Consider the following 144,179-nt stretch of genomic DNA (forward strand, 5'->3'; position numbering starts at 1 on the left):
CTCGTGAAACTTTCCGAGTCTCAGTGTGCATGCTAAACGACTACCCTTTTACCTAGAATGTTACTAAAAATCACCCTATTCTGTGGTGAATTCCGATGAAGATGATTGGTTGAAAATCCTAATCTCTCCAGGACGCAGGAAAGAAAAAATACTAAGCGATTTTACTTATATGTTTATTCCTAATCCAGTTTGCTTACCCATGTGGCTATATCAAAACATAATTAATAAGATAATTAATAACTTCTAAGAAGGATCACAAAGCGAAATTGAACATTATATTGATTAAAACAAACTGGAACTACAAATGGTTCTTAATTATATGACCACAACAGCTGTATATAAATATTCAGTATGTATGTATATTTAAGTCAAGATTTAAGTGTAAAGTTTTGTTCGTTTCCCGTACACAAGTAAAACGGAAAAGTACACAAGTTTGAACTAAACATTTCGCGAGCGTAGAGTGCCTTAGAAACGTCCGAAGTTTTTGTACTGCAAAAACTTTGGACTTGTAACATTATAAATTCAATAAACAAATCCTTTTCTTGTTTGTAGCGCTAACAAGAGTATTAATTAAGTTACAATTCTATTTTTTTTTAACTTAAACTATTTTTTTTAAACTTTTTTTAAAGAATATTATTCATGCTAAAGTATGACTCTTTCCTCTCCAACTAAGCGTTGAGCTTGTTCTAGGAGTAGGTACGACAATAGTGCAACTGGTGGGGTTATAGCCATGTGGACGAAGTCGCGGAAATCGTCTAGTAACAGAATAAAAGCCATCTTATCTCCCCAGTCCCCTTATAATACAATTATTTTCAATTTAGCCGTCGCCGACGACTTCAAAATGTAGGCTTAGTATAAGAATTTGCATTTAACCGACATTAATAGACTTCGAGTGTACCTTTAAGTACCTTGTTTACCAGCCCAAGTTCGCCCATAGGTACACCTACAGCCAGCACTCCAAGAGGTAACCTAGTGAAATTAAAATCGATAGTAAATGTTTGATTTTAAAACAAGGCAATTAAGGTCCATATTACTTTAAACGTGTTTCGACGCTCGAATTCTATCATCGCTGGCGAGATGTAAAATGTTATACTAAGCCTAGGATACAGTGTAATGCGATTTCATTTAGACGGTTTAGTGTTTGCTTGTAAATTCAATTTGGGGTCGGATCTGGGGTGGTCACGAACTTTGGTCGCACGCGGCGCTCTATGAATATTGCATCAGTTGACTTGAAATTTCACTGAAAAATATGTTTGTTGGGCTTCGAAAGCTTTGAGCCAACTTTGGTGAAGTATTGTACTGTATAAATTCGTGTGTATTTTTAAAGTGAGGCCTTTATGATTGATCCCGTATGCAGATCTTATTTTAGCAGAGCAATCTTTAAAAATAAGTCCTCTTTGTTCATATTCCTTACAAAGGCTGGTCTAGGTCCTAGTCGTTTGTCTTTACTAAGAGCTCCGTTTGACTTAATCAAAGTAGGAGGACGTCAGCGAACCTTTTTAACAAATTAGCATTCGAGCAACGTAGCATCGTAAGTACCGCCGTTTTTCAAAGTTTAATCAGGACGAAGAGAAACTGATTTGAAATCGCCGTATTTTTCGTTGCGGCAATGAAAATTTTGTGTCTTCATAATTTCGTACTTTGTTAATTTTTACTTAGGAAAAGTCATGAAAGCTACGTTCTTTTACCATATTTAGGGTTTCGTGAAAAGAAAAAGGAACCCTTATAGGATCACTTCATCTGTTTGTCTGTTTGTAGCAAGTATTTGGAACTCCCCAGACGATTAGTCATTTGTTGATGGTACTAGAACATCTATTATCGAACAGGCACAGCAATAATTACCGTGCCTATCTAATCTCCCGGGAACACATCCGTAACACATCAATCAGTGTAAAACCAACAGACAGCCGCCGATGCGAGTTTGCGGATTGCTTCCTGATTCAAACACGAAACAGACGCTTTCTAATTACCCACTCAAAATGGAACGCTGCTGAAAATCTCCCTGGTGATGTGAAGAGCGCGTAGGAAGTCCCGGGTTCGATTACAGTATTAGTTATATTTTCTGAATTCTATTCTGATTTGGTTTGGATTGTGACATATTCCCTACCGGGCTTAAAACTTGCCTAATTTGTATTATTGTCCTAATTTCCTTAACAATTTTCTACAAGATTTAGATTTAAATTTATATGTTTTTTTTTTTTTTTTTTTTTTTTATTCTATTATTTTTAAGGGGCTTTTATAGGTGTCCTATATGCCAGCCCCATCGGTACAATCTAAATTAAAGTTAAACTAGGTATATACCTAAAACTACAACAACTTGAGAGAATCACTAACAAAATCATACACTTTCATTGCCGAAACGCTCAAAGGTTTGTTTAAAATACAGTTGAAAATACCAATATTCATAAAATTTAAATTTAGTTCACACATTAGTGTTTCTCTCAAATTGTGATTCCGAACACATGCCAGTAGCAAGTATGAGACATCATCTACGTTACCACATACTTCACAATTGGGAGAATCCCTTTTCCTCATTAAATATTTAAACTTGCCTAACGGCACGTGTCCAGATCTAAGTCTAAATGCTATAACTAACTTATTTCTACTAATTTTACTATTTACAAACTCTGGCAGTTCCATTGCATAATGTTTAAAGTGCACCTATTGTTGCAGCTATCCATTGTGAAATATACTAAAGAAATTTTTCAGCATGTCATTATCACTGATCAATCCAACTACTAGCATTTTAATCTCCTCTATGATAACTTTAAAAATTAATTTCATTTTATTCTCCAAACTTGTTTGTGAAAAGCACACATCCTTAATTTTTAATAGCAACCTTACAAAGTCAAATCTCTTACGTCTCTTCTCATATTCTTCTCTATTTTCTCCTTGGCGTCTTTCTCTTTCTGTGTTTTCAGCTATATATTCTGTATCACCAACTACACGTTCTACCTTACTTCCTTTTTTCTTCCTTTTTTTTTCTTTCTGTGACCCAGTCTGTACCGTCTCAATATTCTCCATTTCTATTTCACTATCTGATGACTCTTCTTTCTTCTCATTATGAATTTCAGCTTCAGTAACTAGAACATCTCTATAAGTCTTATTCAAATTCATCTCATTATAATTTACGTTACGATTGTTGAATTCTTCATTTGTTTCGTTCATATTATAACGCTGACGTCTATCACTTAATTTCTTTTTATCATAATATATAAGCAAAGCCTGTCGATATTTACAGTTTTCCTCACACATAATCTTCCTGATCTCCTTTTCTTTGAGAAATACTGGACAGGACATTCTTTCAAGTGCCATATGATTCCCATTGCAGTTAATGCAAGAATATATCTTGGTCTCACAATTTGAGTGTTGTTCTCCACATTTTGGGCAAAAATCCTTCTTTCTTGGACAAAATTTCTTTGTGTGGCCATAGCGCCAGCAGGAAGAGCACTGCGTGACAGGAAATGTGAATGGTTCCACCTTAAATCTGCACCCGTATATCAGTATATACGAGGGTAAGGTAGGACTCTTAAAACACACCCTTACTGATTCACTCTCAATCCAGTCACCATTTTCTAAACATCTCCTTAATCTCTTAATAGATAAAATTTCGAATTCACTTTCAAAACTCGCGAGCATTTCTTCCTCTTGAACATCTAAATCAATATTTCGTACTACACCGAATATCATTTGCAACCCCTCTGTTAATTGACATCTATAATCTGCTTCCGCAAACCTTTTATTGCTTAGTAGTTTATGAGCATTTTCTTTGTCACCAAACTCTATCAAAACTTTAAAAGGACTTTTATATTTAATACTCAATATGCTTAGTATATTTTCTGATCGTAATAGTTTCGCTAGTGCCATTTGTTTAGGCAAAATTTCCTTTGACGTAACACTCACCTCAATCTTCTCATTTTCTTGTGTTTGTCCCATCATATCGATGTCATCATTCAAATCACTACTACCCGACTTGCGTACAGCGAGACGTTTGGTACGCCGCCGCGCTACCATTGTAAATCCTTCTTCGTCAATACTCGCGCCGCTACTGTCACGCAAACTTTTTTCCCGTTGCCTTTTTTCGCATCGTACACTTCCGTCAAATTCATTTTCACACGAAATATAACGTTCGCACTCCATTTCCTTACTAAATTCACTCATATTCCCATTTTATTATTTTGGTGTGGGTAAACAAAAAACTTTTATCAATTATTGAGAAAGCGTCCGCTCCAACCGAGTGCGTTCGCACGAATGAAAGTGAACACAACATGTATCCAGCTATTTCTGGCGTACAACTTTTATATATTAATTACTTTGGAAAGTTTGCTTAGTAATTTTTGAATATAAGTGTTTTAGTGTAAGTAAATGTGAATATTCTGTAAATCTATAAAGAATTCATGAATAATTTTAATGAAAATATAAGAAAATATAAGTCGAGTCCCAACAAACAAAGTAGGTACATATTTTAATTATAAATAATGTACCGTTTCTCATTCAAATCTTTGAGCAAAGTTTATACAAAAAGACAGGATTAGTGGTATCTTTATCAAAAGGCCTATAGAATTGAAACGAGTTCTGAGGCTGCCTTTTCAGCAAACCAAAGTCAAAGACAAAAGATTTTATTTTTTACAAGTTTTAAAAAAAATTTACAAGTTGGTAAATGAAAGTTAAGGTAATGAATAACTTAAAACAAAAACTACGATGATGTATACGAGTAAGTACTAGCTATCATCATCATTTTACAATAATAAGGCATTTTCCAAGCAAGCGTACAACTAACTAGACCTCACGATTGTTTTCCATAACCTAGGTACATGATTGTCATCAAGCGGAAGCTTATCTAATAAGTAAAAAAAAAAAATAGTTTTCCTACTGATATCTCATACATCACTCAAAAAAAGCCGTGATAGCCTTTTGGTTAAGATATCCCCTTCTATTCGAGAAGTCCAGGGTTCGTGGCCAAACCCTTCTGAGAGGATACCTGTGCTCAAAAATAAGAATAATAAATACATCAATCGCTATGCATCTTAAAACATCTCTAGAGCAAAGGGCAACCTTTAAATACAAGTTAGTTAGTTAAGGCCACACTTTAGTTTTAAAGTATCGGCACAGCTGACGAAAAGTTTGCTCCTGACCCTCGAGTCACTCTTACAAGCATTAGAATTAATTATTATTCATAAAGTAACTGTGGCTTACTGGTTTTGGAAGTTCTCGCGGCTGGACTGAGTTGATAAGCTTTGTAAGTTTCAAAGGTATCTTGAAACTATGACAGTATTAATTTTCATGTTCATAACTTTTTTGACAAATTATTATCATCGAATCAATCTTTTAGTCACAGACCGTGTATCTTCTATTTCTTTATCCCTTTCCGTTAATCCTATATTATTGGTAGGAATTCTCTTGGGATAATAATATAATGGGGTGGGTTCCTAAATCCTTCCGCATACAATTAGACTCGAGAACAAGATTTCGATTCTTAGGTTAATTTACAGTTATTATCAGATGTTAGTGATAATAACCGGGACCGACGATTTAACGAGCTCTCTGAGGCACGGAGGGTACAAAAAGGCCAAATTAGACCTCCAAAGTTGGTCACCCATCCAGTTACCTACTATGAACAACGATGCTTTACAATTAATCGCAATCGATTGATATCATCATCATCATCATCATCATCAGCCTGTGGAGGTCCACTGTTGGACATAGGCCTTCCCTATAGAGCGCCACCACATCCGGTCCTTAGCCTTCCTCATCCAGCTACCACACCTCATTCATTAAAACTACCACACCTTTTCAAACTTAGCCCACTTCCATCTTGACTGCTTCATCACAAACCACCACGTGAGATAGCAGTCTTGTATCTTAATGGAAAAAAATGCAAGCTATCGCTGTAGATACCATAATATTAAAAATAGGTCTATTTCCTACCAAGGGAATTTTCGCTTTCATAATATCCCTTGAGATTTCCAGCTCTTAAAGTCTAGCACTAACGTAACGACGCGACGGGTTGGCTGCAGAGCCGTAAAGGCGAAGAACACTTGTAGAACCTGAGAGTACCTACTCGACCGCGCACGAATTTAAACGACATACTTAAAACGTGATAGTTTGTGAAAAGAACTTTCTTTTTTTGGGTATACCAATGATAAACCCTTATCCCTGTACCAAAAAAAAAATCGAATCACTAACCCGAATTTTTATTAAATTCAGTTTTTAAGTATAACTTGCGTTGACGAGCCTTGAGCTCATTTTTCACTATATGAACAATTTTTGTCTTATTTTATGATAAAATTTATCGTTCAGCTAAAAATACAAGCTTGTTTTTATAGTTAGAGAACTGGGGAGCGACAAAGGATATTTTAATCCAGAAAATAAAAGAGTTCCTCGTCCAAGAAGTTCCTATACAATTTTTTAAACTAAATCCACGCTGATGAGATCGCGGGCATCAGCTAGTAAGCTTGAAGTTATATCACGTGGACGAAGTAAATAAATATTTACTTACGAGGGCGGCACTGAAAATTTCGGGAATCAAGGAAGTGACACAACATTACTATTTAAAAATGTATTTATTGCTTTTCGAAGTATTCTCCGCGAAATTTGACACATTTTCCATACCATGGAACCAATCATTGAAGCAACCATTCCATTCGGAAGTTGGGGTCTCCAAAATGGCCGTTTTGTAGGCGTCCACAGCTTCTTCAGGTGATGAAAATCTCTGACCACGCAACGTATTCTTTATTTTAGGGAAAGTACAGAAATCATTAGGGCTTAGGTCGGGGCTGTATGGCAGATGGTCTAATAATTCTATGTTTTCTTGCTCTAAAAACTCTTTTGTTCTGTGCGCGGTGTGAGAACTCGCATTGTCGTGATGGAGGATGATGCGGCGGTTGCAGTTCTCTTTACGGAGTTCAGAAACGACCTGTGGCAAACAAATGCTAGCATACCATTCTGCATTAACCGTTCTTTGTCCCTCAAGAGGAATAGTCGCAACATGGCCGGTTTTGGAGACAAACGTGGCCACCATTTTTTTTGCAACACTTCGTGAACGAACAATTTTTGTTGGCTTTAACTCATTTTCGAACACCCAAACTCGTGACTGGTTTTTTGTTTCGGGTTCGTAGGCGTATATCCAGGATTCGTCACCTAATACGATGTTGTACACAGCATTGGAGGATCCTGCGTGGAATCTTTCGAGAGTTCTGACGCACCAAGTAACGCGAGCCGCTTTTTGCTCTTCACAGAGCAAATGCGGTATCCATCGGGAAAACAACTTTTCTACACCTAACTGTTCATGCAAGATTATTTGTATTTGACTCATGCCAATGTCTAAAGTTGCCTGAATCTCGCGGTATGTCACATGTCGATCTTCCTCAATCAGCTTACGCACAGCATTAACGTTTTCTTGGGTGACTGCAGTTTTTGAATGACCTTGACGGGGATCATCACTGAGCTTGACACGTCCACGTTGACATTCAGCAAACCAGCGATAAATTGTGGTTTTGGATGGGGCTTCATCACCAAATGCAGAAATCATCCGGTCAACACACTATTTTTGTGTTAAGCCACTTCGAAAGTCATAATAAATCATCGCTCTTGAATTTTCTCAAGTCAATTCCATTTTCTCAACGACTAAACAAGTTTGACAAGACATTGTGAAAAGACCGAGAATCTTTTTTTAAATAAATAAATGGTATTCGATTTTTAAAACCAAGGAGTTTTCAATTAAAAAGATTTTAATATGACAGGGACAGTGGAAATATTCCATTCCCGATACTTTTAGTGCAGCCTATGTAGTGTCGACGATTTACTTAACGATTCAAAAGCACTTGGTAACAGTTTATTTTATAAAAACTGTTTCAATTTCAATCTTTATAAAAGTTACGGGTACATATTTTTAGTTTTTAGTAAAACCAAACGTCCAACTCAACGGCGAAATGTATTTCATTAAACGGAATACAGGACAGCTGCCGAGTTTGTTTGAAACAAGCTTGTATTTTTAGGAAAAGCAAACAGTTGCTGCAAACAAATTAGTTTATGGATGTGTAGTTTACTAGATGGGAAAATTTAAAGACCGTAAAGTTTTCATGTCGTTAAATATTCATACGAAACATCTACGAACCTAGTTTTTATTTAAGTGCTTTATATAAGTAATAACTAGATGAAGCTCGCGACTTCGTTCGTATGTAGCTACCTAGATTTAAAAAATCTTGGAGAAAAAGTAGCCTATGTCTAGGTATATCCGGGGTGCAAGCTGTCTCTGTACCAAATTTCGTCAAAATCAGTTAAACGGATGTATCTTGAAAAAGAAACCGACATACAGACAGATACACATTCGCATCTGTAATACTAGATAAGCAGATAATGCCTGCTATATTATAGGGGTTTTTTTAAAATCCCGTGGGAACTCTTTGATTTTTCGGGATAAAAATCGCCTATAATTATTGTCTCTGTTACTCTATCTCTGTAATAATTATTATTAGGTGTAACAAATCCACGTGGATTTAGATTTTAAATTTACGTGGGTTAATATGATTTTCCACATTTTCCAGGATAAAAAGTGGTTTTTGTCACTCATGCAAAAAATCATCCAGGTAAGTTGTGGCGTGATTGGAGGACAAAGTAACAAATCAGAAAACCAATGAACCAACAATGAACCTACAAACTTTCACATTTATTTTATTACGCTTCAAAATATGACCAACATTAATTATGTGAATTTGTTTTACCTACTGGTTTAAGAGGAGTCTCTCCGTCACTCGCTTCATACAAACGTAGTTCCAATTTCATTTGAATATTAAGCAACCAATGTCCATGAAATTTTGCAGACATATTCTAGAAACTAATATCTATGTTTCTCTGTCTAGATTTCTGTTAAAATATTCGGTTTCAAAGTTACGCGGTCTTAAAAATTTACATACAAATCTTTGAGCTCTGTAATTTTAAAACTACATATTTTTAGAAAAATCTAAAACACCACAGACACAGATATATTAGTTTCTAGAATATGTCTGCAAAATTTCATGGACTTTGGTTGCTTAATATTCAAATGAAATTGGAACTACGATTGTATGAAGCGAGTGACGGAGAGAGCCCTGTTAATGATGCCACAAATTCAGGTAGATATTAACGTATGACTGCCTACTTTAACATTGCGGATTTATTAAAATAAATTCAATTCCACAAATAGCAGTGCAAAATATTATATTTTCATTTGAGAACAAAGTTATAATCTGTAGTTTAGAGAATGCATGCTAGGTAACTATTGTTTTGACTTTGCCTATTGTATTTCAACAGCAATGGAATTTTCATTGAAATAGGTCTTTATATTTTCGTCCGCAACTATTCGATTCGTACCTACCTACTTCTTGCGGCATGGACTTGGTTGTAATGCTTTTATGCACTTTGCACTTTGTTTTTATAGCGGCAATTCCATTCCATTCCATTAGTCTGTATGCATCCACTGCTGGACATAGGCCTTTCCAAGAGCGCGCCACCAAACACGGGTCTGCGCCTTCCTCATCCACCCGCTCCCCGCCACCTTCTTCAGGTCATCGGTCCAGCGGGCTGGAGGTCGTCCCACACTGCGCTTACCCGTACACGGTCTCCACTCCACAACACATCTGCCCCATCGGCGGTTCTGCGACAGACATGACCTGCCCAATGCCACTTCAGCTTGCTAATCCTTTGAGCTATGTCGGTCGCTTTTGTTTTATCCCTGAAAGTGATACCCAACATAGCTGCATAGTGCGCTGAGCGACTTTTAGTTTGTGGACGAGGCTAACTGTCGGTGTCCACGTTTCTGCTCCAATAGAATATTCTCTGCAATACAAATACACACTGAAAATTTCAACCTAATTATTATACGGATTATGAGATACAGGTCGCTGACAGACAGGCAGACAGTGGAGGCTTAGGTTAGTGGAGGATAAGGTCTCGTTGGGGTCCGTACCCAAACCTTCATCATGATCAACCCATTTCCGCCCCACTACTGAGTACGGGTCTCCTCTCAGAATGAGAAGGGTTTAGGCCATAGTCTGCCACGCTGGCCCAATGCGGATTGGCAGACTTCACACACCTTTGAGAACATGGAGAACTTTCAGGCATGCAGGTTTCCTCACGATGTTTTCCTTCACCGTTAAAGCAAGTGATATTTAATTGCTTAAAACGCACATAACTGAAAAGTTAGTGGTGCGTGCCCGGGATCGAACCCCCGACCTCCGATTAGTAGGCGGACGTTCTAACCACTAGGCTATCACAGCTTTACCCAAACCTTACCTACCCTTAAAACGGCCTAAAGAAGATTGCTTTCTTATTAGGTAAGTAGTGGGACGTTAATGGACAGTTATTTTATTAGGTAAGCATTGCCGACCACAATCCTGAGAATTACTGGACCAAATCGAATTAGGGAGTCCGTGGTAACGTCACGCTATTTCTCCCGGGACATTGCCTCCGGGACAACGGGATAGACGTGGGTCTATTGATTTAACGACTCGGCCCTGGATGGGTTCATTAGGATTTCGCAAACTACGTATGTATTTGACCCGTCTCTGTGAGGCTGTTGTGGGGATCAGATTTATAATTAACAGGGCTCTCTCCGTCACTCGTTTCCACTCGTTTCATACAATCGTAGTTCCAATTTCATTTGAATACTAAGCAACCAAAGTCCATGAAATTTTGCAGACATATTCTAGAAACTAATATCTGTGTCTGTGGTGTTTTAGATTTTTCTAAAAATATGTAGTTTTAAAATTACAGGGGCTCAAAGATTTGTATGAAAATTTTTAAGACCGCGCAACTTTGAAACCGAATATTTTAACAGACATCTGGAAAACCACAGACATAGATATTAGTTTCTAGAATATGTCTGCAAAATTTCATGGACTTTGGTTGCTTAATATTCAAATGAAATTGGAACTACGATTGTATGAAACGAGTGACGGAGAGAGCCCTCTTAAGAGGATCCGGGTTCGATACCTAGTTGAGATAATTAAAACCTGAAATACATGTACGGTACGGTGTACGGTTCGTAATATAAAGCATGAATAAGTTAGGCCTCATTCGAACGAGCGTTAAAAAGTGTTGCGTTCGTACAAGATATTTTAATGTTTTTATGTAACACAGCAGGTTATAATATACATTTAATTTTTTTCTGTGATGTAACCACAAATTCTCTGTTTTCGGATTTATTCCTTTACATGTACAATAAGACCCACGTACCTACCTTTCGTGGTTCTAGGTCAACTAAAGGTAAGTACCTACTTCTTACTCTATAGGTTTTCTTGACAGACCCGACGGACGGACGGACAGATGAACGGACGGACAGACAGACAGACAGACAACAAAGTGATCCTATAAGGGTACCGTTTTTCCTTTTGAGGTACGGAACCCTAAAAAATAACCCATGCAGAAAGAACTCGTGGGAAAATCTAATAAAAATTTAATAAATAAGTAAATGTAGGTATATTATAATATGTCAAAAGAAAATGTTTACTGTTCATATGTACAACTGCTAAGTGCTAACCAATCGCAACATCCATTTCGCCATTTCCTCCATAAAAATGGGAACGGCATTACAAAGATCACAATAAAAGCCTTCATCGCCCATTCTTGTTGTGTAAACACGTCCTCACGAAACGCCCGCTTCTCTGAAACACTGCAGATGATATTTTACCTACTTTGTAGTCATAACATGATAAAGACTGATTAACACAAAACGTGTAACGGAAACGTGCCCAACGTAGATTCTAGAAGTAACTAGATCAAAAACTTTATTGCCTTCAACATTGCTGATGTAAACTATTGTAATACCTACAGTATGTAATTGAAAATATGTAGTACTTTACATATTTTCAATTAAAAAAAAAAGAAAAAAAATAGATGGTTACACTAGTTGGACAAGTGTACCTATTTTTTTCAAGTGAATCGCAGGGAGCCGCTGGATCTAGGTGGCGACGCAACACTGGACGTATATCGGTCTAGCTGGACATAAAAGTTAACAGACAGACAGACACACACGCTTTCACATTTATAATATTAGCATGGAAGTATGGATTAGTAGGAAGTATGATAGGATGGTAGAGATTTTTATGGGATAATAACTACTATGGATAACTAGTTAAGTAATGCCCCGCATGCGTTGCAACTTATTATGCCTCTTTGCAGTTTTGTATGAGCAATTCGCGTGCCACTTATTAATTATACGTATTGTATTGAAAAAACTTTCACGCACGTGCCAACAACAGCTTTATCAAGTTTCAAGGCAATCGAATTCATGACAGATGCGCGAAGGCGAAGGCATAGCTATCAAACGAATGAAAGAACATTAATTCAACCGTCATGCGTCATGTTTGTTTCACGCTTTATGGTCCTTTGTAGACATAACACAATAAGGAAATTCTCAAAAGCTTTGTTGACTCTGTTTATTATGAAAGATTTTGTAGTCTAAAAACACGCGTTTCATGGAACGATTACGTTGTAATGTTCATTTGTGGTTTTCTTTATTAAATATTAGTTTACGCCCGCGACTTTGTCCGCGTGGACTACACTTTCAAACCCCGTTAGGGGTTGAATTTTCAAAATCCTTTCTCAGCAGATGTCTACGTCATAACAACTAGCTGCATGCCTAACAGCCCGATCCATCCAGTAGTTTGAGCTGTGCGTTAATAGATCAGTTTTTAATTTAATTTTATTCAATTACCTACTCATTTATTTGCACACATTGAGGATTTGCTATGGAGTGGCATGCAAAATAATAATTCTTATCCTACCCTCAACGAAATGCAATTAAAATTTTCAATAAAAACCGACTAAGTGCGAGTCGGGCTTGCGCACTGAGGGTTCCGTACTCGGGTATTTTTTTCGACATTTTGCACGATAAATCAAAAATTACTATGTATAAAAATAAATAAAAATCTGTTTTAGAATGTACAAGTAAAGCCCTTTCATATGATATCCCACTTGGTATAGAACTTATCTTACTTTGAAAATTGAAACACATTTTAATTTTTTTTATGATGTAACCACAAATTCATGGTTTTTGGATTTATTCCTTTACTTGTGCTATAAGACCTACCTGCCAAATTTTATGATTTTAGGTCAACGGGAAGTAACTCATAGGTTTTCTTGACAAACACGAGGGACGGACAAACGTACAGACAGACAGATAGACAACAAAGTGATCCTATAAGGGTTCCGTTTTTCCTTCTGAGGTACGGAACCCTAAAAATCCATCAATTTAACAATAACCAATCGACTTTCATTTTTATTTTGGTTTGAAAAAGCCTATGAAAATTCTGATGTACTAACTAAACAAGAAACTTCTATAGAAATCTAAGTAATGACCAAAAGCAAAATCGATTGTGAATAAGTAGGTCTATCCACTGTGAGAATTGGCCACAAGCGCAGGTCCGTTGTGGCATATCTAATCCAACTTTGCAGTAGTTTCTATCAGGTAGCGCCGCAACCAAACTGGATTGAGTTGGACAAAGTTTAGACAACTTGCCAACAGGAATGATGGCTACTTAAATAAGGGTGGGAACACACTTCTAACATGCTACCCGTGCGGTCCGAATCTATGCGACGAGATATAGGGTAGATCGGGGTTCAGAAATTGTGGGTTACATAATATTTTCATAAAATTCTCCACAAATTAGAACTAATCAAAGTCAAAGTCACAACTCACAGTCTTAGGCTGCTTTTTCATCAGAGATGTGCTATGCAGCTATGCTGCAAGGAAGTCAAACCTATGCTACAAAACTTTGTGATCGTTTCCATTCACACAGTCTAGCGGAGCGGGTAAGGTAAGATATGCTATGAAGATGCGCAGCTATCTGTGATAGTTATGAGAGATACGACTCGACCTAAGCAATGCATTGACGATAGGTACAGCATGGGGCGCTGCTACACATAATATTATGTAGCCACACCACTCGCACATCTGGAGCTCCCATCCGTAGCTTCCATCAAATAGCTCCCATGCGTAGCTCTCATCCATAGCACGCATCCATCCATATTATAGAAAAATAGCTTCGCTGAACCCATTTCTACCACTGCTAAGCTATGTGGAGTATTGAAAATGATTGGTGGTTATCACACACATCCATAGCAACGTGGCATATTACATCTCTGGTGGAAACGTAGCCTTATATTTAAATTATAGGTGCCATCATTGTGCACTTTTTGATACTGTTGAATTTTGCAGATAATAATAATTAATTTTATTGATGTAGTAGGTACTGATAGTTAATTATTATGTGATATGGTATTACACGATTTTAAGCGTTCTTTCACGGGTCATAAGTAGGTTTCTGTCCTTATTTTTGTTGTTGCCTCAACTGATAAGATATCTACTGTTGGTTTCTTGCTAGGCTCTTCACAACCCGCTATTATCCAGTAGCCCCTGGGACTGGTTTGAGATCGTTGGGTATTCGTAGGTTTTAAATTAGCGAGTTGATCATCATCATCATCATCATCAACAACCGATGGATACCCACTGCTGGACATTGGTCTCTTTTAGGGACTTACATACGGCACAGTCTTGCGCCGCCTGAATCCAGCGGCTCCATGCGACACTGGTGTGACCAGTGTAGTCCTGCGATAACCAACACGCCTGCTCAGGGCGATAATTACGGGCAAACCCCTGTATGGTAGACGACACAAGGCCAAGAGAGTTAAAAGCGTACCGGAAGTTTATATTAGTGCAGCCTTGATTAGAAAAGTTACTAAGAAATTTTAGGGGGAGAGGGGCTTACCAACGATGCATTTTCTGAAGGAGGTTCGCCATTCCAGCATTTAAGTACCCCCAAGGTTTATCGATTCACCAAGCTATGTAGCTTTATTGCATACTTCTACTCCGGGATTCCTTTAGCAATATCGGTTTGTTTTTTTCTCTAGAGCCTCATTTCAGATTTGATCACGTAGAGATATTCCGAGCATAGTTCTCTTTTATTTTCGTACTCGTACTCCAATATTTGTTGACATGCTACAAAAAAGGTTACAGCTAACCTGATCCAATTACTATACAAATCATGCCCGTATGAAATGGTGCTTAGAATACTAGCTGCATTTTCGCGCTGGACTGCCAGGCTAATTTGTAAAACAAAAATGGGGCTCATTTTTTTCTCATCACCCCACCCCAACCACCCCTTTTTTCTCTTCGCGCTGAAATATCTCGTATTTTTTTTTTCACTAAGATATCCTGGCTCCAGGGTCTCTGCGGTAAACGGAAAAAAACGTAAACTCTCTCGAAAAAGGCATACTTGCGAGTTGAGCTGCTTACCGCTTTCAGCCATTTCTGCTGCAACTCCCGGTTTTGATACTGTCTCTCTGATATGTCAAGGGATCAATGTGTCCACGCACGTTGCGTAGCTGTGATAGCCCATTGATTAGAACGCCCGACTCCTAATCGGAAGTCGGGGGTTCTATCCCCGGCACGCACCTATAACTTTTCAGTTATGTGCGTTTTAATAAATTAAATATTACTTGCTTTAACGGTGAAGGAATACATCGTGAGGAAACCTGCATGCCTGAGAGTTCTCCATGTACTCAAAGGTGTATGAAGTCTGCCTATCCGCATTGGGAAAGCATGGCAGTCTATGGCCTAAGCCCTTCTCACTCTGAAAAGAGACCCGCGCTCAGTAGTGGGCCGGCAATGGGCCGATCATGATAATGACGATGATGACGTTGCGTCCCATATTAGGGCCCATCCTTGGTCTCAGGGAACCAGCTTCGATCCATCAATTATAATATTATATACTTTTTCACTTTTTATTTGAAGTGAAATTCTCAAGTTTGATTAATGTGAACCTCTGAGGACATTAAGTGACTTTTACGAACTAACTTGTAGAAACTTTGATCTCTGACCGATTGTTCTTGAGACAGTTTGGCTTTCCAAATCTGAGTCGTTTGTTTAAATAATATTACTTTTGTTAAATTATTTCTTTGATTATTGCAAGTTTCTTAGTCAAATTATTTAAGTAGAAGTCAATCTATACTCGTGGATTGACTTCTACTTAAATAATTTATTAGATACTTAGATAATTATTTTTAACAATATTCAATTATTTTGTAAATCTAAGTCTAATGAGAATTGGACGGTATGTGCCTCTTCATATCGTTCTTGACTATTTTAGGCCAGCACTTCTAAAATACAGTGCAAGTGACTTGCCAGATCTAACTTTTATTGGTAGTACTTACATATCTTCAATCACAATTCACATGTTAGGCTCAAAACACATTCCAGTGGAGTTAAAACGACGTGATAAAACTTGCCTAAAATGTTTCTAACAGAACTTTGACTTCATTAAGTGTTTAACTTTAACACTTACAAAGAGTGGAACAAATTCTTTGCGTCCGGGGCATCGACGCATTCGCACCACGACCAGTAAGTATACTTTTATGTATTCTGAGCCACGACGCAGCCTTGGTCTCTGCTTTGACTTTGCACCATTGTACCTTGAGTCTAAAGATGAATAAAATCATAACCCTAATGTAATCAGGTAATAAATAGGCCTACAATAAAATATGAATGTAATATATTTCAAGTTGTAACCACAGGAAATTACAACCTCAGACAAAAGTTACCAAAACAATTTAATAAAATTTTTGTAACTTTGGTACGGAATTAATTTTGAAAAACCACGGACAAGCACACAGGGCCTTAAGTCTGCTTTAAAAATAATTCATTTAGTCCTAAATACTAAAGGCTCTAGCACACATACATTAGAGATTTTTGGAAGCTCAATGCGGCGGATTTGTGATACTTAATATTACTAAGTAAGTAAAGCTGATACCTGCAATCTCATCTGCATGGATTTAGGTTTCGGAAATCCAGCGGATCAACATGATTTTTTGCATTGGTGTAGTTTAAGATCTGAAGAGTGACATAGGCTACTTTTTATCCCGGAAATCAAAGAGTTTCCACGGGACGAAGTCGTGGGCATCAGCTAGTGGTACTCATATAATCGATTTAAACTTGAAAGTCTGGTAGGCGTATTTTGTTGGATCGATGATCGCCGATGATAAAAGTATCGAGTGCGCACGCCCTAATTGGCTCCAGGCAATTCCCAAATTAAATTAAAATTAATTCGAATTGAAGACAAATAGCTTCTCAACTCGTTACAGTTTCCCGGCCGTTTGTTTCAAGGCGGCGAAATTAATAATTAATCACCCTCAACTGGAACTGAGTTCAAACGCTAAAACTTGTATCGTGTTTCGGTCTATTTAATTTTGTTTAACTTTCAACAATTAGGCACGATTCTTGGTTTGCTAAATATTTGTAAATCATCAAAACATCTTCATCTTCATTTACAGGTATAGGTTTTCAAACTTAGAAGGTTAGATCATCATAATCAACCCATCGCCGGCTTATTACTGAGCACGCGTCTCTTCTCAAAATGAGAGGGGTTGTGCCAAAGTCTGTCACGCTGGCCCAGTGCGGATTGGTAGATTTGAAAAACCTTTGATAACATTATGCAGAATGGAACCAAGAAACCTACACGAGTTTTCTTGTTGGTTTGTTACATAAATTTGTGGACTCCGGCACCATATACGTTGGTGTTCGTTGATTTATAATGGTGTATTTACAAATTAACAAAGAGCGCGCCGTGTTATTAAAATATAAAAATTATGACTCAATGATAATATAATGTAATTATATGTAAAAAAATAGAAATGTTACATACCTACCTACTCATCTTAAGTAAAGACTTAAAGTTAGGACTAACGCTTTTTTATTATCTAAATTTGTAGAGCGCTATTTCTATTCTCATGCGTTTTGTATCTTCTCGTACTCGTCACTAATCACGAATTTTCTACGCTATGTAATATAATAATAATTTATTTATTAATCGGACAACTAAGATCCATAGTGTTAGTAACAAAAAACTTAAAAATTATGTTAGTACTTAAACACTAAGTAGTTAGTAACAATACAAACTTAAAAACTATGTTAGTACTTAAACACTAAGTAGTTAGTACAATAAAAACTTAAAAACTATGTTAGTACTTAATATGAACGTAACATCTCTATTGTATAAATAATGTGTCATTATTATAAACTTTTTATTATAACTTGTGCTTGTAAGCAAAAATGCAGAGAAAACTAAGGTACTTTTCGTTGTATTTACTCTAAGCGGGTATTTGTAAGCGCAACTGTCTGTAACGTCGACTTGGAAGCGCGTTCCTTTATTAGTACCTACCTACCCGTATACTAAAGAGGTGCTCTATTTTTATGATACTATATGCTGAACATATTTCCACCGGGTGAAAGAGATTGTAGCCAGGGATGTTAAGGAACTCGGTAACGTAACTAAACGATCGGAAATCCGAAATGAAAAAATCTGATAACGCGATTCTTCGTTTATGGAGAGGCGTTGCGATTGCAAACTTTGTTCTTGACGGTTCAAAAAATAAACAAATTGAATAAAAACAATTTGATTTTTTTTTAATTTTGTGAAAATCTAAGAAAATTACAACCCACCGACAATTTTCAAAAACTATACTCGACCGAAGCCGGGGTGGGTCAATTGATTAATTATTATTTTACACGTATATAAATATATCCAGATCTGAAATTTAACAACCCTAGTTAGAACGTGTTACATAAAAAGAGTACGCCCGAAATGAAGACGAAAAAAAGGTTTTTGTTTTCAAATGCTTGTGAGAATGTGACAGCATACCTATTGTATCATTATGTCGTGTTTCATATAGTTATCATCTTTTATTGCCGAATAACCATTTGTGAAAGTACTGCACAGGTCGTATCGTTGTAAGCACAGAAAGGGGTGGCGTGGCTCCGTCATCAATGGCTGTAAGAATATTATTTTAAGAACCGCACAGGCGGATCTTTATAAGACCTTTTTGGCTACAGCTATACAGGGCCCCCAGCCCCTGTTAGACGAAATGGATAATATTTTGAATTAAAAAAAATTGTATCATTAGGTTAGCAACCTTGAAATCAATTAAACCGTGTGCATGCCTATTAACTGAAACGAGAGATCTCCCCAAACTGTTTTCCCCACTATTACGCTCTTCTCTCCTACAATACTATTTTTTTTTAACCTAATATACGAAAAACCCCTGACAAGATGTCAGAAACGTTTACAATAATACTATTATACTACTATAATAATATTATTCCCTCCATTTATTTTCGGTGTAGGTATTTTCTCACAAATTCAGTCATTCACAGTCGAATAGGCTTAATGGCTACTGTCATCATCATCGAAGTTTTGTAACAAAATAGCTATTAGTTGATTAATTAGGCAGGCCCCCAAGTAGTCACTACCTCACCCCAGGCCCCCATGGTCCGTTCCTGAAAAACCGACTTACTAGGTAGGTAATAATTCTGTGGTAGGTAAGCTTAGTACAAAGTAAAGAATTTCAGCCGAGCTCGATATAAAAATTCGAAGAGAAAATATGGTCCCTATGGAATCTCTCAGTTTACTTTCTTCATTTTTTGAAGTTGGGTTGGTTAAATAATTTTAACAGACTTCTTTTAAACTGTTCTTATTAGATGGTAAAATTACCTTATGACTTTATCAACATTCATACTAAATGCAACAGTATGATTGTAGCTATTTGTTAGTTTGTCTGTCTATTTGCCACCTTGCCATAGCTAATCCGTTAAACCGATTTTAACGTTTGGTAGGATCTACTTAATATGTCCTACCAAATTTCGTTGTAACTCTAATTTTTATCTCGGAAAATCAAGAAAAAAACGTAAGTCCACACGAACAAATTCGTGGGCATTATCTAATCTATACTAATATTATAAATGCCAAAGTGTGTTTGTTTGTCGTCCTTCCTTCACGCCCTAACTAAGCAACCAATCGAAAGTTTGACGTGTGTATCTTTGTATCTGCCTGTGACGTCGTAGGTCCTAAACTAATTTAGTTTTTTTTTTGATTGAAAGGTGGCTTGATCGAGAGTATTCTTAGCTATAATCTAAGAAAATCGGTTCAGCCGTTTGAAAGTTATCAGCTCTTTTCTAGTTACCGTAACCTTCATTTGTTGGGGGTGTTATAAATTTTTAATTTATACTTTTGGCACAGATATAGTTGAATGGATGGAGAGTAGGTAACATATAGGCAACTTTTTATCCCGGAAAATCAATGAGTTACTGCGGGATTTTTAAAAACCTAAATCCACGCGAACGAAGTAGCGGGCATCAGTTAGTACTAAATAATAATATCTCTATTTGAATATCACATGAATATTATAACAATCTAATTAGCAAACTCATCAAGCATTGTTTCAAGTTAGTTCGAATCAAAAACTTGAGTTCGTTAGCTACCTACTTACCTAATCGTTGCCTCGACAAAGTTAGAAACTTTATAATTATTCCAGGATCCACGTATGCTCAGCGCCAGCCAGTAATTAGCTCTTTATTCTATAGCTACAAGCTAATAAATTTTTTTCCAGTGACAAGATATATATATTGCGGTCTCACTGGTTGTTTTTTTTTAAATTTCATTTATTCAGATACAATTTAGCCCGTCATTGCAATCTCACCTGGTGATAAGTGATGATGCAGTCTAAAATCGAAGCGGGCCAACCTAGAAGGGGTAGGGTAGTTTTTATTAAACCTATACCCCTTTGTTTTCTATACGGCATCATACCGGAACGCTAAATCACTTGGAGACACGGCTTTGCCGGTAGGGTGGTAATTAGCCACGGCCGAAGCCTCCCACCGGATATCGAGTAATGACCCCTGTAGCCTGTAAAAAATTTTGTTCGGAATAATCCGTCTTGTACGTAGTATGCCTACCTACTGTATAAGTAAATAAGGTTGTTGGTATAAATTATCTATTTCACCGAAATCTAAATCAATCATACAGTAGAGTAGGTAGATTGATTTCACGTGTAAGCGGTAGAGTTGGTAAATTCATTAGATTTGATTGAAGGTACGTTCACATAGCGATTTGAGATAAATTGGGGTATCGGGTTTACCATCGTACTTAATTGAATAGGTTTCGTGGCTTGATACGAGTTTTTTAACACACCTGTGTCTCATGATCTATACCTAAAGGTACCTTAAAATGTAGCTTTGACAGCTATAAGTTTGGCGTGTGTATCTGTGTGTTTGTGTCTGTGGCATCGTAGCTCCTAAATAAATGAACCGGTTTTAATTTCGTTTTTTTGAAAGGTGGCTTGATTGAGAGTGTTCTTAGCTATAATCCAAGGAAATCGGTTTAGCCGTTTAAAAGTTATTAGAGGTTTCGTGTCGGGGGTTTTTAAATTTTTAAATTGAAAATATGTTATAAGTTTTTAGTGTTATGGGCGTTTTAAGCAATTTAAAGTAGGTTAAACTGATGGGCTGTGAAAAGGTAACAGATAGACGAACAGATACACCTTGGGATTTATATTATAATATTTTTATGGATTAGAATGGATCTTTGAATAAACATTACGGTTTCCTACCAAGCAATATTATTCACGGTTTTAACGTCAAACAGGTTATTGCGTTAATGCATTATGTAACACCATAAAAACTGGCATAAAAATACAATTAAGCGTATATTGCGGTATAAATCTTTTTGTTGGCGTTTAAGGAAAGAACGACGTTCATTTATATTTTATTTTAACGATATTAGACTTTTGTGAAATAAATATTACCTATCGCAATTTTCATGATTACCTATAGGTTCTCTTCGTCCCAGTACTGAAGCATACGTCTCCTCTCGAAATGAGAAGGGTTAGGCCAGAGTCCGCTACGCTGACCGAGTGTGGATGACATACTTCATTATGGAGAACTCTCAGGCGTGTAGGTTTTCTCACGATGTTTTCCTTCGTAACTATGAAAAGTTAAGAGGTGCGTGCCAGTGGTAGAACCTTCAACCTCCCGAATAATAGGCGTCGGGCGCCTTAACACTGCCTATCACGGCTTAACCTTACTAGACCGATTTTCTTAAGTTCGCTACACTATGGGTACATAATATCATTACACTTATTATTTTTGGTGATTTATCGATATTCGATTCAGCTGGATCGTGGCCACGAATCACGAGGACATCGTCGCGACGAGACTGCGGTCACATGCAGTAACCTGTCTCGGGCAGATAATAATATGTACCTTACCTAGGCTTCAAGAAGGTATCTCGTTAGATATCCTCTTGAAGAACGGATTGTGGTACATCGACGAATAATAAAATCTTTTAAATACTTAGTATATACGCGTAGTATTTAATGCATTTTGGGCATTTGTCCCGTGTAGCTTGTTTATTAAACACTCTATCAACTATAAAGATAAAATTCAAAAAATATTTTGTCACCTGGCTCACATCTTAGAGGTGAAAGCTAATAAACTTATCATTGCAAACTGTCGGTGTGGGGAAAACTCCAAATTAGAACGACCGTCATAAACTTGCCTTGAGCAAAAAGCAACTCGGTCTAAATAATTGTAGAGCTTCAACGTTTTGTCCTTGCAACTTCCACCAATTTGAGACCATTTGGTCTCAAATATATTAATATACAGTGTCATCAAAGTGAGGGCCAAAGTTGTTGCTTTGTCCTATTTTCTTGACACAATAAGATGTGGAACTGGATATCATATTTTGTGTTTGCATTGGATTACAATATGACAACCACTGGGTCTGAAATACTTATGGAGGTGCACGTGAGTTGGGTTTGTCTATTTTTTTACATAGTTCCATGCGATGTGAAACATTTTGTTAATGTGTGCGTTGGATTGCAGTTAGTTCCAATTTAAAATGCTACTATTGCTAGCTTTTTATCAGCGATTATTTGAATTATCTTTACGAATGACTTAAATATGGGTACAAAGATTCATAAATGAAGCTATAATAACATTACCACCTTCATCTCAACCACTAAATGTTCACAGCCGGAAATTGCAAGTTAACAGAATCTTCGCTTAAACTAAACCATTTCCTTGTAATGATCATGTGAGTACTATAAGGCGCTTGATAGATTTATATCGGAAAAGTAGTACCTATGTCTTCTCTTAGACGGGATTGTTGTTGGACCTGAACAAATTGATGCAGCTTTATTATACGTTGAAAAAGTGTGCTTGAAATATAAATAGGGATTTTGTAGCGAGAGAAAAAATTAATTTTCAGAAACTTTTCACAATCGCAACAAGGACGGGGGGAGACACTTCGTTAGACAACTTTCTCTGTAATTTTCTTACAACTACCCACCAATTTCTTTTTCCTCTTGACAAATTTACCTCTTTGGGATTGATTAATTTTCCTTTGTCAAGCGTTTGTGAGAAAATCGTTGTCAGTTTGGTTCTTTTAAAATATTATAGGTACATTTTTATAAGAGTAACTTTGAAATCCTACTGCAACTACTGCAGTACATAATAATTGTTTTGAATAATTTTTTTTTTACTTATGGTTAGAAAAGCCTATATGCAGCAGTTCTTGTATCCCGCTTTAGTAGTGCTAATTCTGTTTGTTACAATCTTTAAACTAAAATAACAAGTTTAAATGAATCATTGCTATTTAATTGATTTATTTGATTTTAAACGGAATGACGAATTGTGACTAAAAGAGCAACGTAACTAAAAGTGGTAAGGCAAAAGTTATACATCCATACTTACCCCTAATCAGTTCTGTGCAGTGACGTACCAGAATTCAATACGAAACGAGTTTTCTGATCAAGCTGGAAAAATATCATCAGCCTGTGGACTGTTGGACATAGGCCTTGTCTATAGAGCGCCACCACACCCGGTCCTCAGCCTTCCTCATCCAGTCACTTCCCACCAGCCTCTTTAGATAGTCGGTCCATCGTGCTGGAGGGCGTCCCACACTACTGGCACTACTTACCCTACCGGTAAAGCCGCATGGCTTTTTAGCGTTCCTGATGCCGTGTAGAAACCAAAGGGGTATGGGTATAACTAAAACTGCTCTACCCCTTCCGGGTGAGCCCGCTTCCATTTTAGACTGCATCACCACTTACCACCAGGTGAGATTGCAGTCAAGGGCTAACTTGTATCTGAAAAAAAAAACAAATAAAAAAACGCTACGCTTGCTTATACGCGGTCTTCATTTCTGGATTTTCAGGCCCCAACGGTCATTGCCGTAAAATAAAAACTCAAAATCGGGCAAATATCAGTTTCGTAATGAATAAAGACTTTCCTCTGAAATAAATCGACGCGCGACTTGCGATAAGACAACTTTAGTATTGCGGTCGAATTTTTACAGACTTATCGTTTCTTACAAACCCTTACAGGAGTCAGGACATCGGAAGAAACATTGTACAAAATACTTGGACAAAGAGCCCGTGAGGCCCAGACCTTCGTTATTTTATAAAAACAGAAAGTTTATATGCGAATTATCCGCAACACAGGGAGGAACGATCAGCGACTGTGAAGTTTTGATCATGGTGGCTTTGGCAGATAACAGGTAACAAAGGTGTATTAAATCTTTCGTCAAAGAATAAAGTGTCATTTTTTAAATTTTCTTCGGAATAGTACCTATTAGAAATCACGTCATACAGACACTTAGCATCGTGGCAACCCCCTACCACCCTTTAAACTTGCTTTGACTGTGAAGGAAAACATCGTGAGGAAACCTAAATGCCTGAGAGTTCTCCATAATGTTCTCATAGGTGTGTGAACTTTTCTAATAAGCACTGGATCATCGTTGTGGACTATGGCCTAAACCCTTCTCATTTGAGAGTGGACCCTTGTACTAGAACCCATATTATGTAATGCTTTGAAACCATCGTAGCTTTAGCTTTAAGTTTACGTAATTAATTATCACGACTAGATCATCTCACAAATCCAACAACTGACTATTAAAAAGTGTACAATAGTACCTACTTCGAATAAAAGGTTTGACTTTGACTTTGACTTCAGTAGTGACCTGGCGATGAGTTGATCATGATGAACATGATGTCTAATTAAAAGAGTTCGATGAGATTTTTGGCCAAAACATATTCGAACCTACATACTAGGTATATAAAATAGTAAGTAAGTACGTAATCTATACGTATATAATAAAATTGTAGAAAAGTGGTGTCTGTACAATGGAAATATATAAAAAAAAAAGTAGCAGGGGTTGTTATTATATCGATGCCGAACCCGAAATTGTAATTAATTTTTTTTTTGTCTGTTTGTCTGTTTGTCTGTGTGTTTGTGCACGCTAATATCAGAAACGGCTTATTCGATTTAGATATGGTTTTCACTAATATATTGCAGTAAGCTTCACTTAGCATTTAGTGTTTATTTCATGTCAATCGGTTCATAAATAAAAAAGTTATGTCAATTTAAAGAATCACGGCGAACACGCCTCGCGCCTGAGCGACCGTGGCTATATAAAGCGCGCTGAGAGCCGCGTATTCCACGCGAACGAAGTCGCGGAGTACAGCTAGTATAAGTTATAATTAAAAATATCGCATGCAAGTCATGTTAAAATTTTGTCGAGTGCCACTCCCGTGTTGTTCACACGAAAAGCTTTTTTAAGCCCGCCATAATGATGAAATATGGAAAATTTATTTTGAAGGCTTGGCGGATTTGGTAAACGAGTTACGTATATTTTTGACACAATGTCCCATTTATAATTCACACCATGGTTTCAAAATGTCTGGAATAAAATTATTATTTCAGTATGATAATAAATAACGGCAGTCTCTCCGTCACTCCCTCCATACAAACGTAGTTTGGCTCTCATTTGAATACTAAATAATCAAACTCAACAAAATTTTGTAGATAAGTTCTAGGAACTAAATATCTATAAGTATTATCTGCGGTTTTCCAGATTATCGCTAAAGTATTCAGTTTCAAGTTACACAAGTCTCAAGAATTTACACACAAATTTTTATTATACCCGTGTAAGTTTCAAACTAGCTGTTTTTACGGAAATCTATCAAACCACATAGATAATAGTTTCTAGAACGTGTCTACAAAATTAAAAAAAAAAACTAGCCAAGTGTGAGTCAGACTTGCCGAGGGTTCCGTACTACAATCGTATTATTTCGACAATTTGCACGATAAATCAAAAAGTGTTATGCATAAAAATAAATAAAAATCTGTTTTAGTAAGTACAGATAAAGCCCTTTCATAATATGATACCCCACTATATTAATCTTACGTTGAAAGTTAGAAATACTAATATTTTATTTGTTCATGAAAACATATATTTTTAATTTTTTCTTGTGATGTTTTTCGGTGTGACGGTTTTCGGATTTTTCACATGTGCTATGACCTGCCAAATGTAATGATTTTAGGTCAACGAAAAGTGTACGGCAGACAATGAAGTAATCCTATAAGGGTACCCTTTTCCTTTTGAGGTACGGAACCCTAAAAATGAGGACTAAACTACGTTTGTATGGAGCGAGTGACGGAGAGACCGCCGTTAATTATATATAATCAATCTCAATTCATATTCTTCGGCGTAACATTCTTCGGCATCTAATCGGGGTCAGATCATTAATCTAATCAGGATTAGGCTAACAGATGGTACATGGATTGGCACTTGGTCCCTCATCCATTAAGCAAGGATCAGTAGCAACTTACTGTTTTCCTTATGTACATTTTATATTAAACTAGCGGATGCCCGCGACCCGCGATTTAGGTTTTTAAAACTCCTGCAGAAGTTTTTGAGGTATTGGGATAAAAAGTAGCCGTGCCTATATATACTTCCGAAGTCCATAACTACATTCTGTGTAAAATCTCAGCTTTCTAGTTTGAGCGTTTATGAGTCAGTCAGTAAGTGAGATTTTTTGAGTTCCGTAACAACGGGACCCTAAAGCCTCCACTGTCCGTCCGTCCATCTGTCTGTCAGCGGGCTGTATGTAAAAGGTAGAGAGTTGAAATTTTTAATGTATATACGTACTTCATTTCCTGCTACCCATATTATTACAAAATTATAGAAGTCATATATAAAAGCTTACATCTAAATAAAATAAATAAAGACAAAAACAAGTAGGTACCTACTACTATAACAACAAAATTAAAAAATTTCAAAATGGTCGCCACAAAAAAGTGTTATTTCTTGTACGACGCGAGTCCCTGTGTATGCGGGTCCAACTCATACTTGACCAATTGTTTTTACTCGTATAATATGTATTGATTCAAGTTTTTTTTTCATAGGCTTCAAATATGATGTAGGTACGATCGACAGCGCTGATTCAATAAAGATTGTACACGCTGAAGCCCTATTTATTGTTGCTCAAATAAATCGAGTATTTGCTACCACACGCTGGCGGCTCTATTGAGTAACAGAAATAAGAAAAATATATCGCGTGCGTAGAAATACCGTTTGTTTTGCCAATCATGTGCCAAGGCGAAATTAACGTTGGCTACGATGATTGTATTACCGAAAAATAATAAACGTAACACGTAACTTACACTTTTTGATTGTCAATAAGTGTGTAAGATAATTAATTACTTAAACTTTAAACTCAAGCTACGTTAAACGCGCCATGATCTTGAGAATATTAATTTACCTTTTAAATGCAGCAGTAAGGGAACGTAAAATTTATACAAACTGCTGATGAAGCAGACGAGTTTCAGAGGTGAGTCAAGTTCTGTCGTTTGACTTCTACAGAAATGAGTATTTGTTTTCGAGCGAGTTGAGAGAGTTTACCTAAGCTTCTAACGAGTAAGGTATGAAAAGACTGTCTTAAAACAATATTCAAACGCTGAGTACTCGCTTCTTGATGAAACTTTGAACATTGGAGTACTAAATACATACAGTTATACTCCGTGCAAAGTGACTGCTCCCGCGCCATTTTAACTCTATGGGTCAACTGTCATACAGTCAAAAAAAATTTTCAAAAGAAAAATAAAACCGACTTCAAAACCACAAACACTAAAAAGTAAAAAATAACTTTTATTTAGCTACACGTGTAAAGTACCTAGGTATAAAGTCGAGCGAGCATATTATTAAAACAAAATTAGAAATCCAAGAGTGAAGCTCGCCCGACTTCATACCTAGGTACATTACACGTGTAGCTAAATAAAAGTTATTTTTTACTTTTTAGTGTTTGTGGTTTTGAAGTCGGTTTTATTTTTCTTTTGAAAATTTTTTATTTCACAATTTTTAGTGGCCAACTGTACTATAATATGCTATGCCCAGTTAAAACCCTACTGTTTACTAAGCTATTACACTGATCGCGAGCAATTTGCGATTGAGGAGTTCTGTTCTCCATCTCCGAAGATATTCATCAGATCTTTACCAAATTTATATGGGACCACCTGCACAGTATACCCTTTCAAACAAAAAAAAAATTTCCAAATCGGTCCAGGGGTCTTTGAGTAATCGGGGAACATACATAAAAAATATAAAAAAAAATAAAAAAAGATTCCGACGAATTGAGAACCTCCTCCTTTTTTGGAAGTCGGTTAAAAATACGGTTCACCTTTAAAATAAGGACTAAAATCGTACTGTTGACATGATAGTTGACATATAAAATTAAAATGGCGCATGAGAACTCATTTTTTACGCATTATTAAAATAAAAAACCGACGCTGTCCATTGCTCGAGTAACCGTTGTAATGTAAAACATTTGAGACACATTCTTAAGTTATTTACCATTTCCATGCTATTTTTGCTTGGAACATTTTGTAACTCAGATGTTTTTAAAACATAATTTTGTAACAAAATTATTTCTGAAATATGTTTTATGTTTAAAATGACCAAAAAATTTTGTTTGTTCATAGTGACCATCGCGGTCTAAATATAAAATATTCATGCTAAATTCATTGTAAGATTACGTTCTACATTATATAATGCTGTGACTAAACTTTAACAGGGCTCTCTCCGTCACTTACTCCATACAATCGTAGGTCCAACTTCATTTGAATATTAAGCAACCAAAGTCCATGAAATTTTGCAGACATATTCTAGAAACTAATATCTATGCCTATCAGCTAGTAAAGATATTATTTTGAAGTTTGACCTTTGACACAATATAATATCGTATGCAAACTGCAAATGAGGATACATAGTATATCAAACATGTCAAGAACGCCAGTTGGTTGAAGGGAAATTGCAATACAATAAAGTGATGGCATTGTTGAGATGAGAGATGTTACGAGAGACCCCTTCAAATGAAATTTGATATCACCTACGTGAGCAATGTGTTTGTAATATGAGTATCAGGTATGTATTTGACAGCCTCATTGATCTGAAGGCTAGCTTATTCGGCTGCAATTCATGAGTTCCTGAAATAGAAAAGAAATATTTTTATTTGAATACCTACACTTTTACAAAACATGCTCCATTGATTAGGCATTCTGAATGCCTTTCCTACCGAAGAGCAATCGCCGGGGTCCTTTAGACCCCGGCGATTGCTCTTTTTAACCGACTTCCAAAAAAGGAGGAGGTTCTCAATTCGTCGGGATCTTTTTTTTTTTTTTTTTCAAAGATTCGATTTACATTTATTAGGTTTGCCATGTATAAAAGTAATTGCATTCCCGCGTATTGCTGCAAAACAAATCCACGCTCGTATTTATTAGCATAATCTCCGATTGTGTAATAAGCTTTTTTCAGGAGCATACTTGTAATAGATTTTTAAACTTGTGTGAAGGCAAGTCAAAGGGTTTACCCTTAAAAAGTTAAAAAATACTTTTTCGTTGTGCCCTTTTATAGCCCTTTTGAGCATATCCCCACTGTTATATGTATCTAAAAAATTAAAATGATGGGTGTACCACTTGAAATTCGATTTTACCCCGAATCACCCTACCTTGTATACCTCTTAGTCAACATAAAATCCTTTCTTCACCCCCTAACTAAGAAACCGATCGCCTTGATTTTTGGCATAGAGACAGTTGAAACGACGGAAACATTGGCTACTTTTTATCTCGAAAAATCAAAAAGTTCCCACGGGATTTTTGAAAACTTAAATCCACGCGGACGAAGTCGTGGGCATCAGCTAGTTATCTTATAATCAAAGGCTTTATGCTAGTGTTCCGGTAATAACATATCGTATGCATTGGAATATGAATTAATTTAAAGGGATCACGTGAATGTTAATATCGCAAATACCTATGCGAGTTGATTAAGCTGTAACCCAGCATTGAATAGAGTCGAGTGGGATTATGCGTTATGTGGATGAAGCGTTATAAACATCCCACTAGATGGGGCGCTTCATAGTAACAACATATTCCAACGAACATCTCAGTCCGCACTCCTGTCGATCGTAATCCTCTTTACACGCAATCCGTTTCTAGTTTCTACGAACATAGGTAACTTAGATGTTAGAACAGACTATTGGACTATAGGTGCTTATAGTACACGATAGGTCAAGATGGCAATCTTAGAATGAGTCGAGGGGACGCCCCGCACACCCGCACGTCACCTGTGCTATCCCGCACCGGGTTAGCGCGGGGGCTCTACCTCAATTGCCATCTCGATCTGTCGTGTATCTACTACAACTATTTCTACTCAAATATCATCATCTTCTTCTTCTGGTGCCATCTCCTATCAGAGGTTGGCAATCATTAAGGCTAACTGGATTTTATTCACCGCTAACTTAAACAGTGACCTTGTACTCATATTGAACCACTGACGAAGGTTCTTAAGCCATAACATAACATATCAAATATCATAACGAGAATATTTGTTTAGAGTTTACATGCAAGTTTAATTTTTACAAATGGACTTCGTTTTAAGCGAACTATAATTGACAAGAGTGCCGACACCGATGTTCGTTGTAACATTTTGTTACTATGAAGCGCCGTATCTAGTGGGACGTTTATATATCGCTGGCTGTATGAGAGATAATTAGATCGTTAGATTGATAGTATTGGTGGTTATGTTTGTGATGATGATGCAGTGCAATAATGCAATAATCGCTGAATATACTACTGAAACAAGGAAGCTAAAAAGGCTAATCGCTGAAAATACTACGGAAACAAGGACGCTGAAAAGGCTAATCGCTGAAAATACTACCGAAACAAAGAAATTGAAAAGGCTAATCGCTGAAAATACTACTGAAACAAGGACGCTGAAAAGGCTAATCGCTGAAAATACTACTGAAACAAGTAAATTGAAAAGGCTAATCGCTGAAAATACTACTGAAACAAGGAAATTGAAAAGGCTAATCGCTGAAAATACTGCTGAAACAAGGACGCTGAAAAGGCTAATCGCTGAAAATACTACTGAAACAAGGACGCTGAAAAGGCTAATCGCTGAATATACTACTGAAACAAGGAAACTGAAAGGCAGTGCACAGGTCATGTTTGTCACAGAACGGATGGCCTGAGACAGTGTGACTGATTTACAAAGGGGTCCTTAAAACCCATCCTGATTTTCTGCTGTAAAATAATTTCTTTAAAATGGCACGTGCATCGTCTAGCGGTAGGACACTTTGTAATGTTGTAACCGAATTAAACCAAGACAACCTTCCTGGTGCAGTTGTAAGCGCTGTGGTCTTACTAATGGGAGTCCCGGGTTCTTAGACTGCATCGTCACTTACCACCAGGTGAGATTGCTGTCAAGGACTTGTATCTGAATTTAAAAAATGGCCTTTTAGAGCTTCGGAAATTTCCATATCTCATTTCAAATCATAGTAAAGAAGACAAAGAGTGGGTAGAGAGAGGGCAACAATATTCTAAAGCACCTTTTCTTACGAGACAAGGGTGGTCTTTGTACATCACAAATAATGCGGTGTAACAATATTATATTTCATAGCTCCTGTTATAATAATGCGTTCTTTTAAATGACGGGAACGTACGTGGGAGACAAAATAATTATGGGAACAAAAGATAAGAAGGGTGTTTTTTTACAGGAGAAATTTTATGTTAAAGGGCGAACCTGTCACAGCTTAAGGAGATTCATACAATCGGTCGACAGAGACGTCTAAACAGAGCAGCAATGCTATGTTTAGAGTCACAGTACGAAAACTTCCCGGTTTCGTTCTATTATACCTGTCAGAAAAATGAGCATCAGTTTTTCGTGCAGTTGGTAGATACGACCATAAAGTCCGCTCGTCCGCCAACATCAAGGGAGTCATTCTATATGTATAGTATATTAGTATAGTATAGTATAGTAGTATTCAGCATAGTAGTAATAGTAGAGTACAGTTTTGTCATTTTATCTCAAAATATAACTCTTTCCTAACGACAAGCGATGGGTTATTTTTATACATAGATATATCTAAAAGTTCTATCAATATATGTATTTGGTGTTACGAAGTGACGCGCGACGAAGGGTACTTATCTCTTCCGCCACGCGATTTGTTTGTCAGCCAATCTTTCGTTTCCCACGCAGTAGGAAAGTACAGCACGTTACGGAGACATCAACTGTTATTTTGGGCACCTTTTATTTAACGCCAATTTTACGCACGGCGAAAAAGTAGCCTTATTAAAACATAATTAATAGGAAATTCACATCAGCTTGGCCGAAATTACAAACTATTCAGAAGCTCACTATCCAAAATAATTAATAGAGGAGTATTGCGAGGGCTTAAGTCTTGGACACATACGACGCGTGACAGTCAGGGGCGGGGGCATGCTAGCACAAAATAAGTATTTTGCGCTAGGGCAGATTAGCAGCGCATTGAAGCCTCAAATTCTTCACAGTAAATGTGTATGAATACGCGCGCATCAATTAGCGCTAGCCGCATGCATTCGCGTGAATGTGCGCATTCGTTTTTTTCTTTAATTTATGCATTGCGTTGTAGAGATAGGTGTAAACATGCCATGAACATATTTCACTTGAAGCTTCGAAGGATCGGGCTTTACTTGACTTTCGTGTAGGATTAAGAATAGTGCTACATATGATTCGTCAAGGACTTAAGGCCTTACCACCGGATCGGAAAGCATATTCTAAGAGCCGGCAAGAAAATCAGAAGTTGCCCTTTCAAAACAAAAAATTGTAACAAAAATATGCAATTCATAAGCGATGTAACTTCTAACGGTTCTGACAACCTCCTGGAAGTTGTATAACATTTAAGTAACTCCCTGTGAAGCTTTTTCCGTCGCGCTGTGTATTTGACCAGGCCTTTGATTTGATGTGCCGAATTTTACACGTGTTGAACAGAATACCAATTAAATGAGAATGCTGATTCCATTCTGATTATATTTCCTGGCAGCCTGGGAGGGGGTGGAAAATTTTGAGGTATACTGAGGTTAGATGTACCTACCCTTCTACATTATTACTAGCACATGACAAATTCAACAGTCTATTATCAATCGATGATTAAAAAACCTTAAGGTTATAGCACTCAATTAGGTGCTAAACTTAAGTATTAGTTTCTTGCTGGTTCTTCTCGGTAGGAACGGCATTCCGAACCAGTGGTAAATTATTTGACGATTCAAAAGCACTTGTAAAAGTTTATTTGAATAAAAATCAAAAAAAAAAAAAAAAAAAAACTTATACTTAATGTTATACTTAATAATTGTTATACTGTTAGCTTTAATTTAACCGAGTGTCAAATAAAATTGTAAACGGGATATTGTCAACGCAAACTAGGTACCCACGACACAGGATTACCTAGTGTGGGTACCACCAGATACAGGGAAATTATTGTAAAAGACTATATTTTGTAAAAGACTATAATACATATCAACTCGTCAAGGGGTCGTCACATACTCGAGCCGTCCAATGTTCTTTGTATGAAGACTGCAAAGTGCATTAATCGGAATCGTAGCGTAATCGCTACTAAGCCTCCGCTGTCTGTCCGTCCGTCCGCCTGTCTGTCAGCGGTAATGGATATAGTTGAAATTGTCAGAGGAAGAATTTATTATATTTCAAATAATAAAAATTTAAAAATGAAAGTAAAAAACTAAAAGTTTTTTTTCTTGTACGATGGTACGGAACCCTTAGTTACGCGTACGAAGCCGACTCGCACTTGACCGGTTTTTTTATTCAGTGTCTCATCAAAATTAGTTCACTCTGTCAAAATTTCTACCAGCTCTTAAACGTTATGTGCATCCCATTAACGACAAGCACATCAAAATATTTTACCTAGTAATATTATGTTCCGTTGCATTAACTTTGTAGTGCATAAGCAGAAATTTATTTTGGATTTAGTAGTATTGAATATTATTTGAGTATAGCCCTTTGCTTGCTGAAATTGTTGCAATATTTTGTACCACATGATGCCCGTGACTTCATGTACGTGGATTTAGTTTTTAAGGGTTCAGTATCTCCAGAGACAAAAAGGATCACTTTGTTGTCCGTCTGTCTGTCTGTCTGTCGTATCTGTCAAGACCTGTTAAGGTAATCAAAACCCTTTAGAGTACTTCCCGTTGACCTAGAATCAGTCTTATAGCACATGTAAAGGTGGAAATCCGAAAAACGTGAATTTATGGTTACCTACGTCACAAAAAAATCAAAAAGTGTTATTTCTTATACGATGGTACGGAAATACAGCGGGCGAGCCTTGACCAGTTTTTTATCCGTGGGAACTCTTTTTCGGGATTTTCCGGGATAAAAAGTAGCCTATATCTACTACATACCATCCGGAATGCAACCTATCTCTTCACCTTTCACCACCTCAAAAACGATGAAACAGATGGACTGTGAAAAGCTAGCAGACAAACAGACATACTCTCGCCTTTGTAATATTAAGTATGGAACTATGGATCACTAATAAGTGCTAAAACATTATTTAAATACATTTTTAACTAGCAGTTTCCATCAACAAAGGTTAATTATTTCGAACTATAATTTAGCATCGATAACGACTATTTAAAAATTAAAATGAATTAAAAGTTGACTTAAAAATTCAATATTGAGTACTTAATATTGCGATTTAAAATAAAATATTGTCATTTAGCGTTTAATGGCACTTTTCATGCACTTTGCATTCATTTATAACGCAAGATTATCGGTTTTATATGACGTAATTATAATATAATGAGAAATATAATAGGGTGGTATATGGAAAAGTAATATTTTAAAATAACTAGTTAATGCTCCTCGGCTTCGATCGGGTGGAATGTCTAAAAATCAATTCATGAATTTTGAACTAAACAATTTTTTTGTGAGTTTGTGCACTAGGGAAAAGTGTTTTAGGCTATTATTTTTGGGGTTCATTTAGAAATAGAAGAAAAATGATTATTCGGGGCATCAAGTATATGTAGTTTTTTTTTTTTTTCAAGAATATTAGTCATTTTTAATCATGACTAACATTCCCCTTTCCCCTCCAACTAAGCGTAGCTTGTGCTAGGAGTGGGTACGACAATAGTGCAACGGGTGAGGTTTGAACCGGCGACCTTTCGGATTTCGATTCGCTCCTATACTCGTTGAGCTATTGAGGCTTGAGTTGCATAGGCAATATCAGCAGTGCAACACCTCGAACAGGTAGGGTGCAGCTTTATGTTGGGGGTTCGTGTCACTCAGATACACTCAGACACAGACTTCTACGGCGAACATCTGACATTGCACATTTCAGGGTTACAATTTGCTGAGTAGCTAGCTACCCACCACATTTATATCGGTCTTTAAATGTTACTGTGTGTAATGAACATCACTGAACGTGAACAACCCCTATTAAACGCGAACGTGATGTGAGCAACACGCTATTCATTATGTACGATGTGTATTTACTGATGAAGTCATTCGCATTTCATCAGTAAATACACATCGTATTTTCATCTGTACGTAACAAAATATGCCTGCTTATGGTTCAGGATTTGTACGCTATCAGTGGGTATTAAGGCCGTTATAGTGCGTACCTTTTGAGAACTCTCTCGCCATATTTGCTCTGTGTGTCAACTGTCATGTGAAAAGTACGGTTCATCTTTAAATTAAGGACTAAATTCGTACTTTGACATGACAGTTGACACACAGAGCTAAAATGACGAGTGAGAATTCAAAATGTATGCATTATACTGATATGTTATACCCACATCGCTGCATACAATATTGTTTTTAACTCCCGACCAAAAGAGGGGTGTTATTAGTTTATAGTTTCTTGTTTTGTCTTGGATTTTTCTTGTTTTGTGGGTAATGTCTTCTATCTTTCTATCGCCGCTGCATCCTTATTCTAATTCCAAATACTAATCCTTATGTCATAATCCCAATTCTAAGAAAATTTTAGATGTTTAAGTACGCCACATGACTGAACTGATTAGGCTGAAATTTTGGATGGAGCTATCTTAGCTTGAATTAACGACAAGTTCTAGCACCACGTAAACAACTTTACTACTGAAGAGCGAAAAAATATGCTAATTCAGACGTGTTCTTGTTTCTGACTGGACGAAACGATGCGTTTCTCAATTCTGTAGCGAAACCTTCAAAGTGTTAAAACCGCTTAGTTTGACTAACCAGACGCACAGTTTTAAATAACTTACGTACTTGAAAATCAAAGAATTCCTACGAGATTTTTAAAAACGTCGCGGATAAGTCACGGTCATCATCTATCTAGTTAATAAATATATCAACGGTAAAATCCAGCAGAAGCATAGTAGAAGCAATAAAATTAGATGTCAACGAGTAATAAAATCCCGACGGCATCACAATTCAAGGTTTAACCACTAACTTTCTATGAAATGCAAAATGCCATTAGTGACGGGAGTTCTTGGATTGCGTTACGAACTAAGTACTTACTAACAGTACAACAGCTTCAACACTGCAATTACAAGTAATAGTAGACACTTGTGCTTACTCTATCTCAGAGGGTTTAATTCATAATACAATGAAGGTTCTACTAATTCGTAGCATTCAAATGTATACTACTAACTGATGCCCCGTGACTTCGTTCCCGTGGAAGTAAGTTTTTAAAAATCCAGTTCCCACGGGATTTTCTAAGATAAAAAGTAGCCTACGTGTTAATCCAGGGTATAATCTATCTCCATTCCAAATTTCAGTAAATTCTGAACAGTAGTTTTTGCGTGAAAGAGTTACAAATATCCATCCATACATACAAACTTTCGCATTTATAATATTAGTAGGTATAATTATATGCTTTTATGCTTGAAAGTACTCTTCGTGATCAAATGAGAAGATCCGTAGGAGAACCAGAATAACCGACATAACTCAGCGCGTGGCGAAGCTGAAGTGGCAATGGGCAGGGCATATAGTTCGGAAAACCGTTGGGGTCCCAAGGTGCTGGAATGGCGACCTCGAATTGATAAGCGCAGCGTTGAGAAACCCCCTAACTAGACTGGACGGACGACATCAGGCGAGTCGTAGGGAGCCGCTGGATTCAGGCGGCGCGGACCTTGGCGTGTGGAAGTCCCTACAAGAGACCTATGTCCAGCAGTGGACGTCGATAAGAAGTGTTTAGGCCGTGGTCCACCACACTGTATAAGTGTGCATTCGTAGACTTTACACATCTTGAAAACATTATGGAGAACTCTCAGGCATGCAGGTTTCCTATGTTTTTCTTCACCGTTAAAGCAAGTGATATTTTCCTTAAAACGCACATAGCTCCGAAGAGTTAAAGGTGCATGCCCAGGATTGAACCCCCATTCTTCCGAAGAGAAGGCAGACGTGTTAACCACTAAGTATGTAGGCTATCACTGCGTTAAAATTTAGTAAGAAGCAATTAAACCCATTGAGTTGTCAGCTGTCACCTAGTAATATTCCCGGCGGTATTCCAGAATTCTCGGTTTCATTTCCTTTGAAATGCATAATGACATTAGTTGTGACGTCTCGGAATGGGAATACTTGAGCGCCATTGCTACACTAATTTGTGCAACATCTCCACTATACTTTAACCTTTCCATTATAATAGGAACTTCTGCTTGTCTAAGAGTATTTAATATTAGGTATGAATTCTGTAAACTTTTGGTAACCCTTTTATTAATCCATTTCAATTTAGACTGCATGTTAACCTGAAATGGGTATGGCAGTTTATGTTAAATAAATAAATATATCCATAATTTTATCAAATCGCTTACTTTCAAATATTGTGACATAATCCACGTGGATTTTATCTAAGTTTTAATATCTCCGGGAGCTGTTTGATGTTATTATCTTAAATAAAAGTAGCCTATATCACTCTCCAGGTATTTATGTACGAGTATGTATTATCCGTGAATTTAAATCACGTCGATCGGTCATTGCTCCGTAGCGTATTGAAGGACAAAATAACAAACACTTTCGCATTTATATTTGTCAACGCGAATAGGTATATATTATTAAGTTGATAGTGTGTTCACGGCCTCTTGTGTAGATTGTGTCAAAACGTAGTCTATGGTCAACAAAATACATTATAGGTACGGTAAGGTAATATATTATAGGTGATATATTAGGTAATATATTATAGGTATACTTAGTATATAAGAAATATCAAAATTAAAACATTGCGCTAAAATTCGTTTGATTTATTATATCCTTGCTTATTTGCAGACCCGCCAATCGGACCCTCGCTCGGTGTAAATCACAATAATTTTATCAATGATTTAGTGGCGTTTTGTTTAGCAAGGGCTCTATTTGAATCGACGATATTTTTGATTTTAGTCCATTTGAGCTTTGAGGCTTTATCGGTAGGATAGGGTATTTTTTTCACGTTCACGTTTTCCCTTTTGTGTTAGAAATTCTATTGAGAAGAAAAATGTTATTGGCCACCCTCCGGCGTATTTGTCAGGGGCGTAATTTAATTTGTCGACACAATAAAACATCGCCGCTGTCTCTTGCCTACTACTGATATTAAATTCCTCACTATATAACGATAACGTAAGATGTTATCAAACATGGTTTCAACATGAACATTAAGGTGGAAGCGACGGGCCTGCACGCGATTTTCAAATTTAATTTGGTTTTCGCATTTTGTAAATTGATACGACAGCGTAGGCATGTGTTTTAATTGCGACAATGGCAGTATCATCCTCACAGGTTTATATAAAAATCTTTACTTGAAAAAGTCCAGTTTAAGAAATTAATTCTAGTATCGACTAATTTGTGAGAATAGTCGATACTAGAATTAATTTCTTGACTACTTTTCTACTAGAGCGAATTTCGCGGGCAGGCCCGTCACATGCCCCTTAAGGCAAGAGTGAATGGGCATCTTCTAGGCCAGCGCGCTTCAACCTAGACTTCACCATTGCTTTGTTTCTCAGCCATGATTGTCGCTAAGCGCAAGCCTATCTCACAATAAAAAAAAATCGAAGTAGCTTTCTTGTAGCTCTATAATAAATCTGAGCGTCTTCCCGGCACTTTTGTGATTGGTTTGAACTTTGAACGACTCACACACCACAGTCGTGTTATATTTACTGTATGTTGATATTCCTTCCTTTCTTCTTGAGAACCCTTCAAGTGCCAACAATGACTGTACAAAGTTTGCACTTAACTTTTAATTTAAAAAATGTCACGTGACAATTTTATGATTTTCCGTCATAAAAGTAGCCTATGTCTATTTCCGAGATGCAAGCTAAAAGCTTGCATAAATAGGTAAACTCGGAGAAGTAAGAAGCATTTTCGCATACCTATATTGATATAAGATTAGTAATAACATTTTTGACTAATTTAATTATGTTTATTTATCCAACAAAGGGTGGAGCAGCGGAAAATTACTGTTCCGTTGCCTCGGACAAAAGCTCTAAAATAGCCCAATTAGTATTAGCGAAGAGCTACTAGATTTACAATAACAACATAAACAAGCTTTCAATTAACACACACGGCATACAAAGCGTAATTGTTTGAGCCTGTAGCCTTTAACGTATTGAGCAAAAAATTTAATTAATGCCAAACCAAAATAATAATATGATAACAATAAAATGCGACACAAAATATTTATTCCACTCCTTTTATACAACTAGTTTCATGCACAGATATCTAACTCCAGATAGGCAAAGCGTATATTAAAAACCGACCAAGTGCGACACGGACTCGCGCACCGAGGGTTCCGTACTCGGGATTTTTTTTTGACATTTTACTCGATAGATCAAAAACTATTTTGCATAAAAATAAATAAAAATCTGTTTTGGAATGTACAGGTAAATCCCTTTCATATGATGCCCACATGGTATAGTTATCTTATTTTGAAAATTTAAACACATTTTTAAATTTTTAGCATGGGTTAATGTCCATTCATTCACCTTCTTAAATAATAGATACAATTCGTGCTTTTTTCCACTCTTTGGGGAAGATACCCTCCTCTAGGGATCGATTTAAAATTAGTTTCAAAGGCAGAGCAATTTCTGTCCCGCAAAATATAATAAATAATATTGAACTTATTGTATGTCAAAATACAATTAGGTAAGTAGGTAAGTATATTTAGAGATATAGTATTGTGTAATTTCATACACTATAAAATATCAATCTATTTTGGTTTATTCGAGGGGGAGCATGGACTAATCCGAAGCTTCATTATGCGTCCTTTACAAGTAACATATTTATAACTGGAGACCTTAATTCAGGCGTAAACGCCCACCCAGGTTATTATTGCTAACAGATTAGTAGATATTAGGCTTTGACTAAACACAACGACTGGCACGAGCGTTCGTCAGTGTTAGTTGAAATTACTATGAAATACCTATAGGTACCTATGATAGGTTCAATGGCCAATTTCAAGTTTCTAGGTTTATTCGAAAAAAAATTTAAACTGTATTTTAAATAAAGACTTACCTATAATTTTTTTTTGGTATCTCACCAGTAATCATATTAGCGCTACATGATTATGTACAATTATCTACATCTTCGTTTTTGTTAGTGTTCTGTATATCGCTTCTTGTTGAACTACGATCTTGAAAATAGTACAAAGCACTTATAGCACAATTGAAAGGAAATGTAAAAAAAATATTAACATTACAATTCTGTGGTGGCTATTCCAAAATTAAAAGTCGTTTTGGTTTTCAAAATTGCCTCTAGTAACGAGTATGTAATCGAAATCGGAGCGTTTCAAACGTTTTGTGCATGCAGTTGCCTACGGTAAGTTCCATTGAATAAATCTTCGTTTCAAAATAGTCGTAATTCCCGTAACAGCGTCATTCTCTAATATCCGGTGCATTGAATTTGCTGATAGATCGCATTTTCCACTTCAACGATTAAGCTGTTAAAGCTGGTGCACATTATACTAGTCATTGGATCTAGTGAATTCGTCCAATACTTTCCAGTCCAATCTACTGCTATATTTTTTCAGTTCCAGTCCAATCCAGTGCTGTTTTTTCAGTTCCAGTGTTAAGACTAAGGCAAGTAAAAAAAAAACCTTAAAGATTAGCATAACGATTCTGTGGTGGCTATTTCAAAAGGAAAAGTGGTGTTTTAGTACTTACGAAGAGCTACTGCAAGCGGCACAAGATCTTTTTATGTGGCAAATCTATGCCTAGCACAGTAAGTATAAACGACGATGACTGGCTATATTAATGTATTTATTATAGAAGAAGGCGTTATTTTGCGGAAGTCCATGATATACAAGGAACCAAAAGCTTAATTTTTTTTTCTTAATTTTTTGGAAACCAAATTCCAACACCACTTGACGCGCGTTTACATCTCTTGAGGATGCTAGGGTGTCGGGGCGAAACGCGCGTCGAGTGGTGTTGGAATTTGTGTGGTGCTGCGTACCATACAGATTTCGTTGGATTGGCGGATTATAGCAAATTAAGCTTTGGGTTCCTTGGCTAAATGCTTGGCTATAATAATATTATTTTAGTCTTTTACCTAATGTAAAAGTTAGTAAGGTGAGTTCATGGAGATTCAAACATTAGACTAGCTGTTATCATTGAAATTATTTGATTGGATCTTGGATCTATATTACAAGACAAGTAGAATATGGCAATCATTACTTGACTGAATTGCTCACTGTACTGTATTCAACGACACTCTCTTACTCTCTTCTCAAAACGTTGTTCAGGTTATTTCGGTGGTAATACAGCCGCGCTGGAATTGGTCGCTGGACTTTTTTTTTATATAACCATAAAGTACTGACAGCAGTACTTTATTAGGATTACAATCTAGCCTACGAGTAAAGCTAATAAGTAATATTATGTTAACCTAAACTTATAAAAGTACTTATATATCTAAGAGTCCGTCCATTGACATATTTCTTAGTTTATCGTTAGTTATTATTTTATGACACTTTGTTCTTGTGTTCATTATATTGCACTAGCACTAAATTTTCACTTTTTTTTATCGCTGGACTGAAACACTGGAATATTTCTGGAATAATGTAAAACGTCTATCCATTATTCAGTTTTAGTGCAGGTATTTGAAACAACCTTTGTTTGGGATTAATAAATCGGTGGGGCGTAAATATTCAAGTGATGTATGGCCATTTTGATTATTTCCTGCTAAAATTGTATGAAAAATATATGTGTCGGCGCGCGGCGCTGGCGGCTGATATCAGATAGCACCTTGCCCAATTCATGGGAATGCGTTTGCTTATGTTAGCGCGTTTAACTTGTCGCGAAGCAAAGTACAAAGAGATCATTGTTTTCATTATGAGCGACGGTGACGTGGTTACCATGCCATCGAACGTGGCCTGGGGTCGGTTTGTTTATCTAATGGGAAAGCTTACATTACAAGCTGAGAGCATGAAGCTGGCAGTCAAATTCTGACCTCTATACCGAATGAGCGCGACCCGCGGGGACTCGTTATTCGCTCTATTAATTAAACTTAATGAAATCATGACAAAGACTTCTAAACGCAGATTATAACGTGGCCATTTGATTAAGAACGTTGTGACTAGTGATTAGTGAACGATATCGTTAAATAAGACTCTTCAGTGATTTCATTACACCTAGTTATTGTATTTGCCTCGCGCGTTTCCTTTGCCCACAAAAGATAGACGAACTAAGCTAGAACCTAGACTTCTTGATGACGATCGTGAGCCGCTCGCTCCGACATCAGAAGTGGGATCCGTCGCGAGTGCAATTTGGTGTAAATGCGCGAAATTTTGCAAGTCATAATTTTGAAGACTTGCAATGAAAGAAATTATGGACATAGAACGAACATTTGCGTATACTCGTACGTGAAGTGGAACCAGGACCAGTGTACTCCTGCCAGAGATCTGCTAATCAGGTGTGATCTATCCATGTTATTTAATTGGTTTTGAATATTTTCTGTGAAACGAGATTATGACTTATTAGAAAGATGTTTTATTGTGTCAAGCCTATTCTTATAAGAATTTGGTTTTGAAAAAGTGAAAATATTCAGTACCGAGTATAATTGAATTGATTTGTTTATTGAAAGTAAGACAGAGATTTTATTTCAAAGCGTAGAATGTTTGTATCTACGAGTAAAGAAATAATATTACGCAGTGAAGCTGTGAATAAGAGCTGTATTAATGTCCCGGCCACATTAGCGGACAGCAGCGCGATGTTCGGTGGCGTTTCCCTTTGAACGTGGATGTAACCGCGAACAGTGTGCAGCGGTAGTCGCGGCGTTAGACGATTTTAGCCCCGATTCAATAAGCATTGACGATCTTACTAGCTACTACCTTAATGTGACCGTACCATAACAAAACGTCGCCGTTTTTAAGTGTTAAGTTACGAGGCAATGTTTACAAGTGGTTGCTTTAAGTTGATGCCGAAAAAAAAAAGGGTTCCGTTACCATTGCGTAAATCTTTTTGTCGACTTACCTTGATGGTGTCGATTCTGATGAATCTGATGTATTTCTCTAAAATAAACTGACTTGGTTCAATGGTGTCGATTCTAGTGTCTTTCTCTAAACTAGGTTTTGAGTGTTTGGATCTTTTCCTTTTTAATATTGCTGAGAAAGGGCTAAGAGTGAATTTTAAATTAAAGACTCTGGTAGATTGGTACTGCTCTGCAAAATATACTGTACTGGAACTGGTGCCTGTAGTGGCGGGGTTTTGACGGTTTTGAATTGAATTATGTTTGTCTGTCCTGTTTTTATTATCTTGCAAAAACGTGTAATGATTAATGAGTTCCATGTTCTATTCTATGTACTATCGTAAGCACAACATACTTTTCTTATCACAGGGGTGGAAAAGAGTTGCAAATGCTCCATTTGGTAGCCATCAGAATCAGTACCCTATACCTAGTGATGTTATTTGAATTAGTAGAACTAATTACAAAAGGTGCCGATGTTTATCGTTAATACAAACAAAGAGTCTCTTTCTAACATAAACATAGAGCTTAGCGGTGTGACTCTTAAACACTTGATATTATAGTCACCGACGCGATGTTATGAATGTATGTACCTAATGTAAACTTGCTCTCATATTCGGTTAGTAACTGATTGAAGTGTTTCTTTTGTAAATTAAACAAGTTCACGAATCACTACGTACGTACCTGTTGCTAGGTACCTACTGTGCCGAACAATCTAAACAAATGAACGTTTGTACCCAATGTTTTTCTGTTGTTCTGTGTTTAGAATGCTTTGTTTAGAAAGTGTTTGGAAGTTTGCAATAATTCATTCTGAGCTATAAAAAAGCTTGATGAATTCACTATTGGTGTTAATTTAATTACGTTGAAATCATAAAGAGAAATTAGAACGTTGATTTAGTTTAAATCAAGGAGAAATCAGAGTACTTAATAAAGTTTTTTAGATTTGTTGAATCAAGGGGCAATCGGAAAAATAAACATTATTGATTTGATAATGGTAGCATAGCCCTAGATTAACAAAGAATCATTGATGGCTCTTGTGTAAAGTTGAGCTAGAAGCATTGATGGCTAGAAAGGACTATGAGATTTTCGTGTCATCGAATAGCTTGCTTTCTGGTGGTTTCGTGGAAACCAGGCAGTGTAGCGATTGCATGCGTGAATGCGTCGTATCGGGGTGATCCTGCATGGGTCTACGTCCGGTGCTATGGCGATTCCGTATGTAGATGCGCGTATCAGTTGAGAAAGTAGAGCTATTGCGATATATTTTGTGTTTTAAGAAAAATGGAATCAAAACGATCTGGTTTTGATCGTCGAGTGTCAATGCAATGATTCTTTGAGAAGATTTTGATGACAAAGTTGAAATTAGTGGCTAGGGTGGAGTTCGCCGACTTTTAAAACAGCTGATTATTAGAAAACCGGCTGATTAAGTGATTTTTACTGTTCACCAGCACCTAACCAAGGTTTGCAGCTCTAAAACGACCGTTTTACCTAAACGAGCTTGGAAGGGTGGTTTAACCGGGGTTTCCACATTTTTACATCTGTTGTGCCCTTGTGTACAGATCAATTCAGATTATTTTGATTTGTCTTTGCGTTGTTCATTTCAGCAGCGTGCAACAAGTGTTTAATGTAATGGTTGGAAATAATTACTTATCTTACTTTCCACTATATTTTGATATTTTAAAACCAACTCCGAACTGATGCGCTTGTCGTCACTTGAAGAATCACTTGTACACATTTTTGGCCCTCCATTTTAATATTGAAATTATTTTAAACACTAGAATCTCTTAAGGGTCGGTTACTACCTGGCAAAATTTAGAACAATAGTGTAGTTTATCTTACCCATAGCGTCTTTGTACTTTTCCAGTTGAAAGTATTTTATTTTATGCTCCTAAATATAGGCGTCACAGTTTGCTGTGTTGAATAGTAATGACAATGTGTCTTCGCTAACGCGTTGCGTTTTAGCGTTCGTTCGTAGCAGCAGCGTAGCTGAGAACAGATGGTGTTCCGCCGATTTAGTAACCATGCTGATGCTCTTTCGTGATGAACAGTAAATATTGAAACGGTTGTTTAAATGACGGTTTCGAAATAACCAGCTGATTTAGCAACCGTTGTTTATGTAGCTTTAGGCGAACTCCAGCCTGAGTGAGTTAAAAATCAAATAAATTAAAGAAAGTCCACCATCATGATCTCGAGCTTTAAAGTCAAGTTTTTTTTTGAAACTTGAAGAGAGTTAGAATCTGTCACACTTGTGAACGTTCTTCCTTGTGAGTAATAACGGAAATTTTTAACATTGACTTGACTTTTAATTATGATAGAGATTTACTACTGCTAACAATTCAAATTTGTATGAGTGATTATGGGATCAGTAGCCATCCGAGAACTTTTAAGATAATGTTGAAGAAAAACGATTGCTTTCTAAAACAATATTAAAAGCAAAACGAATATTATTGCTTTCTAAGATATGGTTAAAAGAAAAACAATTGTGTTTTCTGAAGTAACAGATAGGTATTATTTCAAAATTAAGCAAAAATGAAATAAATAGTGTTATAAACCTTGTTATAATTGGTATTTTTCACCGAAAAATTCAATGTAACTCTAAAACTCAATGCTTGCCCATAGTATTTAGGGCTATCAGGTAGTAAGTATCAAGTTTACGCACGAATCAATAGTGCGTAAACTATTTTTAAAAGATTATGAGAAAATAAGTCCTATAGTTGTACAAAAACTGTATGATTTGTATTTTTGAAAAATTAAAATTCGGAAAACACAGCTTGAACTTGATCCGATACCAAAAATTTTGGGATTTAATTCATATTGACGTTACTAGAAAGCAAATAGTGCAAATTAAACAAAAATAATACGTTGTTGTTTTTACTGACACGTTTACTGTATTGCTACATTATTGCAAATTAAGATTGATAAAACGGAAGCAAACCTTAATTTTTTTTTGCTGTTTGTAATTTTGTCACCATGTATGAAGAAATCGGATAAATTAGATTCAAAGTTTTGATTTAAAGTGATTGAGTTACTGAATTTTAAAAATGAACCATCACAGACGATGCCAGAATGTTACGTACCCACAGAATTTGAGATGATTTTAGATAATGATGATGGAAATGAGGAACAGTCAGGTGTAGCCATTGTCGGCGCGTGTGAAGTAAATGACGATAATGTCTAGCTGATATCGCGTATGAAGTAAATGACAAATTTCTAATGTGATAACGTGATTGATTTTGGCTCACAACCTGTCCTGTTGTCCGATCGTAGGCCATATTCCTAACCCAGTTTAGCTGGTCGGAGGCTGCGCGGCGGCAACGGGTTAAGGGTGTGTGTGCGTGGTGGTGTGCCCCGTGGCGGGTTTGGCTTGTTGCCGTGAAGTGCGGATATATTCCGTGGTGGTATGACTTATTACAGTCGCTGTGTTGCTATGGCTTATGGATGAGTTCATATAGTCATGGTGGTGTTGATTGAAAATGAATCACGTTTACTTTTGCACGTTTCCTCGTACACGTTTACTGTTGCACGTTTACTTACTTTTACATATTTCATTGTACAGTTTGATCGTTACGTGTATGTTTATTTGTACATACGTACGTTTGTGTATAAGCCTTAAGCGAATTGAAGTTTCGTTATTTTAGAGTACAGACAATTACTTAGATTGTTCTTCATTGTGGTTCAGACATTGTTCTTCATTGAGTTTTGGACGAATAGATTGTTCATTGAGTTTTGGTACCATATGGTAAATTAGTTTTGATCTGTGGATACTTGACATTCTGTGTTTGTGGTAGTTGTGTAGGATAGCCGAACGGTTCAGAACATGAAAGATTGTCATTTTGCTAATGACAAATGCTGTAATCCTGTAGCACACGAGGGCGTGTGAGAGTCAGGATCGCCGTGTCGGCGCGCGGCGCTGGCGGCTGATATCAGATAGCACCTTGCCCAATTCATGGGAATGCGTTTGCTTATGTTAGCGCGTTTAACTTGTCGCGAAGCAAAGTACAAAGAGATCATTGTTTTCATTATGAGCGACGGTGACGTGGTTACCATGCCATCGAACGTGGCCTGGGGTCGGTTTGTTTATCTAATGGGAAAGCTTACATTACAAGCTGAGAGCATGAAGCTGGCAGTCAAATTCTGACCTCTATACCGAATGAGCGCGACCCGCGGGGACTCGTTATTCGCTCTATTAATTAAACTTAATGAAATCATGACAAAGACTTCTAAACGCAGATTATAACGTGGCCATTTGATTAAGAACGTTGTGACTAGTGATTAGTGAACGATATCGTTAAATAAGACTCTTCAGTGATTTCATTACACCTAGTTATTGTATTTGCCTCGCGCGTTTCCTTTGCCCACAAAAGATAGACGAACTAAGCTAGAACCTAGACTTCTTGATGACGATCGTGAGCCGCTCGCTCCGACATATGCTTAAATGAATCACGAGTTAATCCTAGGCATTTGCAGTCAAACATAAGATTTACCAAGTCAGAACTGTGCTAATCGTTAATTTGGACTTTTATCATTAAGACTCGTGAATCTTGATTTTATTGAAAAAGTTCGAACTTTAACAATTATATAACAACACATTATAAAACGTTACACAAAATAATAAAGTATTAGTATATATTTTAGGATATGGACCGACGATATAAAGCGGCTGGCGGGAAGTGGCTGAATGAGGAAGGCGAAGGACCGGGTGTGGTGGCGCTCTTTAGGGAAGGCCTATGTCTAAGTGGACGTCCACAAGCTGATGATGATGATGATATTTTAGATAGATAAATTATCAGTTTAAGGTTTATAAGAAAACTAGCTTATGCCTGCGGCTTTGTCCGCGTGGACTACACAAATTTCAAACTCCTATTTTACCCCCTTAGGGCTTAAATTTTTAAAAATCCTTTCGTAATGGATGTTTTGGTCATAAAAGCTATCTGCGTGCCTGATTTCAGCCCGATGCGTTTGAGTAGTTTGAGCTGTTTAATAGATCTATCAGTCAGTCAGTCAGGTTTTCCTTTTATATATTTAGACAAAGCAGCGGTAGCAAGTGATTATTGATTACCTGAATGCTTTTTGATCTAATAAAACATCAATTTTACATTACTATTCGCAGCATAGAATCCTAGATCGGCAATCTTCTGTAACCTATTTGAAATGTCATTTTATTTGTGTAAGCCATTGATTCGGGCGCTGTCGAGGACCCTTTTGAAATGGAAGTCAAAAGCTTGGAAAATCGGAAACTGTAGAACCTTCTTTACATCGAGTGTGATTGATTTTGCTTTTGTTTGGAATAGTTTATTTACGAGCGGGAAATATTTTTTGATACGTTCTTGTATATAAACTACATAAAAACCTCAAAAGCTCAAAGATTTAATGAGTTGTGGCGGAGGAAAAGTGAACTGTTCTGACCCTGATTCTTATTTATTTAGTTTAGATTATTTAGGTCCAGTTGTATAACACACTGTTAAAGTTAAAGGAACGCTTAGGATTTTTGTGCACCAACTAGAATTCGATTCATTGTTGTATTTTTACGTTCACCATAAAAGCCGGTGAAGTGCGAGTCGGACTTGCACACGAAGGGTTCCGAACCATCGTGCAAGAAATAACACATATTCATTTTATTGTGATGTAACCACAAATTCAGGATTTCAGATTTTTCCTTACTTGTGCCATAAGACGTTGTTCTACTTCTTTGTTAGCCCTTATTTATTCATTGTAGGACATAGGCCACGTGCACGCCAGTCTTCTTAACCTTGCTACCTGCCAAATCTTATCATTCTAAGTCAACGATTTGATTCCCTTGACGTGTCTTGACAAACAGACAACGAAGTGATCCTTTGAGAATTCCTTTTATTCTCTAAAAATACGGAACCCTAAAAACGAATCTGTTTATCAATGAACTGTTGTACTGTACCGATTCGATTCTACGAATAGTATCTCAGATGTAGCAAGCATTATAGGCGCTAGTTATCTTAAACCGTGACACCACTAGGCGAAAAGCGAACGGCTTTGTTGCTTCTAGTTTGCTTCTCTATATTTTTTTTTAATGGAGTATCCATACAGCGCGTAATGGACGCAGTTTGCGACGTTTCGCTTGCCCACTCATTCAGTGGGAGGCTGATTCGCAGAAAACGATGGGCGCGGTCACTGATTTATACTAACCGTTTACTTTCCCTCCCAAGAGTTCAACAGATCACCGCTAGATTGACATTCAGTTAGCGATCGATATGTCGTTCAAAATCAGCCAGAGGACTGTTCGCCTAATGAGGACACGGCCCTACGTGAATTTAAAACATTTTTAATCTGAATTTAAACGTGGCTACAGTTAAAAAGAAACGTTAAGCTGCAGCTAAGTAATGAGCTTACCACAGGCATTACAAACACAAAAAATAAACGCAGCTACTTTTCTTTGTAATGCCTGTGGTGCATTCATGCCTTGAAAGCTGTGAAGTGCCTACTGCTTGCCTTCTGTTCATTTTTTACTGCGAGCGAAAACACGCGAAAACCTGTCATGTAGGAGTTGTGTTGACGTGAATTAGGAGTTTTTTTTGCATTTGTTCAGCAGCGAATTGTTCTAATAAATTTCAATAGTAAAACTCAATATTGACCAATATTGAGTTTTACTATTTACTGTATACTGTTTTTTTTACTAGTTTTTATCTTTTTACTAAGTTTAAAAAGGACTTTTTCAAAAATTGTACATTTGTAGGGTTCCGTACCTCATAATGAATATTCTTTTATTAACTAATTCGAAAAAAGGTGGAGCAACGAACAAGAGCTAGTTATTCATGGCCCAGAATTTTTTTAACTATGACGTAAGCTACTTTTTTATTCAGTGAACCTACTTTCAAAGATTACATTACTTACAGATAATGCAGATAATAATTAATAAATAACTAAAATAATTCATAGTCTGCCACGCTGGTCTAGTACAGATTGGCATACTTCACATACATACTTTTGAGAAAAGTATGGAGAACTCTCAGGTATGCAGGTTTCCTCACAATGTTTTCCTTCACCGTTAAATCGAGTCATATTTTATTTGCTTAAAACATACATAACTCTGAAAAGTTAGAGGTACGTGCCCGGGATCCGACCCCTACATCCCAAAGAGTAGACGGATAACTTAACCACTAGGCCATCATTGAAACAGTGATCAACATTTGCACGAAAAAATGATATAATTATTACGGTTTGAAAATCTTTCTCTATTTCTCACACGGTATGTTGTCTAAAACTTTGAAACAACTTGAATGCATGACCTAAATACTACAAGTGTTGTTCTCTAATGTTGTGGCCACATTAAGGTTGACGTCAATGCCCAATAACGCCATAATTATCGCGATAATCAAAGTGTTAAACTGAGTGGCCACACTTAGACGGACGAACGTCTAATGCCCATTGAATTAGGGTTAAAAACGTATAACGGTGAACGGCATTGTGTATGCCGTTGTACGTTGATCGTGGTTACAACTACGTTTAACGGGAAACGCCGTTGAACATCGCGTTTTATGTCGTTAATGTGGCCGGGACATAACACATAAGTGGAACACGGGTGTTGAATTCTTACCGGATGAAAATAAAAAGACCTGAACGTACGTGATAGATATTTTCAACAAACAAAGACAAAGTCAAACGTTTTCCTCAATACATAAGCTGTAGGTCCTTACTTCAGTGTTTCCGAACACAGCCGCTTACATCCAAACTTACAAATTTTACCTTTTATAATATACGTATTAAGTAGTGTAGATATGGCATTACAGGCCATTCAAGGAACACAATATCATCTTCAAATAAAATTCTCTCACATTTATGTTCTTTGGAATTAAATATACAGGTGAACAATCAAAGTGTTCCATTAATTATTGTGAAAGCAATTTCTGAAGCGAACACTTTTCCAACTGGAAATAAATTGTAATAAAAGCCTTTCGTTACCAACCACTTCTTGCATGAATTATATTGCGAATCAAATTATTTCGAGAGGTGTAAAAAGAACTTTTTCAAAAATTGTACATTTTTAGGGTTCCGTACCTCAAAAGTAAAAACGTAACCCTTATAGGATCACTTTGTTGTCTGTCTGTCTGTCTGTCCGTCGTGTCTGTCAAGAAACCTATAGGGTACTTCCCGTTGACCGAGAATCATCAAATTTGGTAGGTAGGTAGTTCTTATAGTACAATACAGGAATAAATCTGAAAAGCGCGAATTTGTGGTTATATCATGGTGTTTCAATTTTCAAAGTAAGATAACTATACCAAGTGGGGTATGATACGAAAGGGCTTTGCCTGTACATTCTAAAACAGATTTTTATTTATTTTTATGCATAATAGTTTCTGATTTATCGTGCAAAATGTAGGAAACAATACCCGAATACGGAACCCTCAGTGCGCGAGTCTGATTCGCACTTGGCCGGTTTTATTTAATTGTTTGGATACAGGCCTAATGCCATCACACCAAGTCCTCTGCCTCCTCATCCAGCCACTTTCTGTCATGCACATAAAGAATTTCATACGTAGTTTTTTTTTTAATAATTTTTTTTTAAATGATTTTTTATTATTTGTTGTTTTTAGTTTTTATAGCAGCAATAGAAATACACTGGGAAAAATTTCTATTACACTACATGGGATTCAGCCCGCTGACAGACAGACATATATGTAGATCGACGACAGACGGACGGACAGCCGAGGCTTAGTAATATTATTATTATTCCGTTGACACCTTTTGGGCACGAAACCCAAAAACTAGAAATAATTAATAAATAAATTATTTCTCGTATTAAAATCAAGTCAAAAGCAAACAGTATTACTATTTCATTATACATTAAATGGGAAATAAATCAGGCGTGAACGATACACCAGTAATAAACTGAATTTGCATTCAAAATAAAATGAATGACCTCGATTTATTTGACTCAGTTATATTGTAAGGATTTAAACATTCAGCCCCAATTGTATTATATAACAGCATAGACTACAGAAAAATAATAGACTACACTGTCACTGATATTTAAATTTATACAAGAACGTGTTCACTGTTCACAGTTTCCGGCTTTTTTGTATAAAGAAACTGAAAAAAAATTTGGAATGCTGTGTCAATCACTCAGCATTCCAAATTTTACTATACCTATGTATTTATTATACATTATATAATGTATTAATTATATGTATTGCATAAAATCGCTTCGTAAATAAGGCATTATTTCTCGTAAAAAGTAAAGAATAAAAAATGATTATTGTGGGTTATCCTTAATAGATAGACGTATACCATTGCGGACTTTTTTATAGACCTTTATAAGTTGTAAAATACTGTAGTACATTATTTTGATATATCTCGTAGGGTTCAGCGTTTGCAATGTAAGCGCAAAAATGTGTTTATTCACAACATCACATTCGAAACCTCTAAAATTATCAGTGTGTGTCTACTATATTATACATGTATTATACATATTAAACATTTCTCTTGAATTACTCTATGTATTAAACAAAACCGCATCAAAAACCCGTAGTTTTAATAATACTAAGCATACATAGAGACCGACACAACGGGAAGTGACTTTGTTTTTAACCCCCGACCCAAAAAGAGGGGTGTTATAAGTTTGACTTGTGTATCTGGGTATCTGTGTATCTGTCTGTGGCATCGTAGCTCCTAAACCAATGAACCAATTTTAATTTAGGTTTTTTGTTTGAAAGGTGGCTTGATCAAGAGTGTTCTTAGTTATAAGCCAAGAAAATCGGTTCAGCTGTTTGAAAGTTATATACTTTTTAGAGAGTTTTGTTTCGGGGGTTGTTAAATTTTGAATTTATTGATTTCATACTATGTAGTGATAGTGATGAGCGAAAATTAAATTCCCAAACAAATAATCATGTTCAAGGGACTACTATCAAAAAGTCAATTTTAATTTTTCGTATTGGATGTCGATTCTACGGCGTAGCACTCATAGCGCCAGTTGATAACCGAGCTCTACGTCGAGCGCACGCTACCAGCTACGGCGTAGATCCAGCTACGTGAAACTATAACTTTACGGACTTTTCAGTTTTCATGAAGAACCTTATTCAAAATTGGATGTTCATCTAATGGATTATTTTCCATTATCGTTCTTTTTCTTCTTGGATGTTTCTTTACACTAATTTCTGTATTTCTGGTTAATGAAGAGGCGTTTATGAACTTATTATGGGAATTTTAATATTTTGAAAAGTTTGTGTGATAATGACTAAACAAATGGACTAAGTGAATCATCGATTAAACGAAGATTTTAGAAAAAAATATTTGAAGGTGAGTTTATCTTTACCTATCTGTTTTAGGTTTAAAAAATTTACAGGGTTAGAAAAAATATACTTTACTATGTATTTCGTAATATAAAATGGAGAAAAATATTATATTTTCTTCTATAAAGTTTAAATGGTCACAATTTTGTCTGCGTGGACTACACATATTTCCAATCCCTATTTTACCTTCTTATGGATAGAATTTCAAAAATCCTTTTTTAGCGGATATCTTTGTCATAATAGATATCTGCATGCCCAGCCCGATCCATCTGGTAATTTAAGCTATGCGTTGAAATATCAGTCGGTCAGTTAGTCACATTGTCCTATTACCTATATGTTTAGATAAAAAATAATGTTTGTACGGTTGTTGATGTTACGGTGAACGTTTTACTCAGGTGCAGCGAGTGTGTTTGAATCCCCTCTGTTTCAATACACCAATTTCAACCGTATTTGAATAACCATAAAGCTGAGTTATGTTGTTATCCCAGTTCTACTCCCCTCCGCCTATATGCGCTGGCCCTTAGAGAGAACCAAGTTCTTAAGATTGAATGAAATTCTTTAACCGTCGCTTTAAATTGTTCTGAAAGACCCATAGAAATACAGCGTACAAATATGTAGGTCAAGACCTACGAGTCAAGACTGTGTGTATTACTTATATTCTCATTCATTCTCATAAGTACGCGAAAAATAAAGACGTTGTTTAAGTTAACAGTACATTCCTTGAGTATTTCACTAAGAGATTATTTTTGCTCTTTACAAAAGGGTTATAGAAACAACTATGACAATTTTTTGGTTCATTTACCTCGTTTAAAAAATATGCGAAATGTTTGAGTAATTTGTAGTTTTTATATTTATTCAAAACTACAACTCACTTTATGTAATTCATCCTTTGTTACTTATTCGGAAATTCTGCCTAGTCAGTCTTGGCGTAGTATCATCTATAAGCGTTCATTTACTATAACAACTAAGTAGGTGTTACGGGTATTTTTATTTGGTTCCATACCCAAAGAGTGCCAACAGGACTCTATTACTAAACTGCCGCTGTCCTTCCGTCCATCTGTCTTTCAGTCTGGGAGCTGTATTTGAACCGTAATAGATAGTTGATTTTTTTGTGTGTCGTGTCTATTTTAGTGGACCCAAATAAAAATAAAAATTACATTCAGGTTTTTATCAGTACCTATAGCAACCACCATACATACATATTTTATATTCAGAGTCTTAATTAACAACAAAAGTAAAAAGAAAACAAGGAAACTGAAGAATGCCAATGAGTTACAAAATCGGATGCTCAAACAGACAAATTTAGTGGGAAAATTTAGGAAATGTAGGAAAATTAAAAAAAATTGAAATTTTGTTTTATGTGTGTTGCCTGTTATTTTACTTTAGTGTGTCTCCATAATATAAATAAAATAAAAAATAAATAAAGCGGGAGCTAGGTGAGAACCTAGATGACACAACGCAAAGATGAAATAGAAGAAAAAAAGCAACAAAGAAACAGTTACTTAGCGTTCGGGAGACTATTAGGTATACGTTTCAGTGCTAAGTCATTAATCTAGGTATCAAAACAATATTTCGACACCGAACGCTACGGCGAACAGTTTTTTTTTAATTTATGGACTAGCGCTTGGCTGCAATCAGATCTGCTAGCAATGATGATGATAAGTGATGATGCAACCTTAGATGGAGCGCGCTTGTCTTGATAATGTCTTTTCACTCTTGACTTCAAGGTATGGTATTTTATGGAAGTATTGAACTGAAATCGTTTGAACCTTATGTAGTTTACTTAAGGTTGATATTATTGACAGTTAATATTTATTTGTGTGAGTGAGCATGCGAGTGATTCACAGCATTGCTTGCGCACGGTTTTAGCCTTGGAGCTACGTATGGACTTTTGGTGTCGACCGTACCTACCCATTTTAAAATTGAAGGCGAAAACTGATGCTGGAAGGGCGTTTCATATCCTGACGGTTTAAATTAAGAATGAGGAGACAAAGCGTTTCATACGTGTTCGTGGAATTTTGATTAGTATTCTTGATAACACATTCAAAACATAACAAGAGATTTTTTATTAAAAAAAAACCGATGGTTCCGTACTCGGGTGTTTTTTCCGACATTTCACACGATAAACTATTATGCACAAAAAAATCCGTTTTATAATGTACAGGTAAAGCCCTTTCATATGATACCCCACTTGGTAAAGTTATCTTACTTTGAAAATTGAAACACATTTTAATTTTTTTTTAATCATATAGCCTCAAATTCATGGTTTTCGGATTTATTCATTTACTTGTGCTTTAAGACCTACGTACCTGCCTAATTTCATGATTCTAGGTCAACGGGAAGTACCCTATAGGTTTTCTTGACAGACGGACGGACGGAGAGAGAGAGAGAGACAGACAGACAGGCAGACAACAAAGTGATCCTACAAGGGTTCCGTTTTTCCTTTTGAGGTACGGAACCCTAAAAATACTACTTAATAACATACAATGGTACAGAAATAAATAATCAAAGGCTCTATTTGCAAAGAGAAAATCTTTCTTAAAAAAGAGTGAATCATAAAGAGTACTCATTTTAGTGCACACACATAAAGCTTATAAAATTTCCCATTTTCATTTCTAGTAGAACTTTAAAGTGAATATAAAACTTTGTTCTTTATTTACAAATGTTTTGAGGAAAAAAGAGGACTTGTAAAAACGATTTCTTTTTTCATATGGTTTTTGCGATACCAGGATCCATACTTATTGAAAATATTGAAAACCCTTTTCTTGCACTATACCTAAGTAAAACATCATCATAAAAATAAAGTTATCAGTTCTTTTCTAGTTACTGTAACCTTCACTTAGTCGGGGGTGTTATTTAATTTACACTTGTCTTCAGTGGTTGAAGACGTCAAAAACAAAATAATCAATCACACCAGACAATGGTACTGTTGAGTTCAAACACTATAGGTACATTCCTCGGCTTTAAATATGTACTTATATTATTATTTACGTTCACAATCATTCAACTTTTATTCCGTAGCCATCTGGTCTGTTTCTCATTGAAGGTGATTGATTGAATCTCTATCGATTTACGGTAAACAAGTATTGGAATATTATTTGCATAACAAATAACAAAATGGCCTACGGGAGTAAAATTCCTATTGAGCACGTAATATAAAAAATATATAGATAATATTTTTCTATTTTTTTCTCTCTCGTCTGGCTTTACAAAGATTAGCCAATGTCAAGTTTTTAGTTATTTGTAACAAGTTAGGGAAACTATAGGTACAAGTATGGACCCCGTCTGTGCCGGCGCTCGCTGACACACGCACGGCACCCCCTTAGAGCGCTTTCCAGTCAGTTTTAACAAAAAAAAAATACACTCCAAAAAGGCAGAGCACGCCCGCCAGCCAACACCAACACAGACGAAGTCAGATAATATTTTGTTAAGCATATCTTTTTGTTACCTAAAGGATTTTTCACCTGTGAGATCTGAGCTGCAAAAATAAAAACTCTTTTGACATAATATTATAACGTAAAACAAATGCTAGTATGTTTTATTATACTTAAAAAAATACCTATGTAATTGAATAAAATAAAATATAGGTACTTTTTATCAAAATATTAAGCACTTAGACATAGGCTATTTTAAACCCGGAAAAATCAAAAGTTTTCACAGAATTTTTAGAGACCTATCCGATCACAAATTTTATACTTACTAAAGCTTGTATCCCGGCTACATAGACTACTACTTATTGTTATTATTTAAAATCAAAGAGTTCTCACGGGTTTTTAAATAAACCTAAATCCACGAGGACGAAGTCGCGGGCACTATCTAGTAACAAATAAATATTCTCCATTCAATACGTAATTAAAATTAATGAAAAGCTAAAATAAAGTTCAATTTTGATTACTTTAATTTTCACAACCACGTCATTAGTTACCCTTGAGACGCCTCTCGCTCGCTTGGATACACTTTCATACCGCATAACAGTACTTCACGATGAATCGTCGCAAACTATGTACATAGGTTGTCACATTCATGATTGCGTTAATATTATGATAATATTAAAAGACTAGATTTTATTCATGTAAGAGGGTTCTCTCCGTCACTCGTTTCATACAAACGTAGTTCCAATTTCATTTGAATATTAAGCAACCAAAGTCCATGAAATTTTGCAGACATATTCTAGAAACTAATATCTATGTCTGTGGTTTTCCAGATTTCTGTTAAAATATTCGGTTTCAAAGTTACGCGGTCTTAAATATTTACATACAAATCTTTGAGCCCCTGTAATTTTAAAACTACATATTTTTAGAAAAATCTAAAACACCACAGACACAGATATTAGTTTTTAGAATATGTCTGCAAAATTTCATGGACTTTGGTTGCTTAATATTCAAATGAAATTGGAACTACGATTGTATGAAACGAGTGACGGAGAGATCCCTGTTAATTGTTTACAAAAAAATGTTTACACGTTAGTGACACTATAGGACGACTGCATGGGGTGCGAAAGGAAACAGCATTTCCTTATCCTAATTTTATTACTAGAGATTTACATATTATAAACTTACTACAACATAAAATAATCTTAATTGCTCCGCCGATTTGTGCCGGAGGCTTGGGCCGGAGGCTTCTAAATCTAATTGTGATGTGTGTCCGTGCCTAGTCCTCGCGCATGGTGATCAAGGAACATTTATATGGTGATAGCGCATTCGACTGTGGGAACGCTAAGCAGGCACGTCTAGCGTTGCGGCCTAACTATGCCTGAGTACCAAGTTTTATTGCGAATGAATATGGCGTAAACATAAACTCGGTTAAGTTCTTTTGTACACCACCGTAGTTCCGTCGACATAAGGCACACGATAAATATAAAATAACAATTCTAGATTAATCAAACACAAACACTCGGTTAAGTTAACAATACAAGCTATTTACCTAATACTAAGTAAGTATAAATTCATGTAATCCACTTGGAAACTACAATATGATGATGGATTTAAGCTTTTACTTTGATTTTCCTATAAAAAAAGTATTCTATTTCACTCTTCAGGTTATCTATATCCATGCAAGAAAACAAATCAATCCATTGCCCCGTTGCAAAGGACAAACTAATAAATAAATACACTTCCGTACTTACAATATATGGGTAGCGTTCAACTGACTGACTAACACATTAATGTAAAGACCACTTGATCTAGAAACTCGAGATTTTCTCTACTAAAAAGGATTTTCAAGAGTTACAATCGAACGAGATAAGTAAAAATGTTTTTAGACCCGATGGTACTGTAGGAAAAGATATTTATTACTCAGTCAGTTTCTCTATTTATATACCTAATACTAGTTGATACAAACAACTTCGTTCGCGTTAAAAAAGTAGCCTACGTCACTCTCCAGATCTTTAGCTATATCCTCATATAGCCATGCACAAAATAACCTCAATTCATTCCTCCATTGCGACGTGATTGAAGGACAAACCAATCAACAAAGAAACCAACAAACGGGGGCACATAATACACGCATTTATCATAATATGGGTAGTGATGAGTTTGGATATTTTATCTCTATTCTTGAAATGTCTCACAAAAATTTATTACAGCCAATATTTCAGTGAGCAACAATAAATGCACGGAATGAACGTGTGAGCAGCAGGTGTAGCCAACGGTATAATAACATTTCCTCCACTATTCCGTTTATAAGTACTGACTTGTATACGATAGGTACCTAAGGGTATCACATTGTATTTATTCGCCTCAAGCGTCCATAGTAAATATTGTAGTTGGAGTTTATGTTAAATACATACTTAAAATATTATCTGAGCGGGGGATGGAGATATCTTGGAATTCCTCTACGTGATCAAATCATAAAGAGTACCAGATAGAATCAGAGTAACCGACATAGCTCAACGGGTTGCGAATCTGAAGACAAAACACGCGCTCAGTATGCAAGCTTCTATAAAATACTGGCATGTGACGTCACAATTATTTGACGTGCTTTTTTAGTTTAATCGATAAATTAAAAATGGTTATTACAAACTATATAAAACTAACAAAGAGCGCGGATTTTACGTATTTTTAACCGACTTCGAAAAAAGGAGGAGGTTCTCAATTCGTCGGAATCTTTTGGAAGACCCTCTATCTAATAATTACTGAGAAATAATTTATTTTTGATATAGTAAAATACCGTATTACACACTAGTATAACTAGCCCCAATTCGCACGAGCGTCAAAAAGCGTTGCGTTAAAACCCGGCGTTGCGCTGAAAATACAAACGTGTGACGTGGCGTGTGAAGTGTGAACAGATACTTGGGAATGCATTTGTTCTATTTGAACGCTTTTTCAACGGATTTCTAAATTCAGATTAAACAAGATAAACAGCAACAGGGATAGATACCTACTAAAGATAATAGCCCTTAATGTAACTCAATAATCCTGACTGATGACTGCGAGGAACAGACATAATATATCAACTTAATGAAATTCATAATTGCCGCCATTAATTTTACCCTTGACCGTTTTATTAATTAATCCCCCGTGATCAATTTAAAATACCTTTCTCATTCTGCCGTTATTTTGCTAAAAAAATCGGTTAAATACGAGTCGGAAACGCACGTGAAGGGTTCCGTACTATCGGTCATAAATCGGTCAAACGGATGGACCGTGATAATCTAGCACACAGACAGACACTTTTGCATTCATAATATTGTAGTATGGATTGGATAAGTATTAGAAATGTTTCCAAAATTATATTAAATAAAATTCTACCTCTGCTAAATTCTACCTAAACTGAAAATTAGGTTTCGTGAAAACTAAACTAGACGGCAAGTTTAAAATAACCGACCCTAATTACCCTCTAAACATTGCCCTACTACGCACTATTAATTTCCTGACTGTAAATTAATCCTATGTTTAATTTCCTAAAACTTACGATTAATTACCTTTAACAAATGGGTTTTAGTTGCGTATCTTTTGCTCGCTCACAGAACTCTAAATAATATGATAGAAACGGTATTTGTCATCTTTAGTAGCCCATAGGATATTTGCAAATGTTTACTTGAATTTCAAATATTATATCTCTATTTCTAAGATGTGACGTCACAGGCAGGTGAATACAGGGAGGTATCTAGCCTAGCTATCCTTTCTTTCCCTTAGCCTTTCCTTTCTTTTCTTTAGCTTAGGAAAAAAAGCACCCACTGGATTAAAAAAAAATTGATATACGTAGTCGAGGTTACGGATAAAAGCTGGTCCTGCTAGTCCTTAATCCAACAGAAAGAAAAAACAAGAAACCACATTTTTTATAATCAATATGGAGGTTTATAGATCATAGAGGGTACAGTATTAAAATTCCTATTGTCCGTCCCGATCAATGGATACAGAATGTTGAAGCAAAATTCTTATAGGAAAAATATTCATATTACGACGCTGTAACTCATATTTTACATATTCATCACATACTACGGACGGACGTGATCGATTCCCCCATTGTTGTGCACTATGTTTTACACAAAGAAACTGACTTGCCTTCAACATTTCATTTTAACTGATATGCAAAGTCTCTGGCATCTTTGTAAAGTGCTTGTGTAAAATGTGCATTGTGTAGGCCTTAGGATTTGGGTAAAGATCTTTTTTACATGAACTGAAACTGCTTTTATCCCTTATGAAATATTTTGGCAAAAGTCATTGTCATCGTCAGTCAATAGTCGTCCACGGGTGAACATAGGTCCATGGTAGGGATTCCCACACTCTACGGTAATCTGCTTCGCTTGTATCCAGGGGCTCTGTGGCTGTGGTGTGCAGGTGCGAGTGGGTGGTCTGCAAATACTGTACTTTTGACTATGAGGTTGCCATTCTAGCATTTTGAGACCCCAACATTTTTGGTTCCCCCGCTTTATGTTTTCGGGAAATTGCCACGTCGCTTTAGTTAGTATTTAATTTGGTCCTTCTTTGACTACGTGGAGAAACTTCAAGCATAGGTCTCTCGATTGCCTACAGAGTTGCGACTTTATCACAAAACCGGCAAATCACTTTTTTTGAAGAAAATTTATTGCAATAGCACTTTTAATATAAAAACGTATTTAGGCAACATTAAAAATTCATATATCATTAAAATACGCCATTTTCCAGCTGCGATTACATTAATCTTTGCTAATGAAGTATCATTAAAAGTTTTAAAAAGGTCATGAGAGCTTTCACCGAATGTGTGCTTGATTCAAGCGCTAGGTTTGAACTAAACTTTAGAAACTTATTTCCGCTATGAATTTGCGCGATCTTTTAACAATTTTATCAACTTAAAGTCTTATAAAAATTTACCTTGCTGAAAACGACTGAAATAATAGGGGTCCGTAAAATAAGATTAACTTCGTTCGTCCACTATCATCATCAACCCGTTGCCAGGTCACTACTGAACACGGATATTCTCTTAAAATGAGAAGAGATTGGCCATAGTCTATCAACTGGCTAAGTGCGGGTTGGCAGATTTCACACATCCTTGAGATCCATGATGGAGAACTCTAAGGCATGCAAGTTTCTTCACGATGTTTTCCTTCATCATAAAGCAAGAAATTGCTTGAAACATACACTACTCTGCAAATTTAGAAGTGCGTGCCCGGGAACGAAACCCAAACCCCCGAATAGGAAGATGTGCCGGATTACAGCTGTTAGATTAATGAATGAATGAATGAATACACTTTTATTGTACACCACAAAATTAGTACAGAAAAACAAAGCTCACCAAAATATAGGTACAATTTGGCGGCCTTATCGCTACCTAGCGATCTCTTCCAGGCAACCAAAATGGTCCAAAGGATATAGCTATAGATATTAGAGGTAGGTGGTGCAAGTATACATTGCAAGGTGGTGTATTAATATTATTGAGACCTAAAAAATACCTATCTATATTATGGGATTTTGCATAATATTATTATTTAATGAATCTAAATAATATTATGAAAAGTTACCTCATTTGATACTTTGAAGAGTGGAAGCTATCATGTTTACATTCTTCAATGTATGAAGTTAAGTCGCCCTAATAGGATTTAACTGTGTTTGATTTTGTGAATATATTAAGTACGAAGCTTCAAATACAGATGTAGAAATGTTTCATGTGACATTCTGTGAAGATTAATATTTTTTTTTTTTTTTTTTTTTTTTTTTTTTTTTTTTTTTTTTTTTGTTGACGCTGGGGAATGCATTTACGCATCCCCCCCCGGAGGGAGGGTATGTGGGACTCGCCGGCCGAGAGGCGACCGGAATACCCACTAAACCCCAGCGGCGCTACTGCGCGTCGCCTGGCGACTGGGTCACGGGAACGGCCGAAGCAAACAACCGCGACCCAGCCAGCGACGTCTGCCAAGGCAGACCCTCCACCGGGGACCTGCTCGGTCCCCATCGACGCACCTCCGGGACGCACCAACGAAGTGCGTCCCCCGACCTAGGGACGCGCACGTCGCCCGCGTCCCATCCTCCGCTTCATCCACTGTGCCCTCTGCTAGTCAGAGGGACACGCGGAGAAACCTCCCCCCCTGCCAGGTCATTAGCCATAGCCAACAATATCTCCGAAGAGAAATTATTAGCCATGTTACCGGGGCGCACCGGCCCGAACACTGCTCTTCCCCTCGGACGCATCCAAAAGGGACCAGCAGCATCCAGGCACACTGGGAGGTTACCTGGCTGGCGCCCCAAGATTAATATTTGAATATTCACGGCTCTATTCACTAAGTATGTAAAAGGTTATTTATGTGAAAGATCAAAGAACCCAGAAACCATACCATTTTGTTACAAAAGCTCGCTAGCTGATGTGAAACGGAAAACCGTTCGTAATATTTGTAGGTTCAAAAATAGAACATCAACATAGGAAAATATTGTTATTTTTTTTTATGTACACTCGTGTGTTTTTTCTTTACACTTTTCTGTGCACTTGGATTCGTTTGCTTGAAATTTTCAATGTCATGTCAAGCTATATGTATATCTCAGAGTTTAGTGGATGCAAACTTGCAATATTTAAATCTTAATAAGAAGAACAATAACGACCGACATAGTTCAAAGGATTAACAAGTTGAAAAAGCAATGGGGAGTCTGTCGCAAAACCGACGGCCGATGGGGCGGACGTGTTCTGGAGTGGAGACTAGTGTAGGACGATCTCCAGTCCGCTGATACTGATAATGTCTTCATTATCAGTATCAGTGGACTGGAGGTGGCAGTAAGCGGCTAGACGAGGAAGGCGGAAGATCGTGTTTGATGTTGCGTTCTCGAAAATGCCTATGTTTGGCAGTAGTGAGTACACGCATAAAGGTTGATAGATTGGAAGTTTAATGATTGTTGTAATTGGCTGAATTTATGATATTTTGCTTCAACAATGCATTTTAACCAATAGTGAGAAAGTGTAGGTCAATCAAAGATGATTGTGATCGTCACGCTATAGCTACCTAACAAAATACAGCGATAGTTTTAGATTTGACAGATTCGTGGACCACGTGTTTTGTTTTGAATAGCCTTATATATAGCCATAATGGCTCCAAACTTCAAAGATGCAACCTTACTTGTGCGTGCTTTTTGAAAAAAAAAAAAAAATCATCTGCTTCATAACTGTGGTGAACTGAAACGTACCAACATAGGTCAAAAATAGGTTTTGACAGAAACATAATGCTCAGCCAAACTTAGGTATTGGGGATGGAAGTTTTATTACGCCTGCAGCCCGACAGCCACTATTCCCCAGACACTTGTCACATACAGTGAATATTTTAAGCTTGGTAGGTATTTCTCCCGTTTTACAAAATTCGCTGATTTCAATGAAACGCGCTCCCCCTTCATTAGAGAAGACTTCACACTGCGCTGACTTATCCAATTTCTCGTTTGCCTTTTGTATATAAGATAATAAGGCAATGGATCTTTATACCAACAATGTAATAGGTATAGACTTTTATTTAACTAGATTAAACACGACTGGAACTGGAACTGTGATCTCATTTTACTATAGGGTAGTTTAATTCAATTCAATTCAATTTATTTATTTGCTGATACAGGTTTTACAGGTGTAATTATAGAATTAGTCCAGCTGTATCACGCCAAGCTGGCATGCAAATACATTAATTTTGTGTTTACTATAGGGTAGGGTTGTTTGATTTTGATAATTATTTTATGTACAAAAGCAAATAGGTACAATATTACAAATTCTATAAAAAATCATACTTTCTGAACAGAATCACAATATTAGGTTGACTATCCATTGAAGCGGACAGCGTGGATGAGTATCAACCTGTGTCTGTTTATCTCTCAGTCTATGTCTAGTCTGACCGCCTGTCTGCCTATCCGTTCTTATGTCTGTCTGCTAGATTTTCACGGACCATTCGTTTAACCGATTTTGACGGGTACAGAGATAGCTTGCATTCCGAGGATGGACGCAGGCTACTTTTATCCTAGAAAATCAAAGAGTTCGTACGGGATTTTGAAAAACCTAAATCGCCGGCGAATCATTTAGGTATAATGTATAAAATTCATTCTAGTGATGGTCTACTGAACTCTTATCCGCTCCGATTTGCTTCAGTGACCTTCACCCTTATGCTGTAAAAGGAGGCAGTAGGAAAAGTGGAAATGGGAGTGGAAGTCCATGGTAGGTGCTTCAGCTGTGTGTACCTACTTAGTCTAACATGCTTAGTATTTATTCATAAAAACGCTTTACTTTAAAAAAAAGTGGACCAGTATAATAAATGTCAGCCATTTTGTATGTTCGCGGTTTTTGAGTAAGTATTATTATGTTTGAAGTTTTAAATCTGCACCCACTACACGCCCACGTTTCATGACTGCAGTTAGTGCGAGAGCTGGATTCATATTATAGCGGCCTATATACCTGCATACTTGACACAAGGCAGAAATCTATGGTTACGTTGAAATTGTCTCCTGTCAGCTAGATTTAGTTTTTCTATAGACAAAAATATAACAGGCGACAGTAATAATGATTACTCTTTTGTCTCAACTAAGGGTACAAAAAAGGGTAAGGGTAAAAAAAGATGGTCACTTTTTAAGCGCCTTAATCAGTTCTGACATAAACTGGCAGATGGCAGAAATAATTGTAAGAGCTTCATACAGTAAGCTTATCTAGTAGGCATACGATTTCGCACCTCACCATCGTTGATAAAATTCAGGCATCAAAAGACCAAACGCAATACCATCACAGTAAAATACAACTAAGGGTCCTTAATTTAAAGTTGAAAAGTCAGTGCCATCGATTTTGCCTTCACAAGACTGGCTGTATAGACTATGAACGAAATTGATCCCTGTTAAGTTAGTTAATGTCCATTTTACTTTAACGCTAAAGTGTTTCTTCACTCAAACTTTATGTACGTTGGTGAGACGTAAAATCTTATACTAACACACCAGACGGGCTGTTAACCAAATAAATTCAATGAAAAAATAAAGAATGCCAAGCGTAGTGCAGACCGTGGAAAACATTTCATAAAATTAAGAAAAAGTTAGTAACTAGTTCTAAAGATTCAACCTGCTAACTTAATATTATTTATTAAGTAAAAGGGTGTAAACAAGAAAACTCAGTCAGAGGTTGTATTAATAATAGAGCTAATGAGGGTATTAGCTCTTAGCCTACATAAAGTATAATACATGGTGCTTTGTTCAGATTTATGCACAATTGACATTATAATTCTTTTGCTTTATTTCTTTGTGCATGAAAAGCTCGTGATGTCAATTTTTCATGTGAATTTAAATGAAGTAACAAGTTGCTTACGAAATGTTAAACATTTTAACGCAGTAGCGCGACGTCAGAAATTGAGCAGTGAAATGTATTTTAGCAACAAGTATTGTTTCAGTTTCTAAAATAATTATAATAGGTATACGCCTAAATGATATTATATAAAAAACCGACCAAGTGCGAGTCAGACTCGCGCACTGAGGGTTCCATACTCGGGTATTTTTGCCAACATTTTGCACGATAAATCAAAAACTATTACACATAAAAATAAATAAAAATCTGTTTTAGGATGTACAGGTAAAGCCCTTTCATATGATACCCCATTTGGTATACTTAGTTATCGTATTTTGAAAATTGAAACACATTTTAATTTTTTTTAAATGATGTAACTACAAATTCGCAGTTTTCAGATTTACTCCTGTACTTGTGCTATAAGACCTACCTACCAAATTTCATGATTCTAGGTCAACGAGAAGTACCCTATAGGTTTCTTGACAGACACGACGGACAGACGGACAGACGGACAGACGAACAGACGGACAGACAGACAGACAGACAACCAAGTAAACCTATAAGGGTTCCGTTTTTCCTTTTGAGGTACGGAACCCTAAAAAACTGCAAAAAAGCAGTGTTTGTTGAATATTATCTAGTTAATTTATTAAGTGGGTAAACGTAATATAAAATAGTAAAAGGTGGTTTTAAATTTACACTAAAAACCAAACTATAATTATTAAACTAACAAGAAGGTATTTTTAAAAACCTGAATTCATTCGGACTGGGCCACTATCTAGTCTTTATTTTGACCCAAATACATGGATTACCTTTTGATAAAAACGCGTGAATAAATAAATTATTGAGCGTCGTTTGGCATGTCATCAAAAATTTATATTATACGCTGGTGCGGACTCTGTTCTACCTGTACGTTACGGGACCTAACTGACCCCTGATGGCATTAGGAATTCTAATTATATTTTCGTCATTTTTAGGGTTTCGTACCTCAAAAGGAAAAACGGAACCCTTATAAGATCACTTTGTTGTCTGTCTGTCTGTCTATCTGTCCGTCTGTCGTTTCTACCAAGAAAACCTATAGAGTACTTCCCGCTGACCTGACCTGAATCATGAAATTCGGCAATCAAATCAAATCAAAAAATCAGGTAAGTAGATCTTATAGCACAAGTAAAGGAAAAAATAATTACCCCCCCATTCATCATGCGCTCCATCTTAGGCTGCATCATCACTTGCTAGCGAGTCTGATTGCAGCCAAGCGCTAGTCTATACTATAATTTAAAAAAAAATCCCAAATTGTAGGATTTTTTGAGATAATAATGCAGTGAGTTCCTAGATCCTTTCTCATAGGTACGATTTGATTTAACAGACGAAGTTAGGTTTAAAAAAAAATTTAAGCTGAGGTTTTGAATTATTTTAATTATGAGTTGACTTATAAGTTAGATCTAATAACACTTCTATACTTTGGGATACACTCTATTTTCATTTGTCATTGTGCTAAAGTTACGTATGGGGTCCATTATGCCCCCATAATGCGAGCAACGTGTTAATAGAAACACTCACGAAATCCATATTTCTTATGAAAGTGGACCTCATCTATTTCCTCTTTGAACGTCGTGGAAGTCGTATAGCATTCGGTCACAGGTAATAACTAGAAGGATAATTTATCTTTCGACCCCAAGTCGACACAAATCGAGAACTTACAGCCTGAAATAGCTATATATGGGACTTTGATTTTTTGGCTATCTTAAAAGGTGATTTTTGTAGTGTAAAAGAATATTCATCCATTCGTTTATTCCAGAAATAACTTATAACTAATAAAGTAAATAAATACTAAATAATCTGCTTTAGGAGGTAAAACTAACACTAAAAATGTCTTTACAATTATTAATTTACTAGACGATACCCGCGACTTTATCCGCGTGGATAAGGGTTTTTAAAAATCCCGTGCGAACTTTGATTTTCCGGTATAAAAAGCTGCCTGTATGTATGTATGTTTTTGGGACACGAGCTATTTACCTAGCTGTACCAATTTTCATATAAATTATTAAACGGATGGGCTTTTAAGAATTCCAATGAATCTTTTTGATTTTCCGGGATAAAAAGTAACCTAACACGGGGATGTAATCAAACTCTGTACCACGAAATCAGTTAAAGTTTAAACTGTTGGGCCATGAAAAGTTAGCAGACAGACACACTCTTGCATTTATAATATTAAGTAGGATGGAGGATAGTGTTTTATACCTTTTTTTATCAACATCAAAATTTTCTAAGATTTTGTTTTAGTTGATTAAGTTGTAAGATTACGACTATTGTAATTTGTACATGAAAATATTATTAACCGTTCATCTATGATGGTAGTTCAGTGGGGTTTAGTTTAACTGAACTTTGCGGGTGTCATGTTTCCAGTTGGTGAACAAAATTTGCTCTCAACAAAAATACTTCGGCAGGAGTCATGGAAAATTTCTATTCATGAATAAATATAATTATATTTTTGTATTGTTGAGATAACACCAAATTAATTCCAAACAATACGAAATGTAATAACATGCTAAAGTGGGTAGGTACCTACTGTAGGTTTAATATTCATTTTTAGGATTCCGTACCTGAATGGTGCCAAATGCCAACGGGGCCCTGTTACCGCTGTCCAAAATTCATAATAATAAGCTTCCGCTGTCCGTCCGTCCGTCCATCTGTCTGTCAGCGGGCTATATCTCTGAAATCGTAATAGGTAGAGATTTGAAATTTTCACAGAATTTCTATTGCCGCTATAGGTATACCTAATAACAAATAACAAAAATGTAAATATAATTTTTATGATAGTGTTTTACCTACACTTCAAAGTTTCTAAATAAATAATTTCCAAATAGACAAAATATTTAGAAAATAATAAAAATTTCATAATGGCCACAATGAAATTTAAAAATAAATAAAAAGTGTTATTGGAGTCCGATTCCCACTAGGCTGATTTTTATAAATCTTTGTGTGTCTTTAGAAATACCACAGGTAATTGAAAAACCTAACCGTACCTACATAAAAAGCATACAAAGAATATTATTTTTTTATTAGACAGGCTTTTATTATTTACTCAAAGAAATTGAATTAGAATGAAAAGAAATGAACAGATATTATTTTGGAATAATGAGTTCTTTTTATAAATTATGTTTTATAGACTAAACTTATATCACCTTATATAACTTATATCATCATCATCATGATGATTAACCCTTTGCCGGCCCACTACTGAGTACGGGTCTCGTCTCAGAATGAGAAGGGCTTGGGCCATAGTCTGTCACGCTAGCCCAAAGCGTATTGGCAGACTAAATATACGACCAATATATTAACTCAAACCGAAATTATAAAGACGTACGACTAGAATAAAGACTGGCAGAAAGCAATCAAGAAACACATTTCTCTATTGCTTTCTGCCAGTCTCTAGCTTTATCGAAATTTACGAAATCCAGTTGCGTAAACGATAATCTACACACCAGTGAGTTTTCATTACGACAATCTGGATTGAACTGCCTTTTGCCAGGGGTGTGCGGAGATGCGTAGAGATATGTGCGTGATATCAACCAAAATGAATCGTATCATAGCTAGGATCATATTCACTCTGATGGCCGTATGCCATCGCCGTCATGAATTAAGTAGGTACTTAGTTAAATCACAACTTTATCATATTGTAATGATCTCGAAAGAATTCTTAGATTTGCAGTTGCATAAAGTCGCGGTTGTAATACAATTGAAGAATTTTTGAATTTGGGAAATGGTCGGCTTTGCATTCAGCGGCCCACAAGTAGTGTAACATTGCAGTATTGCATATTTGCATATTATTGTTTTTCTTAGTAGACGTTGCTAGAAAAAATATTATTGCTAGGTATTGATAAATTCATTTAATTTAATTTCATTTCACAGAATACGTGATAGAGTTAGTTCCTTTCAGGTCACTACAGAAAGCTCACTCCATAAAGACGTTTAAATAAATAGCGACTCTTGTTAGGGCACAATAAATAAAATCGATTAAATTAATGGGCCCTAAAAACAGACAGACAGACAGACAGACAGACACATTCTCATATTTTATAATATTTAAAATATTAAAAAAGCCAAGAGAAAAAAAAGAACGAGCGTCTTAAATAAAGTATTGACTGGGAAATCCTGTTCAATCGCGTCTAAAGTAAGCGAACTGCACTAGACATCCAAGATTCCATTACTGGCCCCTTGAACGAGCTGGGAGTGAAATTCAATTATATTATGATTGTTTGTTGTTATTGGATTGTTATCAATTATCTATAATACGTGAAGGTATATAAAAGGAGAAACTGGCTGCCTGAGATGATCGTACAGCTCAAACCGCACAGTCTAGTAAATTAAATCACTACTGTAGTTTTACTTGAGTAACTGATGAACTTTTTGCCGACTCTTCTCAGTCGAATGATCTGTTTTGTCGACAGGTGATAGTCTTAACGTAGAATAAGTGAAAACCCCAAGAAAGAAAAAGAACACGCGTCTTAAACAAAGTATTGACTGGGGAATCCCCTTTAATCGCGTCTAAAGTAAGCGACCTGCACTATTATAGACATCCAAGATTCCATTACTGGCCCCTTGAAAGAGCTGGGAGTGAAATTCAATTATATTATGGGATTGTCGTTATTGGGTTGTTACGAGTAGGAATTATTATCTATAATACGTGTATATAATAGGTGAAGCTGGCTGTCTAAGTATATGATCGTAAACAGCTCAAACCGTAGTTTTTAGTACTTGAGTAATTGATGAACTTTTCGTCAGCTCTTCTCAGTCGAATGATTTGCTTTATCAACAGGTGATAGTCTTAACGTAGCACAAGTGGCAAGAGTTCCTACTTGAAATAAATATACAATAACTATAGGTATTTGAATTTGAGATTTTGGAAGAATAAGGTGATCTCCATATCATAATAATATTAATTTATGTAGTGAAATCAGAAAATATAATAATATAGAAATACTTGGACCTGGCTCACGAGATCACCGCCATATGGAGTGCTGACTCAGCGATTATCGTACTGATGCATATAGCAATCCACGTCTTGAAGCGGGCGGTCTTGATTACCTGACCTCTTCAACCCGAATATTAAAAAAATACTTAGAAAAGTTTTACTTATGCATACTTTTCATACATATCTAATTTTATGTTTTGCATATCTAAATGTAAATTACACCCTAAATAACCCATTTAGCATAACAAGTTAACGTGTTAAAGAGCCGTTACGCGATAAATATAACGAATCCTTATACCCTTCATAAATTCTTAGGACGACAAGAAGCTTTTATTAAATTTTCAAGGGCCACCGCAAATTATGATACATTGTGTTCCAAAATGCTATTCGAAATTCATTCATATGTGTATGGAGTTAAAACCTCAAATTCTTCGACGAAACATCTTAGATATTAGTTGCTTTCAAAAAGTAAATTAGCGTCTTCTGCAAAATACAATTTATCTTAGCAATATTCTACAAGCTACAATATACCTAATAAATAATTTAATATTGAGACTATGCTAATTTTAAATTTACAATATACCTAATAATTTAATATTGGGACTATGCTAATCTAATTTTAAATTTAGGAAGTCGGGTGGTGGTCTTGTATTTTAAAGGCTAGTTTTTTAAACCTAGATTTGGTCAATAGTAAACACATTTTTTTTTTAGGTAAGTAGTTAGTACTTCACCACAAATTCACGATTTTCGGATTTTTCCTTTACCTACTTGTGCTATTGCTATATTGTATAGCGTTAATAATGCTATATTGCTCCCTGCCAAATTTCATGATTCTAGCTCCCCTATAGGTTTTAATTCCCATAACAGACACGATAGACAGACAACGAAGTGATCCTATAAGGGCTCCCATTTTTCCTTTTGAGGTACGGAACCCTAAAAAATATAAAATATTAACAGTTTCCCAGCAGTTTTCTAGTTTTGAATTAGCCACTGTCACGGCCGTCTATTACAGTATGACCGCGATCATCCCGGGTTCCCGGGGTAGGGCGAAGTAATTAAAACTGTAATGACTTTGTTATCTCCCGAGCGAGCTTTATAACAGCTGTGTGTTTTTAGGAATGCCTTAGTTAAAAAAAACTGTATTAGGAATAAGAACTACGCCTTACCGCCTCTAATCCGTTTTGGGTTTAAAAAAATATACATATTATAATACTAATAAGGTTCGTAGGTATTTATTTTGAATATTAGATTAGATATAAATTTTTTTAAAGATGTACCATTACACTAGCGGATAAAGAATTACCCTTTTAAGCATCGTTAGATATGTTTTCTGAGGTGTAAGGCTAGATGTACTTAAGTGTTGAGAATAAATAAATAAATATGAGCCGAAGATATGAGATGTAAAATCTCATGCTAAGCTTAAAGGTCTTATTCATAGATAACTAGTTTTATTTGTTCTAAAAACAAACGTGCAGTGCTAAACTTCGTACATTTCATCTACTGTTAAGTAATGAGAATAGTTCTGAGAAAGTATTTGCATTCGCACTGTGTTATAAGAGCGTTTAATGTTTGTCTAAGTACAATGTTTTGTTTTCCTAGAGTTCCAGTTATGCTCAGTTTCAACTTTTGGTAGATTTTCATAATATTACAATATGTTTCAGTTTGATATTATGCTTCTCTAAATTAAGTGACAGTTACAGTATTTCATAATATTAAATAAAATGCTAACAAGTGTAAATTAAAAATTTATAACACCCCCGACAAGTGAAGTTACAGTAACTAGAAAAGACCGAAAATACCTGATAACTTTCAAACGGCTGAACCGATTTTCTTGGACTATTCCGCGCCTACGATCCAAAGTATCAGAGTTTTCCAAAACATCATTTTCAAATAAATAATTATGTATCAAGACAACGTCCATCTTGACAGCTTGACACTTGTCAATTGACATAATATTATGAACCTAACGGTTATGTAACCTTCTTTTCTACAAGAAAACTAGAAAAGAGCTGATAACTCTTAAACGGCTGCACCAATTTTTTTGGATTATAGCTAAGAACACTCTCGATCAAGCCACCTTTCAAATAAAAAAAACTAAATTAAAATCGGTTCATTCGTTTAGGCGCTACGATGCCACAGACAGATACACAGATACACAGATACACAGATACACAGATACACAGATACACAGATACACAGATACACAGACACACAGATACACAGATACACACGTCAAACTTATAACACCCCTCTTTTTGGGTCGGGGGTTAAAAATAATTGATAATTTTCTTTTATGAAGTGAAAACTGACATCAGAATACAAGTACGTATAATATGGATTCTTCGATGAAGGAAAACATCATAAGGAAATTGGTTTCTAAAGAAAACAATAGCTATCTGACCTCCACGTGTGAAAATATTATCTTTATACAAAATTATAACGTAACATTACCATACTTTCACACTAAGAGCTTACGTAGACGACCGCTTTTTCATTTTATCAATGAATTTATTATATGGTATTAATTACTATCGATATTTGCAGTGGTCAAAATCTATCTATGTTTTGCTCAATATATGTTTTTTTTTTAATTTAAAAAAGGATATTAGCCATGTTAAATGACTAATATTCCCCTTTCCTCTCCAACTAAGCGTCAGGAGTGTGCTAGGAGTAGGTACGACAATAGATAGATAGAAACCCTTTATTGCACACAAAAACACATGTAAAGGATAACAACACAGTAAGAAGAAAACAGAAAAAAACAATTGTGTGCAAAGGCGGCCTTATTGCTTGGAGCAATCTCTACCAGGCAACCTTTGCTGAAAGGAGAAGTTCTAGGAAGGAGGTTGGATAGTACCAAGTCACAAGGATTTTTTTTTAAAAGATTTATATATATACTAATAAACCACAACAATAGTGCAGCGGGTGGGGTTTGAACCGTCGACCTTTCGGTTTTCAGTCCACTTCTAATAACTCCTAATAATATAATAATAAGGTAAATATAATTATACTGGAATGGTGACCTCGCACCGAAAAGCGCAGCGTCTGCAGACCCGCCACTGGATTGATGGATGACACCAGGCGAGCCGCTGGATTCAGGCGGCGCGGCGTAAGACCATGGCGTGGGGAAGTCCCTACAAGAGACCTATGTCTAGCCGTGGACGTCTATCCGTTGATGATGATGATGAACTACTGTAGGCTCTTCGTCAAAATCATATCGAGTCATCAACATTTGGTCCTACTTTACTCTGATACTGTCAGATGTTTCATTTTATTTTATTTATTTTTCGTTAGATTTTAGTTTTAGTTTACTTTGATTCTATTTCACTTGATATCGCATTTTGTATTTATTTTCGTTCCAACGGCACTAGAGAAGCCTCATTTATTTTATTTGCTTTTCTCTAGCCTAGTATATTTATTTTACCACAAGTTGTGGCAACCTATGAGTGGGTTTACAATGGTACCTCAATAAAATAAAAATTATGTAATACATACAGCCTGCAATCAAACCTCGTCGTATAAAACCTACTCGTAAAATCGACATCCGGATTCGATCGGAGTTTTGTAGATCTGAATTTTCTTGAAAGAAATCGGTAGTCTGCGATATTATCTCTAACCAAGGAGAAATATTAAAGTACCACGAAGAAAATATTATTTTCCAAATCCAATTTCCGTACCAGGCGAGATATTCAATGCAGGATGAGAACACGAGGTTTTAGTATTCTGATAATATCTCCCAGGCAAGTCGGGCTTAAAATATTTATGGCCTTTTTTCAGATAATATTCTGGAACGTCGGTGAAATTATACCTACCGGTTTAGGTATTCTTTTATATTCTATCCATAATTTACAATACATTATATATAATTAAATAAATAAATAAAAGTTTATTTAGCTCAACAAAAGAATAAAAATAAAAATGCAATTGATGTTAAGACCCAATAACAACTAAACATAAAAGTAGAAAATACAAAAACAATATGTGTTACATTACGTAGGTCTTCTTCTTTTTTTCTTCTCTCTGGGCTGGTTTCCGAACTTAAACATTTCCGTCTGTTGTGCGTGCGTTGCCCCTCCCCACCGAAGTCTTTACTCCAGCCATCCAAGCTCGCTCCAGAAGTCGAGTAGACCGTCCAGGTTGCCGAGGGCTTAATGAAGTTAAGTTGGGGAACCCAAATTGCGCTCTCATTGTTCTGCCACGCTTGTGCACTCCAGGAACACGTGCGCCGTAGTTTCACCGACCTCCATGCAGACCCTACGGCCTATACAGAGGACTGTCGGTGACACCTGTAATGAAAGGGTGTTTGTTTAGTGGGCTATGCCCTGTTATGAGTTTCACCACCTTCCTAAGTTTACCTTTGTCCAGGTGGAGTAGTTTGTTAGTTTGTCGTTGGTCTATGTTAGGGAAAGCCTCTTTGGCTTGTCTGCAGTCACGTAGGGTTTATTTTAATACGTAAATATAAGTATTACTAAACTAAATGTAATAAAATAATGTTTATTACACGATTTCATTTTGATAGCAACAGATATAGGTACCTAAGGGACCTTAAACAATTCCAGGTAAGCAATAAAATTTTGTCTTATTAGGTACTATATTCTAGGTACCTACTAAATATAATGTTCAATTCATTAGTCCTCCTTCTACAGCATCATGACGTTAAATACGGGCCTATCGTGTTTGTAATTATTATTCTAAACTTTACATTCTGAAATAAGGATCTCCAATTTCACCAACGCGAACGTCAAATAAGTCTTATCCAAGCGTAAATTTGATATTATGGCAGGTTTTCAATACGAAAACTGTCATTACGCCCAATTTATTCCTGGGTTAAACGTCACTCGATGTTGGTGAAATCGGCACTTGATGGAACAATTTTCCCGCGCTAATTTGTCGAAACGAATATTTCTTTGAGTACCTAATAATTAAGGTAAAAATAATAAATTGTTTACTAAAAGACATTTTGTTTTACATTTTACGAGCTTTGATTCTTAATTGTTTTTAGATTAAAGATTATTTTGATGTTTGATGTACCTATTTAATAAAGTATTAAGTAGGTATGCTTTTCACGACTTCGTCCGCGTGGGCTTGGATTTTCAAATATCTTATGAAAACTCCTAAGGAGGAGTAAATAAGGACTTAGAGCCTCGATAGCTCAACGGTTGAGGAGCGGATTGATTTCCGGATGGTCGGCGGTTCAAACCCCACCCGTTGCACTATTGTCGTACCCACTCCTGGTACAAGCTTTACGCTTAGTTGGAGGGGAAAGTGGAGTATTATCATGATTAGCATGGCTAATATTCTTTTAAAAAAAACTTTTTGATTGCCTAAGAATAAGCCTATGGATACCTATCTCTACATTTTTCTAAAATATTCGTTTAACGGATGGGCTCTGAAAAGGTTATGGACAGACGGACAGCAACACTTTCGCATTATAAATTTTATATGGAATATTTCGTCAGTATATACTTACGTATCTTATTGGCCAAACCAAAAGCAAATAAATAAATAAAATAAAACAAGTGTAAATTAAAAATTTATAACACCCCCGACAAGTGAAGGTTACAGTAACTAGAAAAGAGCTGATAACTTTCAAACGGCTGAACCGATTTTCTTGGATTATAGCTAAGAACACTCTCGATCAAGCCACCTTTCAAACAAAAAAAACTATATTAAAATCGGTTCATTAGTTTAGGCGCTATGGTGCCACAGACAGATACACAGATACACAGACACACAGATACACACGTCAAACTTATAACACCCCTCTTTTTGGGTCGGGGGTTAATAAGACGTAAGTACCACCAACTTATTTTCGCAATATCAAAGAAAAATACCTAGTTGATGGAACTGTATGAGTAAAGGTAATGGATTGAGACTGAGTGAAGTCTAGATATAAGCGTAGACGACGACGCCTCCACTGTAACGTAACGGTTATAGAGCCTACATTTCCTGCACTCCTTTATATGGTGATACCTAAGCCTAGTAGGTATTTATAACCGATTTCAAAAAAAGAACTTTAAAGATAGACTTTCGGCCACAAAGAACATTATATATTCTAACACAACCTAACCATGGATTTGAGCCCATTTATATCTTGATAATGCTATTGTTACTCAGGCTGAAACTAAAGCAGACTAAAGGAGATATTTTTGTCTAACGAATAACACTAATTTGGAGCTTGTAACGTTCATCAATTTCTGGACCCTACGATGTATGGCAGATGGTCGGTCTCCCTTACGCTTTCCTAACATTATTTGTCAATTTTGGCATGGATTCTTTAAACCGAGAAACCGATTTAAGAGTAGGCTCGTGGAAGTACCGAGTGGCAGATGGGACAGCTGCTTTAGCAAGGAATTTGAATGAGAACTCATTTAAGAGTAATTTGTGCCTGAAAGTTTCTTAGCACACTCGCGGTTAAGTAATGCACGGCGCAATATGTCACTGTCTAACTTAAAACTCCCGGGGTACTTGCGAGATACTTAAACTAGACGAATGAAGGGATGCTTCCTTACTTTAGTATGTATCTACTAGATCTTTCCGATGGGACATTCTTGAAGAAATTCAGTTCCATATGGTAATATTAAACTTTTGAAATAAACACCTATACTTACCTACCTACCTACCTGTACTTTTTTATTCATTGCCAGTGTGCTTAGTACGAGATTTTCATCAATCATTTCTAATCAACGTTGATAGAATTCGAGCGTCGAAATACAATAATGTTAAAGTAGAATGAACCTAGAAAAACCTTTATTTAAACTGAAAAAAATTAATAATAAAATCTGTTTTTCAATGTAAAGGTAAAGCCCATTCATATAATACCTCACTTGGTATAGTTATCTTACTTCGAAAATTGAAAATACTAATTATTTGTTCATGAACACATTTTAATTTTTTTTTTGGTGATGTAATCATAAATTCACGGTTTTCGGATTTTTTCCTTTACTTACCTATGCTATAAGATCTATCTACCTGCTAAGTTTTATGATTCTAGGTCAACGGGAAGTACCCTACAGGTTTTCTTGACAGACACGACGGACAGACAGACGGACAGACAGACAGACAACAAAGTGATCCTTTAAGGCTTTTCCTTCTGAGGTGCGGAATCCTAATAATCCTGTTCAAACGTTCAAAGATTAAAATTTGCCTATTTCATATTTGAACATTTGATAGGATAAATTGAATTTCTTGTATCCGTAAACAATACTGGATAGGGATACCTAGGTATATACCTAAGCAAAATTGCTGTGTAGTCTGTTTGTTCTCTCCGATCCGCCTATTGTGCTGTAGCCACTGGAGAGGCTAAAGATTTATGCATCAATGTCAGCGAAACAAAGGCAATGGTAATTTCATAGGCACCGCAAACTCCTTCGTATCTGAAATGTTTAGATCAAATTCAGTATAATTTATTCGAAAAGACCTTTCAAGATCTTTTGAATCGTCGAATTCTGATTGCTATTAATGGATCTACCTTCGTTTCGGAATATTAATTTTGCTGAAATAGTACTTACCTACGAAAACGTTAAAACTCAAAGCTTGCAAATAATAGCTGAGACCCTTTTTTGTGGGGAAATCCACCACGAATCTCTACGCGACCATCCCTGGCCGACCTGGGTGGCCTGCTAAGATTTTAGAGTGAGCTCGGCTAGCTGGAGTGATCCGGCGGGGAGCCGCACCAGATGTTTCACGTACAACAAACAGCCACATCTAAATGCAGAAAAGAAACCCAGGAAGAAGAGGACGAAGAGGTCAATGCGACCAGATAAAACCCACGGTGTTAAACGTAACGCAAACGTTACGGGACCTGACTAATTCTCAAGAAATTGCCGAGGCAGACCATCCTCGGTGAAAAATAAATCCCCTACACACCTTCAGAATTACTCAGCGGCTGATAAAAAGAGCTATGCTTGGAAAACTCCAAGCATAGTACTCCAAGAGAAGCAGAGTTACCGATATGGCTAAATTGGTTGCAAAGCTGAACTGGCAATGGGCGTGGCACATAGTTGAGTTGAGGTACTAAGGCACTAGGGTGGTGACTGGTGACCTTGTACTGGAAAGAAAAGAAAAAAGGCCCGTGTTCAGTAGTGAGCAGGTAATGGGTTGATCATGATGATGATAACAAACGTTGTGCCCTTACTTTTGATATGCTCATAATATGTGGGACATTGATAGTCTGATACCGACAGGCGAAGGTGTATCTCAACAGGCTATGTGAAGTCTGGCAACACAAATTGAAATGCAAATTATTACCTCACTGATCACCCTCCGAGGAATTGTCATGGTAATACCTTACGGAAAGTGCCGCTTTACCATAGTTTTATCCATGTTAGGGCTGCCAACGCTGAGAAATTATTAACATGCCTTGGAAATTAGGATTTTTGGTTCTAGCAGCATTTCTTTATGTATTACTAAAAAGTGCCCGCGACTTCGTCCGCATCGATTAAGGTTCTTCAAAAATCTCGTGGCTCTTTGATTCTCTTTGATTTTCGGATCAAAAAGTAGCCTATTTCAGTCTCCTGACAATACAAGCCATTTCTGTATATTTTATGAAAAACTATTAAACAGATAGGATTTGAAGAACCCTGTGGGAACTCAATAATAATTTTCATAGTTAAAACTTATTAATTGGTACAGCTAGACCTTAAATGATTTTCCAATTTTATGCTTCAAAGAATTTTATATGCTCTAACATTTAAACAAGTTGTTTTGAGACACTTGTCTTGTGTGTCAACCCTATAGTCAAGGTGATCTATCTACATTTGCATACTGAATATTCATAGCGTCAAAATATCTAATTACTGTTTTAGTACGACTCCGTGTAGGTGCCAAAACTGAACTATCTAAGAGTAGGAACACTTACAGCGTGTTGCTCAATATTCTCTAACTAGTGTTAGATAGTTCTAACAAGGATATCACTTAACTATTACTTTCTCAACTACTTAAAACTTACATTCTAAACTAGATACCTAATAGCTATGAAACTTTACTTTGGACCTCTCGAGAACATGCTGAGAGAGAGAGAGAGGAAAGAGAAGAGAGAAGAATGTTTTAATGTATCTAAGTAATTAGTGGATCAGAAATATAAGTTCGCTATGTAAAAGATTCCTGTTTGCCAATAGGTAGGTAATCAACAAACCTACCATCCTGACTCCTTCACCTATCCTTCGTTACTACACAAGGGCTTAGTTAATACGTTAACGATGGACATAGGACATATTCTCAGTAAAATCAATGGACATAAGTATTGTTAGAAATCGACAAACTTGTGAAATCAGTCTTCGAGTTGTTTTTCTCCGTGGGCACCTCATGGAGCCACTGTAAAAAAGATTTAAATATTAATATTTAAATATTGGATTGCAGCGACAGGACTGTAATATCAGCGAACTGCCCGTACAGACCTCTGTGCTGTGAGGATGCCTGAGTTGGGTTTCTGCTCTTCAGTTGCTACTTCCTACTATATAACTTGTTCCAAGCCAAGTATTGAAAAGCCAACGCGTGTGCCTTTTGCATCTTTCTCTTGCGGCGGCCGCCTGTAGTACGATTACCGTTAGCGAAGCTATCATAGTCCAATTACCTACTCATTCAAAACTCTATTATCCTGACACCAGCTTCAAGTAGTTCGACGTTAAGTAAGCCCTAACTAAGTTAACATTATTAAGAGGTCCTGAGGAAATTTATTATTTGTAACTTAATCTACCTTCGTGTAATGAACTTGGCGTCCAGAAGCACTGCGTAATTATAAGTTAGCAAGTAACTTTTGAACATTCTACGAAAACGGAGGTGTGTTAGAAGTTTTCATGATGAGGCAGTCTAAGATGGAAGGAGGCTACCCTCGTATCGGAACGCTTAGCGCTTGGCGGGACGGCTTTGCCGGTAGGGCGGTAACTAGCCACGGCCAAAGCCTCCCACTAAACCAGACCAGAGATTAAGGAATTATAAAGTTCCATATGGCACACGCCCCATAGTTTGTTTCAATCTTTGTGCATTTGTGATTCAAAAACGCATCAAAATAGTCCAGTACTTTTTGAGGAAAACGGCGACAGACCTACATGTACAAACCACCGTTTTACCCTACATGCTTATACTCGTAGGTACATAGATTTATATACCATCTACGTTCCATCGTGGATATAAACATTTACTTCTTTCAAGCTAAACCACTTTAATATAGCATCCTGATAATGTACATAGTCTCATACATAATATTTTATTCAGTCGTCTAAGTCAGTCTTTTACATCTGCCTAGTGTAGAGCAAAATTTATCCATTATCCGAGAAACATTGTAGAGTAGATACACGATAATGTATGCCATGAGTTATAGAGTAGCTATATTGTAGAGCGACACAAAGGCACAGAGTAAGGAATCTTTACTCATGTGACAAAGGCGTTGAAAGTCACTTCTCTCTTATTACATGAGATTACAGTATGCCTACGTGTAGGTACATACCTACTCTGTGCATGAGGACGACTTTGACAATCTCCCTGATGTAGTGATAAACGCTGTGGTCTTAATAGTGGGAGGTCCTTGGTTCGATTCGCAGGAGTTGGAATATTATAAGTTCTAAATCTCTTGTCTGGTCCGGTAGGAGGCTTCGGCCGTGGCTAGTTACCAAGCTACCGGCAAACCGGTTCCAGTACGATGCCGTGTAGAAACCAGTGTTCCAGGTTAGCCCGCTTCCATCTTATACTGCATCATCACTTACCACCAGTTGAGATTGCAGTCAAGGGCTAACTTGTGTTTTGGTTAGTAAATATTTTCTTCATTTTCAGTTTCATTTACCACTCATGAATCATGGCACAGCTGATGTCTAAAGTCTGTTGATATAAAAAAAAAAATGCCAGACGAGAAGAAAAAAAAAATCGGTCAAGTACGAGTCGGACTCACACAGGGAGGTTTCCGTACCATCGTACAAGAAACGATTTAATATTTTTGATTTCTGTTAATTTTCAATGGCGGTAATTTTTTTTAAAAGAATATTAGCCATGTTAAATGACTAATATGTCCTTTTCTCTCCAACTAAGCGTCAGGTTTGTGCTACTAGGAGTAGGTACGACAATAGTGCTACGGGCGGGGTTTGAACCGTCGACCTTTTGGTTTTCAGTCCACGCCTTTACCGGTTGATCTATTGAGGCCTAATTTGAAATTTTTAGTAGGTATTTGTTGTTGTAGCGGAAATTGAAATACATTCTATTTTGTGGAAATTTCATGACTCTATCTAGTTTGGTTCACGAGATACAGCCCGCTGACAAACAGACGGACTGAAGGACTGACGGGCGGACGGACAGCGGAGTAATAGGGTCCCTTTGGCAGCCGTCAGGTACGAAACCCTAAAGAGAGACTATTGAAAACAATAACAGTTTCATTTCGTTTTCTTTTCTAATTGATAGTAAGGACAAGTCATTATGGGACCACCCACGTATAGGTTGATAAGTCACAATCAATTAAGACACCTGGAATTTATGGATTTTATGGATTTAGAACCTATCGACAAACTAGGGTGAGGAAACTCTCGTTTTGACCCTGAATCGACGACATGTCAAATATTGGCTAGCAAAGAAAAATTAGGGCTACCGGCGTCAAATGTACTAACATTTGACGCCTGCCAGTGACGTCAAAGCAAAGATTACAGACAGAAGCGTCGAAGCCTCGGCGTTTTGTTAGAAGTTCCCAACTGTCGTGAACTGTGCTATCGTCTAATGGGCCTGTTACGAAAGATTATTATAAAAAACGACATAAACCATATACTTAGTCACTCACAGCGCCATTTCCAAGCGATGCCATTCTAAAAGACTTTTGTCATCCATTTGCGCGCAATTCCATATGTATTACGTACCTACAATACAATGTACTACTTGAATGAGAAAGATGTGACGTCACACGCCTTTGTACCGCGAGTTTACCGCTCGCTTGGAACCAATTATATCCCAGCTTTCACAATGTGCTTGGATTTCTTTTCCGAGGAAAGAAATTTTTTACCTATAAACGAAAATTCTTTTCTAATAATAGTTATAGCAATACGCATTAAGTACGTTCTAAGCTTAAACCTTAAAATTAATTAACATTGTGCGTTGACATAAAATAAATCGCAAAAAGCGTATTTCTAACTAAACGTTGGCTCGTTTGAAATAAAAACATAATTTACAAAATCAAACTAAAATATGAGCATGGTAAGTAATTAAGTAATAAAACAAAAACATGCTACACAAAATAAGAGAGAGCTACACAAGAGAATTTCTTTGTACATCGTTTTTTAATAAAAAGATAACAAGATAAAAAAGCTTTAGCATTTTCGACATTTAAAGGTCATGTTTCTCACAAAGAAAGACGCGACCCGCAAGAAGCAGAAAGAAAATATAGTTACCAGAAATAGAAAAGTTTTTACAGAAACAGCCTTTTAAAAGTGTTTTTGAATCATCAAGTTAATAGCTGCACTGGCTCAGAATACCTTTCTTGCAGAGAAGAACCAGTAAGAAACTCGGTAACTGCTTTGTAAAAAAACCACTTATCAATATTAACATGGTGCGTAATAATTGTTGTACAAGGTTTTAAAAAAATATACCTTTTTCCTTACTTACTTTCTTTAATTGTATAGATACTTTATTTGAAATTGACATCAACCTAAGAGTTTTTTTTTTTTTATAAAATAAACTTAGGTAAATCTAAATTAAGTAATTAAGTCTTTGTAGTAAAATGACCGGAAGAGGGATACACAACGCGGGTTTTAATAATACATATATTGAAATTGCGTGAGAAAACAGCATTCAGTAGAGGACATGTTTAAGTAATGTGTGAGCCTTCGGCTAAGTCTTGTAGAGTATGCTATGTATATGGTCAATCTGGTGGGTTGGGTTGCCATTTTCTTACTTAAGGGCATTTTCTGAGAAGCAAAGTAACTTATTTTAAAAACTTGCTCTTTCAACTTGAAGCATAAGCACAGTGTCCTTTACAGATTCTTGTGAAGCGCTTTTTCCTGAAACTACTTAGCGGGAAAAGTATAACCGTATAAAGAAAAATACGGATTCTGCTGTCACTCGAAGTTAGGAAGACACAAGCTATGAGAGAAAGCGAATCTATCTTGATGTACTACTAGACGAGAGTGGTGATAGCCTAGTGGCTAAAACGTCGGCCTCCTATTCGCTGGGTCGGGGTTCGATGATCGATCCCGGGCACGCACCTCTAACTTTTCGGAGTTATGTAGGTACGTTCTAAGCAATTAAAATATATCACTTGTTTTAGCCTAACTTTTCGGAGTTCTGTACATTTTAAGCAATTAAATACTTATCACTTGTTTTAGCGATGAAGGAAAACATCGTGAGGAAACTTGCATGCCTGAGAGTCCTCCATAATGTTCTCAAAGGTGTGTGAAGTCTACCAATCTGCACTTGGTCAGCCTGGTGGACTTGTCTTATTGAGAATACCTTTTCTCAGTAGTGAGCTGGTGTGACGCCCGCGATTTCTTCCGAGGTTTTTAAAAATCCCGTAGGAACTCTTAGACTCCCGGTATATTTATTATTAGGTGATGCCCGAGACTTCATCCGCGTAGATGTAGGTTTTTAAAAATCCCATTGGAACTCATTTCCGGGATAAAACATAGCCTATGTGTTAAGTCAAAGTATATCTAAGCTATCTCCATTTCAAATTTCAGCCAAATCGGTTCATTCATTGTGGTCAAGGAGTAACAATCATACATACATACACACAAACTTTCGTCTTTGTAATATTAGTGTGATTTTGCACCAAGCCTCAAAGTGGTATTATTATGACGCTACTTTCGCGGCACATTATGAGTGGGAAGGAGTGTTTCCTTCAAGTCATAAAGTAAGAAAAATCCGCATGCAGCGCCACCAAAATATCAGATTAGAGAAGTGCGCCACCTTTACGATAACCTGTTTTGTAAGGCAAAGAGACCGTTTTTGCATCAAGTGACCAATTTTCACGCATTAAGATACTTTTTACCCGACTTCAAAAAAGGAGGAGTTTCTCAATTCGTCGGAATCTTTTTTTTCTAATGTATGTTCCCCGATTACTCAAAGACCCCTAGACCGATTTGGATTTTTTTTTGTTTAAAAGGGTATATATACTGTGCAGGTGGTCCCATATGAATTTGGTGAAGATCTGATGAATATCTTTGGAGATGGAAAACAAAACTCTTCAATGGATAAGATCAAATTGCTCGCTATCAGTGTAATATCTTAGTAAACAGTAGGGTTTTAAGTGGGCATAGCATATTATAGAACAGTGGGGCCACTAAAAATTGTGAAATAAAAAATTTTCAAAAGAAAAATAAAACCGAATTCTTTTGAAAATTGTTGCTTTCTTATAGCAAAATCAAATTAGGTTTTTGGCGGTTTTTGCCTTTAAGCGCTGACTCTGTCCGGGCAGTAGAAAATAAAAGTATTTTGTGCGCGCAGTGACGATTTTACACGCTGCCACTCACCACTATCTAAGGGTGCGACATTCGCTCGAGCGACTTTGATCGATGTCCCCGCTTAGTATGGATCAGTTAACGTGGTAGCTTTTTGTACTTCTAGAGCATCATCGATAGGTGGTCGATCGATGGTCAAATAATAGAGCCGCGGCGTAAGAATCGGAAATCCTCGATCAAACAAATATCGAGCAATCGAGGAGATCGATTTGAGCTGTCAATCGTCATCTTTTAAACTCTCTTTACTATAAAATGACGACATCGGTAATTAGTACGGGAACACCTACACATAATATACGTACAAGTGTTAATTAAAAATTTATAACACCCCCGACAAGTGAAGGTTACAGTAACTAGAAAAGAGCTGATGACTTTCAAACGGCTGAACCGATTTTCTTGAATTATGGCTAAGAACACTCTCGATCAAGCCACCTTTCAAACAAAAAAACTAAATTAAAATCGGTTCATTCATTTAGGCGCTACGATGCCAGACAGATACACAGATACACACGTCAAACTTATAACACCCCTCTTTTTGGGTCGGGGGTTAAAAATACCTACCTATGTAAATATTATCCCAAGACATTTGCCAACATAATACAAACTTCACATTATTATTCATAAGAGATATTACATACGAACAGTTTTTTAGCTTCCAAATCCATCCTCGAAATATTTACGAGGTGTTTCGAAAAACAAATACATCTTTCGTAAACCTAAATAAATTCATGGGCTTATATAAAGGTATCTCTATTTTCTACATCGTTTAGCTGTAAGGAAAGGGGTATTACGCGAATAAACTATCCTTTGTTAGGTTTCCTATTTTTAAAAAGGTTTTTATAAAACAACGTTACGATTATTTTGTATTTTTTTTTGGCTAAAATAAGCTTTTGTTTAGCGGGGTTTAATTTGATCGTCTTGGGCAAGGAACCGGGTTTCTTTTATATGGCATAAAATGTCTAGGACCGCAAAAAGTAAAGAAATTAGTTTATCTTGGAGTGTTTCTATGTTCTACATCGCCTCCTTTCAAGTATAAAGGAGAAAACGAACAGATTTTCTTTTACCAAAATTTATGTTTTTAGGGATATTCTAAATATATAATAGCAAAAGGTGACTGACTGACTGACCTATTAACGCACAGCTCAAACTTCTAGATGAATCAGGCTGAAATTGGGCACGCTGAAATAGACATCCGCTAACAAAGGATTTTACAAAATTCAATCCCTAAGGGGTAAATTAGGGCTTTGAAATTTTTGTAGTCTAGAAGGCGCGGGCATAAGCTAGTCTTTATAAGATAAGATAATTTATTTGCCAGTAAGTTGGTACAAGAAAGATGGAAATTTATAATTAGAGGCCTTAACTTTCTACTAAACTAATAGTGTGCAAATATATAAGATAAACAAAATAAATTAAATTAAATCAATGTCAAACAAAATTAGGAGTCAATTACATTATGTTAAACTTCATAAAAATCAGGAAATTCATATTACAATAGAAATTTTAATTTAAAACTGGTCAAATGCAAGAGTACTTCAACTCTTCGTTTATTATAAAACAGCTTTTACAAATTCTACTATATTAAATACTTCTAAAAGCTCTCTGCACTATAAAAATCTATGAAAGCTTGCAAATTTAAAAGATATCCCAGTGCACTGGGAGCTTCGAGTAATAAGTACTCATTTTGCTAAAAAATGAAAAGCTGTAACACTTTCTGTGTGGCTTTTTAAGCTAAGGCGAAGATCAAGTATTCTTATGCATTAATGAAGCTGAATTTCTTTTCAGGGTTCTGTACCCGAAGCGTGCCGACGGGATCCCATTAATAAAAGTCCGCTGTCCGTTCGTCTGTCGGCTCTTTCATCTTTGTCTCAGCGGGCTGTATCTCATAACCGTAATAGGTAGAGTTGGAATTTTCATAGTGTATTTCTAATGCCGCGGTCATGCAAATTAAAAAAATAATTAAAAAAGCATTTTTTCTTGTCGGATGGTACGGAATCCTTCGTGTGTGACTCCGACTCACACTTGGTCGGTGTTTTTTAGATTCCGTAGCTAATAATAATAGTAGTTGAATTGAATAGTAGTTTCAGTAGGGAATTCAAAACCGAAATTAATTTTCTGACAATTATTCGAAATAGAGTTTTACTTTATATTCATGTAGTCTTTATTTGGTAAAACTCAATGCCATTATTAAAATTCAAACTGAGGATTTTCATTTTTAAAATGAAACTATTTCAAGGATTTACCTACCATTTAAGCGAACAGTAAATAATTTCACGTAAGTAATTAAGAAAGTCCGTCGCGAAACTAACAAGTTATGCATTTGAAATTTAAATCCTGCCGCATTAAGTAAGAAATTTTAGTCACTTGAAACTGCGGGTATCATTAATTACTTTAGCGTGCCAACTTCCTGCAGGACATTCGTTTCTATAAAGTTTTCAATTATTTCTCTGGCTTTTTACGGCATTTTTATTGATTACTTGAGATCTTTAAATCAATTAAAACAAAGTTTGAAAACTAATTAATATTTTAAACCAACCTAATACATTATTTTGAAATTATTACTGAGTAAAGTTTGCCTTAAAGATTCATCATCATCAGCCTGTGGACGTCCACTGATGGGCATAGGCCATCCCTAAAGAGCGAGCCTTAAATATTAATTTTGAGATTTTTACAAGTATTATAGTCAGTTAGTTAATACTCTAGATAGATAGATTCTGAAGAAATGTTCTTATCGCACCCATCCCGCACACGAGCTTCACGCCTTTTTGGATGGGAAAGAGCCATGAAATTCCCTAAAGAATCAAGGTTAAAATCCTATTTAAATGCCGAGAAAAATGCTGGGACAACAAAGAATGTAGATGACCCTTTCCGACCCTTTTTGGGTCGTCTTGGGACATCTTTTCATAGGCGTTAATGGTTTGATCGCACTATCGCCGCACCTGTAATGAATTACAAGTACCACGTATATTGATCGCAATATAATTAGAAGGACATTGGGGTCAGTTGGTGCTGATATGGTAGTAACGCCCAGGAAGGCATTACAGGCATTTACATTGTTTTGTGTTTTCTTTGATTTTTATAGTAATTTGTTTTTGTCTGTTTAGTTAAGTAGGTTTAAATAAATATTTACTCGTAGTACAGTTTATTATAAGTATAGATTAAGGTGTATGGATAAGTTAGTTATGTACGTTAAAATAAGAGCGCCACCTCGCCAACAAACTGGCCCGCCAGTTTGGCGAGCTATAATATTAAAGATCCATGTTAAATTATTTTGATTAAATAAATTAAAAAAAAGGCATCACTAAGGTGGAGCCGAAGATACTATGTTCAACAGAGCAATCAGATTACAGACGGGATTAAACGTTAGTTCTTTAAAATGTGATTGTTATTCCCTACGATGAAGAATTGATTCTCTATCGATGCGACAGTCGGAGCGCATACGTCTCTTCTCCGTTCCGCACCTCTTACGCTCTAGTTCACTTGAATGGACATACGAGTACAACATACATCTTTAAGACACCCCCACCAACTAGATGTAGGTGGACAGACTTTAAATCATAAATAGCTCGTGAGTCGTGGGTAACTACTGGACCTTGTGTACAAGACCATGTTACTATAAAAGCTCGTTCACACAGGCTGCGTAAGCGTTGCGTAAGTGTTGCGTAAGCGTAGCCGTAGCGCGTACTATTGCGTTGTAATTTATGAAACTGTATGAAACATGGCACACCGCTTGCGTAGCGTGTACATTCACGTAGATTCACGTGCGTCACTACGCACGTGTCACGTGTTCTAGCTGCATACGCAATTAGTGTGAATCGGCCTTTAATCTCTCTAAGAGACCAATGTCCAACAGTCGATGTCCATAGATTAGAGCGATAACATCGAAGACGAAGAGACTTCAAGTAGATACATTTCACTGGCTTAAAAGTGGACTATAATTTGTTTAAATCGTAACCATTGGTCACGCTTTCTCCTATAATAATAATAATAAACCAAAGTCCATGAAATTTTGCAGACATATTCTAAAAAACTAATATCTGTGTCTGTGGTGTTTTAGATTTTTCTAAAAATATGTAGTTTTAAAATTACAGGGGCTCAAAGATTTGTATGTTTTTTAAGACCGCGTAACTTTGAAACCGAATAATTTTAACAGAAATCTGGAAAACCACAGACATAGATATTAGTTTCTAGAATATGTCTGCAAAATTTCATGGACTTTGGTTGCTTAATATTCAAATGAAATTGGAACTACGTTTGTATGAAGCGAGTGACGGAGAGACCCCTCTTAATACTCTATCTAGAGAGAAGATACTACAGGGCTCTCTCTGTTATGCAATCCCTAAATGACAAAGTCAATAATTAATGTAATTTGTATGGGATTACGTAACACTCTAATTAACTTCTCGACGTGAATAGAGTAGGTATATAGCATGCCAACATGTTAAGTTAAAGGGGAAGGGAAATACAGCAAAACTTTAAATAAATTGTGCAAACTGAAATTTTGTATTATTGAATTTACTGCTTAAAATCGTGGACGCTTGTTTCTTTAAGAACTCCTCTGGTTCGTTGCCAAGATAATAATACATGATACTTGATAGGGTTCCGTACAAATTTTTTAAAAAGGAACCCATATGGCGCGATTTCGTTCGTCTGCCCTTTACATCTTCTTGTTCACTAATAATAATTACTAATTCTACGACTTGAAATTCAGAATTGCTTTAAATGTCCGAAAAGCATAAAAAAAAACGTTTTTATCTTCATGGTTATACGTAAATGGCAGTTAGTGCGGGTTTAGAGAGCTAATTCGCGCAAAACAACCTTTATTTTTTGTATACAGAATCTTTCGTGGCTAAGCTCTTACTCGCTCTTAGCCGGTTTTCCAGATTTATAAATGATTTTGAATAGAAATGGGTATATTTTTAGCTATGTTATGTTAGTCTCATAATATAGTGGTCTATTTTTATTACAATTGAGTGTTTCGAAAACTAAACTTAATCTACATACATCGTTTAAAAGTTGGAAAATTTCCTTCAAAAATAGGGTATTATAAGATAAATTTTCTCGTAAATCCCGTTCAAATTTTTAACTACCTACTACAAAATTTATACTAACTGCTATCATTAGTAACTTGGTGTGCCAATTCTATGTTCAAAATTCTACAAACTTTTCAAAATATTTAAAGAGCGATAGTAAAGTTATTGCATAGCTTTTCATGAATCATATTTATACGAATCATCATAATTATCATCATTAACCTTTCGCTGGTCCACTACTAAGCACGAGTTTCCTCTTAAAGTAAGAAGGGTTTAGGCTATGGTCTACCAAGCTGCCTAAGTGCAGATTAGTAGACTTCACCCACTTTTGAGAACATTATGGAGAACGGAGAGCCATGTGGGTTTCCTTACGATGTTTTCCTTAACCGTTAAAGCAAGTGATTTAAATTGCTTAAAGCGACATAGCTTTCAGAAGTTAGACGGTGCGTGCCCAGGATCAAAACCCCGAGTTTGTTACCACCTGTTTCGGAATGCCTTTCCTACCGAGAAGAACCAGCAAGAAACTCGGCTATGAAACGACTCTATGTTCTCGGTTTCTATGATCGTCGATATCAATCAAACCGGGAGTTTCCTCACTCTATTCTGACGATAGCCAAAGATTTGAAACCAGGTTGAGTTACACCGAAAACTTCGGTCGGGAATTGGTTTCAACTTTGATCGTTAGGTAACTTTAAAATTCAAAGCACCAAGTATTTTTCAATGAGCCTTGTTTACAAAGGGCAACATTAGATATTATATTTAGTTATACCTACAGGCAAGCCTACCGGTTAAACAAACTTCATTCGTAAGCTGCAAAAAACCGCTATTTTATGAACAGACTTGACGATTTGAAGCGTACTATAAAGGTATTATTTCCTATTACCATTAAATGTTCTACATTTCTGGAAATTATTTAAAAACTAGATGATACCCCAGACTTCACCCGTATGGATATAGGTTTTTAGAAATCCCGCTAAAACTCTTTGATTTTCCGGGACAAAATTTATCTTTATGCTAATTCAGAGTATAAGCTAACAAATTTCTCAGCCAAATCACACAAATGTTCCTTCACATTTTATAATATTAAGTAAGATTATTTTGCCGATGCTTTTGTATGAAAAGCAATCTTTGGTCTAATTTAGTTTTTCTTTTGTTCCAGATTCCATCTTCTCGAAAATGAACCGGTTATGTAAATGGGAGTTGTTACAAAAAGCTTCGAGCGCAGGGTAAGTTTCAATTTGAGTAGAAAGCTCTAGAACTATTATATTATTTTACCCCAACGTGTTAAAGGCATATTTGTCGTTGTTACAGAATGGTGCCGTGTAAAGATGTACATCTAGAGGGAATTACGTTTTTGGATCAAATGAAGATACATCAGAGTTATTTACTCTTAGAAAGAATTCGGAGCGTGTTGCCGAGTAACATCAACAATGCTACGTGAAATGCCGAGGAAACAACAAAATGGGCCACACTTACATGTATACCTACGCGAACTTAACTTCGTCGAATTACTCACAATCTTACAACGTAATAGACGTTGATAAAGACGACTGTGCTGTCGCAGATGAGCCTACATATCCAAGTAGTTTCGGAATTATGCTGGCCGTCCCGGAATGGGAGGCCATTTGTACAGCCATAGTCCTGACACTTATCATCATTTCGACCATTGTGGGCAACATCTTAGTGATACTGAGTGTGTTCACGTATAAACCCCTGCGAATTGTTCAAAACTTTTTCATAGTATCTCTCGCTGTAGCAGATTTAACAGTTGCCATATTAGTCCTTCCTCTTAACGTAGCTTATTCGATACTCGGACAATGGGTGTTTGGAATTTATATGTGCAAAATGTGGTTGACTTGCGACATAATGTGCTGCACATCCTCCATACTAAACCTTTGCGCGATTGCCCTCGATCGATATTGGGCAATAACGGATCCAATAAATTACGCACAAAAGAGAACTCTGGAAAGAGTGCTTCTCATGATTGGGATAGTATGGGCATTATCACTTATCATTAGCTCGCCGCCATTGTTGGGATGGAACGATTGGCCCGAAGTTTTCGAACCTGATACACCATGTCGTCTAACCTCGCAACCTGGCTTCGTCATATTCTCATCTTCTGGATCATTTTATATACCATTAGTAATAATGACAGTAGTTTACTTCGAAATATACTTAGCCACTAAAAAAAGATTAAGAGATAGAGCTAAAGCGACAAAAATTAGCACTATATCTAGCGGACAGAATAGATTCGCTTCTAAAGAAAGTGATGAAAAAGACCAAGATTCTGTAAGCTCAGAAGCCAACCACAACGAACACCAAGGCGTGACCCGCCTCGTATCGGACAACGAAAAAAAGAAGAGGCCAAAAAAGTCGACACCTAAAAAGAAACCAAAGTGTAGATATTGGAGCAAGGATGACAAATTTCAAAACAAACTCATCATTCCAATTCTGTCGAATGATAATTCTGTTACTGACGTTGCAGAAAATGTTGAGAATCGAAATACGTCTTCTGAAAGTAACTCGAAAGAAACTCATGATGATCTAGAAGTGATCGAAACTTCGATAAAAGTTGAAAAACGTCAAAAACCGAGCCAACAGAATACTGTGTACCAATTTATAGAAGAGAAGCAGCGCATTTCTCTCACTCGAGAGCGTCGTGCTGCTCGGACGCTTGGAATCATTATGGGAGTATTTGTTGTGTGCTGGTTACCATTTTTTGTTATTTACCTTGTGATACCATTTTGTGCGAGTTGTTGTCTATCAAACAAATTCATCAACTTCATAACTTGGCTCGGATACATAAATTCCGCTTTAAATCCTTTAATATATACAATATTCAATATGGACTTTCGAAGAGCGTTCAAAAAACTGCTGTGCATAAAACCGTGAATTGCAAAGTTATAAAGAGAGATCGTGCCAAACTGTAAATGTAGTGAAAAGTAAAATATATCAACAATAAAGCCGCTGAATTGCTCAAATTACTAGAGATTCAAAACTTTGACTTTTCTTCAAATAAAGTAGTTGAATATGTATTACTACCTATTATATATTAATATAAAACAATTAATCATATAGCATTACGTAAAACATCTGTAACATTGTTAAAATTGTAGTTTATCTTGTACAAAATTTCATTTCACCTAAGCTGTTAGATCTTAATCTATTAAATATTTATTACTAATATAATAATGTTATAGAATTATATTCTAGAAACTGTACATGATTAATCATTTGGTGCATAGCACAGTAGATGATTGACTGTTGAATACTTATGTAAAATATTAATATCTATGTGATCTCAAAATACTAAATTTAAATAATAATATTATATTTATTTAATAATAATAATTTACGCCAACGAAAATTGTTGTATTATATATAGCAATAATAGAATTGTAAATACATATCTGACTTTCTTTGTATATATAGATATTATTGATGGTATTTTAAATATGTTAACTCAATAAAATATGTCTACTAAAATAATAATGTTGCTTCACATACTTTACTTAATATAAAATTGACACTTGGAAAAAAATATTTTCTTTGTTACATTAAATGAAGAAAGGCGAATTTATTTATACTCGAATTATTATTATTACTGTATCCCTTTGAAATAATTTGAGCCCTTATTTAAAAGGGATATTAGAATACAGAATTTTGTTATTTTTGCTGAATTTATAATAAAAGATATTATTAGATTTGTTCTTTTATTGCCTGCTCGATTAAGTAAATAAAACTTTTTATTTCTTCAAAAGAACCTAATTTATTCTCAAGAAGGTATTCAATTTCACTAATATAATTTTGTTTTGTGCCTGTCTCTGCATACGATTCTATTCACTGGCTAACAAAAGAATATTTGCATTTGCCATTATATCAAGAGTACTTTTCCATGAAAATAAAAAAACGATAAAATTTTAATTCCACCTTTCATGGAAATTGAATGGAAAGAAAAATGTACTCGTAACAATAGCGCATTTGTGTAAAAACTGTCCACTCGACAATTCAATGATAAAAAAGTTTACGTTTTTAATACCACAAAGGCTTTTTAACGATTGGTTTTGTTATAACTACCATCAAATTATAACATACTTACTACCGTTTTAGATTTTATGTTCAATTGTCTAATAGAGAGAGCCAGCGCGTTTCAGACCTTCATTATTTTATAAAAGCTAACAGTTTCTGTGCGTTTGGTCCCCAACACAGAGAGGAACGATCAGCCACTATAAAGTTTCGAGACAAATATTTTTCAAATTTTTAACTTAAAAATATTTTTTCGCTTTGTCCAGTTTCAGTTTGTGTACCACCCTTCTTCTGGATTTTTTGGGATTAAAATTAACCTATATACATCTCCGGAATGAAAACTAGCTCAGTACCAAATAAATGAGACACGCGAGACGTCGGCGTGAATTTAGGGCTTTTGAAAATTCCGTGGAAATTCTTTGATTTTCCGGCGCAAAATGTAGCATAATATGTTCTTTGTCAGAATTTAAGCTGTCTCTGTACCAAATTTCGTCGAAATCGGTCAAGCGGATGACCCATGAAAAGCACACTTTCACATTTGTAATAGTAAAATAGTAGGTATATGGAAGTATATTTTATCAGGAGTACCCTACATCGTTTCTCACACATAGTGTAAAGGGATGATATTGGAAGAGCCACCTTTTATTATTCTGAGGGGATGATCAAGTACTCGTATGTCATAAGCATCGACCCTGCTTACAACCCCTTGTGGTTGACATCACACGAATCTCCTTGAAGTGCTTGCTTCCCTTTTCTTTTCAGTATGTCTCTAAGTGGGATAGCATCCTGGTCTCAATGTCTTCTTCACTAAATACAGTACTTTACGTATCTTCAAAGTCAGTATTTTTACAGGTTTTATTCCTAACTAAATGATGCCAGTCACTTCCTCCACATACTAGATTTATTTAAGTAAATAGATTTAAAATTCCGTAAGAACTATGATTTTCCAGGATAAAATAGCCTGCGTCCGTGTACAGTGTCCGGGATGCATGTTATATCTGTATCTTTTGTCAAAATGCCAAGAAAAGGTAACAGACAGAAAGACAGATACACTTTCCTATTTATAATATTAGTATATAGACTTATGGGTCGATTTCTATCAACTGGTAATTTTGATAGTATAGTTGAAAATGAAGTGCCATAAATGAATCAATAATACATAATCCCTTTGTTTTTCCGGTATTTTTTTCTTTGTCATACGTACTTAGCAATAAAGATATTTAAATAAATTAAATAAATAATTACCTTTGACGTCGATGCTGGGAGCATAAGTAAAATTTTTACTGGCAGAGACCGTAGTATCATCATCATTATCATAAACAACTGTAGTGTTGAAGTGCAGTAAAAGTTTCATACAGTTCAGCTGTTCAGTACATGCATTTTAAAATATAATTTAAATATTATGTAAGAAATTATTTAAAATTTAAATTCGATTCTCCGCTGAAGCGTCAAACTTATTCTATCGTTGCTTGTTCCATATTTTAGAAATTTATGCCTTCGGGTCATAAATTTTTTCCGTTATGCGCCTTGAGGGCCGCTCTTCGATCTTGTAAATTTGTTGCTCTGGAATACTTTGCCGTAAGTATATTTACATAGTTACTCATATTTTTGCAACGCATACTGCAGTAGCTGTCGTGGTTAAGACCTCCCATACTACCTATTCGGGAGGAAAATTGATGTAGCAAACCATTGTTAAAGTGAAAATTGAAGAATCACTTTCCGTAAAAAATCGTTAGTAGGTATGTGAATAATAATATTTTAAACGAATGAAAATTATTTCAAATTAGTAAGTAATATTAACGCCCATATGTGGTTCGTAGATAAAATGTAAAATTTCCACAATAGAAATGCGGTTTTTTGTTTTGTCAATTAAAGTTTATAAGAACAGTTTTATTACATTACAAAAAACAATTCAACGATCAATATCTAACAAATGTTTTTGATTAAACCAAACCATTTTAATAGAAATCAGTTTCCCGAAATTCCTTTGTCTATGTGACTCATTCTGCAACTGAATAAATAATGCCAGTAAAACTTGTGCTTTTCAATTATTCGAAAATTCCCATATAAATCCAATCGTTTCGGTCACAATTGCGTTCGATCGAAATGTCAGTAACATTTATTGGTTTGAGGAAGTTTTATACGATGTATTGAATAGCTTTTGTAGCAATGGTACCAATAACATATCATTATAGAATACCTAGATTTCTACTACTATTTCTATTCTGTTGAAAAAAGTGATTACTGACTGACTGATCTGTAAACACATAGCTCGGTGGTTAATCTCCTTCTAGAAATTGGTCCTATCTAGCTGGACTGTGTGGCCCAGGATATACTCGTCTACATTTTAGAATGATTACTGGATGAGACGGACAAGAGCCATGATTTTCGTCTTGTTCAGGTTCATTTTTAGGCTCACCGCTCGAGAAACTCTTATAAGGGTAATTGATTTGCATCATCACTTGCCAGCAGGTCTGATTGCAGCCAAGCGCTAGTCTATAAATTCCTCAGTCTCAATGACTCTTCTGAGTCTTCAAGAGTCTTTGTCATAACGATTTTTTCATCAGCAAATCGAAGGTGAGTGGTGTACCTATTCATTATTGACGTTAATGCCAAGTCCGTTCTAGTCGAGAAGTATAAAATATACGCTATCTATATACACTTAGAAATAATGTCTTTAATATTAGCTTTATGAATAATCCATAACATTGTTTAGCACTATACCGACTGTTACTAGGCTGTTACATTACGTCACTCTATCAGTACCTATACCTAACTTTAGGGCTTAGTAAAGTCTGATCCACACAAATAGCTCCGCGACGCAAACGTGTCTAACGTGGATCCTAGAAGTTGTTATACAGAGAACTCTTTATGTGGAACTGAGCCGAGTCTTTTTGATTGATTTATTTTGAAAAAAGGTTGCCTTTAGTATAATGAAAACAAAACACGGAAGAGACTCAAATGGCATGCTATGCCCCTGAGCGTACCGTTGCAAGGTCGCCGCCACACGCTAGAGTGATTTTCAAACAGTGCTTGGGACGTCATGTGCTCCTGTGCAGTTGCCGCAACGCGTTCTGTTTGTTCAGCCTTTACCCAGAATCATAACTGTCTTATGTCATAACTCATTCGTGTTTGATTACCTTGACTTGTTCACGTAAGTCGCTAAGTGCATTGTTAGCATGGCTAGTGGCTAACTATGATAAGCCTTAGGCATGGTTTACACTGACGCTAAAACGTGTTTTGTATGAGGTAGGCAATTCGGTTTACTTTTGTCTTAACAAATATCATACAAACATACACATAGTACATGTATTTACTGCTATTAGGTACTTACTCATAGAAATACTCCCGTAGAGTCTGCAAAGGATACCAATAATATAGCATAATTTTTACCTACTTTAGGAGTCACTGTTTTCCATACTGACAATGAGAGTACCTATTTAAATAAAAAATAGCCCTGCAGAGCTTCGTCCTTTCGAATAACTTGATGACATCCATAAAGGTCTGGAATACATCACCGAACCCTTTTCCTGGCACATAAAATATTGGCTTGAATAAAACAATGGGATAAGGATGTTATGGTTTTATTTATCGTCAACTACGAGTGATTGGTCTATATGTATATTACCTACAGTCAATCATTATTAGAATTTTAATTGTTGTAATTGACTGGATTTAGGGTATCCTTGTTGCAACAATGCATTGTAGCCAATAGTGAGCGAGCATCAACCAATCAGAGGAGACTGCAATTAGACATTGTAGCTGTCATTCTGCCGCAATCGAGCAGCAGATTGCTGGAGGAGTTTTCTTTTTAGAGATACGTAGATAAGTATATGTACAGAGTGTAACCAGTACTCTAGCAAAAACGAACACAGGTGATAATACTTATGATTACTGATAAGATACCATAAACAAATTACGGTTTTTTTAAATCCTGTATTTTTAAAAGTTCACAATTTGCAAATAAAACATCTGAATGACGCTAGAGGTCAACGAACGTTACTCAAATACTCGAAGTCAATACCGCGTCGTGGGTGGGGCATTGACCCGAGCTTTGCACGTTATACAATGCGGGTTCGAAAAATACTAAATCCCTCAAACTACAAGATAAAGCAAATGGTTATCGGCATTGGATTGTGTTAAGGCAGTATAATAATATCGCTAAGTTTTGTTAGCGATCTGGTTACACCCTGTATAAGTGGTAGGTAGCGTAGCTTTGCGATTCGCGCTTCAACGCGAGATACGAGTACCTACCTTACCTTGAAAGCATCATACAATTAGTGCCATGTTCAACAGCGTCATCATTGTAATATAAATAACCTCAACTCATAAGAACTGACTTTATTCCATAGCTATACCTACAATGCATGATAAACTTTAACTTTAATTCTAAACTTCTAACTTCTTGAAAACATATCAATTCCAATCTTTTCTGCTTCGTATCAATAACGACAACTTTTCTTGGCTCTCTCCAATTGCCCTTTTTTTTAAATTCAACTCTAGGCAAAGGCAATGTCACTAACAGTTGTTTTTATTTATATTATATTCAATTGTATATGCATGAATATTTGTAAAGTACCTAGGTATACTCACAAAATAGGCATAATTGAAAGTGGAATCTTTGTTTCCGAAAAGTTTATTCCTAACCTAACACTGGAACATTATTATATTTTATGATAACACGTAGGTACTTAAGCAATTTTAATATTCATAATTTAAATGCTTTTGAAAATGAGTGAGCTGAAATTATGTAGGTAATAAAAGATTTAGTATTCTAATGAACCCGTACGATAAAAACATTAGGTATAATAATTAAAATGATAAGTTTCAATTTAAAATTTTATTTAACATATTATATTATACAAACAGTTGCAGCTACTGTTATATTAATTAGGATAATTTGGATTAACTACATCACATTATTTTCGCATTTTTTATTTATTTATAGCTGATGCTCGCAACTTCGTCCGCGTGTACCCATACACCAAGCTTTTTAAAAATCCCACAGGATTTTTTTGTTTTTCCGGAATAAAAATTATACTTAGATATAGCGCCATGGACCTATATAATAATAGCACATTTGAGTAGGCTCCTTCGGTAATAGGGAGGTGTGGGAGGGCTGACACTGTTGTCACAAGCTGACGAATCACTGAGCTCTTATCATTATCACGCCCTTTCCACACTGCTCCACTAACGCAGGAACCTACTCAGTTATGCGGTATGGTTTATGTGTTAACCTCAACCAAAACAGTGCAGTCATGGTGGCGCGAAGGAGTAACAAACACTAAACAGCCAAACTTTCACGTTTATAATATTAGTAAGACTAGCTGATGCCAGCTACCATGACGATGTCGCGAGCGCTTCACGCGCCCATGTCAGTTTAACCTTCACGCCTATGCAAACAACAACTGTACGAAGTTTTAACTAATTCGTATAAAAAATCCGCGAATGCATAGGTAGGTAATGAAAAACAAACAAACGACAATCAGAGGTATGTATTCTATCATATTATATTAAAATAAGTTATTTAATACAATAAATAAATGCCAAAACACTATTTACAATATTATTTAACTAATCCGCATTTTGTGCATCAGCTTATCAGTCATATTATTTGAGTTAATTGAATATTATTAATACCACTATCAATTAATGTTAGTTAAATTACTATTCTATCTTTGAGCCATTTATAATTTAAATATTTTTTAGTTATTTGTCATGTTATATCATTCCAGATGATTCCCGTGACTTTGTCCACGTATGTATTTAGGGTTTAAAATTTCTGTCTCTTTCATTTTCCGGTAAAAAAGTACCTCATGGCCGTCTACCAAAGCTTATACAGACAGCTTGCATATCGGAACGTCATCTATTTAGATGATGATCGTTATTTCATTTACGTGGATTTAAGTTTTTAAAGTCCCATTTTTCTGGGATTAAAAGTACTAGTAAAAAAGTAGATAATAAATAATTTGTATCTGTTCCCGGGATGCAAGCTATATTTAACGGATGGGCCGTGAAAATGTGACAGATACCCTGATAGACAGATACACTTTCGCATAGTTAAAATATTCGCCTAGATTACAGTATCTTATTATACACACACTCCTCTATTAGAACAAATATAGTCGAATCTCAGAATGAAATGTATACCTAAGTCAAACTTTAACAAAGTCTAATATGCGGAAAAGCAAGGATGCTTATAATTTTGCACATCATCTTTGTTTCATATTTCTCCACAATATTCCATTTTAAACTCACAATAATTTGAAGCAAAAGTTGTTAGTAGTTTTGCTTTTTCACGGATTTCACAAACTTTTCTTGTAACTATTATTTACGACGTAATATTATTGTTTTGTTTCGCAGTCAACTACGATATCACAGTATTTAGTGCCAATATTCACTGAGAACACTATCACATAAAATCTTCACTTATTCTTTCTTCGACCACTTAATCGTTCGGAAAGCACACGTCTCCTTCTTTATGGTATCCTGATGGACAATTGTCTTGTTTTTCTTCTGTATCGTCAGGTATATTGAACCTGACATCAATATCAAAGTCTTCATCGTCAATATCGTTCCTTGATTCGTATACTGGATGGTTAGGATTATAATTGGTTGGTCCTTCAAATACTATCGCGTCAGGGCTAGCATTATATGGGTAGTAATATGTATGCCTAGCCTGAATATGAAGAACGATGTTCATTATTGTGAATATTATCAACAAACGTTTCATTTTGATATACTTTGTGTACTTATCAGTGTCGAATCGAACGTGAAATGGCTACTTATTTCATTAACAGTCCTTATAAATACTGGTAGACTAAAATGACGTATCCGTGAGTAAACTCCTAAGTGAGCCATTCTCGGATTTTTTGTGTATTTACTTATTAATATTTTCTTGGGTTATTCATCGCTATCAAGGTTCCGCTTTTACAAATGAATTGATAAATAATTAATGAGATCCTATTCATTCTATAGCAACACTAAATCATGTTTGCGTCTTCGTCCGCGTGGATTTAAACTTCCTAAACCCCTCTACTTTTCTGGATAAAAAGTAGCTTATCACACTCTCCAGGTTTTGAACTGTATTCATGCAATTAATTACATTGATTTGATTGAAGGACAAATCAACAAACAAACACACTTTCGGATTCATAGTATTAGTAGTTGATTAGTAGAATAATATTCTTATTTCTTAGAACCAACATCAAGCATTCGATATGAGTTTTTGCAGATAATAATTTATCGAAAACCGTTCAATACTTACCACAACTATTATATAAATAGAATATACACTTAAATAATATAGTCACTACTTAAATAAGTTTTTTGGTAGTAAGGAAAATTTATGAATTTTCGTTAGATCTATACGTCCTATAAACTTTTTTTTTATAAATTGTACAAAAAATATATCTTAAATTAAAAATGAAACGAACATAATAGTTAAATAACTTTTAAATTAAAGAAGTTGTGGAATAACTCAAGCCTACAGTTTGGTTAAGTCCCTCAAACCGGTTATATTATAATAGCATACAATATTTCGAGATAAAGTATTCCTATGGACAACTAGGTACTTACACTGGATTTGATTGTAACCTTCATCTTGGGATGAAGACATAATATTATATTGATGTACCTAACACTTTATTTAGATTTTAGACCCAATAATTAAGTAGGTCAGTAATTAATAATAATAAAATTAGTATGCCAATTGTTTTAGGTTGGTTTATATGTATTACATAACTATCTATCTATTAATGAAACATAAAAAAATCTATTTTAGAATTAAATGAAATAATATTTATTTGCTGAATATGAGTACTAAAGATTGTTGTAAAAATAAAAAATATAATATAATAATGTTATATAATATATAAAAAGGTACTTATTCTCCATGGTGATTCACGAATTTTTTGCAAATATTCGTCCGACATATTGTTATCGTTTCATCAAAAAATTTCGGTCAAAAGGATTTTTTTACTTTTTTGCTACCTCAGTATAAGTAATGAAGGTCTCAAAGTACCTACCTAACTGTACCTACTTAATTTTTTGGCGATCACCTTGACGCATTTAATTAGTACCGTGGTCTTATAAGTGAGAAATTTCGGGTTCGATTCCCGGGAGGGGCAATTTTAGTTATCCATAATTTCACGGCATTGACCGTGGCCACTTATACGCCATCAACAAAATATACATAGATCTAGATCTAGAGATCCCGTATGATCCCGCGTAAATAGGAGCGAATCAACAAGTTCCTGAAAAGCTGGTAAGTGATGTTTTTGGTGGATATCACCATTCCATATGACGAGAACCTCATCAGAGCTGAGACGGAGAAAAAATGTACGATGATGACAAAACGATGGAAACAATCTGGCTTACGAGGTTTCCGCCATATGTCCACTGAAACCACCCAAACCGTTATATCTGCGAATGGTTTGATCCCAGTCAGCCTCGCTCACCATCTGAGGCAACTGGGGTTCCGTGGCAGTTTGCTCGTAGCCAAGATACAGAAAGCGATGTTGCTAGACTCAGCCACGATAATCCGCGCGTTTCTCAATATGTCGCCCTGATCCCCGGCCGTCTATAATCGAGATTTCGACTCTCAAGTTTAACTGTTATTTTTAGATGTTAGTGATAATAACCATGGCCGATGACGGTTAACGTGCTCTCTGAGCCATGGAAAAAATGAAACCCATCCAGTCACCGACTTGGATCAACGTTCAGTTGGGTCCGAGTTGGGTCATAACTAGGCCACACGTTTCCAAATAAGGCCAAAGGCTAAAGATCCAGTTGAATCAAAGGCTGTTAAAGTTACGTTACGGATACCGTTAATCTTTGTTATCGTAACATACATAACTTTCATTGCACTTTTAAAGCCTCACTTTTCTTAAATTATTTTTATGTAACCTAAGCACAAGATAAGAAATGAACAGCAGAAGAAGAGTAAAAATACATAATTATATCGATCCATACTAACAATATTATAAATATGCGAAAGTGTGTCGATTTGTCTATCTGCTGGCTTTTCACGGCCTAACAATTTAACCGACTTAGATGAAATTTGGAACAGAGTTAGCTAACATCCCGGCAACGGATATAGGTAAGTATTTTTATTCCGGAAAATCAAAGAGATCGCATGGGATTCTTAAATATGCGTATGAAATAGGACATAGTTTACGTGTAGGAAATGGAGCTTATAGGTAACTCATACCATATTTAATAAATCAATGCCTTTTGTTTCAAGCTATATCTCTGATGATTCATTGTCCTTTTAAAATCTGTACTGTCGTCTATAATTATTTATAGCCAAAACACAGTATTGTCACGGAAACAATTCATGTGGTTAAAGTTAATTGCCTTTTTTCACTAACAAATTCAAGGTCCAACTAAAAAACCAATCAAGTGCGAGTTGAACTCGAATACGAAGGGTTCCGTAGAATTATACGGTTCTCTTACGGTTAAATTTACGGTTTTCGAATTTTTAGGGTTCCCTATCTCAAAAGGAAAATTTTGTTGTCTGTCTATCCGTCTGTCCGTCTGCCCATATGTCGTCTCTGTTAAGATAACCTATAGGGTACTTCCCGTTGACCTAGAATCATGAAATTACCAAGTGGAGTATCACATGAAAGGGCTTTACCAGTACATCCTAAAACAGATTGAATTGATTGAATACACGACAGACAGACAGACAGACAGACAGACAAAGCAGCAACAAAGTAATCCTATAAGGGTTTTTTTTCTTTTTTTAGATACGGAATCCTAAAAATGACGCATCCACCACCTACGCTATCTGATTTGAACTCTATTAACCACATAGCAAATACATAAATATTTAAGTGATTAACTAAAGGTTATACCAATATTATTGAAGACTTATTATGACTCCGAATGAATGAATAGGCCCCAGGCATACACCCGAACTTTTTTTTTTATTTATTATTTTTTACAAAATTAAATACAAAGGCATGCATTACTTGCTTTAACGATGAAGTAAAATATCGCGAAGAAACCTGTACCTATGCCAGTTCCCCATAATCCTCGGCGTAAATAAAACCATATAAAACTATGAAGGATCTACTTAGCAATTGCGGTTTCTTGTGTCGGTATATGTATGTAAAAATAAAACGATAACGATGTTTAAACTAGCAAAGTCATAAATCGGTTGGAAATATCAACATTATCTTTGAAATGTTTTCCATTAGTACAGGTTCTTGTTTGAAGTTAAATAGTTTGGCTAGCAAAACAAACAGAGAGGTTATTTTAATGTTGTTTGAGGATTTTCAAGAACTTATTTAAATACTAGCCGATGCCCGCGACTTCGCCCGCGTGGATTTAAGTTTTTCGAAATCCCGTGGGAACTCTTTGATTTTCCGGGATAAAAAGTAGCCTATGTGCTAATCCAGGATATTATCTATCTCCATTCTGAATTTCAGCCAAATCCGTCCAGTGGTTTTTGCGTGAAGGAGTAACAAACATACACACACACACACACACACACACACACACACACACACACACACACACACACACACACACACACACACACATACAAACTTTCGCCTTTATAATATTAGTGTGATAATAATACCTACTAAGAATATCTCAGGTGCAACATCCACAGAGAAGTATAGTGAAGCAAAGGCGTAGCGTCTTTTTTGATAACAACTCAAGCTTAGCTTTATTTACTTCGGCATAGTGGTCCACAGCACGACAGCACATGTCTTTCAGTCTCTTTTGTTGGCAACACTGACATAATATAATTTAGCATTCTCTGAACGAGCGAAAATCTTATTGCTTTGGCCGTTTCGTACATACTTTTTATTTAAGTACCTCTGCCAACTAAGAGCCAGAACAAAACCGCGTTTTGTGTCTATTATGTAGTATGTATCATATTATTCATATCATCCAACAGTATGTCAAAGTAAATAAAGCTACGTTTAAGTCGTCATCAAAAAATGCTGAACGCTGGCTTAACTCCACTCTGTAGGTAGTTACCTGTGTTGAGCTTATTTCGACGAACCTAATATAAAGTTTATACAAACACGCGGGATTCCAATTATTATACGAAGTAAGTGTATCTGCTATCTATACACGTTGAAATTTTAATGGTTGTTTTCCCGAAGCGAAATGATTTTGTTATAGTATTACAATTCAATTTATGAACATAAGAAATTATAAGAATCAAGAATGGAAAGTTTACAATCGAGAACAACAAAACTCGAAAGAAATCTCGAACCAATGGTGAGACCGCGTGCGTGCAATCTAGTTAATGCCATATCTTGACTTAATAATATCTAGTAGTTAATTACTACTGGTTGTCATGCTTTCGAGTTGATGATTTTTATTTTTATTTTTTTTATATCAAAAACATTTTAATTTTGTAAGTTTACATAGTTACTACTGAAGGCAATCGTTTTGTCGCGGGAAGATAACCATTATAATTTGAGCTTGTATAGGTACTGCTGACTAGACTAAAGTACTAAATTCTAGATTCCAAAAGTTTCGCATTACTCGCTTCGCTACATCACGGATGGCAAATTGTATCTGACGTGAAATATTACAGCACTAAATAACGCACCGAAATAATAAATGGACATAACTCAGAAATAATAACGGCATTACAGAAATTGCCTTCGTTATGGTTACGATAATAAATCGATTAAGAGGCACTCGGGTTTGACGGGAAAGGGTTCCGTAGGCGATTTAAAGTTAAAATGTCGGGTTCTGATTGGTGACATTTAAAGTTTATGAACTCGTTTGAAATAATTTATTTAGGTAATAGGTATTCGGAAGGGTCAGAGAAACAGAAAAGCTTTCTGTGGATATTCCAATATCAACTTTATCCAATTTGAATAGAGTTCGTAACGAGTTGCCAGTTTTTACGAAAACAAAAATTCTATCAAGTGCGGATCGGACTCACCCTGGAAGGGTCGTACCATCATACAGGAAATAATACTTTTTAATATATTTTTTCATGGCGGCTATTTGGAAACTTTTATTATTTGTTGTTATTGCGGCAATAGAAAAACGAATTCTGTGAAAACTTTCAACTCTCTACTTATTACGGTTCACGAGATATAGCCCATCGAAAGACCGACGGACAGACAGACGGACAGCGAGAGCTTAGTACATAGTCCTTCGGGTACGGATCCCTAAAAACAAGCTCCTGCGCCACTGTCCGCTACAGCGTAGCTACTGTACATTCTTTCTGTATAACAGCTCGTCTAAGATCCCGCTATATAACGGCCTTCACTCAACATAACCAAACTAATATTTTGATACCAATCAAAAGCAAAAATCATAAGCGCTTATAAGCTGTCGCGCTATAAAGTTTTTAATTCGAGCAACTTATTTGCACACTCATCTGGATATAACCAAATAAATTATATTACACTTAGCAATCGAAAGCAGGAATTATAAGAAACAAGAAAATTGTTTTAGGAATCTGTCATGACTCAGAGCGTTTGTACACTCATTCGTATTCGATTCGTATTCATTTTCGCAAAAATACGATTTGGAATGACCGTTATACAAAACGTACGAACATTTGTTGTACACTAATTTTGTTGTATGTATACAGATCCGTCAAAATATGAATTAAATCAGTGCACAAGCGTACCTATGTACGTTTTGTATGAAGGCTAATTCGAAACGTATTCTTACGAAAACAAATACGAATAGAATCATATTCACGTTCTTTTGTAACATTTAAACATACCTACATCTTCAATGATTACGAGTATAGACATAACTAAGAATTCATTAACATAGTTTCATTAGCCAGTACCCCTGCCGCATCAGGATTAAAATGAAATTCATGTGCGAAGAAACAGATCATATTAAGAAAATATCGCTATTAATATTAAAATGTGAAAATGTGCTACTTTGTTGATTAGTCCCTCAATCACGTCACAACGGAGAAACGGATTGACGTGATTTTTCGCACAGATAAAGATCTGAAGAGTGACAGCTGCTTTTAACCCAGGAAATAAACGTTTCCTGCGAGATGGTTTGCAATTTTTCACAGCTTTGTCCTTCAATCACTAAGCATAGATGAACCGTCGGATCACCATGATTTCTTGCACAGATATAGCTAGTTAATGGAAAAACAAATTTTTGAAAACATAAACCCACACTGAAGGACGTCGCGGTCATCATATTTTATAGAAGCTACGTAAAGACCAACAAACGAATCCGATCCCTATACGGAGAGGTGTGAGGCAAGGAGATGTAATATCTCCCAAACTTTTCACCTGTGCCCTAGAAGACGTGTTTAAGGTATTGGACTGGAATGGTCGAGGCATAAACGTGAATGGCGAAAATATCTCTCACTTGCGATTTGCGGATGACATAGTCATACTGGCTGAATCGCTGCAACACCTTGAGGAAATGCTGATCGAGCTTAGCTGTTCTTCCAGACGAGTAGGTCTTGAGATGAATATAGACAAAACGAAAGTCATGTTTAACGAACACGTTACCTCAAGACCCGTCACCGTCGGCAATGTCAGCATCGAAGTTGTTCAGGAATATAACTACCTCGGCCAGATTATAAAATTCGGTAGAAACAACTTCGACAAGGAGGCTGACAGAAGAATCCAGCTGGGCTGGGCAGCATTTTCAAAGCTACGTCAGGTCTTCGAATCGTCGATACCGCAAAGCCTTAAGACTAAGGTCTTCAATGAGTGTGTCCTACCTGTGATGACGTATGGAGCAGAAACGTGGACACTGACAGTTGGCCTCATCCACAAACTAAAAGTCGCTCAGCGCGCTATGGAGCGAGCTATGTTGGGTATTACTCTCAGGGATAAAATCCGGAACGAGGAAATTCGCAGGAGAACAAAAGCGACCGACATAGCTCAGAGGATTAGCAAGCTGAAGTGGCAATGGGCAGGCCATGTCTGTCGCAGAACCGACGGCCGTTGGGGCAGACGTGTTCTGGAGTGGAGACCGCGTACCGGTAAGCGCAGTGTGGGACGACCTCCAGCCCGCTGGACCGATGACCTGAAGAAGGTGGCGGGGAGCGGGTGGATGAGGAAGGCGGAGGACCGTGTTTGGTGGCGCGCTCTTGGAAAGGCCTATGTCCAGCAGTGGGCGCTTACAGGCTGATGGATGGATGGATGGACGTAAAGTTTTAAAAAACAAGTTCAGAATCAAAGCGGTCTCAAATTAAGTTAGATGCAAATTTAGGCCTGACAACTGCTTTTGCGTCATTCGAAAAATAATAATTGAGACTACAAAGGTACAAAGGCAACCAAGCGGAGGAGTTAGAATTTGAACGACGAATTTCTTTTTGATCGGATCGTCCCCAGTCCTTACCTATATACGTCATTTCATTTCTGTGACAGGTTTCCGATAATGCAATTTTTTTACTTTTATCAATATTGAAGAGACTTTTAAAAGCTCGTTTTCTTTTAATGCTCTCTACTTGATTAAAAATATGGAAGATGACCCGTTCTCCGTTCAAAACTTAAATCATTTTGATTAAAACATCATCCCGCTCCGGATTGGATAAATTAGGGTCTAGTCTAATATCCAAAGACTATCTTCTTGATATACTTATTAAGTACATCGAAAGATGATAATTTAAAACTCTAGATAGACAAATCTCATACATTCATCATACCTAGTAAGCACGCTACAAGGACATACGACACCTTTGAGCATGTTTCAAAAAATGGCATTACCAGGATTGATTGCATTTAATCTCTAGCAAATCAAAGATAGCAACAATAATCAATTTTTTTTTTATTTTTTTTTTTATTCATATACAAGTTAGGCCTTGACTGCAATCTCACCTGGTGGTAAGTGATGATGCAGTCTTAGATGGAAGCGGGTTAACCTGGAAGGGGTATGGCAGTTTTCATTAAACCCATACTCCTTTGGTTTCTACACGGAACGCTAAATCGCTTGGCGGCACGACTTTGCCGGTGGGGTACAAGTCACGGCCGAAGCCTCCCACCAGACCAGACCAGAAATTTAGAAATCATAAAATTCCAAACTCCCGTTGGGAATCGAACCCGGGACCTCCCACTAATAACACCACAGCGCTTACCACTGCGCCAGGGAGGCGTCAAAAATGAGAAATATCCACGTGTTTAAAATGATTCACCTTGACGCGCGGTTCGAGGTCGCAATTAAATAACTTCTATCAAGGAAACACCTTTTATTTTACCGGAATCCTACAATGTGTTCGGCCGGACATAAGTTTAATGACTCAGTGACCGCCAGCGGCCGCGGCGGAGTCTTTAACCCTGGCTTAGACTTTAGAGAAATGTTACTCATTACATTCGTTGCCGGAATGCGGATTGCATAATAATGCTTGAGAACAATATTAATAGAACAGAAATTTTTAATGAGTAAGCTACACTGACTTTTTCTTATAATTTCATATAAGTATTATATTAACTGGGAAGTGAATTAAGTCTAATATATTTGTTGAACTGTTACTCATATATAAATTCCTTATCAGTGGAATGTAGCTCGCATTATAATGTTTAAAGTTAAACATGTAAATACAATTTTATTCGCATTTTCTTAGATACGTAAGAGAACTAGAATAACCTACATAGCTCAACGGATTGCAAAGCTGAAGTACTCATGTGGCTGAAGTGGCACATGTTACGAAAAACCGATAGACCTGATAGACGCTGGGGTCTCAAATGCGGACTGATGACCTCACACCGGAAAGCACAGCCTGTAGTGGCGCAGCGTTGGACAACCCCCTACACGACTATTATATTATCAATCAATCAGCCTGTTCGCGTCCACTGCTGGACATAGGCCTTCCCGAGAGCGCGCCACCACACACGATCCTCCGCCTTCCTCACCCACCCACTTCCCGCTATCCTCTTGAGGTCGTCAACGGGTCGGAGGTCGTCCCACGACTATTATATCATATTAATTAAGTATATTAAGTAAACTAGCCGTGCCCGCGACTTCGTTCGCGTGGAATCAGCGCGCTTGATATAGCCACGGACGCTCAGGCGCGAGGCGTGTAGTACGTACTCTGAACGTTAAAAATGTTCGCCGTGATTCTTTAAATTGACATAACTTTTTTATTTATGAACCGATTGACATGAAATAAACACTAAATGTTAAGTGAAGCTTACTACAATATATTAGTGAAAACCGTATCTAAATCGAATAAGCCGTTTCTGATATTAGCGTGCACAAACACACAGACAAACAGACAAACAGACAAAAAAAATATTAATTACAATTTCAGGTTCGGCATCGATATAATAACAACCCCTGCTACTTGTTTTTTATATATTTCCATTGTACAGACACCACTTTTCTACAATTTTATTATATGTATAGATATAATATTATACTATGATTATAAACCAAGGTCATAAACCCTTTCCATAGTTCGCTATTCAATAGGTTGCGTCGTCGTATCATCAAATTTAATGTTATTAGTTAAAATAATCGTTACTCGCTATTACTTTCTGCACACAAAGACAGTTAAAAGTTAATGCGGTTTGGAAATTGCGCAGATGTTCTAGAAATACGTCCTTTGTGATTTTATTTCACAGGAGATTATTATGACTGCGCATTTGTTGCTTTTTAGGGTTTCGTACCTACCCGAAGGGTGCCAACGGGAGCTGTTATACAGAAAGAATGTACCGTAGTTACGCTGTTATAGCGAACCCTGGCGCAGGAGCTTGTTTTGTTGTGCCGAGCTGGCGAAGGACCCTATTACTAAGCCTCCGCTGTCGCTTGCTTGACGATTCTTACGTCCGGTAAAAAGTAATGATGAGGCCTTAGATAGCCTATTAGTTAATTCTGGATCTAAAGGTTTTGCTCCAAGGTCATTCTTAGACACAAGTAGGTAGGTATTACAGGGCAGGAAATACGAACTCTGGAAGGGCGTTTGTTCAGCGTTTCGTACGAGTAAATACCTATTTGGATGTCAACCACAAATTAAGGATTCCAAGGCACTTGGCTGATTTTTACTTCTTGAGTTGTTTTCAAATCAGAACCAATCTTTGGATTTTATTAATTCATTCTGGCCTACCTACTTATTTAAAAAATTCTGTGATTTGTTGATTTCGAGGCTAAATACTGCTTTTTACTAAGAAATTCTTTATTTTTACTTACATTTATTTTATGCCATGTCATTACTTTCACATCATAATTTTGTGTTTTGTAGAGAAACAACTTTAATCCAATTTTCTTCAGATAACGAATCATATAATTATTACGGAGCAAATTGTAGTTATTGTACCTACCCTGTAGTAACAAATCACGCAATGTAACGCACGCACATTTTCAAGATTAAAACACAGCTTTTTTACTCAGATTGAAATATCATTAAAATAAACCAGCATACATATTATCACAGAATAGAGGAAAATTGTAGACATAAATTATAGTCGGCTTCTTTTTATAGTTATATTCAACTAGCTTATGCCCGTAACTTAATCCGCGTGGACTACCCAACCTTTATTTTACCCCCTTGGGAGTAGAATTTTAAAAACCCTTTCTTAGCGGACGTTATAATAGCTATCTGCACGGCAAACAGCCCAATTGAGCTGTGTGTGGGTAGATCAGTCAGTCAGTCACCTTATCCTTTTATAGCTATACATTTAGAACGCAAAAGGTAAAACTTATAGGGGCAGTAGTTTTTTATTTGATACTGCAGTCTTGGTAAGGGACAATGCCGTCTAATATGGAGGCTCATAATTAAGTAATGATATGTGGAATTAGGCAATTTGGTAGTGTGGCGGTAGGTTAATCTGACAGTTTATTAAGCACACCACTTAGATTGCTCTTAATTGACTTGTGTGCTGCATTGTTTCGAAAACTAAATTACTTGGCAGTGGTAACCGGCCTGAAGCCTCCAGGCATTATTTTACTTACATGTTCGTTCTCGCGTTTTTGGTCTAGCTTTTTTGTATGAGTCTGAGGCCGCTACATATAGAGTATTGATTATATTTATTGAATGAATAACGCTGGAGACTGATTTTGGCAGTTCGACAGTCAACATACTTTCGGGGAGTTTTGTTTTCTAATATTTATCTGTGCCCGGAGTTGAATGTTGTGCGAATAATAAAAATACGACGATTACAAATCATTTTCACCCATTCAGAAGGTCATATTAATATCATTCATTGAAAGAAAATAAAGGTAGGGTAACATACAACTTTTTCAACAAGCAAATTTCAACTTATGCTACACTCGTAGAATAAACACCTGTATCAAGAATACAGGTGTTATATGTTATGAGTATTCCTCTTCGTCTCTTTTTTACGTGGATTCCTCAGTATCTATCGTGTTTTCGAACAATGTGCCCTGCCCATAGCTATTTCAGCTTTGCTACCCGCTTAGCTATGTAGGTTAGTCTGATTCTCCTACGGATATCCCCATTTCCGATTTGATCACTTACAGAAACTCCGAGCATAGCTCTGTCCACCGCCCGCTGAGTGACTCTAAGGTTAAAATCTATAGACCGCACTTTGACTTTGACTTAAGTTTCAGTTAAAACAAGACAGATTTATGCTAGCGGTATAGCGCTGTCTCGTTTTAACAGTGTCTTAAGTCTGAGCAAAGTCAAAGTGCACTCTATAGATCTCAGTCTAACATTCTTACAGGCGCATAGTTAGCGAACATGTCTCAGATCCGTATGTCATCATTGGCAACACGCACTGTTCGAAGACTTTGGTCTTCAAGCACAGGAATTTTGGACAAGAAGACATCAACTTTTACCAAAGAACACTTATTAGTATCTTCCAACGACAAAAGCATCACCCAATAGAGACATGGTATTACGCAATAAAATGAAATTCAGCTCACCCAGCGGTGCGGCCTAAAGTTTAAGAAAAGCCTCTCTTTCTATCGCCTATACTCTTATCTCTCTTATGTGCCGTCAAGAGGGGCACGTCGCCATAAATACCTATATTTCTATTGTTACGCAAGCTCAGCCTGCTTTTACTTTGATATGTCTTTGATTTTGATCAATTTTCGAACCCTTGTTACACTGTTGTTGCTGTTTTACCGGGGTCTATAATAGCAATTCACGGTTCCGGGCAATAAAATTTCATTTCGGTACCATGAAACGTTAGGGCTTGCACGTGGCATTGGTTTAACGAAGTAGAAGAGATTTAGCGCCTATTTCGGAAACTGAAAACAGCACTTTTCCCGTGTAAAACTGGTATGAAAATGCATTTGAAATATTTTATTGGAATTTTATTTTGTAACACAGAGACACGATACAAAATGGATTATGAACTTAGGATGGTCAGTGTATGAGTCATCATCATCATCATCATCAATAACTTATCACTGATAAACTATCTAATGAATAACTCTAAATAATGAATAACTTATCATTACTGAGCAGGGGTCTCCATTTAGAATGAGAAGGGTTCGACCATAGTACCGACATGGCACGCTGGCCAAGTGTGGACTGGATGAAGAATATCTTCAAGAACGTCTTTTTTGTTTAATACACAAATTACTCGAAAAACTTACAGGTGTATGCCTGTTATCGAACCCCGGACTAGGAGGCCGACGTCCTAACTACTAGGCTATCGCCGTTTTTGTGTGTGAAAAGGTAAATATGCTGTGTACGAACACCTAGGTATTTTTACATATATACATTTTACACATACCTATACCTAATTGGATTGTAGCGGTTGCCACATTCGCAAGAAGATGTCGCTTCTAAACCCAATGAATCAACAACGCTCGAAACACTAGATGGCAGCACGGGTAGCCTAATTGAAAACTCGAAATAGAACACGCAACTTTCAATCGCAATGACAGAGCGTTTACCAAATTGGACTATATATAGAAGTTTCAACGCATAACCGTCGGCCCAGCTGGCGCCACCGAGCACAACACCGCTCGGTTGGGAAATTTCCCTATTGGTACGGTCGAGCACACAGCCACACAGCTCCCGTACAGGATTAATTGAAAAAAGCTCTACAAGGCAGCTCCAATAAGATTTTTCAACATAGTTAAAATTCCGTGATTAATTATTATTACTTAACACTGTAATGGACTGACTTTAACTAATTGGGCGTATCTATTTTGCCTAAAGTAACAAAATAAAACCATAATAAAATCAGTCAAAACCGTAGGTTAAAACTTGATGGTCTACTTCATTCATTTAAAAAAATCTAATTTTAATTTAGATAACAAATATTATCCAAGAAAAACGTATTACTTTATTTAATATTGCACTCATTCGAGTGAATGAAATTCCTCCAGCTATGAGCTACTATTTTGTCTACAATTCGTGCCCTTACCAGTAAAATTTGGAAATAATCCTGTCTTAGCGTCGTAAAAGTAAACTTCTGTCTGGAATATCTAATTTTAGCATTTGCATGAATGGAATAAACATATTATATTGAAGTACCTAGGTTGACAGGTTCTAATTAATAATATCTAGAATAATAAATTATATCTGTACGGTGTACTGATTTCATTATTTTAAGTTTTGACTAATTATTTATCTATTTCAAAACAATTATTACGAAACAAGAATAACGGGGCCGCTGGTAGGTAGGTACTAAGGGCTTTGGCCTTTACTGCATACTAGCTGATGCCCGCGACTTCGTTCGCCCGGAAGTAGGTTTTTTAAAAATCCCGTGGGGACTCTTTAATTTTCCGGGATAAAAAGTAGCCTATGTGCTAATCCAGCGTATAATCTATCTCCATTGCAAATTTCAGCCCAATCAGTTCAGTAGTTTTTGCATGAAGGAGTAACAAACAGACACACACACAAACTTTCCCCTTTATAATATTAGTGTGATTCTTCATACAAGGTTTTGACCGTGACTGCGCTCGGGAGGCTCGATATAGCTCAACGCATTGCGATTTGCGAAGCTGCAGTAGCAATGGCGGCCAAAACCGGTCAAGTGCGAGTCGCACACGAAGGGTTCCGTACCATCGTACAAGATAACTGTGGCTAACACTTCTATTATTAGAAGTTAATGTGATTTAGTAAATTAATTTTTTCGTGAACACTCATTTTTTTTGTGATTAGGCCGATTCATATCAAGCACGTGCTACGGGCGTAGCGACGCGCGACGCGAACGTTCACGCCACGCAAGCGGTATGCCATGTCTCATACAGTTCCATACATTACAACGTCATGGTACACGCTACGTCTTCGCTTACGCAACGTTCACGCAGCCTGTGTGAACGAGCTGTCAACCACAAATTCACGACGACTAACCCAAATTCGCAATAAAAATTGAATTGAATTGGACGAAAATCCACGCTGATGAAGTCACAGAAATCAGCTCGTAAAATCTTGTCGCATACCTACCTATATAATTTCGTTCTACTACATTCAGAATTCTTTGAAAGGAATACGACTTCAAACCAGCTTTAAAACGTACTTTCTACTTTTATAACGTCTTAAAACAAAGCCATAATAAAACGTAGGTTAAAAACCAAGAAATGCTGCGTACAAGAAAAATACAAACGAAATCCTCCCTGTTAGAGCTCCGTCAGGCTAGAGAATTTTTATCTACAAGCTTTTGGTATAAACTGACGTTTGAATAAAGACTTTCCTTTTTCCTGACATCCGTTCTCTCACATAGCTGCTATAGTTGCTAGACATGATATTATAACTAGGAACGTATGTTTGTTTATTTGTTTGTAGGTTTGCTCTTCAACGATGCAACGTAGCAACGCATTGACGAAATCATACGAGTACGTGAAAGTGACATAGGCTTCTTTTTATCCCGGGAAATAAAATTCCCAAGTGATTTTTTAAAATCTAAATCCTCGCGGGCGAAGACGCGGCCATCATCTAGCATTAAATAACTTATAGATTCATAAGAAAAGTAATTTTCCTCCTTTTGACCAGTTAACCTCACCAGTAGATCTTCTCTAGGTTAACTTATCCTTGTCTTTAGGAAATGAAAAAAAAAAAACATTCAAGTAAATCCGCGAGAAATCTATCATCAGCTGACGAGATTTAAGTTTTGTCATGGTCATATTGTAAAGTTACCACTCGTACCTAATTTATTGTTGAAAACAATTTGTCGTGCGACATTTCTTAAGTGCGATAGAAACTAAAACCGAGGAATTGGACCATATTATTAAATAAAAGAAAAATAAAAGCACAACCCTGGGACCGCTTAAACTCAGCAAAGCTGCAGAAAAATAATAATCTTTTTAAAAGGATTTAAAGAACCACCGCCGGCATTATTTCACTTTCAAGGGTAGTAAATAACTGTTTACTATCAAGGTACTATTCGTTTTGCTTAAATCAATGAAGAGTGTTTATGTGAAACAAATGGTTTGAGATTTACTGATTAAAATATTGAATAAGCACGAGAATCCTAGTTAGGGAACGGCCATGTGGACATAATATTAGGCTCTCCATTCGACCTAGTACTATGAGATCTTAGAACGAAAGCCTTTGATTTATTCTTAGTTATTAAGGTCCAGCTTATTCTAAAGGCATATTATCTAACATAATCTCTCTGTCTAAAATTAAAAAGTTAAATCGGTTTAGCGAAATAGATATTATGGTCAAAATAATATTATACCTACTTACCAGCTACTCTAATTCATTTAGAGTTTGCAAAAATAATTTTCTGTTTTAACTGTTCCGTTTATATCACGCAAATATTGATATATTTGTAATTAATTAAACCAGCTGAGCTTAGCTAATGAAACATAACATTATGGCATAAAATTTAGTTTTACAATATTAAAAGCGTTAGATTTTAATCATGACATGTAATCAACATAAACCGAAAACGTTGATTGCTAGGTAGCCCCTTCATTATAATTAAAATAATATCGCTGATCTAAACAATGCTTTAATTTAGAATGTTTCTAAAGCGCGAAAATTATTTTTAATAATAGTTATTACTTACAATTTTCGATGGGATCACTAATTAAAAAAAAATATAATAGCCTATGTAACTCAGGAATAATTTAGTTTTAACATGGTGAAAGAATTTTCAAAATCGGTTCAGTAGTTTCAGAGATTACCCCATACAAATTACAAACTAGTAGGTACGCAACACTAATGTACGTAACACAATATACTTACGTCTTTTGAAACATTATGTACGTTTGACTGTGACTCTGAAATATTGCCAGATGTAAACCCTAAAATGCACAATTACAATAATTATTTCTTACTAGAGGATGCCCGCGGCTTCGCCCGCGTGTATTTCAATTTTTTTAATCCCGTAGGAACTCTTTGATTTTCCGGGATAAAAAGTAGCCTTTGTCCTTCCCCAGGATGTATCACAAGTCTGTACCAAATTTCATTAAAATCGGTTCAGCGATTGGGCCGTGAAAACGTAGCAGACAGACAGACAGACAGACACACTTTTGCATTTATAATATTAGTATGGATTATTTATTATTGTTGTACCACATACAGTTTTGACTGTTTTTGTAACTTGTAAATCATAGACATATTATGGATTTGTGAAAAGTAACACCTGCTTCTATCCCACTTAGTACCTAGGTATTTAGTAAATAAATAAACACAAAGCAAAATAAGGCCATATTTTAGGCTTTACCGTGATATTGGACTTCCCGAGGTTATCTACTAACGAAAAATACGTAAGTACATACGTATCTATCTAACCTCCTTAAAGTTAAGTACTGTGGGTCCTGATGTTAATACTAGTTGCTTCCTTCAGACTATGGTCCGCGATGTTTATTTAGGCATTTCCTTTGATGTGTATTTCTCTCATGCTAATGATGTGGGCCACGAATCGCTATCCAAGGTCATTGACAGAAGTCACGCGATGGCGTGATATCACCTAATTCAGCTCTTTCTGTCGTTTGCGGATTCAAACTTGATACATTGCTTTTGGCGGTTGTCGTCAGTTGGATCTTGTTAGTAAGGTAATTTATCATTTACATTAGAATAGATTTTGACTGTGATTTGTTGGAAAATGTTTAATAAACAAGTTCATTTGTTTAAAGGTTGAATACGAATTTCGAATAAGTCAACAATAGTTATAGATTTCTAGATTTAATTACGCTTTTGGTTTCGCTCGCTTGTCAATATTTCCTCGATACAGGAATAATAGCCAGGATAGCGTAACAGTGGACTCACGAGTACTTTTGGTAACTATCTAAATTCAGCTTTATTGCTATGACATAATGCCGAAATTGGTAGGTTGAAATAGGTACCTATATAGAAAACAAAAGATGCGGATGGATGCACGCCGTCCTTGATGGCGATTGAGATTACCAGTGCTGCCGCTTGCTGCCGTTGATAAGTCAAAGTAAATAAAGGTTATTTTGTTTTTTATCAACACAGATAATCTAATACTAAGCTCAATTGATTCAAAGCTTCATGGTTATCAAGAAAAGCGCCGCGCCTAAGCGTGCTGCCAGTGTGTGTTACGCCTAAGATGTTCTGTGGGCTTAGTATAAGATTTACATCTCACCAGAGTAAACTAGAGTGAGGAAACTCTTAGTTTGATCTTGAATCGACGATATGTCAAATATTAGGCTATGGTGACGTACAATCAAAGAAAAATAGGGCTACTTTAAGGCTATCTTGCGTCAAATGTACTAATATTTGCCAGTGACATCCAAGCCTTGACGTTTTGTTAGAAGTTCCCAACTGTCGTGAACTGTGATCTCACCAACGTTAGTAGAAATCGACAGGCGAAACAAAATAACGTCAACCTAACCGAAATTCCATTCAAAACTTCAGTACCACAGATTTTGGATTCGCGACATTTCCGCTTAGAGTGCTGGCTGTGGACAAACTTAAACATTAAAACAAGGCAATCTATCAACATTAGTGTGACGTAAAATCTTATACTAAGGCCTCTGTACATGTCATGCGTAACTAGTATCACAGCCCGTTAGGCAGTAAATTATATTAGTCTCGCGTCGAGCTTCTTGGCAAATTGTTTAGCACTTTCAGTAATGTATGCGACGCATTGACATGCCACCAATTTATGATCGGCTCTTAGTTTCATAGTTTCGAAATATATAATATATGAGAATATAATGGTGTTTGTAACTTGTTATGTCATTTGTAGCTCGAGGCATATTACTATGAGTGAAAGAAGGGAGTTTACCTATTTTTTTGCACACACCTGTGCACTACAACAATATTTTCTGCGAAGTTGACCGAATATCTTGATAATTGAGCTTGACACAATTGTGACAAAGTGCGGTGGCCGAATTTCAGTCGAACTACAAAAAAAAAATCAACGCGTCTATCTTATATTATAGTTATTTACTTTACGTTGATTTATTTTATACGTAGGAGGCTAGGGATCACGAGGAAGATCTCCTATCCAGTGGTCAGACTGCTAGAGAAAAATGGCGCGCTCAACTTTTACGGTGCTGTATTTTTTAGATTACAGATGGCTTAAAACAGCAACCCAGATGGAAGGACACCATTAACCGCAAAACGTTGACTTATCAGGGAGGCAATCACTATCCTCTGTTATCTATCATCACTGGAGAGAAAGCGCTCTTTTTATTTTATAAATATATTATATATTTTATAAAACTCTAGAATTTCGTCGGAAGTATTACCATTTGATATCTTTACATAGGATTATTCACTCCAAAATAGATTCTCCCGTATTACTATCTTTGATTAATATTAATTTTAATGTCCGATTAAGAAACCCTAGACCTTTTGTCCTTAATGTTTACAAGAATAATACTTCCTTCTATAATCCAGTTGTTCGTATGTGTCGCCTGTATAATGATCTTTTCACATTAAATCATAATATTGACATTTTTAACAATAATTTTAATAAATTTAAAAGAGAAATTCATCAACTTTTTTCGTAACATTCTTCTTTCATCTTTATTTTTTAAATACTGTTCGTATATATATAAGATTTAATTTCTATGCATATTTGTCATTTAAATACTTAATCTCATGTAGTAACCACTTTATATTGTAAATATTATTGTAAATTTTTTTAAGCCTTCATGTTAAAAATTCTGTGTATATCTTGTGTAATGTATATTTTATTTAGGTATAGTATTGCTGTGTACACCTATTAGGGGTTGTCACTTAGATTAGGATCTTTTGTTTTTATGTTTGGACCATTTTTAGTTACAACCTGTTGTGTGTACCTTTGAATAAATAAATAAATAAATAAATAAATTGAGGTCACTCACTTCGACTTGTACGAGTTTTATTTTTGGACATCGCAAAAGGATGGGAAAGGGTCTGAGCGATGTATGATGGACTGACAGAGGACTGGCGTGGACAGGGCGGCGGGTTTAGTTGACACATTTCAGCAAAATTTCCTCATTCGGTTTGTTACATACATGTTGCTATCATGTATATTTGCTTCATCATCATCATCAATAGATGGAGGTCCACTAAAGGACATACACTACACACTACACTACAATGCACTACAGGACTCTTGTAGGGATTTCTTGTAGCCAGAAGCTCGCATAGGCTTAAAACAAGATACTTAATAGGTACCTATCTTCTAAGTAAAAGCATCCTATCTTGGGCCACATCATCACTTTCCACCAGGTGTGATTGTGGTCAAGTGCTCGCCTATAATTATTTAAAAAAGGAGATCTTGGATGAAGCGAGCCCGCGAGGCCAGAGTGAACTAGAGTGAGGAAACTCTCGGTACATATCTGGCAAATATTAGGCCAGGGCTGACATGACATCAAAGATACCTTGTTTCATAGTCTACCTAGCGTCAAATGTAGGTAACATTTGACGCCAATCAGTTAAGGTGACGTTTTATTACACGTTTCATAACTGTCGTGAGCTGTAGCGAGGCCGAGTGGACAACAAGATTAATAGCTCGTTCACACAGGCTGCGTAAACGTTGCGTAAGCGTATACGTAGCGCGCACCATTGCGTTGTAATGTATGGAACTGTATGAAACATGGCACACCGTTTGCGTAATGCGTGGACGTATGCGTAACCCGGTGTGTTAGGGGTTTACGCGCGTCACTACGCACGTGTCACGTGTACGTGCTTAGTGTGAATCGGCCTTTAATCAGGTTCCCTTTGAATGATAGGTATGACATTCAAAAATCGCAACTGAACAGCAAACTCCGTGCGATTTTAAAACCTAAATAAATCCTTTTATTTTCGGGTCCAAAGTTGCGAACATTTTGATGTAGAGCATAACAAAACAAAGACAAAACTTCATGTGAATAACATAGTCTGGAACCTAAACAATGTTTACCTAAACATCAACAAAAATAACTCTTTAAATCACTGCTTAAATAAAGGCCAAGGTTATTTCATTTTGGGACACGATTTTCAAAAGGTTCAAGAGCCGTAAGAGCCGCAATAACGTCACGTCAGTGATGACCTTCTTAACGCAGTGGTGAGTGCTATGGTCTTAATATGAGTGGAGGTCCCGGGTTTGATTCTTGGCAACTTGGCAATTTCTCAACTCTCTCTGCTCTGGTCTGGTGGGAGACTACGGCCGTGGCTAGTTACCATCCCACTGGCAAAGCCGTGCTATTATATATTCTGAGGCCGTGCCGACAAGCATTTAGTGTTTCGGTACGTTGCCGTGTAGAATCCGAATATTGGTGAAGGAAACCTGCATGAGTGAGAGTTCTCCATAGTATTCTAAAAGCTGTGTGAAGTCTGGCATTTGCACTGGGCCAGTGTGTTAGAGTATGGCCTAAGCCCTTCTCATTCTGAGATGAGACCCTTGCTCAGTAGTGAGCCGGTGATTGGTTGATCATGATGATGATGGTTAAGGAAAATAGTTGCATCCATAGAAATGAATTTGAATTCATTTACGCCACAGAAGTGGCTGTAAATTGCCGACGCAAATGGCGACAGTAAAAGGATTAGTTTTCTGCTCTTCCTACATTTTCAATTCAATGGCACAGTTTTTCATAATATATTTTCATTGACGAAGTTTATTTTCCTATTCTGTGAAGTTTACCATTAGTGAAATATTTCAAAATTTAAAGTAAGATTAAAATGTACCTAGCATTATTTGATTCAAAAGGTAAAGTAAGTAGTTCTATAATATGTTATTTATATTTTTAAGGCAAAGTGTCTACTGGCAAGTAGTCGCATTTGCTTTGCAAAACTCAGCTTTTTGCACTTTGTAAACACTCGCAGAAAACCGATAATTCAAACTTTGTATACTAAAAACTTACAGCAATATTCAAGTAGCAAATGCAAGTATTATTGCTAGTGGACACTTAGAATAAGGTTTGGACGAATACAACGCGCAACGATAGCGACATGCGACTGCGACCATGTCCGATGCGGTTCTTAAAAGTAATATTTGGCTGTACGATAAAGCAGAGGTTGTTTTCCTAGAAGAGTATCTCCACAAGGTCTAATACTACATGAGACTTAAGGGCTTAGGAGACGATCAACGAACATAGCACAACTAAAAATATAAAATCGAATCAATAACCGTCAATCAAGTAAGTGCTTGACTCAAGCATGAATCGAACATTGTAAACGGTCAAAATGCTTAACTCAAGCAAAAATCTACATGCTTGACGTCAAGCCGTTTGACCGTCTCGGAAACCCTTTAGTATTTCACACAGTTTTTTGTAATACAAAATATGTACACGCGTTCTTTGTGATGGTTTGCCATCCCGCTGCCGTTCCGTTTCGTGTATGCCCAAGCCTTAATAGATGTGTAATGTACTGGTAAGATATATGGGCTGGAACAGAGGTCACTCCCTGTGGGGCGTCTCGACACTCGCTCTAATGTGAACGCGGCGAGTTAATTCACTTCTTGTGTCAGCTCAGTGCCGTATGTGTTATACAAGTCAGCTGTTACATAATACAACGCTTTTTAAGTTTCCGTACCCGAAGGATGCTAAGGTCGTCTGTCAGCAGGCTGTAAATTGAACAATGAAAAGAGTAACCGCCGATTTCTTGCTGGTTCTTCTCGGTAGGAACGGCATTCCGAACAAGTGGTAAATTATTTGACGATTCAAAAAGCACTTGTATCTCATAAACCATAATAGGTAGAAAGTTGAAATTTCCACAGAATGTGTATTCCTATTGCCGCTATAACAACAAATAATAAAAATTTAAAATTGCCACCATGAAAATTAACAAACATTAAAATTTTTATTTCTTCTACGGTGGTATGGAACCATTCGGGTGCGAGTCCGGCTCGCTCTTAACCGATTTTCTATTTTATTAAGGTAGGTTTAAGCCAGTCACTACTGGCTCACTCGTGTGGAATTTCTAAAAATCCTTACTTAGTAGGCGTCTAAACGTAGACTACGTTGACCACAAATTACTTCTGTAGTAGATTCTTCTAGGAAAAAGAGGACCACTCTGCAGAGACGTTTGCTTCACTCGCATTTTGTGTCCTGTAACTGTCTGACCTGACCTCTTACGTCCACGTGTGTGATCACCGTAACTGCACTACTACTCGATATGATATTTCGATTTAAAAATGGCATTTTAAAATGAGGTTATAAAATAGGTTAAAAACCATAAATTGGCAAGGATTTGCGCTTCCCGACAGAATTTATGGCTAGAAAATAGATTGATATTACGGCTACGAAGTAAGCGATTTGAGATATCTTAAAGGTTTTTTTTCAGATACCTACAAGTAACCCTAGATGAGTCTAAGTTGAGATAATAATAATTATATAATAAAATAAGATAAGAAAAACGAATAACCTGATAGATCTACTCAGTTTTTTTTTTGCTGGTTTAAAAAAAAAACATTGGCATATGAACTGAAAAAATAGTCAAGTGCGAGTCAGACTCGCACGCGAAGGGTTCCGTACCATCGTACGAGAAATAACACTTTAATTTTTTTTTTGATTTTTTTTACATGATGTAACCAGTAATTCTCGGCTTTCCAATTTTCCCTTTACTTGCGCTCTAAGACATGATTGCTACCTGCCAAACATGGTTTCAGGTCAACGAGAAGTACCCTATAGGTTTTGGTCCCCTTAATGGGTCTCAACAGACACGACAGACGGACAGACAGATAGTAAGACAAACAGACAGACAACGAAGTGATCTTATGAGGGTAGCTTTTTTCTGAGTAGACCCGGAACCCTAAGAAAAACCAGCCAAGTGCGAGTGAAACTCGCGCACCGAGGGTTCTGTGCTCGAGTATTTTTCGACTTTTTGCACGATAAATCAAAATGTATTATGCATAAAAAATAAATAAAAATCTGTTTTAGAATATACAGAAGCCCTTTCACCTGATACCTTACTTGGAAAACTTTTTTTGGTACTTTGTAAATTGAAAATACCAATTATTTATTTGTTCATGAACACATTTTAATATTTCTTTGTGATTAATCACAAATTCACGGATTTCGGATTTTTCCTTTATTTGTGCTATAAGACCTACCTACCTACCTGCCAAATTTCATGATTCTAGGTCAACGAGATGTATACCCTATAGGTTTTCTTGACAGACACGACAGACGAGACAGCCAGACAGACAAATAACGAAGTGACCCTATGAGGGCTCCTTGTTTCTCTGGAGGTACCTAAAAAAAAAAGTTTAGTAGCCCCACAAAGCTCATCGCTCTTCGAATTACGTGGCTGACGGGTGACGGGGACCCGCGTCATTTTGATACTTTGCCTTTGTTTGACGTGATAGGGTATTAAGTAGCCAATTACGTAGCTGCTTCCAGGGGCTGTAAAACAAATACATAAAAGAAAGAAAAATCGTTATTTAATGCCACTTCCCGTAGTACGTCAGTTTAGCTAACGTCCTTAACGTCACAATGTGGCTAATTTTGTTGTATACAGGATGTAACCAGAAGGCTAGCAAAAACGGAGACAGGTGATAGTAGGTACTCATATAATTACCTAATATAGGTAGTGATTTAGAGCTGTCATTTTTAACCCCTGACCCATTATATAAATAGTTATAAATTTGACATGTGTATCTGTGTATACACTGTCTGTGGCATCGTAGCTCCTAAACTAATGAACCGATTTTAATGTAGTTTCTTTTTGTTTGAAAGGTGGCTTGATCGAGAGTGTTCTTAGCCATTTGAAAGTTACATCTCTTTTCTAGTTACTGTAACCTTCACTTGTCGGGGGTGTTATAAATTTTTAATTTACACTTGTAGTTAAGTGTCATCATACGCGTCAGGTCGAGATGGCAATCGGGATATAAGGTGGGGAGACGCACCGCACACCCAACACCCACATGTCACCTGCGCGGTCCCGCACCGGGTTAGCGCGAAGGGCTGTGCGTGCCCACCCCGATTGCCATCTTGACCTGTCGCACACTACAGGAAATAGTAATTCTTATTGTCATAGAGATTGTGAAGGATTGCGATTAATAAACTGATAGTTACAAATTGTATAGAGTTTATAATTTTCGAAAACATGAACCGTAGTTTTGATGAAGACGTCTTAAGACTAAACCCAACTTTTAGTGAGAGCCATTCATTCCGAGCAAAGTTTGTGTTAAGGCGTTTAGTTTCTCGAGAGTTTCTCGTCTCACACTTGCTAACACTAAGTAACTACTGAAATTCAGTTAGCACAAGATCTTACGAAAGTTCATGTCACTTAGATATTCAAACACTGCCAATTCAAAAAGTAAGACAATCATTGATGTTGAACTCAGAAATGTTTGAGTTTGTTTCAATTTGAAGGTTCTCCAGATTGTACTTAGTATATGCTCACTAGTTGATGCTCGAGACTTTGTCCACGCGGATTCAGGTTTTTAAAAAACCCGTGGAATTATTATTTTTCCTAGATTTTTCGCGATAAAAAGTAGCTTATGGTCACTCTGCAGGTCTTAACTATAGGTACTCATGCAAAAAACCGGCCAAGTGCAAGTCAGACTCGCGCACCGAGGGTTCCGCACTCGGGTATTTTTTTCCGACATTTTGCACGATAAATCAAAAACTATTGTGGATAAAAATAAATAAAAATCTGTTTTAGAATGTACTGGTAAATCCTTTTCAAATGATACCTTCCTTGGCATAGCTGTTATCTTACTTCGAAAATTGAAAATACTAATCCTTTATTCATGAACACATTTTAATTTTTTTTTGTAATGTAACCACAAATTCACGATTTATAGATTTTTTCTAGTAGGGACAGACACGACAGACGGACAGACAACAAAGTAAAGAACCTGTTTTTCCTTTTGAGGTACGGAACCCTAAAAATAAGCCGTTCTTTTGGACAGAGCTGCAGTCGGGTTTTAGTTTTTTATTTTATCTTGTTACTATTCTTTGTCATTAGGTACTATTGTAGAGACTTGAATAAATGTGAAACTATAGAAGTCAGACTGCACTATCTGCAAAATGTACTGTGAATTGTTCATGTTGCGCATGAAATGCTATTTTCTTCTTTTTAAGCAACGGCTAGTTGTGCAAACTTTTCTAAACATCAAAGTTTGCTTGGCTGTCATGAATTATACTAGATAGATAGATAGAAAACTTTATCGCTCACAAAACATGAAATAATCAAGACAAAACAAAGAAACTTAACATTAAAAACAAATGTATGCAAAATCCTAAGTCCTCAAGCAATCTCTACCAGGCAACTTTTGGTGAAAGGAAAAACTAGATGTGTTAGATATTACTAACTAGATGATGCCCACGACTTGGTTCGCGTGGATTTAGACTTTTTAGAAATCCTGTGAGAATTGTTAATTTTGGGGAATACAAAGTAGCCTGCGGCCGTTTCCATCAATGCAATATAAACCATCTTTGTGCCGAATTTCGTTTACTTCCTTCAGTACATGGGCCGTAAAAAGATAAAAGACAGACAGACACACTTTCGCTTTTATAATATTAGTATGGAAGTATGGCTACAGATTTTAATTAAGATAATATAAGTAGGTATTATAAAATTAACTCAAAATATAAAAGCCGGGTAAAAGGCTTTTTAATTGGGGTTTTAAGCTGAATAATGAATGGTTAAATGCCAGGCTGCCATTGAGATAATTACGGATTTATCTCGTTGCATGCTTTTAAATAGGTATGTACTTAAGTACTATACGTAAATTATATTTTAAAAGTAGGTTTTTGCTAAATTGACTGACTTGTAACTTTGTATGCTGTAATGAACGTGCACAACTGAACTTATGTATGTATTTTATTTAAGTGTGTTAAAAGTTTGACACTTTGAATATTACGAATAAGCATCCCGTTTCTGGGGAACAACCTCACTTGAGTAAGGAAGATGTTACAAAGCTTTGACAGATTTTACACCAAAAGCTGTCAGCTTGCCGGCATTTCATTGCTGTCAGAGCAAAGCTTGCGACCTAAGCCACCCGGATCAAAACGAGGAGCTGGCAGATTTGTTCTTAGTCTCCTTTAGAGTTTAGACCCATCTCTCTCCTGAACCTGACCATAAGGTAGGTATATCAGTTTCTTTTTTCCCAAAATAGCGTGTGCTAAATTAAAATTTTCATCTCAAAAACCAACGGGTGACTCGTGAAAAACTTAAATCCACGCAAATAAAATTGAGGGCATTGATATTATCAACCCATTGCCAACTCTCTACTATGGACGGGTCACCTCTCAGAATGAGAGTGGTTTGGTCATAGTCATGTAAGCCAAACGCGGATTGGCAGACTTCACTAGACTATCCTCTTATCACGTCACAGGTATCATCTGAAGCTCTGTCATGACTAGTCATATCACAAAAAGCCGGATAGTACAGTCTGGTCACGACGCGACATATTTTATGGACCCGTTCAACGCCTGCTAAATTGCATGGAAACAGTAACGTGTGAGATATAAATGTAGACAATAACTTCACAAGAACTACTGTTCAGTGATTTTTGCTGTAAGTGCCAACGATATATTTATTTAACTAGCTCAATCATCTTGTCTTCAGTCTGATAAATATTTCGACAATCCTTTTTAGGGTCCATCCGTCCGTTTGTCAGCGGATTGTATCTCGTGAACCATACAGAAATTTTCACAAAACGTGTATTTCTTTTGCCGCTATAACAATAAATAAGTATTAAAAAATTTAAAATACCGCCATGGAAAAAAACTATTTCCTGTACATGGTACAGAATCTTTCATGTGCGAGTCCGGGTCGCATTTGGCCAATTTTTTACAGTTTTTTTTGTAATCCAGATTGCTAGATTAAATACAAAGAAATGAAATGTATGTATTTTAGGCACGTATATTAGGACAACGTAATGCTAATCGAGGTTTGGAAAGGAGATTCTACTAAGAAGAGCCAACAAGAAACTCATCAGCTACTCTTTTAAAAAAAGCAATAAGTATGTTATGTAGGTACATTATGTGGAATGATCAGATGTATACATAGATAATTGTCCATAAAATGTCCATTGCCATATCAGCTTCGCAACCCGTTGAGCTGGGGTTGTATGATGATTTGATCATGCAGACAAACTCCAAGCCGCTATCGCCCGCTGAGTGAGCTTTCATATGAGTAAAACTAATTTTACCTATTATGTCTGATTCTCGACCTTGAAATAGGTGCCAAACGAAATAATGTAGGTGTAGGTATCTAGTCACACTACATCGCGTGACTCCCTTTGCCCTTGAATAGATATTTTTTGGGTTGTACAATATTTGCATGGCAAGAAACAATAGAATGTGTTGTCTGTCTGCCGTTTTTATATTCACAACATTTACCGACTATTTTAAAAACGAAAACTAAACGTAAAAATTATGATCGACGACCTCCCTGGCGCACTAACGAGCGTTGTAGTGATATTAGTGGTAGGTCCCGGGTTCGATACCCCGCAGAGGTTTTTATAATTTCTAAATCACTCCTCTGGCTTGTGGGAGGTTTCGGCCGAGGCTAGTTACCACCCTACCGGCAAAGCAGTGCCGCCAAGCGATTTAGCGTTCCGGAATGACGCCGTGTAGAAACTAAAGGGGTGTGGTCTTAATAAAAATTGCCATAACACTTTCAGGTTAGTCTCTTCCAGCTTAGACTGCATCATCACTTACCACTAGGTGAGACTGCAGTCAAGGATTAACAGCTTGTATCTGAATTTAAAAAAAAAACGCCAGTCCACTATTGTGTATGGGTATACTATCAGAATCTACATTCTCCACGCTGCAGCTGGCCAAGTGCCGATCGCCAGACTTCAGACATCTTTGTCAGGAATGCAACATTACAGAACATTATGGAGAATTCTTTGGCAAGGAAATATCTTTACGGTGTTTTCTTAGTATTTAACTCCGAAAAGTAAGATGTTTCTGGAATCGAACCTGGAATACATCGGCCCCTTAAATAGGAGACCGAAGTTTTAACTAGCCTATCATCGTCGCTTCAAGCAGCATTACTAGACATTTTTAAAAATATAGATGAAAAATCAATGTAAGAAAACCAATTCCTTTATTAAAATAGGTACTAACCCCATAAACCTTAATTTCATATTCGTCAAACTTTAAACAGCGGCTTTCCTTGTTTTAACCTTTACCCACTTTACCTTTCTTCTATCCCTTACCTGTATGAACCTGCAAAATTAATACGGGTACTGTAGTAGTGTTTATACATAGAATTTGGAGTTATTAAGTTTCACACTAAGAGCCTTGCTACACGAGCTGCAACGTCGCAACGATTTTTAAATTAGGCTACTACAGTCAACAATGAATTATTTATTGTGATTATTAAAACAATTAACAACAAATAACAAACGCTCTGTATATTTTTTAAGTTAATAAATATATAAATACATAAAATACATAGATAGACTGTCTTCCAAAATACACAAAACCCACGTCTTGTTCTGGTTTTACGTTTGGTTACCATTTCAGATTAATAATAACTACAAAAACGAATAAATTGTTTTATTTACAGCGGCACATTTCATTATTTCATACCTAAGCTCTACTAAGCGCACATTTTGACGTTTGTTATGGTTTCTTTCGTTGCGGCTTTCAACGTATATTTGTCATGACTTTAAAATTGTAGTCATAGTGATAGGCATTGGCCTCCTATTCGGAGGATCCGGAGTTCAATCTCGAGTTTTTGTTGGAAGGTTGGAGGTGTCTACCTCCAACTTTTCACAGTTAGTGCGTTTTAAGCAATTGAATATCAGTTATTTTACCTTTAAAGGAGGAACATCGTGAGGAAATCTGAATGCCTGAGAGTTCTTCATTAACATTGACTAATGATATTAAAACAAGTAATAACACATGTCGCAAACATTTATTTCCAGGTTGCCACGTCTACGCCAGTTATTTATTAGGATCGCAGCTTCATTTATATCCTCGTATGGAACGTCCCTAAGAGCAAAGGGCTGTGTGTGTGGAGCAAATGTTTTACAAGAACGCTGAGCATTACCTGCCCTTAGCCAGTAATTCAACCTCTGAATATAATACTTCATACAAATCGCTTTTGAAAGCACTAAATATTTGGAATCAGTCGGGATCAGAAAATGTGATATTTTACTAAGAACTGTTTTTTATCTTAATTATTCATTAACAGAAATAGTGGTAGTTGAATAAAGATGTTTAAATAAGTAAATAGTTTGCCTCAAATACCCGGAATCCAGTAATTGCTCCCCACCCCAAAGGTCACCATTCTAGCACGTTGGGACCCATGGCCAGTTCCTTAGCGACCATGTCTTTGAACTATATGACCGTTACCTAGTATAAATCGAAAAAATTACCTACGACAAAATAAAAGATCGTAAGCAACCACTCACGGCTCACTTTATTTCGTGTATTCCAAGCTAAAGCTTAGGTTTGACATGCGGCTTTTTGTTTCCCGCCTACACACTGCCTTCTTTTAACAACAGATCATCTTGCATTCATGCATTATTTATTTTATTTAAAACAAACATAATATATATTCAAACATACGTAATACATATACATACATAATACATTCATAATATATTTTAAAACAAACAATATATTTTGAATGTAACATTTCAATGTCCGTTAAGGTGCATCAAATCATCAAGCGACAATATTATAATTTTTGGTTGTTAAAAATTAGCGTGGTAATGGTTTTATAGGATCACTTCGTTGACTGTCTGTCTGTTTGTCGTGTCATCAAGATCAAGGCAATCAAAACCTGTAGGGTATTGATTTATAGCCCAAGTAAAGGAAAAAATCTGAAAACCGTGAACTTGTGGTTACATCACAAAAAAAAAGTGTTATTTTTTGTAGCTACGATGTAGGGACCCTTCTTATCGATCTTCTGATCGAGTCCGACTCACATTTGACCGGTTTTTAGTATGACTTTTGAAAGTTGTTCAGTTACAAACAAAGTCGCGGGCACTTACTATTGAAGTGTAACAGCTTTTTGTAGCGCGTATTGTCTTTGATGTGACTTTGCACTAAGCGTAGAAATGTAGCGGGGAGCTCACACATCTCTCGCGGTTTATTGACCGTAATAAGACAATTTGATCCCAACCCGCCACGAATGACAATAAGGTGCTGTAGCTCGGGTGAAGCCTGAAATATACGTACACTTTATATGCAGACTAGGTTTATTGGAGCAATTTGTGAACGAATTGAGCAGTGTGAGTCACATTGAGCAAGCTCACGATGCTTTTTAATAAAAATGAAGAAAAAAAAAACAACGATTTAATTTTAAAAAGTAACTCTTTCCACCCGTCTGATATCTACACATCCAAAAAGCCAAAAAGGAATTGTTTTGTGTATCCCATCTGGATAAGTCTATTACAGAAGCTTTAAGGAAAAAAGACTTCTAAACGTCAACGGATAGAATGGAATAGAATAGAATATAATATTTTTATTCAAGTAAACTTATACAAGTGCTTTTTGAAATAATCGGCCAAATATTTACCACTGGTTCAGAATGCCGTTCCTACCGAGAAGAACCAGCAAGAAACTCGGCGTGTGGGTGTGTTTGTGTATTGTTACTGTTTTTTCCAACAATTCGGGAAGCTAATAGTGATGAACCAATATTGTGATGAACTCTCGTTGTCTCGCCTAACTTCATATCTTCGTACCTTGATAATAACAGACAGTCAATTTATCCTTGTATACATATTGTACTTATACCTATAGAATCCAAAATATGACTAGTGCAACGAGCCGAGTAATTTCACCAATGGCAATACGTTTTCAGGAATGCCTGACCCCCAGAAAAGGTCCAAGGCGATCGCGCCTAATGATTCTAGTACAAATTTATATTTACAATCACTTTCAAATGTCTCGATCTTATTGCTCACTAAATAAGATTAGTTTTTTAACAAATATTATAATGCGATTGTTATTGTTAGTTTGTTATTCGGTACATTGAAGTATGCATGTTATGGGGTCATTGCTGTCATCAAAGCTTTTGGGAAACCCTTAGTAGAATGGAGGAAATTTTTCGAGAAATCCATAACCCAAGGAAATGGAGCAAGTATAATTGATTTATTAGTTCCTTCTTTTAAGATTCAGAATTCATAAACCAGCCAATTATTGCGATTTATATTTGAAGTGGAAACTTCTTTAGGCACGTTGGGTAATTTTTGACTGGGTATAAACTTCAGGCGCCCCGTCACCGATATGGTACCTAATGTTAAAAGCTTCAATAGCTCAACGGAGCGGACTCAAACCCCGTAACTACTCATAGCAGTGGCAAGTCGGGTAGTGGATATCGTATGCTGCATGTTACACCATACAGATAGCTTTTCAGATTTTTTAAAATATTTTTATAAAAATACTTTGTGTTTGAAATCACCATGATAATATCTTATTACGAACATAAAATGGAGACCATAAAAACCATTGCTCCCCAGAGCGCCTCAAAAATGTTTAACAGAGGTTTTAACTTATCTAAATCTTCTTGGAAAATTTTATAACATTGCTTGTTCCCGTATAAACAAAGCGAAATTTCTTAGCTGACTTGAAAACAGGAGAAACTTCTGCCGTGCCTGAACTCCTGCCCTCATGTGCCTAGGTCCAGCGCCTCATGTCTCTCCGGTCGTGTCTCATTGCCGTCCCGAGGGACTATGAGGGCGAAGGAATGGAGTTTTCACCTCTATTCGGAAACAAACTTGTGATTTATAATAATACTATTTTACATCCATATACGTGCTAGCTTATGCCCTCGACTTAATTCGCGTGGACTACAAAGGTATCAAACCCCTATTTTATCCCCTTAGGGGTTAAATTTTCAAAAAACCTTTTTTAACAGATGTCTACTCGTCATAGCTATTTGCATACCAAATTTCAGCCCGATCCGTCCAGTAGTTTGAGCTGAGCATTGATAGATCAGCCAGTCAGTCAGTCAGGTTTTTTTGCAATTCGTTGTTTCGCTTTGTTCTGTTTCGACTCTAATCCTGTACTGATATCATCTAAGCAAATTATCAAACTAATAGTAATAGAACTGGCACGAGATATCGGCTTTGAGGTCAAAACTGCCACAGGCAAGGCGTCGTATTGCGGCGACGGATCCGACCTATAAATTATAGCTTCAAGACCCGAGTGAACTGTCGAGTAATCATCTATTGTGTGGTTAAATAATCGAGTAAATTGTACCCAATTAGGAAGGCATTGAAATCAACTCTATTATCGTTGTAGTAAGCTTATTGGGCTGCGGATCACGAAGTCCTGGGTTAGAGTCCCGAGTCAGACAAAAAGTTATTGAATTTTTATCAAGAAATTCTCAATAGCAGTATAGCATAGGACCCATTAGACTATAGATATAACGGAATAAAAAATGCGCCTGTGTTTGCAGGCACCCTTGTTTATTAATCGCGTATAGTTATGGGCCAATAATAATTATTCTACTATTAAATCATTTTCATATTATTTTTCTTGATTTCAGAGATGATTTTTCATGGAAAGTGACATTTCAATTTTCGCACTTAAAGTCCTTAGTTTCATTCTAGGAATTATGATCAAAATCAATAGCACTGATATATTTTTTTAACCCCCGACCCAAAAAGAGGGGTGTTATAAGTTTGACGTGTGTATCTGTGTATCGGTGTATCTATGTATCTGTCTGTGGCATCGTAGCTCCTAAACTAATGAACCAATTTTAATTTAGTTTTTTTTTGTTTGAAAGGTGGCTTGATCGAGAGTGTTCTTAGCTATAATCCAAGAAAATCGGTTCAGCCGTTTGAAAGTTATGAGCTCTTTTCTAGTTACTATAACCTTCACTTGTCGGGGGTGTTATAAATTTTTAATTTACACTTGTTCACAGGTGGTTTTTCACGGAGAGTAAATTATCGCACTTATGGTAAGTGCAAAAACTCACTTTCTGAAACGTGCAAAATAATAATTGTTTACTACATTCATTTAACTAGAAGTGTTTCCTTTTCTAACACGCAGTGATGTGAGTATTCTCGCTCAGTCTGGAGCATCCCCACTTCGATTGCCATCTCGACCTGTCGCGTACTATAATTATGTGTTTCTATATCGAAAAACAAAACACGTAAGCACGACAGTTCCTAGTGTCCAAAGCAGGCTCTTCTTTTTAATAAGTTTAATTGAGGAAGTTTCTGGGAAAGTAAAAACAACGGCTGACGAGAAATGACGAGCTTTTCATAATTTGTTATTTTTCTTTGAGGTTCGCGCTTTTTATATTATTCTGACTATAAGTTATAACTGATGCCCGCAATTTCGTTTGTATAAAATTCAAATTTAACGAGTGGTTAAGAGGTCGCGACATCTTAACCACTCGTTAAATTTGAATCTTCGTGGGGTACGGGGTTCGCTACCCGATACGTGCTTCTAACTTTTTGGAGTCATGTGTAATGTTCGTTTATGGTAAATGAAAAACATCGGGACAAAAGAAAGAAGTGGTCTATGGTAGGTATGCCATAGACCACCACGCTGGCTAAGTGCGGAAACTCATCTCATTCTGAGACGGAACCGTGCTCAGTAGTGGGCCGGCGATTGATTGAGATGATGATGATGAAGAAAGTTTAATTTTTAAAGGCAGAAAAAATAACTAATTTTGTATGGCACACCTCTTCCAACGTACCAACTAAGTGTATTATTTCCGTTTCATTAGTCTAACGAGCTTACAGGGTCTATTGGCTAAAAATATATTATCATCACACTAATCACATTTATTTATTTATTTATTTATTTTTATTTATTGTATTTACATAATTCTTACAACTATTTACATTGTATTCTTAGCGCCCTGAAGTCTTGGCGACTTGTCTGGATGTTGTTGTTAACATCACACAAATTATGTGTAAAGGCGAAAGTTTGTATGTGTGCGTGTGTGTGTGTTGTTTGTTACTCTTACACTACTACTACTCTTAAACTAATGGACGAATTTTGTAAAAATTCGCCATGAAGATAGATATACCTTGGATTAACACATAGACTACCTTTTTCCTGATGAAATCTATGATTCCCACGATATTTTTAAACATATAAACTTATATAAAAATCCATACTAATATTATAAATGCGAAAGTGTGTCTGTCTGTCTGTCTGTCTGTCTGTCTGTCTGCTACCCTTTCACGGCCCAACAGTGTAACCAATTCTGACGAAATTTGGTACAGGGTTAGCTTATATCCCGGGGACGGACATAGGACATTTTTATCCCGTAAAATCAAAGAGTTCCCGCGGGATTCCTAAAGACCCATCCACTTAACCGATTTGTATAAAATTTGGTACTGAAGTAGCTTCCCCGTACTCCCTCCCTGCGTCCCTGTAATCGAAATAGGCAACTTTTTATCCCGGAAAATCAAACAGTTCCCACGGGATCTATAAAAATCTAAATCCACGCGGACGAAGTCGCGGGCATCCTCTAGTAAGTAATAAAATAAGGAAGGAATAAGGTAACTCATGTGAAAAATAGTCGATATTCAAATCGCCCATTGCATTTCGTCGGATGCATTATTCATGGCACCTGAACTCAATTTTATATGCACTTTTCCACTAAAAGGAAAATGTTTAAATGTCAAATGTGCTTTAAAGGTTTTTCCTTGACGTTTAATCGCTCAGCTTTGAGATAACCTGCTTAGTAAACTAGAGCTCGTGGAATTATCCTACCACACCCTCAGTGTAAGCTGATACTAAAAGATTGGTCACAATGCGATTAATCGTTTCGGAGAAATACGACAACCATAATATTATATAGGCAAGCAAACATATATAATTTTTTTTAATTCATTATAGGCAAGCGTTTGACCGCAATCACAAATGATGGAAAGTGATGATGTGGCCTAAGATGGGACGCGTTTACCTAGAAAATGCCTATTCACTCTTGTTTTAAAGATGTAACCCGGATTGTAATTGGTAGGAAATACAGAAGAGTATTCCAAACCTTAGCCATGCGTATGAGGAATAATGACGCAAAACGTTTCATGGGTCAAATTTTTATTATTCGTTGTTATAGCGGCTATAGAAATACACATTTTAAGTGCCTTTACAGCTCTACTATTACGGTTCACGAGATACAACCCGCTGACATACAGACCAACGCCCGGACAGCGGAGGCAGTATAGGGCTCGTTGGCACCCTTCTTGTACGGAACCCTAAGAATGAACTCTCTGCTTGCGTTTTGATACTGAGCCAGTTCCTCACTCAGAAGCATAACAGCGAGTAATTTCTCTTAACAACCTCTGTGTTCGCCAGAGGTTGTGTGATAATACCACACCAAATGTACCAAATGTAATATAGCAATATAAACCTGACATCTCCAATGCTATGCACACATTTGCCGCTCCAATGGTCGCGTAAACCACATTACCAATGTATGCACTGTACTGAGTGTACACAATCATTTCTGTTAAGCTGCCTGTCCACTGAGCTTGTGAGCACACAAACATTTGCTCACCAAACAACATGCACTTTAGGCTAGCCATTAATCGCGCGATTGCAACTTTGCTACAACCGCTTCCCATCTACACCCATCGTTGTTCATGAATGTGGTTTTGTTAGAGTTCCTATTCCACGGCTCTTCATCTATACTAATTCTACTAATATAATAAATGTGAAAGTTTGGATGTTTGGATGTTTGTTACTCAATCACGCAAAAACGGCAGAACGGATTTAGATGAAATTTGGAATGCAGATAGATTATACCCTGAATTAACACACAGGCTACTTTTTATCCCGAAAAATCAAAGAGTTTCCGCGGGATTTTGAAAAATGTAAATCCACGCGGACGAAGTCGCAGGCATCAGCTAGTATATTATAAAGAGGTAATCTCTGGAACTACTGAACCGATTTTCAAAATTTTTTCACCAGTAGAAAGCTACATTATTCCAAAGTAACATAGATTGTATTTTATTTTCAAAAAAATAGAGATCCCTATGAAATTTGTAATAAGCTACCCGTGCGAAGCCGGGGCAGGTCGCTAGTAGATATATATATATATAATAAACTCTCAGAAGTCATATGGGGTACTGGAGATGTCTCTCAAGAAATTCAAAGTTTTCATAAAATGGAAACATATTAAAAATTCCTATTATAATGCAAAGGATTATTTAAATGATAAAATAAAGCTTGGGAATAAGTTGCTTAATAGTTTATTAAGTTTAAAAATGATGTAGTGAATTGGTGATAATAAAAAAATTGGCCATGTGCGAGTCGGACTCGCACTCCGAGGGTTCCGTACTACAGAAGTAAAACGGTAAGAATCCGCTATACCACACTTGTTTGTAGAGGTGTGTATTGTTAATATGAAAAAACTATGCTAGCTAGAGTGCTGGCGTTGGTTGGTAGGAGATTGAGTAAAACGCTCGTTTATACAACTGATGTACATGGAGCTTAATACCAACAACGTTGCATTACTGAATGTTACAAAGCCAGCATTATCTCAGCGAGTGATTTCATAGAAAACGATACCCCAATGTGCGATCCACAGTTGTGTAAATTTTGAGATAAAGCGTATTTACTGAGTTGTATTCTATACTAGCTGACGCCTGCGACTTCGTCCGCGTGGATTTAGGTTTTTTGAAATCCCTTGGGAACTCTTTGGTTTTCCGGGATAAAAAGTAGCCTATTAGCTAATCCAGGATATTATCTATCTCCATTCCGAATTTCAGCCAAATCCGTCCAGTAGTTTTTGCGTGAAGGAGTAACAAACATACACAACACACACACACACACACACACACACACACACACACACACACACACACACACACACACACACACACACACACACACACACACAAACTTTCGCCTTTATAATATTAGTGTGATCTGGAGCGATGATAGCCTAATGGTTAAGAGATCGGCCTCATTTTCGTTAGGTCACCGCTTCGATTCCGGGCGCGCACTTTTTGGAGTTACGAGTATGTGCGTCTTAGGGCTCATTTTTCGATCGCTGGATAAACTTTAAATTATGAATAATTTGACATTTGACAGATTTCCTTTATTACTAGCAAACCCTAAACCAATGCCAGACAAAGTGAATGTTACAGTAACTAGAAAAGAGCTGATAACTTTCAAACGGCTAAACCGATTTTCTTGGATTATAGCTAAGAACACTCTCGATCAATCCACCTTACAAACAAAAAAAAACTAAATTAAAATCGGTTCATTAGTTTAAGGGCAACGATGCCACAGACAGATTCACAGATACACACGTCAAACTTATAACACCCCTCTTTTTGGGTCGGGGGTTAATAAAAGGTATTTGATAATTGAAAAATTTTACATCACTTGCTTTAATGGTTAAGTAAATAGATGATTGATGTGATATCAATTATATATCTATGGATTAGGTCGGCCCCCATGTGAAGCCGGGGTAAGCAACGATTGATACAATAAATGGCATATTTAAACATTGCAGATAAATCGTAGGTCGAGTTTAATCTACAAAAAAATCTTATCCGGTTATACATAGGATAATATTATAAATCTACAATATCATAGTCGTTGGTGTATGCCTTTATTGAAATTTTTGTTGAGCCGAGCGATGTTGATGAATTTTTGCTCGAGACCCAACTTGAGGGATGAAAATATATTTTCCGAACTAATTTCAATTTGGCAAAGGTCACAAGAAGTAAACAATCGTAAAATTAATGTACAATGTTTTATGAAAAGCCTCTGTTTCTCATATATTTTTCATCATGATGGTTTTACAATTAAAAAAAAGATTTTATAAATTTTCGAATTTAGTCACATTTCTGATTATTATTTCTTTACCAATTATTTGTATTATGATTTATTTACTGGTTATTATTCAAAGGCTCACAATAAAAGTTTATTTTAATTAAAAACGTTTCTATATGTTCCAAAATACTTATACAATCTACGTTAATATTATATGGGGATAAAGTTTGTAAGTTTGGATGTAGGGAGTAATCATCGGTTCTGATGATCCGATTCTAAAAAAAAAATTCACTGATAGATAGTTAGTTACAATATTCCCGAGTGTTATATAGGCATGCAAACTGTGAAATCAACTCCCATCGGCGGTGTTCCCATTAGAACATCATGGGCTTATTCAAGGGGCGGTCGGCAACGCATCGGCTGTTCCTCTGGTGCTGCAAATGTTCATGGGCGGCGGTAATCACTTAACATCAGGTGACCTGTCTGCTCGTGTGCTATTTTTATTAAAAAAAAAAACATAAGTAGGAAAAAGTATGTGAGGTTGATTCTCATAGTATTTAATCATCATGCGACATCTAGCTATCCCAAGTCTGCGGGCGTAGTATTATCGGCATTTCGCGAGCTATTTCACTTTGCTGCTTGGTATGAGAAATGGGTCGATCTTAATGCATTTTTGATGAAAGCCTGATTGCAATACGCAACCAATATGCTGCGGTTAAAAGACTGGAGCTAACTCGACTTGAATTCCATTATGCGTTTTATCTTTTCAATTTTAAGTGTTCCCATACTTCCAAATGAAAAACGGAATTGTAAGGGATTAACTCGTGTGTCCATCTCTCACAGTCAATTTGCTTCGAATCTGCTCGACCGATTAAGTTATAAGGAGGAATACATAATAATTATATAAACTATGACCCAAATACTAACTTGTAACATAAATTAATGAATGTTAAAGATGGCGGTCCCTTTTGGGGGGAGAAAATTATAAAAAAAAATTCGAATTGTAGGTACATAATAATATGTGACATATTGTGAATATCTCAAATATGACGTTTAAGCAGTTTTAAAGTTATATAAGAAAATAGATGTCCACCTAAGCCTAAAAGTTGTGAAAAAATACAGAAAATAGTTCATAAAGGTTTTATTTCGTTTCATCTACATTATTTGAGCTGTACATTAATCTATACTAATAAATAAAATTGGAGTGTCTGTCTGTAATTTCGAAATAACTACCTCATATTAAGCTCATAGGGTTATTTGAACGATACCTTAACTGAATCACACGTTTTTAAAATTTTTGTCTGCCTGTCTGTCTGTCTGTCTGTCTGTTTGAAAAGGCTAATCTTTGGAACGGCTGAACCGATTTTGACGGGATTTTCACAGACAAGTAGGGTGTAACATAGGCTACTTTTTTAACCGACTTTCAAAAAGGAAGTTGTGTTTTTCTACCTATGTACACCGAAATCTCTGAGATTTCTGAACCGATTTGCGTATTTTTTTTTTTAATCGATAGAGGAACTTTGCGACATTGTTTCATTAAAAATTTGGATTCCAATTCCTCAATCCTGATGCTGCAGGGGATCTGACCAATCCACGCGGGCGAAGCTGCGGGCATCAGCTAGTTTATCAATAAGTCTTCTCCTTTTATAAATAATTAATTAGCAAAGTTACGGCTAATCTTTCTAGAAATTGTTTAGGTAAGTATAAAAATATTGAATATCATTATAAAACCCGATTGTTCGATGAATACTTAAAAATCTCTAAAGACTTCGCGAAGTAATTTGGAATTCGAGATGGGCAAAAAAATATTATATCTTTCACCATTATTTCACGTTATTATCCATTGACCTCTAGAGACCTAAAGGATCGGCTTTCCCCGTCTTGTGCGAGGGTCAAATCAATTGGGATATTATCGAGGAGAGAATCATGATCTCGACTAATTTGGAAAATAAACTTTATACTTAGACTAGCCTATGCTCGCGACTTCGTCCGCGTGGATTACATAAATTTAAATCTCTTTTTTTACTCTCTAGAATTCCGTCCACGTATTATTAGGACGACAGCGCTCACCAATGCGCCAAGGAAGAAAAGAAGTATGTTCTTTAATATTGTATTTAAACAAGAAACTAATTCTTTAATGCCACTATTTAGGATTAATGTCTACAGAACAGAACTCCTGTAACGTAAATCTCTGCAAACTAATTCCACAGACAAAGTAAAGGTTGCGTGCTACGATTAGAATTCCACGTTTTAATTCAAATACTTACTTTTGAATTCTCATATAACATTTTCGCTTCAATAGTTGTTAAAACGACTTTAGTTCAGGCTAAATTGATCGTTTAAAATTCAATTGTCAATTTTGAATTCGAAACAAACGATTAAGTATAGATAGCTTTTGGACGTGTCCTATATTTTGTTGTAGGTAGGTATAAAATGGTCTGTAGATACATTTATTAAAAGTGTCCATCACTGCCCATTTCATGAATAGCCTATAACAGTCCACTGCTGGACTAAAAACCTCTCCCAATGGCAGGGTTTGCCCATAATTTGCGCTGGGCAGACAGACGGGTTGGTGATCGCAGTAGATTTAAAACTGACTCTACCATGACTCTACTCATTGTTTTAGTGAGTGTGTTTCCTACCAATTACAATCCGGGTATCTCTAAAACAAGAGTGAATAGGCATCTTCTAGGTAAACGCGTCCCATCTTAGACCACATCATCACTTTCCATCAGGTGTGATTGTGGTCAAGCGTTTACCTATCTATACTATCTATACTAATAAATAAAATTGGAGTGTCTGTCTGTAATTTCGAAATAACTACCGCATATTAAGGTCATATGGTTATTTGAACGATACTATACCCGAATCACACGTTTTTAAAATTTTTGTCTGTCTGTCTGTCTGTCTGTCTGTCTGTCTGTCTGTTTGAAAAGGCTAATCTTGGGAACGGCTGAACCGATTTTGACGGGATTTTCACAGACAAGTAGAGAATTGACCAGGGAGTAACATTGGCTACTTTTTTAACCGACTTTCAAAAAGGGAGTTGTGTTTTTCTACCTATGTACACCGAAATCTCCGAGATTTCCGAACCGATTTGCGTCATTTCTTTTTTAATCGATAGAGGGACTTTGCGACATTGTTTCATAAAAAATTTGGAGTCCAACTCCTCAATCCTGATGCTGCAGGGGATCTGACCAATCCACGCGGGCGAAGCTGCGGGCATCAGCTAGTAGTGAATAAAAAAAAAATGTTTTTTACTCGTGTCGATATTATGACATTTCTGAAGTTTTCAGAGTGCTGAGGCTGCTGATTACTAAAATGATATCCATTTTCAAGCTGAAGATGACTTATCTATATACTTTTGTAAACATTTCATCGAATGTGTTGAGCACCGAAAAAGTTTTATTCAAAGAGTATAGAATTTTAGGTTCTTTACTAACGAAGTCTGAGCTGAAAGACAAGTGTTATTTATGAACTAGTTTTTTCTACAAAGGCATTTAAGTAGCTACAACTATCAATAACTGTCTAGCTCAAATACTTGGCGATGTTTTGATAAATGAATGGCTGACGTAACGACGTAAGTGACCGCGGCAGCTAATGAAAACTCCGGGGGAGCGTGAATTTCACTACCACTTAAATCATGATCATTATCGTCACCGTTAGACGTCCACCTCTGGACATAAGTCTCTTGTTAACCCAGTCATATTAGGGGTTTCACCTCGGAATTATAATAAGCTGTAAATTGGTATAAGCCTTTGTTTTGCCATTTTACAGCTTATTTAATACTAAAGGATGCCCGCGACTTCGTCCGCGTGGATTTAGTTTTTAAAGATCCCGTGGGAACTGTTTGATTTTCCGGGATAAAAATTTGCCTATGTTAATTACAGAGACGCAAGCTACCTCGGTACCAAATCTCATACAAATTGGTTAAGCGGATGAGTTTTTGGGAATCCCGTGGGAACTCTTTGATTTTCCGGGATAAAAAGTAGCCTATGTCCGTCCCCGGGATATAAGCTAACCCTGTACCAAATTTCGTCAGAATCGGTTAAACTGTTGGGCGGTAAAAAGGTAGCAGACAGACAGACAGACACACTTTCGCATTTATAATATTAGTATGGAAGTATGGATAATAAAACAAATATTGCATTGAGGCCCAACTTGCACAAGGATATTTAAATGGATTTTTTAATGCTGTCATTTTTTGGCAACGGCATTATGCTCTTGCCAAAAAGTGACAGCATCACAAAATTTAACTTAATCGGTTTAACTTGTGCAAGTGGGCCTTAGATAATCAAGAATCGAATTAAAACCAAAAGGTTACTGACTGATTTATCAACCACAGCTCAGACAACTGGACATATCGGGCTGAAATTTGGCATGCAGATAGCTATTATGACATATACATACGCTAAGAAAGGCGATAAAATAGGGGCGTCTAATTTGTATAGTCCACGTGGATGAATTTGCGAGCATTCCTAGTTAGTCAAACATAAAATTATAACATAAAGTTAAATTTTTCAATTTACTTCATGTTAGAAATAAAAGTGTGCAGTGAGATACTGAGA

The 144,179-nt window shown here is 36.4% G+C and overlaps 1 protein-coding gene and 1 long non-coding RNA gene across 2 annotated transcripts; both read left to right on the forward strand.

Annotated features, from left to right (window-relative positions):
- Positions 1–53,323: 53,323 nt before the first annotated feature.
- LOC123870288 (octopamine receptor) lies at positions 53,324–94,379 on the forward strand. The gene is made up of 3 exons (XM_045913524.1): positions 53,324–53,636; positions 91,913–91,979; positions 92,065–94,379. The coding sequence occupies exon 3, from the start codon at positions 92,215–92,217 to the stop codon at positions 93,643–93,645; it is 1,431 nt and encodes a 476-aa protein (XP_045769480.1). The 5' UTR covers positions 53,324–53,636; positions 91,913–91,979; positions 92,065–92,214; the 3' UTR covers positions 93,646–94,379.
- A 28,725-nt stretch (positions 94,380–123,104) lies between these two features.
- Positions 123,105–138,567, forward strand: LOC123870035. The gene is made up of 3 exons (XR_006796991.1): positions 123,105–123,251; positions 128,910–128,915; positions 138,558–138,567. It is a non-coding gene; the product is annotated as an uncharacterized LOC123870035 (long non-coding RNA).
- The last annotated feature ends 5,612 nt before the right edge of the window (positions 138,568–144,179 follow it).

The sequence above is a fragment of the Maniola jurtina genome, chromosome 12 (assembly GCF_905333055.1).
Source record: "Maniola jurtina chromosome 12, ilManJurt1.1, whole genome shotgun sequence".
Taxonomy (NCBI): Eukaryota; Metazoa; Arthropoda; class Insecta; order Lepidoptera; family Nymphalidae; genus Maniola; species Maniola jurtina.

Excerpts from the sequence above, each read along its gene's own strand:
- LOC123870288 (XM_045913524.1), top strand. The coding sequence starts at position 92,215 with ATGGGCCACACTTACATGTATACCTACGCGAACTTAACTTCGTCGAAT.